The sequence below is a fragment of the Oreochromis aureus genome, linkage group 10 (genome assembly GCF_013358895.1).
Source record: "Oreochromis aureus strain Israel breed Guangdong linkage group 10, ZZ_aureus, whole genome shotgun sequence".
NCBI lineage: Eukaryota > Metazoa > Chordata > Actinopteri > Cichliformes > Cichlidae > Oreochromis > Oreochromis aureus.
In genome coordinates this window covers 1,790,022-1,907,234 of record NC_052951.1, presented here as the reverse complement: position 1 = coordinate 1,907,234, position 117,213 = coordinate 1,790,022, and the positions used below count along the sequence as shown (strand labels likewise).

General features: G+C 43.6%; 6 protein-coding genes across 14 annotated transcripts; 4 read left to right on the top strand and 2 right to left on the bottom strand.

The window, feature by feature from the left end:
• The first annotated feature begins 2,273 nt into the window (after positions 1–2,273).
• Positions 2,274–13,354, top strand: pdzd3b (PDZ domain containing 3b). Of its 4 annotated transcripts, XR_005614701.1 has the most exons (12): positions 2,274–2,318; positions 4,988–5,015; positions 6,262–6,326; positions 6,408–6,619; positions 6,710–6,908; positions 7,003–7,139; positions 7,262–7,466; positions 7,549–7,745; positions 7,881–8,090; positions 8,181–8,396; positions 8,489–9,842; positions 12,543–13,354. XR_005614701.1 is itself a non-coding variant. In XM_031748039.2 (11 exons), the coding sequence occupies exons 1-11, from the start codon at positions 2,282–2,284 to the stop codon at positions 8,522–8,524; spliced, it is 1,539 nt and encodes a 512-aa protein (XP_031603899.1). In that variant the 5' UTR covers positions 2,274–2,281; the 3' UTR covers positions 8,525–11,161. The 4 variants fall into 4 exon arrangements, 3 of the variants coding, with proteins under 3 accessions (XP_031603899.1, XP_031603898.1, XP_039474829.1); XM_031748039.2 differs by lacking the exon at positions 12,543–13,354 and having other exon boundaries at positions 8,492–11,161; XM_031748038.2 differs by lacking the exon at positions 12,543–13,354 and having other exon boundaries at positions 8,489–11,161.
• Positions 13,355–22,450: 9,096 nt separating this feature from the next.
• On the top strand, positions 22,451–25,170 carry LOC116326708 (ATP synthase subunit g, mitochondrial-like). The gene is made up of 3 exons (XM_031748098.2): positions 22,451–22,610; positions 22,982–23,142; positions 24,746–25,170. Exons 1-3 carry the CDS (start codon positions 22,559–22,561, stop codon positions 24,842–24,844), a joined length of 312 nt encoding a protein of 103 aa, XP_031603958.1. The 5' UTR covers positions 22,451–22,558; the 3' UTR covers positions 24,845–25,170.
• Positions 25,171–25,705: 535 nt separating this feature from the next.
• On the bottom strand, positions 25,706–30,792 carry ftr82 (finTRIM family, member 82). Its single transcript, XM_031748099.2, has 7 exons — positions 30,038–30,792; positions 28,707–28,802; positions 28,352–28,585; positions 27,936–28,095; positions 27,798–27,854; positions 27,539–27,604; positions 25,706–26,942 (listed from the first exon to the last, which is right to left on the bottom strand). Exons 1-7 carry the CDS (start codon positions 30,626–30,628, stop codon positions 26,422–26,424), a joined length of 1,725 nt encoding a protein of 574 aa, XP_031603959.1. The 5' UTR covers positions 30,629–30,792; the 3' UTR covers positions 25,706–26,421.
• A 5,961-nt stretch (positions 30,793–36,753) lies between these two features.
• Positions 36,754–41,167, top strand: ftr83 (finTRIM family, member 83). 2 transcript variants are annotated; one of them, XM_031748129.2, is made up of 8 exons: positions 36,754–37,428; positions 37,774–37,869; positions 38,054–38,287; positions 38,393–38,552; positions 38,710–38,772; positions 39,203–39,271; positions 39,933–40,015; positions 40,294–40,434. In XM_031748129.2, the coding sequence occupies exons 1-7, from the start codon at positions 36,853–36,855 to the stop codon at positions 39,983–39,985; spliced, it is 1,251 nt and encodes a 416-aa protein (XP_031603989.1). In that variant the 5' UTR covers positions 36,754–36,852; the 3' UTR covers positions 39,986–40,015; positions 40,294–40,434. The 2 variants fall into 2 exon arrangements, with proteins under 2 accessions (XP_031603989.1, XP_031603988.1); XM_031748128.2 differs by lacking the exon at positions 39,933–40,015 and having other exon boundaries at positions 36,755–37,428; positions 40,294–41,167.
• Positions 41,168–43,154: 1,987 nt separating this feature from the next.
• ruvbl2 (RuvB-like AAA ATPase 2) lies at positions 43,155–48,203 on the top strand. 3 transcript variants are annotated; one of them, XM_031748138.2, is made up of 14 exons: positions 43,155–43,283; positions 44,032–44,086; positions 44,224–44,279; positions 44,397–44,538; positions 44,714–44,843; positions 44,928–44,994; positions 45,988–46,094; positions 46,211–46,304; positions 46,410–46,628; positions 46,700–46,818; positions 46,937–47,056; positions 47,143–47,272; positions 47,412–47,526; positions 47,814–48,203. In XM_031748138.2, the coding sequence occupies exons 2-14, from the start codon at positions 44,032–44,034 to the stop codon at positions 47,837–47,839; spliced, it is 1,380 nt and encodes a 459-aa protein (XP_031603998.1). In that variant the 5' UTR covers positions 43,155–43,283; the 3' UTR covers positions 47,840–48,203. The 3 variants fall into 3 exon arrangements, with proteins under 3 accessions (XP_031603998.1, XP_031603999.1, XP_031604000.1); XM_031748139.2 differs by having other exon boundaries at positions 43,246–43,265; positions 47,814–47,839; XM_031748140.2 differs by lacking the exon at positions 43,155–43,283 and adding an exon at positions 43,774–43,835 and having other exon boundaries at positions 47,814–47,839.
• A 10,996-nt stretch (positions 48,204–59,199) lies between these two features.
• On the bottom strand, positions 59,200–116,997 carry spns2 (spinster homolog 2 (Drosophila)). Of its 3 annotated transcripts, none has more exons than XM_039618072.1 (13): positions 115,803–116,997; positions 99,161–99,226; positions 85,898–86,034; positions 81,611–81,762; positions 78,107–78,173; positions 75,646–75,788; positions 74,539–74,691; positions 74,035–74,224; positions 71,969–72,034; positions 71,408–71,506; positions 67,905–68,068; positions 65,879–65,915; positions 59,200–62,098 (listed from the first exon to the last, which is right to left on the bottom strand). In XM_039618072.1, the coding sequence occupies exons 1-13, from the start codon at positions 116,032–116,034 to the stop codon at positions 62,084–62,086; spliced, it is 1,521 nt and encodes a 506-aa protein (XP_039474006.1). In that variant the 5' UTR covers positions 116,035–116,997; the 3' UTR covers positions 59,200–62,083. The 3 variants fall into 3 exon arrangements, with proteins under 3 accessions (XP_039474006.1, XP_039474007.1, XP_039474008.1); XM_039618073.1 differs by having other exon boundaries at positions 65,869–65,915; positions 115,803–116,996; XM_039618074.1 differs by lacking the exons at positions 99,161–99,226; positions 115,803–116,997 and adding an exon at positions 96,088–99,141.
• Positions 116,998–117,213: the final 216 nt, after the last annotated feature.

The following is a 117,213-nucleotide window of genomic DNA, read 5'->3' as shown; positions in this document are numbered from 1 at the left end:
GCTTTTCACTCCTGTACCAGCTGTATATTTCTTTTACAAAGAAAAAACTGTGGTTTTGTTTAAATCTTTTTAAACTTTGACTCTTTAAATGTTCCATATAGAATGCGTGTCTCTAAACAACGTATAAAAAGTAACCTAACATCTCTCCAAATAAAACTAAAGGTAGTAAGTGGGCCGTCTTTGTGCGTGTGCATGTGAGGGAGAGGGCTATTTTGGGTTGGTTGAACCTAGATTTTGATGCGATTTTCTTAATAATCACTACTTGTTCCCGGGATCTGCTGGAGCCACTCGCCGAGCTTGGGAGTCACCGCACCTAGTGCTCCAATTACCACTGGGACCACTGTTACCTTCACCCTCCACATCTTCTCCAGCTCTTCTCCGAGCCCTTGGTACTTCTTGTCTTGTCTACCACCACAATGTCCGGTTGGTTAGCCATCTGTCTATTTGTGCGTCTGTATCTGGAAGTCCCACAGGATCTTAGCTCGGTCATTCTCCACCACCCATTTTGACCTCGGGACTTCCAGGCCATACTCGGCACAGATGTTTCTGTACACTATGCCGGCCACTTGGTTATGGCGTTCCATGTATGCCCTGCCTGCTAGCATCTTACACCCTGCTGTTATGTGCTGGATTGTCTCAGGGGCATCTTTACACAGCCTGCACCTGGGGTCTTGCCTGGTGTAATAGACCCCAGCCTCTATGGATCTTGTACTCAGAGCTTGTTCCTGTGCTGCCATAATTAGTGCCTCTGTGCTGTCTTTCAGTCCAGCTTTGTCCAGCCACTGGTAGGATTTCTGGATATCAGCCACCTCCTCTATCTGCCGGTGGTACATACCATGCAGGGGCCTATCCTGCCATGATGGTGCCTCCTCTTCCTCCTCTTTCTTGGGTTTCTGCTGCCTGAGGTATTCACTCAGCACGCGGTCGGTTGGGGCCATCTTCCTGATGTACTCATGGATGTTCGCTGCCTCATCGTGGGCCATGGTGCTGACACCTTCCAGTCCCCGGACCCCTTCCTTCCGCTTAGCGTACAGCCTCAGGGTGCTGGACTTGATGTGAAACCCTCCATACATGGTCAGGAGCTTCCTGGTCTTGATGTCAGTGATTTCTATCTCCTCCTTTGGCCAGCTTATTATCCCAGCAGAGTACCTGATCACGGGCAGGGCGTAGGTGTTGATGGCCCGGATCTTGTTCTTACCGTTCAGCTGACTCCTCAGGACTTGCCGGACCCTCTGCAGGTACTTGGTGGTTGCAGCTGTCCTGGCGGCCTCTTCATGGTTCCCATTCGCTGTATGAATGAGTTGTTTTATAGATGTAATATGAAAGCAAAACTGATATTCAGTAAGATTTTATAAGAGACTAATTTGTTTTCACTCTTTCTTCTTCTGCTTACTCCTTATCAATGGTGTGGTGGAGGAATGTGGATGGCACAACACAGAAGAGCAACCTCATCAGGCCAGGACTCTGCAGTCTATTTACACCTACAGGCCAGTGGACACTCTTTCAATGATGAGGATGTACACATCCTGGACAGGGAGGAACGCTGGTTTGAGTGCGGAGTCGAGGAGGCCATTTACGTGAAAAGGGAAAGACCATCTCTGAATGGAGGAGCCGTTGCGTCCAAATGAACAGAATCAACGTTTTGGGATGTTTTGGGATTTCCTTACCGGGATGATAGAACATGCATCAAGACATATTGGGATCAGTATTGGTATCTGGCCCTGTAATTACTTAGTATCAGGTCAACACTTAAAACTGCAGTGTTGCACAATACAACTGCTCCTCTGAAGCTGAGCAGACATTTCAGGCTCAAGTTACCTGTCTAACATATTTACTACCAGGTCATATGTGGTCATTAATGTTTTCAGCTGAAATAGATGACTGACTTCTGATTGCTTACCATTCTCTTCCATCTTCCTTTTGTCTTTATTTCCAGTCAGTCAGTTCAACTTTGAACCCGTTCTTGAAATTTTATCGCAAAGTTTCTGTAGCTCAGGCTTTGACAGCCTATCACTTGGGCACACATGTAGTTTTAATTAAAACCAGTTTTAACTAAAAGTCATTTGTTGAGACAGAACAGAAAGTCCTCGCACTTTCAGTCCACAGAACTATGCAGCACAGACATCACCCACAGGCATTGGGTGTAAGCTGAAATTATCACACACAGATTAAACATTTACCCCAGTGTATCTCAAGGGGAGGAGCCCGGGAGGAGTCTCTCCGTGGAATCAAAATAAATATTTGGACAGACAGTGCTCCCACTGTGGCCAAACTGTGGCATATGATGGGAAAGAAACACACCATGAAATCAAGCAGAGGTAAAACATTCAAACTTCGAGCGTTGTCTTTGTTTTTTATTCAGTCGAATCTATGTTGTGCTTTTGTTCTGTATGTTTTAACCTTATGTGCGCTTTATTTTTCTGTTTCCTTATATCAATACATGTGTATCACATTTCCTAGTATTCTACTGTAAAGCATTTGGGATTTATTTTAACAGAAAGTTGCAATTAAACAGTGTTGACATGATTAAATAGTTAAAGTTAATGAATTATAGATTTAAAATGTTTCAAAACTGGATACTTCCAGGAAAAAAGTAGAAAAGATTAATCATAGTTTATTATTCATACTTCGAACAGCTTGTTCTAGTTTTCCCCAGACCGAGCTGAGCTCCAGGAGTTTGTCTTTGAGAGTGTCTGCAGGATCACCGTGTCCTAGATCATTAAAAAAAAAAGGTTTATCGGGGAGGGTAAGCAAACAGTGACCCATTAGCTGCACTCAAGTACCTGCAGTATACGCTGTTCTGCCCATATGTTCATGAGAGCTGCGTAGATTTGCTCTGAAATCTGGATTTCTCTGGGAGTAAATGGTTTAAGCATGCCATTTCTTTTTCATGTTTGTATTCATTTTACACTGTGACAGAGAAACAAGGACTCCATGTAGCTGGCATATTTGACCACAGATAAGGAGTGTTGTAGATTAGAGGAGGAAACAAGTCTCTGACTTTTTTAAGTCAAAGATTTTCTTTTTTTGGAGACGTTAGTCGAGTCTATTCTTGCTCCTTAACAACAGCAAAGTCATACTCTTAAAAATAAAACGTTCTTTCCTGTCAGTTTTCTGTCAGGGCTATTGTAATATGAAAAAAGTCAGATAATTATAGAACATTAATAATTATGTCTCGGGCTATACATGCATTATATAAAAAAGGGTATTTTCCCACACCTCTTCAGTCCCAATGCCACAGGTGTGTAAAATCAAGCATCTAAGCTCTTTACAAACACTGGTGGGTCATTTTAGAGAGTTCACTGGGGTCGCTCATAAAACCCATAAAAGTCTCCACCGCTCAGCTGGCTCGATACAGCGGAGCTCCAACATCAGCACAAACACTGAGCTCCTCTTTAGTCCACAGAGTGTATGTTCTTATGTAGGAAAGGCACTGCTAAAGTTTACACTGTTTCTTTTAAAATTGAAAGTGGTCGAAACCAAAATGAATTTAGATAAAATAGCCACTTTTTTAATTTATTCATTTATTGTTCAGTTAAATAAATTTAGCCCTGGAACAGACTGGCAAACCTGTTGACAGCGAAGCCTGTCTCTTGCCCAACATCAGCTGGGCTGTGCTCCTGACAGTCTAAACTGGATAAGAGAAAATGGATGGAAAAGTATTTAACACATTCATTTGTTTCATTCTGTATCGGTCTTGTATTTCAGTGGCAAGGTGGCACACAGTGGTCTCTTCTTCCTGTGCGTGGTGAGGTGCAGAGATAAAGCTGTGACTGTGTTTGAATGCCAGATAAATCCAGTTTTTCTGGTAAATTGCAGTAAAAAATTGTTACAAGTTTAGTAATGTGGAGTTCACAAGAATGCTGTCCGAGGGGGTGGTACCTTAGTGGGTACTGCTGTACAAGTTGATTCTGTTCATCTGAACGTAGCGTTTTGTGGGAGAAACGTTTCATCATCATCCAGGTGACTCCTTCAGTCTCAGCTGACTGCAGGTTTCCAATCTTATCAACAGTACATTTGCATAATGACTGAAACCAGCCCACTGAAGGAACAATGGGCTGTGAGGTCAGTTCCTTAATCATAATTGTGCAAATTCTCCTGACTATTGATCAAAGAACACTGATCAATGGCCATGAGTCCCATTCACAGAGAGTTGGGGAATGGCTGCAATCACAGCATTGTAAGATGGTGACAGATGGACCCTTAGGCCCCCTCCTCCATTCAGAGATGGTCTTTCCCTTTTCACGTAAATGGCCTCCTTGACTCGGCGCTCAAACCAGCGTTCCTCCCTGTCCAGGATGTGTACATCCTCATTGTTGAAAGAGTGTCCACTGGCCTGTAGGTGTAAATAGACTGCAGAGTCCTGGCCTGATGAGGTAGCTCTGCTGTGTTGGTCCATCCACATTCCTCCACCACACTGTTGATAAGGAGTAAGCAGAAGAAGAAAGAGTGAAAACAAATTAGTCTCTTATAAAATCTTACTGAATGTCAGTTTAGCCTTCAGATTACATCTATAAAACAACACTCATTCATACAGCGTGATGTCACGCACTTTTTGGACGTTTTCAGCTTTCAGGTTTTTGAATTCCTTCGGCTTTTAGAGAGGACAAAGATTAAAGATAATCAAACAAATTCAGTCCCTGTTTTATGAACCCTCTACTGATAGTCACCAGTCACATCCAGCTCTGATTGCGCAGCTGATGATTCACCGTCTGGCAGACAGAACATCGCAGACTTTCACAGAGCTGCATGTTCAAATTATGTTTTTAATATTAGTAAGCTTTAATGTGCCAACAGCAACTGATAAAGAATAAGTTCAATAAAAATTGAAAAATGGATAATCTTACATATTGTGTGTGATATATATATATGGAAATATTATTATAGAGTTTATTATTATATATTAATATTAGATTATTATAAATGTACTATTTAAACGTCATACATACAGTTTCTTTGATGTTCACTGCAATTTCTCTTTCGAAAGGTTTGGTGGCTGATGGTGGTTTGAGAGAGTAAGTCTGCATTTCATTTCATTTCTTGCATTAATGCGTTTGACTTATTTCAGTGGTCATCAAGTTGGAGAATCAAGTTATAATTCTGCACCTTTAAAAAAACTAAGCTGAAGTTATAATGGCAACATAGTTTTGTATTTTCTAATTATTATTTTATTTTTTAATTCATTTTGAACTTTACTTAGTGTCCAGAATGGATTTTCTTCTTTCAGATTAGTTTTTAAAGTCTTTGAAAACGTTTAGTTTTAGTTTAGTTTTCATTCGTTTCAGTGTTTATTATTCTAATGAGGACATGTGTCATCAGCTCAGGTATTACAGTAAAAACTAACTAAAGCAAAGTTTACTTTATTTTTTTTAATTATTATTATTTTATTCTATTTTCCAAGTTCCAAGTTTAGTTTTAGGTAAATATAAAACAAACAGATGCAAACTCAATCTGAACAAACCAACAATGACCAAAATTGACCCGACAGCCTCGAGACACACAAGGGGAAACATAAAACAACAAATGATCTAATAGCAAAAAAAAACATAAGCAACTGTTTAATTGCTTCTTTAACTCAGTAAAAAAATACAAAATAACAAAGTATATAACTCAAGAATCAAAATTTTATTTTTGACTAGTCATTTAGCAAAATGTGGCATGCACCAATCAGCACTTCCTGTAATATTCTAGGGCCCATCCCAGGCTCACTTGATGCCAGCAGACATACAGACCGCCCAGCACCAGTAAAAGAGGGAAAATAAAACACAAGATAAATTTAACAGTTCAGTATGAGGAATAAAAGTGAACTAAATGTGAACACTGCAAGAAGATTATGGTTCAACATTTTTGTTTTCTTTATGTTCATGTATGTCGTGATGTGCAATGTGTATCAAAACTAACACACCAGTGTGTTACGTGACCTCTAGATGCACGGGGTTACCAACTTTATAGATGTATAACTGTCAGTGAATCTACCACCGTTTGAATGGCTTAGCATGCTGACTTTTGGAACCGTGTAATCTTTAAAACTCTCGATACAAGATAAGACCAATTATGAAATATGCAAAGTGCAATTAAAGTGCACTTTGCATAAACTTTACTGCATTAAATGTAGAAAGACACAAAACTAGGAGCAGCACCATGATTACAGCGCACTCCGTGCTGTACACGCTGTATTGCACACAGAGTGAGAATTACTTTAATAATTTATATTAGAACTTACTATGAAGTTGTCATTAAAGTACGTGTCTCTCTTTTAAGGAGATTTACATTTAATCCTAAAGAGGGAATAGACAACCCAGTGATGGTCATCACAGATGATGCAGGTACCCCGCTTGCCTGTGTAGTAGCCATTGGGGAAAGCCTGCTTGCTTTATGACGGTGCTCTTGTGTATCTCCTGGTTCAGACTCTGTGTGGACGCCAATCCCACGCTCGTGTATCCTTAAACGTGAGGATGGCGAGTTCTACGGCTTCCATCTGCGTGTGGAGAGGGGCCGTCAGGGACACATAATTAGAAATGTGGTGTCAGGTGGGGTCGCAGAGCGTAGCGGCCTTCGAGACGGAGACAGACTGCTAGAAGTTAACAACTGCTATATTGATGATGTTCCTCACCCTGAGGTAAGACAAGCTCCCTTCATAGTTAAACAGAAACCACAGAAGCAACACTAAAGCTGTCTGACTGGATCTGTTTCCAAATGTATGAATCAGGTGGCTAGGAAGATAAAGATAAGCGGACACCAGTTGTGTTTATTAGTGCTGGATGGAGAGGATTATGAACGGGCTGTGTCCCGAGGTCAGGACCTGAAGCGTCTGGCCCACATGGATGAGAGCTGCAAACCACCCAGGCTTTGTCACATCACCAGGGATCCTGTTTCAGGTCTGGGCATCACCGTTACTCCTTTGGAAGGTAAAACGTCTCCCCGTAATCGCAAGAAGCCTAAGATTTGAGATCGAAGTGTGTGCAGTGTTATTCAGATGCTGCTCTTGTTTCGGCTCCGTAGGAGAGAAAGGTCGCTTTGTAGTGAACCCAGTGGCAGGAGGAGCAGCTGAAAAGGCAGCGGTGTGCAAGGGAGATCGCCTGGTGTGGATAAATGGAGCGATGGTGTCCGATCTCACACACTCTGCGCTCAGCAAAATGGTTTGTGGACTTTTTGTAACTGTTTTCATAGATTTTGGCCTCAGAGTGATGCAACAGATAACGCATGTACAAAGAAAAAAACACCTTTGGTCTAACAATAATATATTTATATTTTATTGTAGATGAAGAAATGTGGTGATCACATCACCATCTTAGTGATCGACAGTGAGACTGAAAAGAAGTACACGCAAAGGAGGCTCCCCATCCTGCCCACCATGGCTACCCCTCATCAGCTACCTTATAGAGCTCGAACACTCCACCTGATCTCTGTGTCTGAGAGCTTTGGTTTTCTTCTACGGCTGGAGAAAGCGCCATCAGGACGCACATGTGAGATGATGAAAAATTGCAGAAAACTGAATCATTTTCACTGTTTTGCTGTCAAATAAACTGGGTACATATTAACCAACAGATCACATTCTGCGTGAAATGACCAGAGGCAGTCCTGCAGAGAGGGCGGGTGTGAGGGATGGAGAGCTGCTGCTGGAGGTCAACGGCGAGTCAGTGGAGTCACTGAAGCATGAGGAGGTTGTGGACAGAGTGAAGCTGAGCGGACGAGAGGTCTATCTCACCACCATCACTCCCAAGGGGCTAGAGTTTTATACACAGGTGGCCATCACTTACCACATACATGCACTGCTTTTCCAGATGTTTCAAGTGTACATCGAGGGTTGTGCACCCATTTGGAGGCCACACCTGATACTGTGATATTGTTACGTCTTTCCTTTGTTTTCTCTCCTGCAGCTGGGTCTGTCTCCGCTTCTTTTCTGTGAGGATGATGCAGCTGATGAAGGAAAGGAGAGCAGTGTGCCGACTTCTGCAGAGGAGAATTCACCACCAAAGGAAATGGATGTCTCAAGTAATCTTAGACTCTGCTCTCTCCAGAAAGGCCCTTTGGGATTTGGTTTTAAATTAGGCTGCGACCCACAGAGTCCTGGGACTTTCATCAGTCAGGTTTTAGTGTTTTTTGCATAAACACACACACAGAAAAGTCATAAGCTTCAGTTTTGTGTCAAATCTTGTAAACTTTCATTTTACTCATAGGTTGCTTCTGGGGGTCCTGGGCAGAGTGCTGGACTGCTTGTGGGTGACATAGTGGAGGAAGTCAATGGACAAAGCGTGGAAGAAAAACCTCTGGAAGATGTGACTATGCTTGTGGAAGAAGGAGGGCATATTCTTTCATTGCTAGTCACACATAAGACATGCTACAACAAGATGGAAAAGACTGAAACACCCAGCAAAGATGTCACTCGCGCAGAGGTGACAAAACGACTAAACAAATAGGAAAAAATGTATTTCTGAATTCATCAGCAAGCACAGTTTTTAACTTTGCGTTTATATTTGTATCTCAGCAGGAGGAAGAAGATTACGAGATATCAGCTTTGTGAGAGGAACAGATATAAATCTCGGAAGACATTTCCCAGCACGATGCTCCCACTCAAGAATTCCAGGATTTTAATCCTTGCCAACATTTCAAAACACAACTTCACTTAGATAGGATGCAATCAAACTACTTTAATGCTACTTTGTTAAACAACATGTGACTGATCAAATTCTCCCATCACAGGCAAGATTTTTAAAAGCCTGAAAACAGACCAGATGCAAGTCCTAGAACTCTCTCAGATGACATAACCCTTTAAAGACATTTGTATCATATTTGATACATTTAATAGTTTTTGTGACTTCTACATGATCGGTGTGATCTTTTCCCCCTGAAAAAGCAAAATGAATTACGCAAAACATTCTTGAGCAATAATTAAAAAACCAAAAAGGTGTAGCAAATATTATGCAATTAAATCAATTTCATCAACACTCCAATAAAAAAAACAATGATGTTCAGGCTTTATTAATAACGCTATGAGGAAAAGAAATCACACTTCTGTTGTGTGGCTTACCTTTTCATAACAGCTGAATTCTCCAGAACAGTCCCACATATACAAAATGCATAAAAGTAGAAACACAAGTCAAACTACAGTAATATGCACATTTTATTGTATTTTTTCTAAAACAACGTTTATCTGAAAATGTAATTTACATCAGTGACAACACACTTGGAGTGCAGAGGATGCTTTTTTAGTGCCTATGTAATAAATTGCACAGACAAAGACTTAAAACACAGAAAATGAAAATAATAATGAAGTTTCCAGTGATTGTCTCCTTTGAGACTATAATTCCCAACTTTGTATATCTACAAAAATTCTTTAGTCTAAATTTTCAGCTTTCCTCCTTCCAGCTCACTCATCTTCATAACGTTTGACGATGTAGTCGTTAGTTTGTTACAAAGCTGCTACTTTTTTTTTTTTTTAAAGAAAATAAAATCCTGGAGACTTTGTTTTGCAGTAAAACACAACAGTAATCATTCTTTAACAAAATATGAACATTTTATTGGCAAAATGAGCTATAAGGTGAAAAAGATCCAAATGGAATGTGTCCACATCAGGAGGCTAGTATGACTAATGCAGTTATTCATATATATATGTGTATATGTGCTTAAGGAAACACAGAATAAACCATACAAAGAAACAATATCTTTTATGTTTTTCTTTAAACAGGACAAAAGGATAGTGAAACTAAAATATGTCTGTTGGTCCCTTTTAACAGGAAGAAACATCTGTAAGAACCAGGCTCTGGGTGGGGGTGAGGGGAGAGAGGAAATAAGAAACGAGAAAGTGTTGATGACAATCAGCAGTGATGTCCAAAAACACTGTGAGTGAGACTGAAGCAGAGAAGAAACACTCAGTGCACTGAGCATCGTCTCATGATGCACTGAGCAACAGTCTTAGGCTATAACAGCATAACTTATCCAATTCTTATCCAACTGATCCATCCATCAAAGAGGAAAGTTTAGTATTTAAAAAATTAAAAATTGAGTTGGACTGTTCCAAAAGCCAGTGTCAACCTCTCCCTGACAGCTCCACTTTATGTATGCTTATTAATCTGTCACACCTATCAGTGGCTCGTGGTCACTTAAAGCCTATGTCTGTACCTTACTACAGAGGCAGAGCATCGTTCAGTCCTGCTAGCTGCCTTTCTTGGCAGCATTTCAGGGATGACTGACTCTGCTTTCTCTGCAGCGAGACAGCTCATAACCATTTATCAGTCTTTCTTGACCTGGTGCTCCGATATCATCAGCTATGCTAGGAAAAGCTTGACTTACATTAAAAACATCTTGATGTCTAAATACTATGAAATTTGGTGTTATATTGAGTCACACAAATTTAGTCAGAAATGTAAAGAATTATAAATGCTGCAAAGTATCGTTCTTAGTCATGAATGGCTTTCACTGGAATACGTCCACTCTGTATATACAAAGGCCCATTTTAAGGAACAGTAGTTCCTGTGTTCCACTGGTACATTGTCTTATCTAATGTAAGTTTATCATGTTAAAAGTCTAACTGATCATTCAAACGAGCATTTTTTCAAAGACAGAAAAAAGATAAAAAGTTGTTTGTAATGATAGACTACCCTTCTGACAGGACTGTGTTATTTCTTTCTGTACTCCAGTTTAATTTAATGTTTAACGTTAATGTTTAACTTATGTGCCATGGTTAAAGAAAAAGTTTTCAAATCAAAATTATGTGGTGCTACAAGAAAAAGCTTTTGAGAATCTCATATGATTACAGCACGTGCAATCTCACCTGTTATTTGGAAAGATAATGCTGGGAAAGTCATTTTAGTCATTGCCTACCTCAATGCAGGAAGTAAAAACAGTCTCTCCAGAGGTGGATGAAGATCTCTCCCACGTTTCACCAGATATTACTGAGTATCAGAAGCGTGCCATCTCATCTAACCTCACTGGTACCTGTCCTAGCCTGTGCAACACGGGCTTCCTCCTGTCTGTAGAGTTGGAGTGATAACTAATGCTTGCTTCACCTTTGCATCATCCTCTTATCACAAAAATGAGTGACTTTATGTCTCATTTTTGTAAACATAAACTGAACACAAAAATGAGTCAATTTGTGTTTGTTCAGTCTTTTCTTTGTTGTAACTGTGCTTCTTGGCAATAAATGTCATACTGCTGGAAAGCCTGTTTATTTCCCCTTCAATGGTGCCACATTTGTAAGGCAGATGTGGTTGAGCAGCAGAGTTGAGTATGTGGGCTGTGGCCATGAAAAACCCATCAAATGTTCTCTGCCAGTGCCAAACACTTGTTGAGTGTCATTTACTGAATTCTGAAGAATATCTGCAATTAAACAGTATATTCTTTTAACAAATAGGGGCCTCAGTAACAAGTGGAAGAACCATACACAGCCACAACAGCCGGGCACCTCCTGGTCACGCACTGCAACTCAGCCAGTGTGTGACCAAGGTTGTGTTGGGTTTTAGTTTATTCCCAAAGGAAATACTAAAAGATATTCTGTAGATAGCATCCAAGATGTTGGGCCTAAATACCCCCATTATGAAGTTTTACCAGAGTATTACACTCAAGCTTGTATCTTCTTCTGACTTCCAAAAGTTCATTTTTAGATTAAGCTCAAGCCCCAAACAGTCATTTTATCCTGTTTTCATACAACAGAAATATTTCTACACTTAGACGACACATTTTGACACTCACACTGTTGAATGCTTTTATTTTGAAACTTGTCAATCCAGGAAGCCAAATGGAAAGCATAAAGTATAGATTTTATTTGACGAACAGAGTCAGCGTCTAACTAATCAGAAGGTTTTTAGTCCATGAAGCAGTTCAGCAAACATGTAAAGCACCAAAAATGCACTTTAGGTAGTAAAGTGTTAAAAATAACTAATTACTGATGAAAGACTCGCTCTAGTTTCCTTAATTTAATTTAATTCAGCCAGACAGGAAACAGAAATCATGAGCCTGTCACTAAAATACCTTCAAAACTTTGTAAAAAATGCTTCACCTGTAAAAGTTTCAAAGTGACCCGTGACGTTTTTTCACCAGCAGAGCAGCTTCAGTCGATGACGTCACTGAAGAGTCAGAAAATTACAAAGTTAACCTGTGACGTTCATCTCATCGTCATTATATTTGGATGTAATTGGTGGAGAAAGATCAGTTAACAGTTGGCAGCGTTCCTCGCAGCATTCAGTGGCGATTACTCTACATTTACTCCGCGTTTTTAAAGAGCTAAAAGATTTCACAGCATTTTAAGAACCGTGTCATAACTTTGGATAAGTTTGAAACCAGTCAGCTAAAGTTTGAGTTTGAATTAGTTTAATAGTGCATTACAACAGTGAGTGAGGGCTGAGGAAAACACTGACATGAGGACATTTACACGTTGCTGCTCATCGACTAAAGCGTTTTATTTGAAGGAGCAATCACACTGTAATAAGTGTAGTGGGCGTATGTTTGTATGTTCCCTATGAAGTTATTTTGCATAAATTTGTGGACAGTTTTGGCATCATATGAATGATAACAATAATCTATTTCTCTGTTTGTTGTTGTAGGGGTACCAGCCGATGAACTGGTCTTTGAACTGCTGCAGCGTCCAGATTTTCAAGAAATTCACCCGATGGTCCGCTGGCTTCAAATGGGTCTGCTGCGCGGCCTCTTAACTGAAGAAAACCTCCATGTTCTGGGCCAAGTTATTCATCAACTGCAACAACATGATGATGAGGAGGACAATCATCATGTTTGATGAGGCTGATGTTCCAGCAGCAGGGATAGGAATAACGAAGGACCCTGGGTCAATAACAGAGCAGAGATCCTAGCAGGAGAAATGGAAATAAACCTGGCCCAGCAAGCAGAAGATCCCATAGCTGAAGAAATGAGGTGGTTCTGGGATAATGAGGAGGCTGAGAGTGACAGCGACAGTGTCCCTGAGAGTGGTCCTGACAGTGACACCGATCACAGCAACACTGATAACAATGACAGTGATGATGATGGAGACAATGGTCAGGATGCCCCTGTGCTATTGCCCCCCAGCCCAGTACCGGGAGGTTCAAGGAAGACACCAAGGGAGGAGGAGGAAGATGATGAAGAGGAAGATGGGAGACCCAGAAAACAATCCAACGACTGAATTTTGCTCCTGGACACTCAGTGTTGCACCCATCCTCCAAACCCACAGTCCCCCGTCCTAACAAACTGAATCTCGGCTTTCCCCCCTCTGACGGACTGACTTAGTTTCCTGCCACCAGCGACCTGTTCACCTGACTGCCACGTACCACCTGTGGATATCTGTTCAGCCTGTGACCCACTATGATTGTGCTTACAAGTGGAATGCAACAAGTGTGTGTCTCATACCACTGGTACCTTGTTAGGTGGTGATGATCGTGCTCTTACTGGTCCCAGTTATGGAGAGAGTGGTCCTATTGGTTGGCTCCCACATTAGGAAGGCGGGGTTGGGGCCTTCCTATCTTCTTATGCTAACGTTATTAATATTGTTTGTCTGTCTTCCTCCCCTCAACCCTGACTGGTCGGCGCAGATAGCTGCCCCTCCCCGAGCCTGGTTCTGTGGAGGTTACTTCCTGTTTAAAGGGAGGTTTTCCTTCCTACTGTCACCAAATCCTTGTTCATAGGGGCTCATCTGATTGTTGGGGTTTCTTTGTAATATTGAAGGGGAGATGAAGACAGTGAAAGAAAAGAAAAAAAGATATGCTCAGGAAGGAAGTCAGCAGGCTCCAAGAAGAGGTCATACACATGGACGAGCTTTTCAAAGGCGCCTTAGAAGGACGGCTCACACTCAAGCCGACACAGACCTCCTGTAGGACCACCTAAACAAGGAAATGGAAAATGCAACACGCTGCAGGTATGCTGCCTTGACTGATCATTATACCTTACAGCAGTCTTTCTCAAACTGTGGTATGCTAGTGGTACTTGGGCTCTCTCTGATGGTATGCTGAAATCTCCATTTTTTTTAAAGATTAAATAAATACCATTGTGCAGGTATGCAAAGACGACACGAGAGTTACCGAGGCTCTTCTGGGAGCCGGAGTGGACCAGAAAACGTCTCCCCGAGCGTGAGTCCTCTATGAAGAGCAGCCTTTCCTTATCGCCAGCGGTCACGGTCGCTACAGAGCGCTGGCCTTAAAACTGCAGAGGCGGGAGGCGCTGTCACTCTGATGGTAAAAACACAGCTGCGATCCCAGCCACCATGGATGAGTTGGAGGCCCCCGGGAGAATCGTGGGGGCGCGGGAGATGCCGTCGGTGAGTCCGGGAACTATCGCCTGGATGCCGAAGCTCCTGGTAGCCAGGAGAATGTGACCCGCTTCTTCTGCGAGTGAGCGGTAATCCTTCGCAGCCAGCAGCGGGGAGTTGGTGAGGCCAGGTTGCACCGGCATCTGTCGGAGGAAGACGTGAGTGAAGAGGAATCCGCCGTCATCCGTTCCTCGCAAGGACAGCGTGCTCTCCATGAGCTCGAGAGCGGCACCATCACCCAGGCCCGAGAGAGAGGAGTTTCTCGGCCGCTCTGCATCGGAGAGGGAGTAGCGGTGCAGCAGCTCTTTAAGAGCGGTGTATTTCCCTTGGGTGGGGGGATCCCGGAGGAGGGGCATCACACGCCGGGTGGACAGCGGATCCATCAAGGCCACCACATGATGGTATTGTGTCGTCGGCTGAAACGCCACGAAGAGCAAACTGACCTTCGACGTGCACGAACCGCGAAGGAGGGTCGTGAAGCCAAAAATCCGGCAGTTTAACCGCCACAGCAAAAATTCAATCGTACAGCTCTGCTGTCACTTCCTATGGAAGCCCGTTGCCGCCACTGAAAATTTCGATTTATCTCTGTCGAAATTAAGAGAAAAGTAACTCGAAATTTTGACTTTTTCAGTTAAAATTTTGAGAAAAGTAACTCGAAAATTCGAGTGAGCGCCGCCAATCAGTAATCTACGTTAATGACATCATTTCCTTGTTACCCGGAAGCTGAAGCCCTAAGCTACAATTTTTTTTAATTGCACAAATATATCATGTACAACAAATATGACAATCTTTACAAAGAGTTTTTTTTTTTTTGTCAACTTGAAATAGTACCAGAACAGGCCTGTTTCAACATATATAGAAGACAGAGAATGAACAGGAAATCGAACCAACAACACCAACAAAAAAAAGCCACAAATGCTACAGCTAAGCTACCAGTATTACAGCCTGTCATGAATGCACAAATTGCTGATTACTTTCTGTGTGGCCTCACAAATGATGAAATCCTTGTGTTATTGACCCTGTGCACGAGAAAATGCTAACTTCCTGGTTTGAGACCGGATGTGGGGTTGTACATTTCCGGTAGCTTTACTTTGCGGTCAATCGCTACTGCGAAGATATACTCCAAAATCATGTCCAAAACTCGAAAACGGAAAGATCGTGTTAAGTTACAAAGAGGAGAAGGTGGGAACACTCACCACTGTTGTGTCATAAAAAATCTAATGATCAATTTTGACGTTTAAAGAGTTTAGATCGATCAGTTGTTTACATCACTCAACACAAGCAGAACTGCATTACTGCATGCAGAAGACATTTAAACAGGCAAATGTTCAGCATTCAAACTACAGGTGAACAATAGTCAAACCAGATGTTTCCCCATTATGTCGATATCAGCTAGTCAAGTACACACCTACACAGCAAAAATTTCAAAATTACAGTGGTCCCTCGCTATAACGCAGTTCACCTTTCACCTCGCTGTTTCGCGGATTTTTAGTGCAAGTTTGCATGCTTTTTTTTTTTTTACATCACATTGTGTCCTGCCTCCTGATCGGCTGCAGACGATCTCCTCCGTGATGTCTCTCCTGTACAGTACAGAATCGCTGCATCGATCGCTAGCAGTGTGACTCTGAAGTGCAGTACTGTATGTCCACGATGTCCATGCGTCAAAAAATAAAACTGGCTACTTGATTTCACCCATCGCTGGTTATTTTTAGAACATAACACCCGCGATAAACGAGGGACAGCTGAGAAATATAACATTTGAATCCCTTTTCTCTTTTGCTCTGAGGCGTGGGGGAAAAATATCGACAAGTCGATGAACATCATTTACAGATATATTGGGTAAATGCCCAAGACATCTATAGAAATGTAAATCGCCGCTTGATTCATTCATTTGCTTAACTTGTTTTGGACCTTAAACAAGGCGCGAATAGGACACCGGAAACAAAGCTCCCCACAGGAGTTTCCGCACCGGAAGCAGCATATGCTAACGTGCACATAGTCAATTAGCTGAATCACATAGCGTTACTATCAGCAAACGCACTCGAAAGCGCCGGTTGCGATCCGGTTTTGACTGCGTATTGCTCCCCGCCATATCCTTCTGGGTAACAAGAAAATGACGTCATTCACGTAGATTACTGATTGGCAGAGCTAACTCGAAATTTCGAGTTACTTTTCTCAAAATTTCGAGTTAATAACTCGACATTTTGGTAAAATAACTCAAAATGTCGAGTTATGGATCCTTTTTTTTTTTTGTGGCGGAAACGGGCTTCCATAGATGGGCTTCCATACACGGGCTTCCATACACTTCCAACATAAAGTCAGGAGAACAACTGCAATATAAGGTTAGTCATTAAGATACTGCTGCATGGGCTGGGCTGTAGTTGCATCATAAGGTTTTTAAAACTAAGGTTTAAAATGAACAGTGATGATAGAAACCGAGAGAGGCCGACAGTGATCACTGACTGTTTTAGGGGCTTGTTCAGATTAAAAAGAACAAAATCCAAAGCATTAAAATATTAAATATTAAAAACACAACAGCCTTAATAATCGCAGAGTAGTTTGGACTGAAGCAGGATTCATCAGGTCATCACTTAAAGATTGGATATCCCACCTGCTGTGAATGTTTTCTTGCAGTACAGTTGTTATTATTATCACATGTCACATCCTGTTTATGACAGTTAAAATGAGTAACATTCATATAAGAATAAAATTGTCAGTGTAAACTGTATGTGTTGGTAAATAGGCCTATACTACTGTACTTTAATGTCGGTCATAGGATGGTACTTTATGAGCCATGTATTTTATGAAGTAGTACTAACTGTGAAAAGTTTGAGTACCACTGCCTTACAGTGATGTCACTTATGGTCCTAATAACTTGTTTCACAGTGATTCACTGTTTGTTGGAATATAATATCTATTGTGTTTCTGTCTACAGAGGAGCTTGCATCCACTAAGAGCAGCAGGAAGAAAGTCAGGAAACAAATGCTCCGAAGGAAAAAGTGAAAAACCTCAAAGCAAACAGACACTCAAAGAAAGGAAGACGAAGAAGAGAAAGGAAAGGAGGCAAAACAAAAGATGAGAGAAGAAATTCACTGAAACATCACTTGATGATTGCACAAAAACTCAGATCTGCCAAACGGTACACCTTGCACAAAGCTTTGGACCTCATTACAGCACCAGTTGAAGATGGAGGTTTGGTCCACTCATCCAGTCTGGGTTCTGCCAACTTCATTGAAGGGATAGATCTTTGCCATGAAATGTATGCATATATTCATTAATATTGTTTGTTTTGGGGGTTTTTTAGTTGGAGAAAAGCAGGAAAAAAATCTTCAGCAAATATACAGCATCATTATTATTATTTGCATAATCATGATGAAGGAACTGACCTCCCAGCCCATTGTTCCTTCAGTGGGCTGGTTTCAGTCATTATGCAAATGTACGAATGTAAGATTGGGGAAACCTGCAGTCAGCTGAGACTGAAAACGTCCAGATGAACAGAATCAACCTTTGAAGATTTACTTACCTGGATGATTGAGAATGCATCAAGACATTATTATTATTATTGTTATATCACTCTTGTGCTGGACAGAACACAATGGATAACTTCTTCCATGTGCAGCATTGATGATGTTGAAGAAGAAGAAGGAACTGGGGTCTCCAGCTCCACTGAGGCAGCCTGTAACCTGGAGGAAGGCAGATGGAGAGGAAGTATGGTAGCAGCCAAAGACAGAAGTGCCCTGAAGCAGTACATAAAGAACAAGCCAACAAAGTGGCCAATTTGATGTAGACGTGCAAAAATATGATCACAAGTGCTTTACAATTAATGGCACAAAGTGTGTTTGAAGGGAATGAATGACAAACTGATGTGTGTATTAAACACATTCAATATTAAACTGTAAATCTGTCCTCAGTAGTTTTCTTCTCTGCCAGCTCAAACTCTGTCAGCTGCGTTCCCGGTGGGATATTGAACCTGTTTGGACGTTTCTCTACACAACAAAACATACAAATACAAACAGCAAAAGCCAAACTGCTGCTGTAGTCCTCTCATGGAGCTGCAGCAGCACTGAAAAGCTTCTTAGAATGATTTACCTGCTGAAATAAAATAGTCATAAATACAACATATAATGTTAAATACTTTGTGTTTTTGTGCCACGGTGCTTTGTACGCCTGAGCATAGCAGCCATAGATCTCCTTCTCTTTCCTCTTCAACGTGCCGTCAAGATCCTCATCGTCATGGTGACGATGGTCAAAATCACTCCAACACACTGCCTTTAGTTCTTCACTGGTGCCTCACAGACGTGATTCTTTAGACTTGTGTGTGCGACCGTTTACTAAAATGAAAGAAGGCATGACAGCAGGAAAATGCAGCCGTTATCTTCCTTCTTCTTAAGATTCAAAAGACATTTTAAGCAACAACTTAACTGACTTCAAACTTGGATTATTTTCTGTTCAAGGGCCATAAGTAACGACTCTTTTAAAATGTCATCTAGAAACAAATATCTGCATATGTATATGTATGAAGCTGCAGGCAATCGACACATTTCTGTCACTGGAAGTTTTGCAATCAGAGCCAAACTCTTGGTTACACAGCTCATGCCTAAGTACACATGAAGTTTGTCCTTGCTGCTCAAGACGCTTCCGGTTTATGAGGGGCCTTGCGAGAGCTGCGGTGTGAGGAGAGGATGCCAGAGCTCGGCTCTGGATCGGCAGCCTCAATCCCAGAGTCCGGCGGCGAGGCTGGGCTCTGTGCTGTCACATGTCAACAATCACCAAGCAATATTTTTACCTTCACATGGTGTGAGTTCAATAAACTTTATTTGAGATGATCAATGATGCTGTAAATCTGTGCTAAGAGATGAAGTTAGTGTGGTTGTCGTGTTCATCCTGTGGTCTGGTTCCATATTGTGTTTAACTCCTGGCTTTGCCACTGCATCCACACTATAATAAAATAAGCTCCATAGCTACAAACAGCTGTAGTTTATGGCAGCAATAAGACATCCAGCCACAAGTTTGTGATGTGCAATGGAATCCATTAGAAACGATTGTTTCCATAATGTGTCAAAAATCATGTATCACCCCATGTGTTTGCCTGTGTTCTTTGATCGCTACATGGCCAACTTGATTTTAACTGGTGTCTGGGGTTGTGTGACGTCAAATTGTCCACAAAGACCTTCAGGTCAGAGTTGGCGAGTGGTGCGTCCTGTAGGTCAGGTCTGGGTGAACAGGCTGCCATAAAATCATGTGGTTAACCATCTGCTGCTGTGGGTTTAACACAGTCTACACAGAGTCTACTAAAACTTTCAACCTGTTGTCCTAATGTGGCAGGTCTATGTTAGCAGTGGATGAACTCAGCTTTTGGTTGCAAGTGTTTCTGTAAAGTTTCTCATTTTTATGATGAGCGATATGGCCATGTTTATGAGTGTTAGCTGCTCTCATTGCATGTGTGTGTGTTAGTAGGTGGGTTAATGCATTCTCTGTCTGAGTGCGTGTCTTTATTTTCATCTTTTAGCTTTTTGTTGCAATGCTGAAGACCCTTTTCTTTCTCAACCTCAACCTCCACCCTAAGTCCATCAGCCTGCTTTTCAGGACAATCCTTAACCTCCACCCTGAGTCCTTAGTGTCCCCACACTAAAAACAGCCTTCATTGTTCTCTCCATGTTGTCTTCTCCCTCCTCCTCTCTGCTGCTCTCTGCCTCTCTCACATCCTGCAGCAGTTCATGGTTGTGAGATGTACATTGTCAGCAGCAGGCCTACTCAGTACTTTGTATGGCCCCACCTGTTTGGCCCCACCTGTTTGTATGCATGGCTGACAATGCTGGGACTCCTAAAAAGATGATGGTTGGATGTCCTGGAGGATCTCCTCGCAGAGCTGGACCAGGGCATGCAACACTCCGTGCCAGCTGGTGGCTGTAATGCAACATTTCATTATTTGCCAACCCCGAATAAAAGCTGACAAGAAGAAGGAAGACAGTAGCCAGTCATATATTAATCAGTATTACAGTTATGTCAAAATCTACACAGATGCATCAAAGAATACAGCCAACCAAAGCGGGACAGCATTTACTGTTCCTGAATTTAATATCAAAGTAAGAAAAAGGATCAGTGATGGTTTATCAGTATACATAGGAGAAATGGTTTTAATACTGTTGGCTGTCCAGTGGATTGAAGATGTGACACCACTAGGATCTGTGATATGTTCAGGCTCGAGTTCATCATTGGCTAGTTTGCAAGACAGTCACTCAGACTGCAGACCTGACATTCTGATAGAGATCCAGCAGATATTATACAGCATTACTATGATGGGTTTATGGTCACATTCTTATGGGTACCAGTGCATCATGGAGTTAGGGGAATGAAATGGCAGACAGAATGGCAAAGGAAGCTACAAGGAGACTGTTGGTGGATATGGATACCAGTGTTAGTAGGAAAGAGATTAAGAGTAGAATATGGCACAAAATGAAAGAAAGGTGTCCAAAGTAATAAGAGGAAGAGAGGAAAGGGTGATGGTTTTACAAAATCCAAAGGAAAACAGGAGAAATGAGAAGCACAGGAAGGAACAGGAGAGAGGAGACGGTTATATCTGAACTTAGATTTGGACACACTGGTTTGAATAACACGTTCCTTTTAATAGGGAAACACCGTACAGGGGAGTGTGACTGCAGTAGAGAACAGGAAACAATAGAACATGTTTTAATGTATTGCCAGAAATATGATGCTGAAAGAAGACAACTGATCAAAAAGCTTGGCGATATGACAGTCAAACTGGACTTGGTTGATTTATTTCGTAAGAACTTGAGAAGGTAAAGTCATCAGGCCATATTTGGGTTTTTAGGGCAGACTCATTTGTTTGGGAGGATTTGAATGTTTTTTTTTTTTTATTCCAGTTCACACTCCACACCAGTTGGTGGCGGTAATGCACCATTTTGCTGTTTGCCAACCGCCATCAAACAATATAAAGAAGAAGAAGCCCGTAGCCTCCCGGTTTCTGTTAAGAAAGTGTTAGGGACTTGTTGGGAAAGAGGAAAGGTTTTTAAAAATAGTTTTGGGTGGGTTGGGGATGATAGAGCACGAACTTTTAAAGTGTATGACAAAGACTTCCATCAGACAGTGTTGTGGCCTTTACGACCCATATGGACATTGAAATATATTGACGTAGACAGATCGTTAACGGACACTAAAAAAAGGAAAGTGACCACAGATATTTGTCAAAAATTCTATAACAGATTGGAGAGTAACTACAGTGACTTTGTACAGGTGTATACAGATGGGTCAAAAGATCCTAAAACTGAAGCAACTAGTGTAGCAGTGGTAATTCCAGAGTTAAATATTAAGATTGCGGAAAGAACATCAACTCGTCTGGGTGTATATGCAGTTGAATTGTATGCCATACTGCTGGCTCTAGAATGGGTGGAAGACAGCAGAGTCTCCAAAGTACTGATATGCAGTGATTCATTGTCCGCATTATTAAGTATTGAACAAGGATACACAACTACCCATCAGCAAATTCTGTATGACATTCTTTTTGCTCATCATAGACTGTCTGACCAAAATAAACATGTGGTAATAATGTGGACTCCGGCTCATGTGGGTATTTTGGGTAATGAAAGCGCAGATAGGTTGGCCAAAACAGCTGTTAAAAGAGTCGACATAGATGTACAGATACCATTGTCAAAATCTGAAGGGAAAAGTATAGTTTGGACAGAAAGTAAGAACTTCTGGCAAATGGCATGGGATACTGACACAAAAGGGAGACATTTGTATAGGGTACAACACACAATAGAAGCAAAGAGGAGTAGCGGATTAAAGAGACAAGAGGAGGTTGTTATTAGTAGAATACGAACGGGCCACTGCTTTTTAAATGGTACTCTTTTTAGGATAGGTAAACATCCGACTGGGTTGTGTGATGGGTGCACTGATATGGAGACGGTTGAGCATGTACTCCTTAGTTGTAGGAAGTATGCAAGGCACAGGAGGGTGATGTGGGGTGAAATGAGTGGTGGAAGGGAACTTACGTTTGAACAAGTGGTTAATGAGTTAAGTCATGGTGAAGGGAAAGTGGTGGTTTTTCGTTTTTTGAGAAATACTGGTCTCATCAAGAGGATCTAAGGATTCAGGAGTGACGGACGATTAACAGCCAGGAGATGGCAGTAATGCAACAGTTTTGGATGCAAGCTGCCGTTAAACTTGACTGAAGAAGAAGAAGAAGCCTCCCGGTTTCTCTTCAGGCAGTTGTGTGGTCAGCTGCAGTCGAGGGTCCTTCTATTGGAGGTGACATTCAGTCGGCTAGCAGAGACGGTGAATAGTTAACATCACAAACGCCTCAAAATGGCACAGGCAGTGCAGAAGTTGGTTGCTAAAGTACCCACCCTGGTTAACGGTGAGCTAGTCTGTTATTTGGACGGGTCGATTAGTGGAGGCTGAGGTAGGCAGTTTTCTCCTCGGTGAGAAGACTTCAATAGGCCGACGCTGTCAGCTACACTGTGACCCGGTGTCCGGGTGTCAGTTGAATGAAGCAGGTGTAACGTTAACTGACGCTTTCAGACGTAGAAGGCCTTTGATGTTGATATGCTGTATTTTTGTTGTTTTGACATGTGTTGCGGCTAAGCAGGTACTCCAGTTTATTTGGTTTGCACTCGTCAAACACAATCCGCGTAGCTGATGGCTAATGCTATCAGCTAAGCTTCTCAGAAGCTCTGCAGCTAGGATGGCGAATCGATAGCGGCATTTAATTTTCTGTCTTTCTTTCAGCCGCTGTCACCTACTCCAAACCTCGCCTGGCAAACTTTTGGTACTATGCGCGTGTTGAACTTGTCCCACCTGCCCCTGCTGAGATCCCTAAAGCTATCGAGGGGGCCACAAACATCATCAAGGGGTTCCAGACGGGACGTCTCGGTCAAACCACAGTGAAGGTACGCGTATTAACCTAAGACACAGGTCATTGTTGTTTATGTAAAAACAAACAAACAAAAACACGTCCACTTGGCCATGCTCGTGTATGTTAAGCACAGGCAGATGTCACATGAATAAGTCCAACCAAAATATCTTATGCTGACTTTAAATCGTCTCAGGTCTGTCATCTCCTTAGGACATAAAATAAAGACAAATTGCGAGCTTCTGATAGTAAAGAAAACGCCTTTGAGACTGTGTGGGCAAATTGCTGTTGTCTTAAGAAAAATATTTCTCAGTGTGAACAGTCAGGATTATTATAAAAGCTGTGGTTGTCCACACAGTGATGCACTGAATTTAGTGTGTGTGTGTGTGTGTACGTGGATGAGGACAAACTTGAAAGTTTTTAACAGCCTCCAGTTGTTTGTTGTGTTGTATCTCTCACACGTCTCCTGAGCAAATCCAGCCAATTCTTCTTTGGCAAATCTCTCAAGCTTCTCCAGATTTAATGGATTTCAGTTCACCCCCACAGATTTTCAGTAGCATTCACGTTAGGCCAGTCAGTAATGTTCACTTTGGTCTTCAGGAGAAAATTCTTCACCAGGAGCGACGTGTGTTTTGGGTCGTTGTCCTGTTGGAAGAAGAAGCAACAGTGACTTAAACCCAGTTTTGCTGCTGACTACTTTTCTTTCAAAATCTTCACATATCCGTCTTTCTTCATGATTCCCTCCACAATGATGCGATTTCCATCTCCACAGCATAATACTCCCACCAACATGCTTCACTGTGGGGATGGTGTTCTTGGGTTGTACACCTCTGCTGTCTTTCTCCAAACATCAGCAGCTTGTTTGTAACCGTAGTATCGTCTCATCTGACCAAAAGACATGCTACAGTATGCATAATTTTCTCCAGGTTGTCTTTAGTATTCTTCAGTCTGGCTTGAAGTGTCTCGTCTGCAGCCTCAGGATTTTAGTGATTGGACTACAATTCCAGACTTGGCTACATCATTAACTTATGTCCTGGCAGTTGTTCTGTGGTCTTGGGACTCTTCTTACTAATTTTCCTTCCAGAGTCCTGGAAATCCTTTGCTTCCTACCTGTGACAGGCTTTTGAACTTGTTGTTGATACCCCTCAGTTGCTCTGTAATGCTGTGAGAACTTGGTATATGTTGATTTTAAAGCTGAGCGTTACAGAGTTCATTCATTGCACAGCAGTAGTTTGTGCTATGGCTAAATGAAGAGTTGACTTTTTCAGGGGGATGGCAATAAGTCTGCTATTGTGTGCAAATAGTAATAATTAATGTTTTCTAAAGAAAAGTGGTATGTTTAGAAATGCCTTAATCTGTTTTTAAAATAATAAGAAAAAGCACCTGGGATGTGATGCTATATTATTGATCACTGTGTGTCGTACAGGAAATGTTAATTCAGTATTTCATTAGCGAGTTCCTTCGTCATATTAGTAATTACTGACAGAAATGGATCAAATTATGAATTAATCTGTGAAATACACCTTAAACCTGTAATTATCCAGAGCAGCAAATATAATGTTTTTGAGTGTTAACTCTAATTCTGTGCTTTTGATGTTTCTTTAAATGCAAATCCAACCGGTGTCCTTGCTTCCCCACAGGATGCTTTAAGGAACGGGCTGGTGGCCACTGAGGTGCTGATGTGGTTCTACATTGGAGAGTGCATTGGCAAAGGAGGCATCGTGGGCTACAATGTCTAAATTTTGGACTTTAAAGCATTTTTTCTTCTTTTGAGCATTGTATGCTCAACCTACTCTAAGAAATATGGGAACCAGTAAAGCTGTTTGTTGTGTTAAAAAAAAATCTGTTTTTGAACCATTAATTTAACCTCAATATTTAATTAATCTGCAGGTTTACTACAAAATGTTATTCCTCTGCTCAAAGCTGAGTTGAACGTGTGTAATCATCGTTACTGTTGCTGTCAGTACGATTGTGCAAAACCTACCAACATGAAATCCTGTGTTGTACTATTACTATCCTGCTGTAGTTAAGTGCTGCAAAATTAAAGACTGGTCTTTCAAGTACTTATCTGCTAAATGTGAACAATCGATGCCCTTTCCACTGCCAATCACACGTTCATACAGCACATTTAACATTCATGCAGACACTCGCTCTGATGGATGCATCAGGGGCAGCTCACGGTTCGGTATCCTTCTCAAGTGGACTGGATGATGTTCCAAATGGGAGACGAGCTGTGCTGCTGCCACACTTTAAAGGACTGCGTTTAAATTGGGCTGTATTGTATTTTCTGATTATATGGTGGATTTTTAACATCAAGTCTGAGCAGAATAGTGTCTCTGATAGGCTGAGTCCTTCAAACTGAAACTTTTTTTTTTTGGTCTTACGGTTTAGTTCTTACATTCAACCAGCAGAGGGAGCTGTGTCAATACCGCACAGCTCCCTCTGTGTAGTTTGTGTTTTCAAAGGATGATGTGGAACATACTGCAAGTATTCCACATAAGACACACGCACCATTTCTAACCCAGTAAAGCATTTACATTTGGTGATCCCGTCTCATTTGGTCCAGTTCTGCACACGGCTCACAGTACCAAGACAAGCTCTGTTCATTTATCAGTTCTTTATTTAAATGCATCAATGTTGTTACAAAACAATTATCTCTTTGATAGCAATTATACTCTGGCTGTCCATTATCTAAGTAAACATACACAAAATTAAATAAGGGTTAGTTCAAGTGAAAAAACTCATGTGACGACCTTTAGATAATATCACAACACGACCAAATGAAATGACAACATTCTTGGAATAGTAGTGAAATTATAACAATGCGCCTTCATAGTAGTCATACCTGCCGTAGGAGTGCAATTTTAAAAATAATTATTCAATAACAATAGTGAAAAACGTAATGACATCAAAAACTGACGTTGTTAACTTTGGATAAATCTATAGACACAAATTATCAGCTAAAATGTTTAAACACTTCAGTATGTTATAATATTATCCAGCAGATATCATCAGATGCCAAATAGCATAACACTTCTCTTTTTCTTGTGTGACTATGTAGGAATTGTGTACTTCAATAATATATATATATTTGTTAAACTGCCATGAGAATATGATTTGACAGCCACATTCAAAGCTTAATACATGTTGTGATGTGTGGCGTTCAAAAAAGTGTATACACATTTGGAAGAAGCATCATAAACCTTAAAAAAATAAGCTGTGAGACAGTTTTACAATGGTTGCAAAAATAGATATTCCAAAAGCACTGGTGAGTATTCGCAGAAATCTTTTTAAAACAGAGCTCAAATGTCAGCGTTCACTTGACGTTGCAGATCCTGACTGACGTTCCGACTCCAAAGCCCGGATAGAGGGGCTCGGCAAATTTGGTCTCAAACCTGTGCAGGAGGGTCATGGTGTTGCCTATGCTGTAAAATGCCAACACCCCTGCAGTGTGATCCAGGTACACGCCTATCCGCGGGGAGTGAGGACCATTGGCAGGCTTGTCCACGCGGTTGTGCCACGCTGAGTAACCGGAGTCAGAACAAAGCAGACTCCAGGATTTGTCGTTATAGCCCAGCAGACAGAGCGAACCTTTGCCCTTTCGACTGATGCTCTTATAGGCCACTCCGATGGAGAACTCCCCGCTCCACTCAATCTCCCAGTAGAAGCGGCCTCCAGATAGAGCTTCTCGGCACAGCACCTGGGCAAAGCTATCAAACCTCTCTGAGTTGTCCCCATAGGGCTGCAGCTCCCTGGTGCGGATAACTTTCCTGCTGTTCTCAGAGATGTACAGCTCCTTGTAGGCCGTGTTATGATCTAATTTCAGTTGGCAGAAGTCTGAAGAAGGAAAGACAACATTGTTTACACGGTTTTGAATTGGATTCAATGTAGAGTTTTTAAAAGTTGAGCTTAATGTAGCTGTTTTACTGCAGAACAGAGCAGCGATCCTCAAATGTAGTTGTGGTGCACCTCTGAAATATCCACGCTAAACATGAATTAAAAAAATACCAGTCATATAATTCCTAAAACAGCTACACAGACTTAAATCCAGTAAAAATGTAGGTTTTTACAAAGTGTTTGTCAGTTACAGATTTATTGTTTAATAACCTGCACGTTGATAGCGCAGCGCTGTACTGCTGCATTTTACCTTTTCATATAAGTCAAATGTTCTTTGCTGCTTTGAGGCTATTTAGCTCAGGACATATTTCAAAAGTGCTGCCTTATCCTATAACTAATACGAGAGAAATGATTAAGGATATTAACCTGCAGCAAGAGATTTCTGTGCCATAAAAAGTCAATGAGTAAAACCTATTTTCCTGAGATGTCATGGAGTACAAGTAAAGTAGCACACTGCAGTAAAATACAAACTGTCAGACTAAAAAAAGTTGAAAAAATGAATACTTGAATACAAGTTGTGTTCCAGAACAACTTACATTTCACAAAATCAGCTCTGGTCTTTGGCTCTGGAGGAGGAGTGTTGTCCACTGTCATTTCTTTGCCTGCACATGAAATATCTCTTTGTTAGGTCAAGGTGAACTTCGTACGCCCACACAAATGCCTGTAATTCTTTCGCTGGTGTGGTTTTGGAGTGGTTTTTAACTCGGGAACATATTCTGCGACTGCCTTTTTTTCCCTCAACCACATCGATAATAATTAACCTCTTGAGGTTATAAATTGCTATAGGAGGCTCACCTCTGCTCCTTCTGTCCAACGTTCGACTCTCTGTAGTGTAAACTGGGACCTCATTCACTGTAAAGTAGAACATATACACGGTTAGAAACCTGGAAGTTTTACTCTTTGTGTTCAACATTACGTTTGTGCTGCTCACACCTGACTTGGAAATCCTGAGCAGTTCCTCTCTGCCAAACTCCTCGAGGCGCTCCTTAATCTCAGCCACAGCTTTCCTGACAGCCGCGAAGGAGAAGTCGGGGTTCACGGTCACTCTGGGTATGAAGCCATCGTCAGTGGGGGTGCAGAGGTAGTTGAAGTTCTAGTGGAAACATGAGAGCCAATGAGAAATTTGAGGTAGGGTCACATGGACGGTGACACGTGGGTGCCTGGGTTCTCAATACTGTGAGTGTCATATTATGGAAATGTATTGATCCACCCAGTTTTTAAAAAACGGGCTCAATATTTCTTTTACGGCGTCATCGTTAATCAGTTATTAATAAAAATCTTATTAGCCTGATATGACAGGTAACCTTAATGTCAACTCTTGACACAGTTTCTTTATGGCTGCGTGTTACCTGCAGGAAGTGGATGTGGTCCTCAGTGCTGTACAGCTGCTTGAGGCCAGACTCCTTTTTCTTCAGCTCATCAATCTCTTGTTCCAGACGCTCGATCAAAGCCTCGGACTGGCTGAAAGCAGCCTTCTCATTGATTCCAATCAGCTTGCTCACCTCTGACCTCATCCTCTCAATGGAGCGTATCATATCCTCAAACATCTTCTGGCTCTCCACCATGGCTCTGTGGGCTGAGTTCTGAGCAAAGCAAGCAGGATGTCATTGCTTTACAGCCTGATCTTCATCAGCCTGAACTAAACAATCTTGGGAGACTGATCTTGTTTTGTGTAGAAACTGATCTGGTTGTTTGAGGCCTTACCTTGAGGGAATCCACTGCAGTCTTGAGCTCCTCCAGCTCCTTCACCCTCTCCTGGCATTTTTGTTTAATCTCAGCTTGGGAGACTCCCAACAGTTTCTGCAGAATAAAGGAGTATTACAGAGACATCCGTTTCAATAATTTCCCAACCATTTGTGCTCATGCTGGTAGCTAAACTGGCTTTAAGATTACTATCATGTAAAATGCAGCTGAATGTTGTGTGTGTGTGTTTTTAAAAAAAGTTATACCAAATGTAAAGCCTGCAAACATTCTTTCTCATCTCGGAGTATCTGGTGTGGCCCTGTGGCGTACTTAATAAGCCCCTCTCAAAGATCTTCTTAATACATCCCGCTTTTATCTCAGAGGGAGAGGGGGGAAAATCTTTGGAGGAATTCTGGCCATGTCAGGAATGTGAATCTACCAGCGTATGACTTTTAAAGAGATGTTTCAAGGTGCACGCAGCGCTGACATGCAGAATAGAAGGCTTCTAATTCAGCTTTTACTCGAGCCCACCAACCCATTCTTCAAGATAAGCTTGAGGAATGTGGGGAATCTAGGGAGGGGGAAATCAACACGAGAGGGGGAGGGGAGACAGAGCGGGAGATGGAGTGAGATGTGTTAGACTCAGGTTGTAAATCTTTAGATGAGAGAAACCAGACTCCCCGCATTGTAAAGCCAACAGTGGGATAAAATATGCGTTCATGGTGGCACATTAACTCCTTTAGCCTGCATTCATGTCAGCTGTAAAAACACTCCCTGATTACTCATATGACCGCAGCTGCTACGTTACAGTATCTATTGACATTCATGTCTATCCCACATTGTGTTACAGGCAAAGTGAGTCATTTGAATGCACATTGCTCACAGAGATTGAATGTAGGTGTAGAGTGCCTGCACTCCCCGACATTCCTGCACCGCTGCACACTCACTCCCACAGGTGGGAACCAGCGCAGCAGAAAGAAGGCTGCAGTTTCTGTGTATTTATCCCACAGCTGGATCACCGCATTTTCTGGAAAGCCGCTTTCACCGGTAACGCCTGTAAGACACGCCTCCGGCCTGTGTCCAGCTAATCACAGGGCTGGATTTGTTTTGGCGGCTGTGAACGCTTGCCAGGGTTGCTGATAGCCTTGGTGAAATGGGTCAAAGTACAATCACCAGTCGCAGTTCAGGGGAAGGAATTGAGAAAAACAGCCTGTTTGCTTTAGCTCGAGTTATTCCAGAGAGGATGTGTTCCTAACCTATCAAACAAAACATTCAGCTTGCGGTCTCTCTCAGGCGACAGCTCGCTTGGTCTTTGTCTGTTAAAAGGAGGCATCACTGAAAGTTATTCTTACCTGCTTCTCGCCCCTCTCTGCCTCAGCAGACACGATGTCATGGCCCCTGTGCTCGCTGACTGTGCAGATGGCACAGATACACATTTGATCTGTGCGACAGAAGAGCTCCAGGGACTTCTGGTGCTGTGGGCAGATCTTCCTGTCCAAGTTCCCTAACTCATCCACAAGCTTGTGCCTCTTGAACGTGGTTGATTCATAGTGTGGCTTCAAGTGCTTTTCGCAGTAGGATGCCAGGCAGTTAAGGCAGGACTTGACAGCCTTTAATTTCTTCCCGATGCAGAAGTCACAGGGCACGTCGTTTGATCCGGCAAAGACGCTCCCCTGGGACGTGCTGAGGTTGAGGTTCAGACCGCTCTTCTTGATCTTCTCAGCCACCATGCTCAGAGTGGCGTTGGGCCTCAGTACAGGCCTCTGGGTGAATGTGATCTTACACTGGGGACAAATGTAAATCCCTGTGTAGTCAGCTTCATTCCAGTAGCCACTGATGCAGTCCATACAGAAGCTGTGGCCGCAGGGGATAGCCACAGGGTCCCTCAGTAGGTTCTGACACAGAGAGCAGCTGAAGTAGTCTGGAGAGGTGTGATCAGCCATTGTGGTGGACTCCAAACAGTCAGCCCTGGAGAAACAGTCAGGGAGAATGCCAAAAGGAGATAGGGATTTCGTCGAGTGTGCCTGTAAGCCCGCCCTCAAGAGTGTGGTACAGCCTGCCAGAGACAGGACCTACTTGTATTTCTAAATTCCAAAAGGTTATTGATTGAAAGCAGGCAAGGCCCTCCCCCCTGTCCTGTGAGTACATCGGGCCCTGCCCAGTTCAGATAAGCAGGTTGAACAAGCAGCGAGAGGAAAAAAGAGCAAAGGAGAGAAGGCGGGCAGACAGGAGTGGAGAGAGAGAGCAGAGTGAAGTAAAGAGAGAATGAATGAAATGTAAAACACCAAAGTCGTGACAATAAATGTGCAAGAAAATGTTTCCATTTCCCTGCAGCTTCCTCTTCTTTCACTCGGATTTCTCATGTGGCTCATCTGCGGGTGAGCTGCGCACACACTTCTTGGCAGCTGCATTTCCACCTATTGTTGTCCCACAGAATCGCCATTGTCTTAAACCGGTTATAGTCCGACAAACATACATGCAGCCTAAGGTACTGAAGGAATTTCAGGGACCACCCAATAAACAAACACGCACACACGCTGTTTGAGAATGACCTCAAACGTCTCTGCTTACATCTTTCGTCAGAGAAACACTCATTTAAAAGTTGTAATATTTGCTCTGTAACTGGCCCGACTAGTCTGTTCACGCTTACGTGGCCGCTTGTATCTGCAGATATGCGGCTGGTTTCTGTTTTTCAGTGGTAAGAAAACATTCATGTGTCAAACGGTGAAGGGAAACATAAATGCATGGTGCAAATACTCAAACAGGCACATTCCTGTCGTGCCCAGGTGTTGTTGCGGTAGATGTCTCGCATAGTTGTGCACATATTTCACTCGAGTTACGTGGCAGTGCAAAATGTCCCCCTCATAATTCCTGCATGTATTACTGTTTAGAACAAAGCAGGGGAAGAACTCCTGAGGTGACCCTGACTCTCTCCACAGCGTGAAGTGTCTGCTGACATCACCGGCCTCTCATTAGCATTTCAATTAGGCCTAATCTGCTACCTTCTACTCACTCTCTTTCGGTGGCTGTGGCTCAGGTGGTAGACCAGATCAGCTACTGATCGGAAGGTTGGTGGTTCAATCCTTGGCTCCCCCAGTCTGCCCAAATTGCCCTCCGATGCGTTCATCGGAGTATGAATGTACAGGGTGGGCCATTTATATGGATACACCGTAATTACATGGGAATGGTTGGTGATATTAAAGTCCTGTTTGTGGCACATTAGTATATGTGAGGGGGCAAACTCCTCAAGATGGGTGGTGACCATGGTGGCCATTTAGAAGTCGGCCATCTTGGATACAACTTTTGTTTTTTCAATAGGAAGAGGGCCATGTGACACATCAAACTTATTGGTAATGTCACAAGAACAACAATGGTGTGCTTGGTTTCAACGTAACTTTATTCTTTCATGAGTTATTTACAAGTTTCTGACCACTTATAAAATGTGTTCAATGTGCTGCCCATTGTGTTGGATTGTCAATGCAACCCTCTTCTCCCACTCTGATAGCAACACCGCAGGAGAAATGCCAGCACAGGCATCCAGTATCCGTAGTTTCAGGTGCTGCACATCTCGTATCTTCACACCATAGACAACTGCCTTCAGATGACCCCAAAGATAAAAGTCTAAGGGGGTCAGATCAGGAGACCTTGGGGGCCATTCATCTGGCCCACGACGACCAATCCACTTTCCAGGAAACTGTTCATCTAGGAATGCTCGGACCTGGCGCCCATAATGTGGTGGTGCACCATCTTGCTGGAAAAACTCAGGGAACGTGTCAGCTTCAGTGCATAAAGAGGGAAACACATCATCATGTAGCAATTTCAAATATCCAGTGGCCTTGAGGTTTCCATTGATGAAGAATGGACCCACTATCATTGTACCCCATATACCACACCAAACCATCACTTTTGTTGTTCCAACAGTCTTGGAGGGATCCATCCAATGTGGGTTAGTGTCAGACCAATAGGGGTGGTTTTGTTTGTTAACTTCACCATTCACATAAAAGTTTGCCTCATCACTGAACAAAATCTTCTGCGTGAACTGAGGGTCCTGTTCCAATTTTTGTTTTGCCCATTCTGCAAATTCTGTGCGCCGATCTGGGTCATCCTCGTTGAGATGCTGCAGTAGCTGGAGTTTGTAAGGGTGCCATTTGTGAGCAGCTAATATCCGCCGAAGGGATGTTTGACTAACGCCACTCTCCAGTGACATGCGGCGAGTGCTACGCTGTGGGCTCTTGCTGAATGAAGCTAGGACAGCCACTGATGTTTCTTCATTAGTGACAGTTTTCTTGCGTCCACATTTTGGCAAATCCAACACTGAACCAGTTTCACAAAACTTACCAAGCAGTTTGCTAACTGTAGCATGGGAGATGGGTGGTCTCGTAGGGTGTCTTGTATTGAAATCTGCTGCAATGACCCGGTTACTGCGTTCACCAGATATCAACACAATTTCAATCTCCTCACGTGTTAACCTCTTCGACATGTCAATGGCTGTGAACAAAGAGAAACTTGCAAATAACTCATGAAAGAATAAAGTTACGTTGAAACCAAGCACACCATTGTTTTTCTTGTGACATTACCAATAAGTTTGATGTGTCACATGGCCCTCTTCCTATTGAAAAAATAAAAGTTGTATCCAAGATGGCCGACTTCTAAATGGCCACCATGGTCACCACCCATCTTGAGGAGTTTGCCCCCTCACATATACTAATGTGCCACAAACAGGACTTTAATATCACCAACCATTCCCATTTTATTACGGTGTATCCATATAAATGGCCCACCCTGTAGTTTACGTTGCACTTGAGTTTAAGAATGGGTGAATGAGGCTTTGTATAGAGCGCTTTGAGTACTCCGGGAGAGTAGAAAAGCGCTATATAAGAATCAGTCCATTTACCATTTACTAATGTCCAATTCACAGGCATGATTTTCAGTTTCCTGCTTGAAATTACATTGAAAGTACAGATTGTTAAAAAAGAAATACAAACACTCTTTGAACACTGTTTGAAATTAGCTTCAAATAAAATTGTGCAATGTATGTTTGCCTGATCTGCAATCACATGGCAAAGTAATCTTCAGCTTGTAAAAGGTACATTTGCTCCACCTTCAATTCATATCTTGCATTACTTCATGCACTAGGTAGTTTCACCTCTCCGTATTTGGTCAGGTTTCTGATAAGCCAGTTTTCCTTCCTTCCTCCAGAGTAAAGGGAGCATTGTGCTTACAGATTAACCACCTGTTTTTGGAGAGCACGACTGCCAAAGGGAAAAAATCTTTGAATCAAAGTTTTAAATGAGAGTGCTTGCTAGAAGAGTGAAAGCTTAACAGCACAAGTTTGGTCAAATGTATCCTGCTCTGAGGAAGCCAGTCTGAAGCAGAACAGTGTTTGCAGTCAGTTTTATTAAGATTTGAGCAGACGCCCACTTTAAAGAGTGGCAGGCTTGTTATCAGGCTGTTTTCTTCAACAAAGCAGACCGAAACTCCACAGTCATCCACAGTCATATATAGTCCAAGTTCAAGGGGAAAGGTCACCCTTTATTAAAGTGCAGTGAGCATGGTTTCTTCAAGGTGAGCACAGGAGAGAGCAAGTGGCTGTTTGGTCGAAGGAAACCAGTGAAATGAGCACTTAAAAAGGAAGAAAGATTTAAAGAAAAGTGAAAATGCAGGAATCGGTCATCAGTGCATACACAAGGTTTCAGTGTGGAGAAAAAGACTGTTGCAAGATTCAGAAGAAATGTTGCTTGACAGGAAGCATAACTCAGATAGAGGATGATCCAAAACATATAACAGCGTTCAAGAAGCCTAACAGTTCGTTCTGGGGCTCAGAACTGCATTCCCGTGTTTTTTCATTTGTTGTGGTAAAGATAAGGATGTAGAGTTTAAAAAAAAGACAATGTGCACATCCTTTGTTATTGTTATGATATAAATATTTGGTTTGCCTGAAAGTGAGTCCTGAAAAAATGAAGGGAACGGTATCAAATCCTTACACATGCACACTAACGATCATTGTTAAGCAGTATTTTAGGTCGTGATGCAGCTGAGCTGTTTATAAGGTCGGGGAAACCTGCAGCCAGCAGCGAGCCACGACAAGAACATCAGCAGAACGTAACACTGGAGTCGGGGGAAAGAGAGCGATGGTCTGTGGCCACCACCAGCAAAGCCTCGTTGTTGTCTTGTTGTTGCCTCTTCAGTGAACCTGCCAAAGGAGGTGCAACAGATTCACAGTGGTTTATGCTCCCTAACCGGGCACACTGACATCCTCAGAGATGAACTTTGTGTTATCATGCTTGAGAGTCCTCTTAATGTTTTTGAGCAACACGGAAAAAAACTGAATCACAAAGTCAGAGAACTTCAAAAGAAGTTAAGATCTGAGCACTCTCTGTTTCTCGAACACACCCCTGTAAGGAGAGGTCGAGTCACATGGAAGGAATAAACTCTGACAGATGCTTGTTTGACCTTTTTGCTCCTATCATTGTGTTTGCTGGAACTGGATAACGGGCGTATGAAAAAACAAAACTATGCGCAGATGACAAAGTGAAATATTGTTCGTCTCGTAGCTCCAGACAGTTTTTCTCCTCCAAAAAATAAAAAAAATAATTTTTTTGTTTTATGGAAACGAAAACAGAAAATCTGTGTGAAAATCTGCCATCAGGACAGTCCTGACATGCTTTTTGTTGCATCACTAACAGTTCTATTGTCAGTTTAAAAGGGTGTGTTGCATGTCACTGGTATGTAATCAGATTACAAACAGATGAGCAGTGTTACAGAACACAAGTTACAGACTGTCCTAAAATGATTCAGCATAAAATAAGAAATGAAACTTAAAGAAATCGTATGAAAAGTATCTAAATGAACTTTACCCTAAACTAACGCTGACTTTAAATAAGTTACGTTAATTGCAGAGAACAGTGATGGAAATCCTTTCAATGTCAGTGAAATTGAAATAAAATAAGTAACTTTTACAAACCAGAGATTACATAAAGATTCTGATATTCGTGATGTTTTATTCCAATATCAATTCACAAAGTCCCAGTGAGGAGTGCAACCACAGCCAGTGCAGTTTTGGGTTAAATGCTACGTTTGGTCATACATGTCAGCTGCAGTTACTGTTGTTCACACACAGCAGACCCTGTAATGCCCGGCACTCTGTTTAGACCCTGCTAGCTCTCACACAATGGAATCTTTTAAGCAGGCTTTCTTGGCCCTTCTGCTATCTCGGCTATCAAGTGTAGTTGCATTCCTATCTGACACTGAAACTCCATCTTGGCCAGGAGGCGTGTTCGCCATAAAGTAAAATATACAGAGGAAAGGATTTTGTGTGTGTGCAGAAGATGATACATTATTAAATACTTTAGTTTCTTATTGGTAGAAACCTTTACAGTTGAGTTCATGTGTATAACAGAGGCTCAGCTCATGAGAACTGTGGCATCCTGTCAGAGGAAATCAGTGGCAATGCAAAGTAAACACGGTTAATAATTAACTGGTCACAGGTGAAGTCAACATTGCAGCACTTTAGGAAATCCAACAGATTGAATCTGACCAGAGCTCGCAGAACGGTTCATTTGGGAAGGTTTCACTCACTCATTTACAATTTATGCCATTTTATTTATTTTATTATTACTCAAAATATAGAAAAAAAAGTCAGTTTATCCTGTGAATTTAGTGGGACTCACTGCATGCCCAGGGAGAAGAGCCTGTCTCCAAGAAATCTTTGACACGCAGTGACACACCTGCTTTATATTTTTTCTTTCACTTCTGTTGAAAAACAAATAATGCTTCATTCCTATAAATATTACCGGGTATCCTTTGATTACACATCATTCCTGCTCAAAATGTTCTATCTTAGTTTGGACCTTTTGTTTTTTTTACATTGTCAAATTGTAATAAATGGAAACGACAACTCTTTGGCTCAAAACTCGTATCTTCAGATCGCACATATCATTCATTCTCTTAGCATTCTGTAACACATGGACCTACTCATTGTGTCCTTTTCTTTCTCCGCCCTTGTTTTACTGGTTTCGGCTTAACCTGTTTATCCTCCCTCTCTGTTTACTCTATATAGGTTGCACCCGTACTACCTGTGCAGTCACTTTGCCACTGTGCTGACACAAGTGAGGCTGACTTCACGTCATCTTCTCGGCGTTAGAGGGAAAAGAAGCAAACTGTCTCCATGTCTTTTGACCAAGACACCTGCTACCTTTGTAAGGAATATCTCAGGGACCCTGTGTCCATCCCATGTGGCCACATATTCTGCTCCATCTGCCTGAAGACATACTGGGATCATGCTGAACACACCGGATCGTTCAACTGCCCGGAGTGCAGGGTGTCCTACAGCAAGAGGCCAACTCCGAGGCGCATTGGAGGCTCAAGGCACTCCACGCTCCAACGCAACACTGAGTCCTTTCCACCTCCACCTCCATCCCCCGACTACAACGTCGCTGGACCCCAGGATGTAGGTTGTGACATCTGCGTTGGCAAGAAGCAGAAAGCCGTCAAGTCCTGCCTGATGTGTCTGGCGCACTACTGCGAGAAGCACCTGAAGCCCCACTATGAGTCAGCCACCTTCAAGAGGCACAAGCTGGTGGATGAAATCGGCCACCTGGACAGGCAGATCTGCCCGCAGCATCAGAAGGGTCTGGAGCTGTTCTGTCGCACCGACCAGATGTGTATCTGTGTGCTGTGCACGGTGAAAGAGCACAAAGGCCACGACATGGTGTCAGCTGAGCAGGAGAGATCTGAGGAACAGGTAGGCAACGCACGCTCGTACCTGTCCTCCTTTGGTTCAATAATAATGCTAAAACATGTGACAAATAAGGGTAAAATATTCTGTGTTCTGATTTATGATTGAAAGCTGTAACACGGTGCACTACAACAGTTAAAGGGTGGGGAGCAAAGAATGAAAGAGCAGCGAACAATAGACGCCCATTCATGCAAACAAAGAGAAAGGTGTTGGCGTCCAGTGAGCTGGACTCCTGAACTTAGAAGCCAAACATTTAAGTTAAAAGTTTTTTAGATGATTTAATATATTTGAGTTACTTTTACTATAAAACTCTTGTCATAATAATCATCAACGTTGTCAACTGTCTCATAGCAACGGCTGGGCGCCACCCAGGCTGAGATCCAGGAGAGGATTCACGATCGCCTGAAGCAGATGGAGGAACTAAAGCACGCGGTGGACTCTCTCAAGGTTTGTGCCCAATCACCGTCATTATCATCCATCAGACCGATATGAGCACTCTGACCACTACAGGCTGAACGGAAACTCACAGCAGCTAACAGCACTGACAGCATTCCTTCTTCTAAGTGTGTCATCGTAAAAACCAGTGTGACACTAATTCACCTTATGACACACTCCAATGTCTCCTGTGCAGAGCTCAGCCCAGAGGGCGCTTCAGGATTGTGAGAAGATGTTTGGCGACATGATGCGCTCCATTGAGAGGATGCAGCAAGAGATGGCAAAGCTGATATCCTCCAACAAGCGGGCAGCACTCAACAATGCAGAGAGCCATCTGGAGCGTCTGACTCATGAGATCGCCGACCTGAAGGCGAGAGACAACGAGATCACCCAGCTGTCTCGCACCGAGGACCACATCCACTTCATCCAGGTAACTGGCAGCCGCCACACCGGCTCAGGAAGGCATGCTCATAAAGATAAAAATATAATCTGATATAACATAATCAGTGTTATTTTACTTTTATTTTGTTATTAGAGTTACCACATGCTGATTGCACAAACAGAGGCCGAGGAGCTGCCGTCGGTGAGCGTCAACCCGTACTTCTCCTTCGGCCCGGTGACTAAAGCAGTCTCTGAGCTGAAACAGCAGCTGAATGATTCCAGCAATGACGAACTGGTTAAGGTAGCCAAGACAGGTGAGCGTGAAGACAGCACTGACGTCTCGATGTCCACAGAACAGATGCAGGAGGAAATCTGACTACTGCAGTCTGATGTTGCTTTAATTTCACTGTTATTTCAAACATATGAAGAAAGCACGATGACTTAAATGAACTTCTTTTTCTGTATTTGCAGTTAACAAAATGACCTTCTGTGAACTGGAGGATTCCAAAAAGAAACAATATCAATCAATAAAAAGTGAGTCAGTCTTTCAAGAACATCATTTCACAACTTGCTCATACACACAACAATAAATGAGGGCGGGAACAACATTAGCACAGAGTCAGACTTAGTCAGTCCCTAAAGCCAGAAGATGTGGTACTGAGAAATGATGTTGAGTCATAATGCTCAGGTTTTTCATCATCTGGCCCCGTTTCCTCATTTCTTTCCATTCTCCTGTTAGATTGCCCCTGAGCTCACTCGCTGCCTCACGCTGAAATGTTTACCTTGATCACAAATGTCAACCTAACAGGTTACACTCACCTCTAAAACAGAAGTGTTTGCCTGATCACTGATAGTGTGAACAGGAACATTACCTCCTGCACACATATTAGCTGTTCAGCTGCAGCACATTAAAAAACTGCTGACACACAGCTCTGTCTGATTTTCTGTGTGTTTCCTCTTACAGGTGACGAAGCTCCCATGTACAAGTCTATGCCAGTCAAGGAGCCTCAGTACAGGGAGGACTTCCTGAGATGTGAGTCTCCTCTGATCCACACAGTTCACTGTTCTCGCTGCTCAGTTCACTGCATGACGCAAATTAGATGGGTTCTCTGTCAGACCCTGTGGCTGACCACTAAATCTGCTCTTAGAAGCTGCTGTTTGTCCTACAGTGTTGACAGAGGTTGGGACTGATTCACTGCAAATATTGCACAGCTATGTCATTTTTACTTAAGCTGCATTTTAACCTCCTGCAACCCGAGCTCTCGTTTGGGATGCATTTTTAATTTCTCCAAATTTTCTTGAAGCTGATTAGTTTAAAAAAAAGAAGCATCGCCTTTGAATAGAAAGGGTTTTTTTTAATATATAAATATATTAAAAAGTATGTCCTCAATAGAGAGACAGTGGGTTTGTTTTCCAGCATAACACAATATAGTTTTATGGTCATTATTAACAGAGTATAAAACATTTATTGAGTAAGATGAAGTGTAAGTCTAAATGTAATGTCCCCATATGAGGACACAGAGTCTCAGGAGGTTAATCCAGCTTTCAACAGAAATCGTTGGGGGCTCAAAATCTCAGCAGGGGAAAAACTGCACAGTCACTGACTCGCCTCACAGCTAAAAAAGGTCTTTGCTAGCTGGAATTCTGTTTGTGGTCAAACTCACAAACAGTGTTTGATACCTCTGGCATTCCAGATCATAGGCCGGGCAGATCTAGCCGAGGGCATCGGGTGTCTCACCAACTGTGACCTGCAGAGGTGGAGATACACAGCAGTCAGGTGACTATTCTGATTTCTGTGTCCAGCCAGAGGGTCTCTTGCTTTTTCTTCAAAGCGTGTTTTGCAGAAGCTAATTAAACTTCTACCGCAGTGAGTAGAAGTTTAACTGAGATGTTGATGACGTTCTGCTGCTGCATTGGAGTGGGGTGCTTCAGCTGCTGTAGGACAGATGCTTTGGCTTTCTTTGCTTTCCTCATTTACATTTATCCCAGAGTGATTTAAGTTAAGCACTTCCTCTTGTTGAGTAAATAATGAACTTATCTTCCACCCACCTTTAGATGCTTGCCAGCTCACCCTTGACCAAAACACAGCCTACAGACAGCTTTACTTGTCACGAGGGAACAGAAAAGCTGCCCTCAAGAGAGACCCCCAGTCCTACCCTGACAGCCCTGCCAGGTTCGACTCCCTGCCCCAGGTCTTGTGTAAGGAGCCCCTCTCTGGAGGCACCTACTACTGGGAGGTAGACTGGAGTGGGGAGGGGGCTTCCATCGGCATCGCCTACAAAGGCATCAAGAGAACGGGCTACGGTGACAGCTGCCGCATCGGCTACAACCGCAAGTCATGGAGCCTTTTCTGCTCTGATTCCAGTTACTCAGCCCGCCACAACAAGGACCAGCAAGAGGTCAACGCGCCCTACTCCTCCCGCATCGGCGTTTTCCTGGATCACGCCGGGGGTACTCTCTCATTCTACACTGTTGGGGAAACCATGTCTCTAATCCACCGCTTTAAGGCCTCCTTTAGTGAACCTGTCTATCCAGGCTTCTGGGTTTGGTATGAGTCAGCCATTACCATTATCCAGCTGTGATTAAGTAACACATATCCAAAGATCAGTGGGTGTGGATGACGAGTACTGTTGTGAGAAAATATGCTTTTGTTCCCCCCCCCCCCTTTTTTTTCTAATATTAGATCGTTGTTTTGTTTGCTATTCAATATGTGCTGATGGGGGAAACGATGCTTGATGAGCAAATATTCAGCAAATCAACATGTGTTCAGTGTAAAATTAGTTGTAGAAAGTCAATGAGCATTTACTAATTCAGAAATAATATAGTATATGCATATTTACACTATAATTCAAAATAATGAACCTTGTACAATGTGATGACCATTTGTGATATTATGCTTTTTTTTATCAAATAAACTTTTGGTAACAAGCATGAGCTGTGATGTGGATTTTTTTTCTCTCATTTCTTCTACGATGACGAGCTTCCTAACTCACTCTTCAAGCTAATCAGCTCTAAGCCAGATCTGTAAGATCTTTAAAAGTCAGACATTTCCTGCCATTAGCAACATCACTCAGAGTGCAATTATTTCATAAGCAAATGTAAAATAGACCCAGCTTTGCGTGTGGACTGGTAGGAGATGGTGTGTTTGTGTGTGCTTAAAGCACAGTGTTTTGGAAAGCAGCTGAGAGGTCAGCAGGGAACTCTACAGGAACAGGCGAGGTGTAACTGAGAGGTTTCTGTGACGCTTAAGGCTCGTTATGCTGAATGGAAGTATGACTGAGTCCTAATGTATCGTCAAGTTCTTCATTAAAAAGTTCTGAGTTAGTGTAGCGACTCAGGAGCTGCAAAATTTACTACTTGAGTTCTACTTGATCAGCGTAGATGATAAAACTGCATCCAATCCAAGGTTTGCCCTTTTACCATGCAGCAGTCGCTCTGCTGTGATGTTTAAATAAAGCGACTTCAGTTTGTGGAATCTTAAGCCTGGGCCTTGAGGTGAAGCTTGAGCGGTCTAGTGGAGAGGATATGAAAACCCCTCCAGAAACCTTAAGATTATAATCAGCAGGCAAGCTTTCCCATTGTTCAATAATACTGCAGTCTTGATTTTTTAAGCTTTTAAAATTACTTTTTGCAAATATGAAGCTCAGCTTGAGACAAAGATGACAATAAAAATCTCAAACTCATCTCCATAGTTTGGATTATAATATTTCTCAGTTTAAAAAATGAGAGAGGCTTTTATGCACAATAAGATGAATGAAGCGAAGCCTGTAGAAAGTTGAGGTTGGTGGTAGCAAACGTTTATCCGGCCTGCTGCGGTCATCAATACCACTCTGCAAAAACTTTGGCTTCAAATTTGAAATTCTTAAACCTTTAATACAACTCGGGGGTCTTGCCACCTCTGGTGGACAAACGTCTGCAGTACCAAGTTTGAGCAGGTTTTTTTTTTTTATCGTGGCTGGTGACTGAAGTGAAAGCTTCCGCTGTTAACGTGTGCAAACAGTAACTAAAACAGTGCAAAATGCTTCCTTGGCTGGTCCAGCTTACGTACAGTATGACATTGACATTTCTACATTCTACATTATACCAGTAAATATTAAAGATTTCCACGGACGGGCTATTTTGTTGCGAGATGAAAATGTAAAATGTGAAAAGGGAGTTAAAGGGAGCCTAGCACACAGTTTAACCACTCTGGACTGAAACGGGCTTCACGGATTAAAATGTCCAAAATATAATCCAGGACACCGGTAAATCTCCAAAAGTTGAATCTGTTCATCTGGACGTAGCGTTTGGTGGGAGAAACGTTTCGTCACTCATCCAAGTGACTTCTTCAGTCTCAGCTGACTGCAGGTTTCCCCAAACCTTATCAACAGTACATTTGCATAATGACTGAAACCAGCCCACTGAGGGAACAATGGGCTGTGAGGTCAGTTCCTTAATCATACTTGTGCAAATTCCCATGACCATTGATCAACAATCACTGACCAGAACCCACTGATCAAAGAACACTGATCAATGGCCATGAGTACCATTCACAGAGAGTTGGGGAATGGCTGCAATCACAGCATTGTAAGATGGCCAGTGATTGTTGATCAATGGTCATGGGAATTTGCACAATTATGATTAAGGAACTGACCTCACAGCCCATTGTTCCTTTAGTGGGCTGGGTTCAGTCATTATGCAAATGTACTGTTTATAAGGTTTGGGGAAACCTGCAGTCAGCTGAGACTGAAGAAGTCACTTGGATGAGTGACGAAACTTTTCTCCCACCAAACGCTACGTCCAGATGAACAGATTCAACTTTTGGAGATTTACTTTCCTGGATGATTGAGAATGCATCAAGACACCGGTAAGGTTTCCTGCCACTCCCTGTAAGTCACAAGCTCGTGCTGTCATTTTACCATCGAGCCCATAGAGGGCAGTCAACCCAAACATCCCCTAGCAGGAAAAAGAAATAAAAGAAGCGGTTTCTGTACGGACGCTTTTAATCTGCGCACAATCAGAAAGAAGCGCCGCATTCTCACATTTTCGTAAGTGTGGCTGCACAGGTGAGTGTTCATGCGATCAATATAAACAGTGCTAACTCCAGGTTTTCACACTGTGGTGTTACAGGATGTGTCCTGTAAGATCATCCTTTCGTGTTCTGTCGAACATCGCGTCTTCGTCTTGCTAAGCAGGAGTTACTCAAAGAAGAAAGCTTTGAATGGAGCTAGCTAATTTGCTAACATAACATTAGCTGGTGTTAGCATTACTTGTCACTGTCCTTGCTCTGTTTACTTGGCGCCAAACTAGATTTGTGGCTTTGGTGTACCACGTTATTAAATCTGTGTAATGGCGATACCCGAGCTTTCCGTTGCTTATATGAAAAAGTGAAAATACGAAGAATAAAAAGCCTTAGAAACTAGGCTAACGTAATGCTAACACTGTTCTTACTCTGTTGTGGCATGCGCTCAACTCTGTCACTATGACAACCACCTGACCAGGACGGGCTCTTTAAAGTGTTAATTGTTTGACAATCTAATGTTGTGGTAGTCTTATCACCAAAGTGTTTTGTTTTTTAACATTTATTTAATGGTGACTGGGTTGTATGTCGTTAAAACGTCAGTAGAAATATTTGAACCTCTTGCTGGATCGAATATTTTTTTATTTATCTATTGTTTGACATTCTGACATAGAGTGGGATACTCTGAATACTCTGTCTAATAATGCCTGTTTTTAAATTTAAAAGTAGTGGTAGGAAAGCGGGCAGGATCACTTTATAGTGACTAATGAATGATTTCTCTGCTTTTAATACAGATGGCAACTACAAAGGTTCCAGAGGTTCGTGACATCACACGAATCGAGAGAATTGGTAGGACTGAGACCCGGAAACACATGATTGGTTACTGTGTGATAGTGCTGTGATAGGTGCACATGGTACCTGATTCTTGAGAGTTTTTTCACTTCCTGTGACTCACATTATTTTATCTGTTTTCACCTTGTGTTTAGGTGCACATTCTCACATTCGTGGCCTTGGTTTGGATGATGCTTTGGAGCCAAGACAGGTAGCTTTAATTCCCTTTTCCTCTCTTTCTTAAGGGGCATGTAATAGATTTGTGACTTAAATATTCTGTGTCTGTGTAGAGGAGATGTGCCTTTTACATGTCTATGTTCAATTCCAGGTGTCTCAGGGGATGGTTGGCCAGCTGGCCTCCCGTCGAGCTGCAGGAGTCATCTTGGAGATGATCAAAGATGGCCACATTGCTGGCAGGGCAGTACTGATTGCTGGCCAGCCTGGCACAGGAAAGACTGCAATTGCTATGGGTAAGAGCTCCACTGGAAGCTTTCCAGAACATAATATCAGCCCCAGTTAGAAGATATTGGTTTCTTGGATTGATGGAATTGGCTTAGGGTACATTTTTGTTGCTCCTAGCTTGATTGGCAGAGTGTAGGTTTGGCTGAGACTTTGTTTTTGATTTTGGGGGGTTTTCCAATGCAGGCATCGCCCAGTCTCTTGGCCCTGATACACCCTTTACAGCACTGGCTGGTAGTGAGATCTTCTCCCTGGAGATGAGCAAGACTGAGGCACTTAGCCAAGCTTTTAGAAAAGCCATCGGAGTAAGGATCAAGTGAGTGAGCAAATGCTGTAATAGGGTTTGGTAAATCTTCTTATACGAAAAGAACTGCTATTAACTGTTTTTGTTTTTTAACAGAGAGGAGACGGAGATCATTGAAGGAGAGGTGGTCGAGATCCAGATTGACAGACCAGCCACAGGAACAGTAAGCAGCTTACACTCATAATATAGTTAACCCAGTCTTTTTATGTGGTTCTTTGGAAAGTATTTTATTGGTCACACTAGGGTTGGGCGATATGTAAAAATTTTCCAACCGACAATCGTCAGTCCAATAATCGACGATGGGCGACATATTTGTGCATGCGCAGACTTTTTGATGGGCGGAGCAATGTAATCATGCATGGACTGATTTGCACGTTTACAACACAGAAGAAGTCCAAAAATTAGGGCTGTGGCGTTAACGCGGTCATCACGATTAACGCGATTAAAATTTTTAACACGCTGAACCCATCGGGAGCGCAGAATGAACGAACTTTGGACAAACTGCCCGAAATGTGTTGACAGAGACATTTCAGGGATTTTGACTCAGTCTGCGCACTGATGGGTTACTTGTTAATCGCGTTAGTCGTGACGATGGCGCATTAACGCTGACAGCACTAAAATATATAAAGTTGCCAATTTGGGATTTTTAAGCCAGATGAAAGCAGTAAACCTGAGGATGTAACCAAAGCGGTGTGCGCTTGTGCAGACGTATAGTGCGAGCAAAGTACTCAAACACGGCTAACTTGCATGAGCATGCACGTGTCCACCGTCCAGCTGAGTATGCTAGGCTATCAGCAGCTTCTGCAGCTACATCATCAAGCATCTGGGCGCACTCTGAGGAGGGGGCGTTTGCTCGCAGATGAAAGAGGGTGCTGTTATCTTTTTTCTGTTGACTGCTTCTATTAGCTCCATCATTCTTAGCAAACTTACTCATGGGCGGGCAAATAAATAAATAAATCACCCGTGTGAAAACGATCGCCGATGGGCCGATGGGCTCAGCCTGTTGTCAATAATCGATATTTTCATCCAGTCGCCCAACCCGAGTGTCATAGACAGTATAGATTTCACATGTAGTTAAATGAACATGTAAACACTGTTGTAGATATAAAACACTGTACTTCATATAACTTACTGAGCATTTTGTGCCTTGGATCAGGGTGCAAAGGTGGGCAAGTTGACGCTAAAGACTACGGAGATGGAGACGATCTATGACTTGGGCAACAAGATGATTGACAGTTTGAGTAAAGAGAAGGTGCAAGCTGGGTAAGTTCAGTAGGTGATCTTGTTACAGGACCTGTTATGTATGAAGTTTTACAGCATCACTCAGACTTGCACAGGACTCTCATGTCTTCTGAGCTTTTCTTTTGCTTTTCTCTCAGAGATGTTATCACTATTGATAAAGCCACTGGAAAGATCACCAAGTTGGGGCGCTCTTTCACCAGAGCCAGAGACTACGATGCCATGGGAGCTCAGGTCTGTTGTCACAGCGCTAAGATCGTGCTGTTGTAACTCCACTGGAGATTTTCACACTAGGATGGTTGCTGTATTCTAAAACCAGTTTCTTTACCATCTTTTTAGACCCAGTTTGTACAGTGTCCAGAGGGAGAGCTGCAGAAGAGAAAAGAGGTGGTCCACACAGTGTCGCTCCACGAGATCGACGTCATTAACAGTCGCACACAAGGCTTCCTGGCTCTCTTCTCTGGAGACACCGGAGAGATCAAGTCTGAAGTCCGCGAGCAGATTAATGCCAAAGTGTGTGAGTGGAGGGAAGAAGGAAAGGCCGAGATCATTCCAGGGGTAAGTTTTTTTTTATATGCTTCTATTTGCTTTTCATGTGTTTCTGTTAAACGTTTCTCTCTTGGTTGTAGGTGTTATTTATTGATGAGGTGCATATGCTGGACATGGAGTGCTTTTCCTTCTTGAACCGTGCCCTGGAGAGTGACCTCTCCCCAGTTCTCATTATGGCCACCAACAGAGGCATCACTCGGTACCGTTTTTCCAAACCATACTGCTTTTAGTCAGCGTTCCGCTTCAGTACAAATAACAAATAACTGAATAATTTGGGTGTTTCATTAGTAATGTGCTACTCGTTCATTTCCCTGCAGAATCCGTGGAACAAACTATCAGAGCCCTCACGGCATCCCCATCGATCTCCTTGATCGGCTGCTCATCATCGCCACCTCCCCTTACACCGAAAAGGAGACGAAGCAGATCCTGAAGATCCGGTAAAAACGCGTGTTCATAATTGGCTCAGCAGACGCTTCCATCTTCTGCCACAGATGAAATGTAAAGCTGCGTGTTTCCGTTTCAGGTGTGAGGAGGAGGATGTGGAGCTGAGCGAGGAGGCTCACACGGTCCTCACTCGTATTGGCATGGAAACGTCACTGCGCTACGCGATCCAGCTGATCAGCACCGCAGGACTGGTGTGTCGTAAACGCAAGGTTAGCTTGACGTGAACGAGCAGACTTCAGCTGCAGCATGTTATCACAGGAGTTTCTCCATTGTTTCTTTGGTGTGGCATTTCTTTAGTTTTGTCACGTTCACTCTGTTGGTGTCATTTGTTTGTTGTTTGCTTTGCAGGGCACAGAGGTTCAGGTAGAAGACATTAAAAGAGTTTACTCTCTGTTCCTGGATGAGGCCAGATCCTCTCAGTACATGAAGGAGTATCAGGATTCCTTCCTCTTTAATGAAACACGTGAGTTTGCTGTTCATCCTCTGTATCAGCAGCTCCATTATGGTGCGTTCACACAAGCTTCAGTTAAACACTGGTTTTTACCCCTTGTGGGAGTAATTAGTGTAAATTTAGGTTTAGAAAACTAAAAGTGATCTGAGGAGAAAAACGCTACAATGTGACAAGGCGTTAGTCCCAACTCAGTGCTGCAGCAGTGCTGGAAAAGAAGATGCTCAGTTTTCTTTCTGTGTAAATATGCAGATTTGACATTACATGATGAACAGAGAGATGTGTGTGTTCTTATGTTTCAGAAACAGCTGCTATGGACACCTCATAATGAAGACGATGCTTTCTTTTCCTCCTCTGTGAAGTTTTTTATGCTGTTCGCCGTCCTCTAGTGTTGGTGTCGATTCACAACCGGAGTTCTTTCCAAATTTGAATTTAGCCTCTTTTGAATTAACTGAATTAGACTCGAGATGGAATTTAAATTGAGTGAAACCACAGAATTGTCCTTTATCTCCACACTGTTCAAATTCAAATCTTTTGGACTGAAATTCAGTTGAATTTTGAAATGACCCCAATTCTGTTCATCTCTGAGGCCTTGTGGTGGGAATATCCATTCCTTAAGTGTTTGTTTTATGTTGTTGACCTTTACATGGTTTATTTTTATGAAAATAAGTAAACAAGCTTTTCTAAACACATTGAGATTCTTTCTTTCTTGTTCTTTAATCTTGATTGCTGCAAAACAGTTTTTCACATGTTTCAAAGTTGGATTTTGGAGGTTTCAGGCTCACATCAACATCATGCAAAACTAAGAATGATGTGTCCTGCCTGACCAGGAGGTGGTGCAGAGTCTGCTCAGGATTACCTGTGATGGATAATGTTGTTTAATAATGTCTCAACAGCTTCAAAATCGCTGCTTCTCCTTTTTTTCTTTCAGCCAATCACAGAGGATCACATGATCAGTTTATTACCCCGCCTGAAGAAAAAAATGTTTGGATGTAAAATTTAAAACAAAATCACTCCTAACATTTATCACTAATAAAATAGTTACAGTTGCTACCACAAGGGGGAGCTCAAAGATCTTTACTGTAAACCCATGACTGGTTCTGAGAAACAATGCAACGTGCAAACCGCTGGGATGAATGCGAGCCCTTAGTGTGCATTTCAATGAGCCAGTTGAACAGCATTGCATACAGCCTAAAAATATCTTCCTGTTGAATCATTTCAGCGTGTTGTTTGATGTGTGTCGTCCTGTCAATGACTGTGTCATACTTGAGTCTGTAGGTGTGTAGCAGGCTTTGACACTCACGCGCTCCTAGATTTTCCTGTATTCAAATGTTTAGACCTTCCAAGTCTCGTCATCCTTGTCCTTGTAATGTCATAGTTGGGGTTAGTCTGAGTATTTAACCAGAAATCTGACAGAGGGGTCAATCAAATCATGTTTTCAAAATGATAGTGTATTTTATCTAAGTCATAAATTGTTGACAATGTGACAATAAATAAGTAGTTAAAATGCTGTTAGGTATTTAGGCATATCAAACGTATTATAAAAACAGCTTTAAATTTGTGAAACTTACATTCAATAGATCACAAGATACTGGATTTTTGATCCCAGTATCTTTAAATGTCACATTTAATGTTTTTTGTTTTTTTTACAGTCAAGAGTTTCATTTTTACAACTTAAAAATAGGTACAGAAGAATGGGGGTGTAACAAATTTCCAAAGATTTCCAAAAAACAGAAGATCTCGTGAATCCTTTAATGTAATAAATACAAGTTGTAAGTGGAACTATGGGCTCATTAATTAACTTATCTATGAATCAGCCTTGATGTGTGTACTCTGACAACACGTGCTGCAGGCTCATCTGAGAGCATTAGGATCACTTCACAGCAGATGGCCCCGCCCCTCCCTGAGCCTGGTTCTGCCGGAGGTTTCTTCCTGTTAAAAGGGAGTTTTTCCTTCCCACTGTCGCCAAAGTGCTTGCTCATAGGGGGTCATATGATTGTTGGGTTTTTTTCTCTGTGTGTATTATTGTAGGGTCTACCTTACAATATAAAGCGCCTTGAGGTGACTGCTGTTGTGATTTGGCGCTGTATAAATGACATTGAATTGAATCACTCCATTTCTACATAAACCAATGAATCTTCTTCTGAATTTCGTGTCAACATATATTGGACAGCCATATTCAAATGTCTGCGATAGGCCAGTATCTACCAATAACATCACCAGCAACCTTCAGCTGAAATGGGAATATCACCTGACTGTTTCAAACCAATGAGAGCATATTAATCAATTTTACCTACATATTTACAAAGCAGTGCAGACTGCCTGCTCTCTGATAATATTTCATGTTTAGTTGGTGTCTGTGGGAGAGAGTTCTTACCCTGCTGCCCACATCCCGTAAACCCCCCTCAGTCCCACGAGGCTTCTGTTGTGCTGCTGCCTACTACCACATGCGATGGATTCTCCGACTGGATTTAGGCCGAGATGAACTTCACAAGGAACCAGCCTCACTGTTAGGATTTACAGAAGCGATATGGGGAGCGCCTTTATCGTGTCCTTCATTACCAGAATGTGGAGAGCCACGTAAACTGAATCCTCCTCCTCTGAGCAGAATTAAGAACCGTCTCAGTGCATTTAATATGGATTTGAATACACTTGACCTCAGGACATTTTTCTTCAGCGTCAGTGCGAATACAGATCATTGTTTACAGATCACACTCGGCTCGGTCCCTGTGGGTGTGAGCACTCTTGGCTCCCACTCTTTGTCTCCACACCACTGTCCACAGGCTACGAGGCTGCGCAGCATGCTAACATGTTGTGGCATTTTGCCTGTTTCACAGATTTGGGTGCCCTTTTTCTCTGCCACGCTAAAGTCCTCCTAGTATTCTGCAAATGTCCTCTTCACAGATCCCTACCCTTCGACTGACTTTATCTCCTCTGTTTTTGTAATCAGCATTCAGAGCTGTTCTGTAATCATTGAAGCACTTTGAAAACACGGCCAAAGTGCTTCAATGAGCTGGGTCAAAGTGACAGCCAGGCAAGCACTATCCTGCACTATTGACTGTGTCAAAGGTCATTTGACATTCTCACAGCCTAACAAGCCTCTCCACATGAATCTCATTAGGTGGATGTATCCATATCAAAAGCAGAACTGACGTATTGATCAGCAATATTGTCAGGAAAGGGTTAGCAAACGGATTCGCTGCTCGACCTGGATGTGACCATCAGTTCATGGTGACAAGTTGTAGAAGCAAAATCACAACAAAGAAATGGAGAATTTTGTGCTTTTGGACTGTGTGAGTTGGTAAGCTAGTGCGCGGCCTGTCTGATTGTTTACAGCTACAAATGAGCCTCACTCAGGTGTTTTACTGCAACACTGACTGACAGCAGAGCATGGGTGTGATGGTGTCCTGTTCTCAAAGCAAACTTATCAGTACGTCACACTCATCATGTCCCCTTTTCTTTATCTGCTACACTTACTGCTATCTAATATGCTTCACTTAAGCACTTCTCAGACGTGTGTTTATGTCGACATAAGCAGCGAGATCTCACTGAGGCCTCAGTAAAGTTCAGCAAACATTTCCTGTCCTCGTTGTTTTTCTGTCCTGCCACATTTCCTCGTGTGATGTCATCCATGTCTTTTAAATAGGATTTGAGGAATCTGGAATGTGGTGTCTGTGTAGGCATAGTATTCACGTCTATTTCCTGAAGTCTCCGAGAAAAAAACGAAATCTCTTAGCGCCATATGTGAACAGGCAGAGAACGCTGTTCCTGTGGTAAAATCAAAGAGGGAGGTCAGTGGAAGTGCATCAGGCTGTATGGATGTGGTGATGTCATAAAAACAGGGTTAAGTGAAGCAATTGATGCTCCTCAGATTTGTGTCCAAGTCAACTGAGGGATTATTTCATGTAAATAATTATCTTCTAAACAACTGTCCCACTGAGACAGCTGCTGAACAGTGGAAACCACATTTTGTACATCCACCAACCCAACTTCTGAATTCACGTCATAAAACTGTTTCAAATCCACAAAGCTTGTGTGGCGATATGCAGTCAGCTTCCCATCACTGTCGGCCTGCGTGCAACGCCTGGTCGGTCACTAACCATTCTGAATTATGTATTGGCTCCATTTGAGTCTTGGCTCCGTGACATCCATTTCTTTGTGGTTAACATGTCTCAGCTCTTTATTCTCTGGCTGAGTAAGAGCTGAGGAACGTGTGAGCCCACAGCAAAGACAGGAAGCTGGGGTCAGCTGTGCATCTATAATGCAGCTAAACGCTGGGCAGGACTAATGTTGGGCTATAAGAATGACTTATGTTAGTTTGGGAGCATACAGGTAAAAATGAAGGATTCTGAAAATAAAATAGAATTTTTTTATTCAAATATGGACTTTTATTTTTAGACATTTACAAATTTCATGCAAAATATGCAAAACCAACCTGATGGGTGGAAATTCAGCCATCAGTAACACTACAAAAGCCATGGACATAGTAGCCTTACTGTAAGTGTGAGTAGATGTATTTGGTAATTGTAATGACATCGTGCTGAAACAACTGGAAAAGCATATCCTGTTTGTATTCTGACATACAGTCAAGCCCATAATTATTCATACCCCTGGCTATTTTGGCTATTGACTTTTTGCTAAAATATAAATAAAACCTGAGAAATATTTTTTTCCACAATGATGCCTCTTGTACATCGTCTTATTATCTTTTGGGAGACACCTCTGTCATTTCTGGTCAAAAAGGAACTTGCTGGTTGAACAAAAGAAACTTTAAGTCAAAATTTGGCAGGGGTATGAATAATTGTGGGCTTGACTGCATATTAATTAGCTGTTAGCATATGAGAACACTGAGTCTGATGGAAATCATTTGCTTTGCAGAAATGTGATCATAGAGACAACGTTAGGAAAACTGAATTTCTGTATTTTCCAGTGGTTTAGTGATTTAGTGCCACTGCCAGCGCTAAAGGAAAAGTCAGAAGGTAATCATCGGGATTCGTTTATTTTCATCTGATATCTGTACAAAACTCAGAGCACCCATTCAGTCAAGAGCCAGACCAGCTGCTGGTGTTCCTAAAGGGTCAGATCCACCGGCTTGACAAATGGGACTGTGGGTATTGTAGGTATACTGCAGCATGACTGATCCGGCCCAGGTGGAGAGAGCAGTGAATTACCCAGGAATGTGCATATCAGCTATATGTGTAATATATTCCTTACATCAAACATGTTTAATTTGACTACACAAAGCAGCAGATATCCTCTAATTGTGTCTCTGGCCTCGTTTAAAGTAGAAGAGGTGTGAGGTGTACTCTGTCAGCTTGTTGCATGCACCTGTGTGCAACCAGGAAGAGATGACTGTTTGCTGTGTGTAGATACTCCATGTAATGTGCCTTTCTCCACACTGTGGTTGTCCTTCACTTTCTCACTTCTCCACACGCAGATCATTCACAAAGCTGCTTCCACACCTCTGCTTCTTGTGTGGGAGCGATGAATGCGGATGCTACCCCACACATATGAGCGTGTGCATAAATAGCCTCGGTTCATGCTGCAGTGGAAACATCAGTTCTAAATATGGAATCGTGGGATTAAAAATAGCAACATCATTCAGTCTTTGCAGGCCAAGCATAAGCTCATGTTTAATTCAGAAAACTCTGGTATTCATAACTCACACTTGCTTCACCCGTGACACCGAACCCACTGTGGTGCTTAACAAGCACACTGCGGTAACGCTGTTTCATTGTCAATTTGCATTACATCCTTGTTAGTAAGCATGCAAATCAAATTAATCCCTCATCCCAGCGGGGACGTCACTGACACAGTTTGAAATGAAGTTACAGTTTCAAGGCTGGGTGGGAAGCGAGGAGTGATCATCATAGCTGGCTGTAGGGTGATGACGTCTGCTCCAAAGACAGCAAGCATGGCCACTTCCTGCCATGTTCTTGACAGATGTTCCTGAATCATTTACTCCTTCACTGACATTGCTGAGCCCACCGACATCACATCTCTTATTCATTCCATGTGGGCAGACAGCTGAGGGTAGGAGGGCACCTCGTGTTTTCCCTCGAACATGTGTCAGCTTCTTTAATCGCATAATAACACATGCAGAGATGTGCATTAATGCAGACTCTGACAGCTGAAGGTTAGCCGGCTCCACGGGGCTAAAAACATCCATGAAGTCCAAAGTAGAGGAGAGGAAGAGCGTCGCTCAAGCCAGGCATCAAATGCGCAGGTCTTAAAAGTCAGCAAATAATAATTTCACACGTATTGTGTGTTAAACAATAAACAACCTGAGATGCCACTTCCATGTTTAACTTCGATCATTTAATTTAGCTTTAAGGTGTACCTCAAGGATCGATTCTTGCACATCTGTTCAAAAATATCTCATAAAATGTGACTGTGTGAGTCTGTAGGTAGCACTTCCACGTCACCAGTGAAGAAACCACACAACATAGTTCTGTAAGTCAGGTCAAAACATCCTTAAACACAACGCTTTCAGACACAGTGCCTCCACTTTGGTTGGACTTTTATGGGATTTGTTCGAGACGGGATGAATTCTAATAATAACTAATAACATGTTCATACAGCTTATTTTAGCCAATTTAAAAATGGGGCTTTGGGCAGCCTGTTGCTAAAACACATCATTTGTTCCTGTTTCTTTCTGTGAAGAATGTCAAAGATAGTTTGGCAGACATGAAAACAATGTTTTTGCACCAACAATGTGATTCTTGTTGGTGCAAGCTGAAAATTTGGCATTTCAGCATCGTGTGCAGTGTATTCATAAAAAATGTAGGAAACTACAGAGTGGAGTACAAAAGAAATGGAGGGCTCTTCTTCTGCAGATAAACAGTATCTGAAAGTCATAATTTGAAAGAACAGGAAGACTTGATGATGGAGGACCTGAGAGAAGCATCTGCCCTCTAACGTGATCAGAAACGGTCTCAGTCTGAAAGGAAACAAAGCCACCAAACACCAAATGACTCATTCATCACACCGTACAATAACAGCTTCCCACTGCAAGCACAGTGCAGAATGGAAATCCTTACATAATTAATAAACAAACATATATTTGTTGATAGATTAACAACACATTTGTGTGTTATCTCATTTACACAGGGCTGTAACAATGCTCCCTAACTGTAAAACACTGCTCGTTTACTCCTTTTAAAGTTGTTAAGCTCCTTGTTCAGTTCTTATACAACTTCTGGAGGGAATATTAGGCTCATAACTGCTTTTGTTCAGCAAACTGGATCCAAGTGTCCGAAAATAAAACAAATACAGTTCAGGGTTTCAAAACGACAACAGTGATGTGTCTGTTACACAACAGTCAGTGTATTTCAAAGAGTTAAAAACCCTCTGTTTCCTGCGTCATATTAGAAGAAAAGCATGATGATATTGGATACGACTGTCATATAAATACACTGCATTTATTATTTCTTCTGTTAGTCACACAGAGTCTTTATGATGATGGAAACTTGAACAGCTCTCTGCCTTAATTGAACTTGTGATGAAGCAATGAGCTGTTTTTGCCTTTTTCCCCTCAGTTGCTCAAACATCACAGAGTTATTTGTAGTTTTTAATCCTTTTGTACTCTGAGCTCCTCCTGTTCTATAATGCTGTTGGAAAAAACATCTGCAACACAGACCAGAGACACAAACTGCTCATCAGTTCGCATATTACATATTCCTCATTTTACAGAGTAAATCGAATTAAGTGCTCAAACATATTTTCTTTGGCAGCCTCGCAGATACATCCGTCTCTATTTCATGCAAAATGGAGAATGACTTTAAAAATGACAAACTGTCCTCGTGTTTCGATGAAGGTGACTGTGCCTCTGCAGCGTGAGCCGGGTCAGGACGGTGGGTGGGCGCCAGCAGAGGGAAGTGAGAGAGTCACAGAGGAGGTGTGACAGACTGTGAATACCTGTGGTTTATGTATTCTGATGAAAACTCTCGACTCCATTTGAGATGAAAGATCGGCTTTCTTTCTTTCCTTTTTTTACTATAAGCTTTATTTTTGCCTCGCTGGTAGCACTGTATTAATCATCAGCTCTAACTGCACTATGCAGTCGACCTTTTTGTGGAAAACGCACACTTTGCTTCACATCTGTTATTTTTGTCTGTTGTTCCTTATTCCAGTTAAGAAGGAACATTTTTGGCATTTGATGTCAGAAAGGCCACACGTCGTGCAGAATGAGTCGTCATATTCAACATTAAGAGTCTAAGATGAACTAAATATGATAGTGATTGTCACCACATCATAAACCTATTGTGTTCTCATTCGAGTGACTGCCAAGATTCCACTTTTAGATTTCCATCCCTCCGTTCTCTTCCGCTTATCCTTGTCAGGGTCGCGGGGGGCTGGAGCCTATCGCAGGGGTCTGAGGGCGAGAGGCGGGGTCCACCCTGGACAGGTCGCCAGTCTGTCGCAGGGCTGACACACAGACACAGACAACCATTCGCACTCACATTCAAACCTTTAGAGTAATTTAGAGTTTCCAATGAAACTCTTTATGGGAGGAAGCCGGAAGACCCGGGGAGGACCCACGCCAGCGTGCTCCCTGTCTGAGATTTCATTTACAGAAACTATTTCAGGTCTTTATTCAAAGCTCTTTCTGTTTTCAACTTGTTGACATTGATCGATACTCTGTCTAAAATAATATGATAATTTACGGATTTCTTACAGCATTAGACCGCAAAGACTAATTTAAAGTTTGGAGATCAAATCTCAGAAAACAGCCAGAAAAAGAAACAAACACAGAACGACAAACATGAAAACACAATTTTTAGTTTATTTTTACAGCAGTGCGCTTATTCTGATGATCTTTTTGTATTTTTCTGAAATGGGTGTGCTGACACTTTGGAGGCTATTTGTGAAGCTAAACTTACCCCGTGTGTCGTCCTCTGTGAGTGTAAGTGGGCAAAGTGCAGATGGAAATTCCAGCGCTGCTAGAATGGTTCCCCTTTTCCTGCCTACGCCCCTGTGTTTCCTGCCTGCTGTGTATGACTAGGTGTGTTGACTTTGAGACTGGAGCATCGGACTTTGGGGTACATATTTGTCTGACTGTGGGAAAGGGTGTTGGTTTCTTTGGGTCGTTTGCCAACTAAACACTAAATCTCCACTTGGAGCTTGCTCAGGCTCCTGACGTCAAATCAGATAGTGAGGTCGTGTTTAAAATGTGGTTTAGCCTAATTAAAGGCCTCCCAGACAACGTCTCAAGTCTTCTTTTGTCACAAAAGCAGTGTGTGCTTACTCTATGTGCTTGTACAGCCTTGTCATAGACCAGTCCATTGGTGCCATTAGCAGTCATGTGAGGGAGCTGCCCTTTCTAATAAGCATCTGTGCAGAGATGACCTTTCGGTGAAGGTGTCCTCGCTTCCCGGGAAGTTAAATAAATATATATATATATCTTTTTTACAGAATCCACAGCACTGATGGAGCCCTGTGATGTGTCAGCGTGTCTGTAAACCACTCTCGGGGCTGCAAAATTACTTTGCAAACTGAGCCTTACAGGGGCCTGCCTCACTGCACCTGAACAATACAGTGGTTCATTCATGGATCAGCTCCTGCCTTCTCTCACTGTGATGAAAATCAAGTCTTTGTAAGCCGCTGCAAAGATGAGGCGAGTGGAACTAAATAGGATGTAGTTCTCAAAAGTCGTGTTTATTTCAAAATAAAATTGTTTAAATGCCTTCGATCTGACTCATCCTTGTGTGTCTTCACTGCAGCAGAGTTGAACAAAGGCACAGACAGATGACATTTTATTATAAGGTTTACAAAATACTGCTGCTGCTGAATGATGTAGCAGGCTGGCTAATGATGGGTCTATACCACGGTAGGTGGGTTCATTTACAAGCAGAGATGGTTCACAAACCATTTCAAAAGCAACAACAAGAATCAAAGGACTATGCTCATACAGTAGTTTAGATTTTAGAAGCCGAAATGTGAATAAAAACAGAACGTGATGACTTCCATACTTTAATCAGAATAGCAAACATGTTAAACGTCTGATCTGAGAGAATGAACCCTTTTCTGTAAAATAACAGCTGATTTTGATGTTAGCAACTTGGGAAGGGGGAAGAAAAAGCAGGAAACTAAAAGGACTTGGGATGTGCAGAGGTTCATCAGTCTGTAACTATCTCATCATCTACAGTACACGATGTCAAATGATTCAGCGGACCTGGAGACATTTCTGTGTGTGAGGGACAAGGCTGAAAGTCAATATTGGATGCATGATTCTGCAAAACAGGCATGATTCGGTCCTGGAAATCACTGCATGGGCTCAGAAGCACTTCTGGAAGTCACTGTCTGCAAACACAGTTCACCGTGCCGTCCATGAATGGAGGTTAAAGCTCCAGCATGCAAAGAAGAAGCCATATAGGAACAAGCTCATGTAAAAGGAACTGAGGAAAAGTGGAAAACTGTTCCGAGGTCAAGTGTGAAGTTCTTCTTGGAAAATATGGAAGATGTATCCGGACTGAAAAGGAGAGAAACCATCCAGCTTGTTATCAGCACTCAGTTCAAACGCCAGCATGTTTGATGGTACGGGGGTCTGTGAGTGTTTCTGGCAGTGACAGCTTGGACATGTAGAAAGACCATCAGTGCTGAAAGGTACAGACAGGTTTTAGAGCAACATGCGCTCCCATCTACTTTATCTTTGAAGGATGGTTTTGCATATTTCAGCAAGACAACGTTAAACTGAAATTTGCATCTAACACAACAGCGTGGCGCTGACCTGCCTGCTAACCCCAACCCAGAGAGGAGACCTGGGACTGCTGAGCATCTTTAATCCCACATCAGGAGGAAACAGCATTACTGTCCTTGAAGCCCAGCAGCTGGTCTCCTCAGCTCCCAGACGTTTGCAGACTGTTGTTCAAAGAAGAGGGGATGCTACACAGCGGTAAACAGCTCTTCTTCTCCTTTTTTAAAATGTTGATTTTCTCAATTAAAACCTTTGACATGGTTTGTGGGATCTACTGGGGATAAAATCTGGGTTTGAGAGATTTTCATTGCACACTTTTCTTTAAATTTACATTCCTCACAATTTCTTTGGCATTGAGTTTGTGTACAACTGTAATCCTGGGTCAGTCTGTCAGACTGATTTATTGCAGCAGAATGCAGTTAAAGCGTGGTGTCTGTGCTCCAACAGCCTCTCCCCACAAATACGACACACATGGAAATGAGCAAGTGATGAGCAAACATACCTACGGACATGTCAGAGCGCATTCTGCAGGTTAAATAGATTGACAGCGAGTATTAGTCTCCCAGGCTTTCCTCCATTTCTGTGATACCAACGCTATCAATTAACATTTTGCCAAGCAGCACAAAACTGATGCCTTAATAACTAAACACTCGTTAGGTCCTTTTTAATAAAGTTTTTCCCTCCTAAAATATTTGAATCCTTGTATTAAAGTTACAAACAAACTACATTACAGACTAATGTCTGCAACAGCAGCCAGGAATAATCTTAGCACTGAACAAACACACACAGCATCCCGACAGATGAATGTGGATGTTAGTTCTTGCTCCAGTTTATGCACAGCCTCTCAGTTAAGTAACAGTCGAGGCGCTTCTGCAGTGCGAGCTTTGTTCTCAGATTCACACAGCGAGACGCGTCTTTACGCTGAAGTGAAGCAAACGCCATGAACACACTCGTTTGGCCGTGGCGTTACAGACACACAGACACACAGAGACGTGTGTGTGAATAGGTTTATTTGATTTACAGACCTGTACATTTTTCCATCAATCCACCCACAGGAGCATCACATTTCAGTTCTAAAAGAATACCCTCTGACTTCTCGGACACTTCACGTGTACTGACCTCTAAAAATAAAAATAACTTCTGTTTTTTGTTTTTTCTCTTCTGCTCAACATGAGTTTATTTATACAAGACTCTTGTATGACAAGAAGCATTTCCTCGAGACATCACTTCAGTGATTGTTAACATACATTTACAACAGACTAAAGGACGGACTGGTGCTAAATCAAATGAATTTTGGCAAAGTGAAACTCGGTTCATGGCTCGTCTGATCAGAGCCAAAGTTCCTACTGATGACAGATGACGACATGCCAGCGCTGAGAGGCCGGGCCGTCGATGGTGCGAGGCTGTGGCTCAAAGAAATCCCTGATCATTAAATGTGCAAAAATGGTTTTAAATCTAGAAATATACCAACAAAAACAAAAAATAAAAACACATAAATGAGCTTAATATAAATTGCATCCTTACAATGAGACTAATGTGTCTTAAAAACAACCCATTGCATTTATTTGTGTGTCTACACGTGGGAGATGTCCAATCGTAATCCAGCTAATGCAAAAGGGGCGTGTGTTGTGTCAGTATGACAGGTTTCCAACCCAGTGACACAATAGCTAAGTCTAGTATACTGAAGCCTTAAATTTCCCTTTATAGAATATTCTTCAATATGTAACAAACAAATAAATACATTGCATCCAAGCCATCATTTACAATATATTAAAATCGCTGCATGATATAGCTTTATATATATATCTCTACTGTAGGTATTCAAAAAGTCCTCTGATAACATTACAAAGGAAAACAAGATCAATAAATGGAAGGTAAGAAGCTTAGTTCGTTAAGAAGATGAGGGTGGTGTAAACACATCGGGTGGGACAGAATCACATTCAGAGAGCTCCACGCAGTTGGAGGAAGAAGCTAAAGCTAATGATCTGGCAGCAAGGACACAGCCCACACAGCACCCCCACACAGCCAGTGAGTCATGCTCACACATCAATGCTACAAGAACAACTCGGAGTCTCCTTTTACTCCTCAGCTCAGGTCAGTGCATCCTCTGCCTTCTGTGGTGCCTTCGAGGTCTGCAAAGTGCATCTTTCCTGTGAAACCTGTGATTCCATTAGTGGCTCTGAGGTTTCAGAATAATCACATTCACCAAAAGCAACCCTTCACGATAGCTTGTATTAATTATGTACAAGCTACACGCTATAGCTTTCCTCACTGACACTTTTTGTTTTGTTTTTTTCGTGAGAGATGTGTACCGGTATCCATGGAAACGACAGGCAGAAATAAAGCTCTTTCAGCTCTTTAGGGGGATTCCTCATTCATCAGTTTCCAACGATAAGAGCTCGCATTTCCTGTTCCTGTCTGGGATTTTGATTCCCCTCGCTAATAAACTGATGACTGCATCTCCAGCTCTTTCCAAAGGTCCTTTCTTCTAATCATGCAATGGGATATCTGCAATTGGAGGGGAAGGGCCTCTTTTCACAATGCCTGTTATTGTAACCGCTGATGATTGGACTGCGATCCACCATTAAGAGCGACTCGGTTCCTGTGTGGGTGGGCGGTGTGTCCAGAAATTCAAAACCAACCATCAGAGAGCGACCTCTTTAAAGGGAAACCAAGCTCACTGATAAGGCAGTGTGAAACAAAAAGGTTGGTTTCTTCTAAATGTTTTTAGTATTGCTTCTCGTGTACATAAAAATGACATTTACTTTTGGAAAAAGCATGAATATAATAAATTATAAATATAAATTATATAAACTATACATATCCAGTGTCCACTTTAAATTGCCCAGACTGCATCATCACGGTTAGGAAACAATCATAGGCAGTAACCTCCAGTTTCAAATCCGACATAAACAGAAAACGACACAGACAAACACAATCCGAACATAACGTGTGGAAACGCACACGGGGCTCAAAGAAAACATCTGCAGGTGTGAAAGCTCCGACTTTAAGGCTTGTTCACTGACCTTTTCCAAAGCAACACATTTTTGGCTCTAGCTTGTTTACATGCACGGCAAAACTTTCACTGTGAAAATACTGGATTTATAGTGTAAACACTGAATTTCACGTTTCTGCTGTTACTGCGGTGAGACTGTGATGAGTAATGCGACATTAGTCGCATTATCGGAGGCTTGTTTGAAGAGATAAACAACACCTGCACCGCTGCTGCGTTTCCCTGCGGTTGCATCACTGGCTCCTGGCATCTCGTCTGTTTACAGGCTTCAAGCACAGAAAGCCAGCGTGCGAGGGCGCCACAGAGAAACCGATGAGGCTGCTTTAGCTTCAGCAGAGCATGCGTGGCTTTGACGAATGCATGTAAACAAAGCTAGTGATGAATTCACAAGGGCTGTTGGCGGTCAGTGCAAATCTGAAGGAATGTAATGATGCTATGGCACTTGTTGCGGATCGACAGCCGATAAGAGACAGACAGGCAGACAGACAGGGCAGGTTCGTGGTCAGCATTCAGTAGTTTAGCATCAGGAGGGCTTACAGGGGACTTTGCCTGCACCTTATCCTTCAAAAGTTCAGCGGATCCTCACAGACAGAGGCGAGGAGGACACGATCTAACTGGAGGGTGGCTTGAGCACCTTCTCACTGGGCTGTGGTTTAGATGGAGGGGCAAGACGCTCCCTCTTTCCAGTTCCGAGTCACCTCAGCGAGACTGCAAAAAACAGAGAGCAGCAGGAGCCAAGAGGAGGAGGAGGAGGAGGATGATGATGATCGTGGGGGAGGATGACTGGGAGCATAAAGAAGCCTTTCTTTTTATCGCCGTCTAGTCATCCTTTGTCGGGTGTGGTTGTGCGTTCAGGTAGCTCCTCATTTGCTCGTCACCTGAGAGGAAGAGAGAAAAAGGTGCAGTTAGAGCCTGGCCTCACCACGGGCAATTGGTACGACCCTTCGCACCAGGACCAGCCTATGACCTAAATATGCCAGCGCATTACGCTTTGTCTAACGCAGATCCTCCCCAGTCTGCAAGCTATAAGCCACAGCAACACGCGACCGCTGCTTCTCCAGATGGAGCCGTATATTCGATGTTGATGCTGCCTCGCTTTCTATGTCAAACACGCCATTGGGCATATGCAAACATTAATGAGGGAAAGGTTTGTTGAGGGTAAAACACGGTCATAACACGAGGCGATTAAAGGAGGAAGTGATTGAACGAAGAGGCCGGTGTTATTTGACAAGCCAATCTAACTTCTAGCTGCTGATACAAACACAAACAAAGCTAATGCGTGGAGAAGGCGTGGCAGCAGAGGGGGAACTTCACACCAGCTGCAGATTAGACCATTAAGCTTTCACGCTGCCACACTTGTGATCTCTTCAGACTGGATGAGTGAGGGATGGCAGAGTGTCCCGCTGTTTGTTGTGGTCGTTTACGTTGCCGTGGACGCTCCAGTGCACATGCTAATACTGCTGCTACAATGGGATTATTGCGAGAGAGCTCAGCAGAGTGATTTTCTGAGCGTCTCTCAGTGAAACACTCACACACAGGTATATATAGTGCACATGTATACAAACACACTGAGAACAGCCGGGGTAATTAGCATAAACAAGAGGATCAGGGGATTTTTGGTTGGCATATGCAGATCCGGTCCTCTCTGGGATGAAGCACTTTTCTCCATTATTAGTTCCAGTTGTTGCTGTAAACTCTGAATTGTTTATGAGACAGACTTGAAATTAAAATACCCAAACGCTGGTGTGATGGAGAGATAATTAGAGTTGTGAATGCTTTGATATTTGTAGGACTGGCCTGCCTCCTCGCAGCTTTACAATTACTGTGCTGGCTTCTGCAGCAAAGTGGAGGACTGACTGATTTGGCAAGCAAACAAAGACTAATCAAACCAACACGCAGCAGTTTTTGGAAGCAAAAACACGTCGGCTGACACGGCTACAGATGTGATGGAGGAGCGACGAAACCAGACTGAAGGCCAAAGATACAATAAAGAAAACACGGCATTCACAATGTCATGAAACAGGAGCCTTTGTGAACGCAATAAAAGCTATACAAGTCACACCACAGCCTGCCTCTATACTTCCCGTGTGTGTGCATATGCATGTGTGTGTGTGCATATGCATGTGTGTGTGTGTGCGGTCTGCGGTTGCTGCCCTGCCGGCACCGTGAACCCAGCGAGCCCTGCTGACTGAGGACTCTGAGCTTTTGTTGAATGATAAGAGGGGGAAGAAGGAAAGTATGTGCCTGCAGCTGTATAAACAGTTATCCCAGTTAAAGTTTGGACAGCAGTGATTAAGTCAGAGTTTTGCCTCATGATTTAAATTTCCGGGATTGCAGTTACTGATTAAATGAGCGTGAAGGTCCGCTGTCAGGTCTCATGCCGATCTTTTGACGGCCCCTGGCTCGGGGGCGTCCTCGAGGTATTGTGTGGCGGGGTGGAGGGAACCTGGTCAGCAGAGGCCAGTTCCTCTTGCAAAGGAAGTTAATTGGATCTCGGTGTATCTCATCTCCGTCTGGGATTGCTTCGCCGGAGATTAATAGCTCGCGATGTATAACAGCTTAAGCGATAACTGCCTCCCTTCATCCTCATTTATTCAGCAGAAGTGTCTTTTCTCTCCTCACACTAACTTCCACTTCTTGATGGATTCAGACACTTTTTCAAATTGAAATATTCTCCCTAAACTTTTCCAGCGCTTTATAATTTCCTATTTGTCGGCCTGTTTCGCAGAGAAGACGGCTGTACACAGCGGTCAAAGTGAGCGTGAACACGTGTCATCGCTGAGCAGCTCATCTGTTATCTGTATTGATCTTGAATCAGACCCAAGGGAGGAAATGCTACCTGCCATTGACTGGATTACCCTCCGCATCAAATCTGTTGAGAATCAATTACTGTGGAGCGATGTGGTTGTACTGCAGAGCAGAAATGTCACAGGCAGACTCAACTCTGACCTCATGCAGCTGTAATCACTGTTCTCTATAATTAGCACCGTTTGACAGCGGGAACGAAATGCTTTGGCTGCTGTGTGTGACGGAGAACTGATGAGGCCCTCAGGCCGAGAGCGCTGAAACACAATATGCACAGCGGCGGCGGCGGCGGCGGAGCCTTTCGTGTCACCTGTAATTAGCTATGCACGCTAATCTCACCCTGCCAATGGGAATGACACAGCAGGACGTACAGGACAGCACTGGTGTTCTGATATTCTGCAGCCCATTAAATACAAATTTTACGCCCCGTATGTTTCTGCAGAATATATTCTGAAGCATTCTGCAAATTTTGAGATTGATTTTCTGCCTCCAAGGCAGCTGTTGCCTCCCATCCATCAGTGCTCCATGCAAATCAACTTGCCAAGCTCTCACCTGTAATAGGTCATCAATCACAGTAAACATTTGGTTTGCAGCTCCCAGTGTTGAAAACATTCTTATTCTCAAGACGAATATTTACACTGTTGTTTCTACAGTTTCTGTTGTTGTCAAAGGAGGTTTTTGCACTTTTCTGACTTGGTGTTATACGAGCAAACCTGAATTGAACGGTGCCACCGCCAACAGAGTAGCGCCTCGTCGGTTGTAGTTCATCTTTGAATTTTAATTTCTATGTTCTTTTCGTAATATGTGCAGGATGAGCAAAGGACAAGTTTCCCTACATACATACAGATAAACAGGTTTTCTCAGGCAGATCATTCTTTCTACCGTCTATGTGAAGTCGGACTCTCAGACAATTTTTCCACCTAATCGACCGTTGCTCTCAAATACTACAGGCAGCTGCAACTTTGGCCAGTGATCACACTGTTTCCTGACCTGACCTCTGTCCATCCGGTCAAAACTCCAACGCCCCTTTGAGATTCTGGTTTGTCTATCCTGGTTACACCAGCAGACCAGGACGTTTGTTCAGTTGCTTACGACGGGACCTTGGCTCACATATTTTAATTTTTGCAAAATCAGAATCACAAACTTCTCTTTTTGCTACCCCACCCCCACCCCCACCCACAGACAGATTATTAATGGCAGGTAGTGAAAAAAAGCCAAAATTACGAGCATTAATTGGCAGTTTTTTCCGTTTGTTGCATAAACCAGTCTGATAAATATTTAGAGGTCAAATAAACCCAGACAGGGCTCCAAAGAACGGAGTAAAAACCGGCCTTTCGGCTATACATGATAACCTTTACAAATAAGTCACGGCAGATTTTCTTGTCTTCCTAATCAGGGAGTCAAAGTTTATTCTTGTTATTCTTTACCAGCAAATACAGTAACCCCCCCATTGTGCAGTCTGCTGGTTTGCTGCCAGTTATTGTGTGCTTTTCTGCTGAGTTAATAATTAGGGAGGTTTTGCACCATGTGTGAGAGAGTGATAAAGGCAGGAAATAGGAAAGGCACCTCGGGTCCTGATAAGATGCCAAGTAGTTGGTCGAATAACCACAATTCAAAGAACGCCTGAACGCCCGAGTAGACGGCGAATGTTTATCACCTGCACTGCTGTAAAGCTCTGCGTGGCCTCAGGTTAACGTATCGTTCAGCATCTGAACGGCCTTGTTTTTAGGTGCCTCCCAATGAAAAGGGCTGCCAGGTAGTGAGAAGGGAGCTCTGTAAATGTTAATGAGCTGAGACTGTCGCTACTACTTAGCTGCTGAAAGTGTCTTTAGGATAAATTTACCTGGTCATACCTTGACTGAAGACGGGGGCTGTGTTGCCTGGTTACACCTGAAGAAAGAAGAATCATTTTAGCATCTCTCTTAAAAACCACACAATTCATTGTATTTTTCTGAATCCTCAGTTTTTCTTCACGTTTTCATCCTAATTTCCATCATCACATGTCGACAGCCTGTTTCTCACCAAGCTGCAGCGCCTGCCTGCTGGAACCTACGCTCGATCTGCACAGGCACGGCGGATGAGACAGATCTGCTGTCACACATCACCGAGTGTAAATGTGGACTGGATAAATGTGTGTGAGAAGCGGAGGGGGGGTGTGCAATGAACTGGAGCTATTAATGGCAACCCTGCAGCTAAGAAAAGCGAACAACAAGCAATCTTTAAGGCTGAAATTAGACAGCTGCACTCCCCCGACTTACTTTTATAAATAGCTCAGAGTTTCTGAGGACACACTCAGAGGAGGGGTGGGGGGGTGCAGAGCGCTGTGTATAAATTGGGGCTTTATAGCGTGAATGGGATCTATAAATAGCCGAGTCGTGGAACAACCCTTGTTCAACAAAGTTGTGTGTGTTGTCAGCTTTCTCGGTCCCCGAGGTGCTGTTCGCCGTTTGTTACATAAGAGCTGCTGCTGTTTCAGTTTGCTGTTGTATCGAATGGATTTATAATAATTTATTTATGCTTCAGATTTCCACAGGAGCACGCTGTGGGGTGTGGATGGTGTTCATCCTGCCACAGTGTCTGTGTAACGTCTGTATACTCACACGTATTACTGCAGACTCTGAGCAGCATAAGGATTATTACATACTCAAAACATTTTTTTAATGTATGATAAATAAGCCAAAGGGAGACTTAAAACTGTGCTGGCTTTGAATCCTTAATGCTAACTTTCATTCACCTCCATATGAAGGTATGAGGACACAATAACGACCCTCCAGTCTGTTTAGTGTGTAGAGTTCTGCTGCCCTAAACAGTGTCATGTGAAAGTTAAGGGCTTGTGGTTGGACATAGTTTGAGTGAACATTTGCCATCTGCTATGCAATCTGCAATAATGTGGTTACATGTTTGGCCACAGCCTCGTATCTATTACTGGCACAATGGCAAGAGTGGGACTTTTTTTTCTTCGAGTAAACCCACCAGAAGCCGCAGCGTGGCTTCGTAGCTACAGCAGTGATGTATGTCTTTAAAAAAAGCTCTTTAAAACCGTATATTAACATTTCACAGAGGAAACATCTACAGCGTGAACAGCAGCTCGGACTACAAATATGGCAACGACACTAAAACGTTCCTGTCGTTATTATTTTGATCAAGCTGGACAAAAAAAGCTCGAACAGGGTTTGGAAAACACTGGGAAACAACGAGTGACTAAGTCGATCGGGCGAAGACAGACTTCAGACATCAGACTGCCATCCTGTCTAAAAACGCCCGTCATCTTCAGCAGGAAGGAAGTCATTTCTTAGAACGCTGGCACCAGGGGAGTAAGCCGACGTGATAAAAAAAACAGGAAAAAAGTAGTCAGAAGGAAATAAGAAGCCTGAAGAAGGATGAGTGTGTTTTTGCCTTTTAAGGCTGTGACCTGCTCGTGTGTTTGAAGGAGGGAAAATATGAATGTATGGGTAGGATAGGCGGTAGCTGGTAAAAGTCTTAGTGAGAACAAATTGATGGCTAGAACAGCTTGTGTCAGCTCTGGAGCGTTTTTAGCTGACTGGGACTTTCTGCTGGCTCGGGGCCTTTCTGGGTCCTCCGAGTTGGCACCATTGTTGGCATCGCTCGGGCTCCGTGTCCCTGGCTTGCCTCAAACTCAAGCGTAAATAAAAAGTCTCAACCCAATGTTTCTGCACTCTGCTGACAATGAATAATACAAGGATTACTGACACTTCCTCAACTTCTAGCAACTAAGATGATGTGTTTTGAACTTGTGGAGGTCTTACTCAGAAAAGCAGAGGAGGACACGTCGAACAAGTATGAAATATTTAAAGAATGAATGACTCAATAATATATGAAATAATGATGAGTTATTCAAAAACAGTCCGAGTCACTTACTGGGCCTCGGCTTTATCTTTGTCATCCAGGAAATAGAGCGCAGTAGCCAGGAAAAACATGCCCCCCAGGACGATGATGAAGGGGCAAAGCATGAGGGCATAGCCCAAACTCAGGAACCGCCACAGTGCTGATGTAGTGTACTTCTGCTGAAGGGCGTCGGAGATCTGCAACCAGGCCAGACACACATACACAATGACACATGACCACAACCACAAACACAACAAAAGGAAAGATTGTACTCATTCAATACCTTATCTTTATTTATCTCCTAATGTTCTGACACACTACAGGCTGCTCACGCCCTCACAGCGTGACTTCTGCATATTTCATCACTGCAAAACCCACAAATGATGTAAGACGCCTTGTTTTTGTCCTAAAATAGGCAGGATTTCACAGCTAATAGCTCATCTGAAGGCTTTAGCAACACCAGCATTCAGTCTGTCGTGCGTGGTGTCGAGAAAAACAACAGCTGGAGAGCGGTGGGAATGAAGTGACCATCTCTGCCTCCCAGAGATCGCTGCTCTGACAGTCGTGACGGAGAGGAGGCTGCTGCTGGTATCTTTTAGCAGACTGTGGGCTGTCGAATCTATGGGCAACAATAGGTCGCTAAAGCACAGTCATTTCTTGTTATGTCAGCAAAAGCCAGGTCTTCTGCAGGGAGAGCTTGAGAAATGCTGACAGGTCTGCGCGTGCAGTATGTGCTCCTATGTGCAGCCACGTGCATGCTTAATAAGGAGCCATTACAGAAAGGGAGAAAAAGGTGGCAGAAAATAAACGTGTGACCAAATCTCTCGTAGGTCCAGCAGCCGTGTGTGTGTGTGTGTGTGTGTGTGTGTGTGTGTGTGTGTGTGTGCGTGTGCGTGCAGAGGCCATTTCGTCAGGTACAGTCAATTGTCTGCAACTTGCAGAGTGCAGCTTGACTAAAAATACATGGCAAACAGCCGCATGTCTAATTATTGAGCCAGAAAGCATTTCTTGGAAGATTGCTGAGAGATTGTCACTGGCGTTCCCCTGCCACCCACTCTGCCTCTGGCTGTGTCCTACTTTACAGTATAGGAGGAGTCCATCATGTCCTTCTCGGGGGATTCTTTTTGGTGTACGCGCTGATAGAGAGGAATCTTTGTTTTTTTTACACGACAGGAAGTGGTACGTGTGCGGCATGTGGGCACCGATATCTGCAGGCGCTCCCACGTGGAGCAGGCACGGCGTACTGGAAACGCCGCAGCGGTTTGTTGTGCATGATCTCCGTGTCTGTTCGGTGCACACGTCAAAGCCTAATTGTGAACCGAGACGACTGACTCACTTGCTCACTTTCTCCTGTGGTTGCTAAGCAATAACCACTGGTCTGTTTTTCTTGTGACTCTCCACTTTGCTCATTCACAGTATTTTTGACAGTGTGCACGGGCGACTGCGTATCTGCCTGCACTCAGCCTGTGCGGCGACAGGGCCATGGCACTCGTGTGCCTAACCACTGCACAACAACAGAGCGCTGACGCACTCGGAGCACTCTGTGCTGCGGTCCTGGGTTTGTGCAGGACTGAGAAACCCCCGGCTGTAGGCTGTGTCACTCAAAGGTGAACTGTGACCCCTGAAGCCTGGATGCAGGCTTTAGTGACTTCAATACTGAGCTGTGTGTGTGTTTACTGACATTTGGAGCATGGGCAACAACCGCTAAGTAATAATCTTATATCGGACTATATAAAAGGGATATAAGGCACATCACATGACAGCTCAGCTGATATTCTTTCAGATATCCAGGTGTCTGCTCAAAAACGGCAATTCCTCCCTGCTGTTTTAACCTCGGGACACCTTGTGTGGAGCTGCAAGCTGCTTTGCAACCCACCTCCACCCCAGCTCCTCTTTTCATGCTGTTTCTCACCTACTCAGTTTCATGTCGGCTGTCCACATGTTTAAGTAGACAACAAAGCTGCGCTGCTATGGTCCTGTCTAAATAACCTGTTATTTCAATTAATATTTAATCTGCTGGTTAATTTTCTTTTTTACTTGGTAAAATTCAGGAAAATAAAACACTGAAACGTTTTATTATACCAGTGCTGACTCCACCTGTTTTATTTACCCAACATAAAGCACAATGATTTCAAGCAGAGAAAAGCTTCAAATCCTCCCTGTCGGCAATACGCTGCATTTTTCCTGTTGCGACTTATCTGAACTGTTACGTTTCTGTGGTTAGACTATTTGTTCGAGCACCGATGGAGCCTTTAACTCAGTGGAATCAATGTGATTGAGAATGAGCTGCACAGTTATCAAAGGAAAATCTCTCTGTGGCAAATCTACACAATATAATTGATTTATTGAATGTGCAGGCACAATGCAGTGCCAGCCCTTAAACCTGAATCACCACAGAAAGTGTATTTTTTTAAAGACTGGCTTTGATCAGACTTTGTAAATCATTTTCTGCTTCTTTTGTTACACTGGATTAGACACTATTTCAACATTTTCATTTAAGGAAGAAAAAGCTGCCGTCTTCTCCCTGCAGCTCTGCAGACACCTGCGTCTGCATGAGCCTGTCAGGCCAGTTTGATTCACTAATCAAACACTTCCACCGCTTTTGTTAACGTAGCTAAGCCAGGCTGTGAGCCAGGGCAATGAAACACAATGTAAACACATAACGATACGGCGGTTATGATAAAGTCAAGTCTGTGCATAGATTGTAACACGCTCTATGGCAGAGGTGGGCAATCTCAGTCCACGAGGGCCGGTGTCCCTGCAGGTGTTAGATCTCACCCTGGGTCAACACACCTGAATCACATGATTAGTTCGTTACCAGGCCTCTGGAGAACTTCAGGACATGTTGAGGAGCTAATTTAGCCATTTAAATCAGCTGTGTTGGTTCGAGGACACATCTAAAACCTGCAGGGACACCGGCCCTCGTGGACGGAGATTGCCCACCCCTGCTCTATGGCCATCACATTACTCGCCATGATTTTGTTCACGCTTCGTGTACGCTCACCAAGAGCGCACACCGTGCGCCTCTGTGGAGTTACTGTTTAACATCATTTAATCTCAGGTTGAAATGTGAAGAATTTTACTCGACAGTCTGAGGTGAAGCCTGTTTCACACTTGACTGAATAGCAGGCAGCACTTTCACTCGGGCCCCCTAAATGCTATTCTTTGGTCGTATACTTGCAGTTTGAAGGGTGGGATGTGGGGCAGGGGGGCTGCTTGTGAGCCTGAGAGGCCCAGCGTGGCGGTGAGAACCATTTTCATGTCCTAACCAGTTGAATACAGTAACAAAGGCCCTTCCTGGGAGCCACGAGGTTTACTAGAGAATGCCACCGACAGCCTGAAGAGCAGCGGTGAAATCACAGCTCTCCTGAGATGTGAGCTCAAAGCTCCACTTTGCACCGTCCTACTTAAAGCGAGAGCTGAACATCGTTTGTGTTGCAGCAGTACTGTCTAGATTCACAACATTGGTTAAACCTCGAACACATTCCCTCTTCACACCCAGATCATCACACAGTGTTGTGTTGGGAGAGTCTTACCAGGCCTATCAGGTATGGACTTCCTGCATCACCCAGGAGATGAGAGGTGAAGCTCTGAAACGCGACAGCTGTTGCTCTCCGCGTGGGTATAACAACAAACTGCAAAAACACATAAAGAAACAAAGGCTGAAAAATGCAGCAAGTAACTGGAAAACAGTTACTTTGCCATGTTTAAATAGCTCCTGCAGTCATGAGGACACCTCAGGCACACCTGCCAGTCTCAGTAAGAGGTGTCCACAGTGGTGCGTCTCCACACTGTCACCACAAACCCAAATCCAGGCGCTGCTTCAGACACCCAGCTCAGCAGGAATCCAATTTCATTTGGCTGATTTGAACTTTTAGATACTAAAACATACATCAGAGAAAAACCTCGCCTGTGTTTGTTTTCACCAGCGGGGAATGACTCAGCCTCAGTCGAGGCGGCAATTATCAGCCCCGCCCGAACTGTCGGCCCGCTCGCACGTTTCCAAAACTGCATCTAATCTGACGACCCAATTGGTAAAAGTTTGTCGCTGGAATTTCCAGTGACCCAGAGGAGAAGTACTGGTTCTCAATACTTACCATTAAGATGTCTGCTGTTATGGCCCAGTTGAGGAAAAGCAGCGTCTCTCCAATAAAGATACAAACCTAAAGAAAGAAAGTGATCGTTAACACTCACATGATTGTGATAGGTCAAAAAAAGAAAAGGCTGGCGATGGTGCTGTCGTGTGTGGGAACACAGCAGGAAAAATGCTTTGGCTGTGGTGGTTTAAAAACCATGTCATTATTTGTGGACACGCAGGCCTTCGCTGCGGTACGGCTAAGCTGAGCATGTAACCCACAGCAGCAGATAAGAATTGTTGTTGAAGCTTTATACTAAATCTATATGGGTGGAGGAGAAAACCTGAAATAAGACAGGAACACACGGGCTGCTGGTAAACAGCACCGAGGGATCGGTCCAACACAGTTTCGCACAGCCGACTGATGCGTGCTTCCTGCTGGGGAATAAAACTTGTGTGTTTCAGACCTACAGTACAGAACAGAGAGATCACAGAGGGAGGCTGACAGCAGACAGGTCGGCTCTGAACGCTGCCAACCAGACACCGTGACCGACACGTTGCCTCTTAGAAGAGAGAGCATGGCCGTGCGCTGACGAGACAACAGCTGCGAGAGGTCAGACGGCCTCGACAGAGCAGCGCCGACCGCTGCAGCCATGTCACGCCTTATAATATGACACATCTGTCAGCGCTTTGCCATGAAACTTGAGCTGATCACTTACACGCCCTGCTGTACTGTAAGATGATTTAATATTGTACAGTAGAGTGAAGCCGGCTAATAGCAGTGACATCATGTGTTTGAAATTATGACCTCGTAGTGTTAAAGCACTGCTATCTTTGTTCCCTTGTGAAAAACCCAAACCTCTGTTGTTGGACCCGAGACACGGCGTTCACCAGAGCAACCTGTACTGTTACCATCTGCGACTGATACACAGAGAGACACCAGGTGTCACATGAGTCCATTAGCAAAGCTAAAGCCGATTTCTGTAATAGAGCAACTGTATAAAATTGAGTTGGACAGATCTGTAATGGTGTAATTAATATGGATACTTCTGCTCCTCGAGTCTAATTGGCTGAGTCATGCTGCTGCCTGACACCTGATAAATGTGCACCTTTGACCTAGAAGAAGTTCAAATAAATCTTACTTCATTACATCTAAATCATTATTCGCATCAGTAACTATGTGTCACTTGGGACCTACTCTGTGTGGAGTGTTACCTGTGGGCTACTTATTTAATTCATATAAATTACACTTATGTTTTTATTCAAATCATGCTGCCTAAACAGGCATCATCCTTGCCAGTGACTTAACATCCAAAGCACACATATTGTTGCTTAAATAAATCAGCTTTTGGTTGTTTGCTCATCGACAGTGGGGAGCTCTGCATGTTTGATTTCTTCTTCCTGACAGAACCTCAGAGGGATTTGATCCTCATACCAGGATCAAATGTGTAAACCGCCACTCGAATCGTCACTCAGTTTAAAAAAATGCTCACAGTTGTAAAATCCAATATGAAGCCGGACTTTCCAGGGAAAGCCGAGGTCACATTTTTTAGGATATGGAAGCCTGTTTGTTAAGTTTCCTTACACGCATGGGAAAGTTTTTACACGTTTCTACCACTGCAGGCCAACTTGTTGAGAGCCCCTTCCTATTCCTTTGTCACTGATAAGAGTGAGAAATCTGTGCTTGATAAGTCCAACATGCCAGAATACATTGTTTCAAAACAGCGACTGTTCAGCACCCTTTCCTGCTTCACAAGGTAATGAGGTCCACTGGCTCCATGCTGTTTGCCTACGATTAGTAAGTGCTGGAGGCCCTATCAGGCTCACCTGTGATTACTGCTCAGAATGATCAGCTCCACCCGTTCACTGCTCTGCTCCCACCCTGACAGCTTGGAGCTTCTCTGCTCGAGTATTCTCAGCCTTTCTTCTAGAACAAATCATAACTGACACACTAATATCGCCTCATCCTTGAAGATGAAGAATGTTTTTTCAACATCCCCAAACCTGGCACAGCTCTTGCTTTACTTAAACTTGATCCACTGCAGGCACAACACAGTCTGTGTGATAGTTCCAGGAAACGAGCCTTACGTAAGCTCCAATGATGCTCTTCTTGGCCACCACGAAGATGAGGCAGATGAAGATGGCCGAGCCCAGCATGCTGACGGCGCACACGAGAGGGTCGGCTCGTTCTGTCTTCTGGCGACACAGGCGTGTGGTGAGAGCCCCGATGACCACGCCTAACAGCCCCGTCACACATGTGATGGCCCCAAACACCATGCTGTGGGAAATAACGCAGATTTAGACGAGCAAGTTTCAAAGCATGAAACACTGCGATCAAGGTTGCAGAAGAATGGCGCACTATAAAAAATAACATGAAATGACAATAGCTAAAAAAAGCTACAATCAGCTGCTCTCTTCTTCACAGTGGGATGTCACAGTGGGCAGCTGTGTGCCACACGCGCTTCCTCATGCATCCTTTGCAGGAAACTCAAATATTTTTACTTTTTACCTCTGATCCTGGAGTCGTACACTTTACAAGCTTTCACAAGGAAACAGAAATCCATCCCCTCCGTCGAGTCGTGAACCTCTCACCTGTCTGTGCTACTGCAAATCTCTTTTGTGCAAGCCTCTGCCGTCTTCTGCACCACCCGGGCTCTAAACAGGTAGCCAGGAATCCATATACCAAACGCACCCGTGGCAAAGGAGACTGCTGCCGAAGCCAAGGAGGAGAACACATAGCTCCGACTGGCAACAAAGACACACAGAAAGGAAATGAAACAGGCGATCGAGATGATAATCACATCATGTAAAACATCTCGCTGACTCTTTCTTATCTGACAAGAACTGCAAGCTGATGGTTGCACAGAGTTAAAGCAGCTCCAATGCTAAACAGTTCGGGCACTGAAACAGCTGGTGCTGCAGCTCAAAGCCACCGAAGTGAAGAATAAATCCACACGGCTAAAAATGTCCAACATCTCTATAAAGAAACCCAGCCCACGGGTCCAACACGACAAAGCTGCAGTGTTACATGTGCTGTTCAGCAGACGTGCAGGAGGGCGGACAGTGAATGCTCCTGTGTCACTCTTGGCATGGTTGCCATGGTTATATAATAAATAGGTGTGTATTTACTGCAAGACGTTGAATTTTTTTTTAATGGTCAATTATTCCAATAAAATCTCTGTGAGAAATGCTTTTGTTTCTCCATCCAACAAGTTAAACCTACTGATAGAAGCATGTTCTCACACTTACAAAGCTAAAAACAGCCAGTTCTGTTATCCTTTTCCTTATTTTCTCCTGGACACCTTTATGATGTCAGCGTACGTACAAGCGATCCCTGTGAGCCCAAAGCTCGGGCTCCAGATTGCTCTCGAGAAAGTCTCCATTTTTAAGGTAGCCATCACAGGCACACGGCTCTGTATGAGCACAACAGCCCCGCTCAAGTTTATGCCCTCTGGCTGTGAGGAGCAGCAAACCAGAGGAAAGTAAAGACAGGGTGGACATGTAGGGAAACTGAGATAAAACAGTTGTAGACAGAGGATGATCTGAGGGCCAGTTACAAGATGATATAGGATGAGATCATTTAGGACTGTTGGGACCTTGCAGCTCTATTTACTCTAGATCTATCCATGAATCCCCCTGAACACTGAACTGATAAACAATTTCCCAAAATCTGCTGTGTTGTCTGAAAGTGAGCCTTACTTCTTGGCGAGCGCTTTCATGTCACACAACCAGGAGGTGCGGCTCCTGATGCGACCTCCCAGCTGATCGGCACTCCCTCTCTTTGGGTCAGGGACAAAGAGCAGGATGAGAAAGCCTGCAGTGATGCCTAAAATTGGGGACACCTAAAGGGACGAGAATCAGAATCAGAGTTCAGAGAGACCTGTGAGGACACATCATGTTAACATACAGCAATAGAAGAGTTACAACAGGAGACAAAGAACGCTGTGTTTACAGTCTGAATGGACGGCTCCTGCGTTACGCCTGACATCCTATACAAGCCTCCTGAAACGCCGAGCTTAGTCTACTTTCACCGTGTGTGTGCATGTGTGGGCGTGGGCCTGGCTGTGGGTACAAGCACACAAGAGCCTAAAAAAGCTTTTTTTGTTTTTGAGTGATGCTTTGTGAAGTTTCACCAAGGTGAAAACCTCATAAAGTGCCCATCTGCTGCTATATTCACCATCATCTTTTATGGGCGGTGTGGCAGCATGTTTGTACCTGCGTGACGAAGACAAAAGGCAGGATGGGATGCGTTCGAGGGGGTTCGTTTGAGTAATACAAATTGCTCACAAAAGCAAAACCAATTTCGTATGTCAGGGGAAATTCATCATGTTATATTTTGATGCTCATAAAAGCCCATTTATATGCAGAAGTACTGCGCTGCTGTGAAACGTGTGAGGATGTGTGTATCTGTGTGTATCTGTGTGTATCTGTGTGTCCTTTGGAGTTTTTCACTGGGGGAATAATTCTGTGTCTGCCGTGGCTCATAATGCAGTTAATAATGTGGCTGCGGTCTCAGAAGTGTGAGGATTACACCGCCGTGCGCCGCCGTGCGCCGCCATCTACATCAAAATCTTATAACGTGCTCTCAGAGCGAGGCGGCCTAATGCAAGGTGGAGCTGGTCTCACTGAAGGGAAACAAATATCAGGATTTGTTTTTTTGGCACTTATGTTTCTTCAGAATTATTCTAAAACACAGGGGGACGATGACCTTTAACCTCGACTCCCACAGGGCCCATTAGACGCTTCCTGTATGGGTGGTGGGCTATCAAATAAATTAGCTACTGCCCTCTCCTGCTACTCCTTTATGGACCTCCTTTGTTCCTTCATCCCATCCACATTTTCAGGAAGCTAGCTGGAACACGCTGGGCAAAAACAAACGGAAGCGCTGCAGTGTTTTTTCCTTAAAGCAGGATACCGCTGCAAAGAAACCGTTTTATGTCTTGTTATTTGTTTTCCCTGCATGCCACACCGGTGATTAATTGGCTTTGAGATTGTTTTATTGGAATGTCATTGTGGCTGCTTTGGAACAAGCCAGCCTGCTCTTTGTTTTTATTTTAAAGCTCCACCACAGCGAGGAAGAAATGAACTTCCTGCCAAGCAAGCTGTCCGCGTCCAGGAATCTCTTCCATGGCGAGAAAGTTTCATGTGTTCCAGTCAGTTCATAAGAAGAGTGAGGTCATACTTTGTTCCAAGGATGGGCCTGAAGTTAGCGGTTCACGGGGAGCCCTGTTGGGGTTCTCACTGGTCCCCTCCTTTGAGGCCGGTTGGCCTTATTGAGGTTCACCTCGAAACATTTGGCAAGTCTCAGTAAAAACGTGGTTTGGAAACAGTGATTTATGCTCCTAATAGAGCACCTATCTCCTGCTGCAGCACAAAACAGTCTATTAATGCGTTTGTTTCAATACCCCATCAGCAGGTTGATGCAGATAGATTTCTCTCAGGAGATCCAGGTTAATTCGTCAGAGCACCTCTTGGGTATTTGCTCAACAGTCCTTAGTCACAGCTGTAGCGTCATACCCTGCTCATCGCTCCATTGCTGCCCTACAAAGACGTTTAATGCCTGTAGCGCCTGTTGTAGCTCATTTCCTGTGGGTGATTCTTGCTCTCTATAAACAGCATCTTTGCATCAGATGCTTAATCGGGCTCTGACATCATTTCTGTTGCTCTGCTTTATGATGTGACGTCAGGAGACATTTGTTTGACATTTGCTCGTACCTGTGGATGCACCCAAACGTGCAACAGAAGCCATGACACAACGACAATGGCCAAACCTTAATCTCCTGCAGTGAAAAAGACACTGTTCACAGGATTAAGACGTCACACACCTTTTTTGTTTTTTCCCAGAGCTGCCATTTATCCTCGTTCAGCAGAAATGGCCTCCACGAGCAAAATGCAATGAAAGTTAAATGTTTACAGCGACTGCAGGGTGTTTATTAGAAATCCACTTTCCTTCCTGCTGCTCTTGAAGCAGATCAGAACCTCCGCAGCAAATGCTTTTTTGGTCTGAACGCATAATGGAAGAAGATGTTTTTGAAACATTTTTAGAAAGGCTTCTGCAGGAAGCTGAAGGCTGAGCTAATGAGGATTTGAGCCTCTGTTCCCCAAACGTCTGAGCCAGTGCCCCCTCCCACCACCCCACACATGATGGTGACGCTCTTACCCTTAGTGCCCAGTGCCAGTCTCCTGCAGCCTCCTTGGCGCTGGAGCCCAGGATGTAGCCCAGCCCGCTGCAGAGGGACAAACAGGTTATGCATTAAAACACAACATATACAGTATTTTACTCTGAGCCTGCTCCGCTCAAGTTTACCGGATCACAGAAACATCCGGGTGCATCTTCACATAACAGCATAATGGCATCATTTTCCCTGCAGCACATTCATGATGTGATGTGCACGTCTGTAAAGGTTGTTTGAGTACAACGATCTCATCAAGCAATCATTTTTAAAATGATATCTTGCTGTGTGTAGGTGAGACACTGCGGTCATCTATGAATCTGCAACACTTCAGCACACAGGCCGGGTTTTTCTAGTCTTTCCGAGTAAATTGAGCCTATTGCTGTGTTACTAAACAGAACAGCTCCTCAGCTGCTTTATTGATCTGAGGTAATGTTGCCCTTCTTTCAGTTTGTGGCCATTCTTCCACCGTCTCTGCCATCATCAGTGCATTTGTGCCCACAGAACTGTTGTTGTTGTTTTTCCTCTTTCAGACTCTGTGTGACAATTCCTGTATATATATATACACATATATGTGTGTATATATATATACATACATATATATACACATATATATATATGTGTATAAGCAGTTGCTGAAATGCTCAAATCCCCTGGTGATGGTACCTGTTCGGATCGCTCTTCTTCCCCTGATCACTGGCTGCTTCGACAAACAATCACTGGAATTATGTGTAATTAGTTAAGTGGTCAGTCAGTAGTGACTCAGTGACATGCGTCAGCTGAGTCTGTCATTCCCATCACTTAAGCTGAAGCCCACACTACTACACACATCCTGTTTGTAGTCTGATTATAGCTGTGTTGAGTGTTTGGGAACTAATGACGTGTTACTGATCAAAGCACCGGAATCTGTTTGTTCTGTTTTGTGCGAGCAGTCACTAAATGCAGGTGCAAAGTAACTAATGTGAAGCAACAGGACACAGAGCTAGTGTTGTTTTCTGGCCACGGGCTTTACTCTCACAGTAATTTCACTGATTTTGCTAAAAAAATGTTTTTTCGTGCTTAACGAATGAACGCTGCAGTAAATCGTTTGAGGGAACTGTTGCTGGATCAGATCAGGGTTCCCTGTGCTATAATCAGCCCCTGAGATCAGTGTGGCATCAGCGTTTCAAGGACAAAAAGGATTCAGATTGATAACTGAGTACCTGGGGATTAGTAAATACAAAGCTGGTGAGCTTGTAGGCGATGACATAACTTCCAGTTATGATTAAACTGTTAGAAAAGATGCTGCGTTACACCCCTGATGCTAGGACCAGTATATCCAGCATGACCATACTCATCAAATGTCAACAAAAAACCCGACGAGTGTGACAATAACATGAATCATAAATCATTAACTTTCAGAGGTTTTGAGCACTTTGGACCTACACTGATCTCTGCCACTAAAATTGAAGACTGTAAAGTATGGCTTGGATTGAGTATCATCACTGAGACATATCTCTAAATTAAGTTGATTATTTGCTTGTCACATGTTTATGACGCTGCATTACGGAGACGTTACCTGGAAAAATGGAGTTAAAATCAGCAAACTAACTAAACGGTGGCTAACTTTAAACTTAAGGCCATTACACACAAAATTCTGAATTTTTCAGATGCAAATTTGTCATTTAACCTATAGACACAACAACAGTGGACTCGACATCAAGCGACAATGATGTTTGTAAAGAAGAAAAGGTCCTCTTTGATCCACCATCACTTCCATACAGACGTCAGGGGGGCAGTTTGAGCTCTTATTGGCAGAGATGGAGTCACATGTGAGGACGCAGAGGAATCTGATTATCTTTATATTTTCGTATCGCTGCATATTCAAACGCTACGATCGCACTTGTTTCCAAATGCAGTGGTCTGATTGGTCAGATCATGCAAAAAGTCCCCCAAATTGAAACAATCGCGCTTGATCTGAAAAAATAAACGCAGCAAATTACGGCGTTAAATCTTAAAAAATGTTAACACACAATATAAATGCGTCTGGTGTGTAAAGGCCTTTAAGTCTTGCGCGACACTAAACACAATCACAGCTAAGACTGACGGAGCTCATGGCTTCCATAGACAGACAATCTGCCCCAGATAGCAGTGACACATTGGCCCACAGCCTGGCGTGCAACACTATGTGCAGCTTCTACTCACAGTTTGTTTAAACTCTTCACTGGAAAAAGTCAAGAAACCCAGTCGGCCTTTCTGATTTCTGACACGGAGTTATCTGCATGTGCAGAGTCTCTCCCCACATGCTGTTTCCCATCAGAATAACAAATTGCAACACTGGCGAGATGATCAATTGAGCGCAACAACTTTGTTATCAGTACTTGCTGCTAAAAGAGACAAAACATGTTTAACTGGTTTTATACACACGCAGGTGGAAACAGTCTGCCGTCGTCGGCTACTTTTCCAAAAATAACAGAGCAGCATAAACATGCTCAGACAGCATATGATATTTCCAGTGAGTGACTAACAGCTAATCTTATCAGAGAGTGTTTGGAAAGTTCGACACAACAATAAAACTTGACCATGAAAAGCAGACCCGACTCAAACGGCAGCGTGACCCAGAAACATATCTGTGGGGCCGGTTTCAAAAAGGCGGGTTTGAAAAAACAAACAAAAAAGGATGAAGGGCAGGGGAATCCATTTCCTATAAATCCAGTCTAATTCCTGGGGTCATTTCCTGAAAATGGTCACCACAGCGTCAGTAAAGACAAACAAGCGGGAGAGTGGATGGGATGTTTGACCGCGCCACGCCGAGGCCCCCCTCTTTCACCTTCCATTGTCAGTGTTGCTGGGCAGTTTACAGTGACCCAAACAATTCTGGCGAGTCATAACACAAGCACTCAAAGGGCAGATTAGGCTTCCCTTTGCTCGTCTGTCTCCAGCCTGCTATTAAAAACCGGATATAATGACAGAAATGTCAAATAACGCTCATGTTTAGAGCGTTGCAGAGTACGCACCCCTTCCAGCATGCAAACGATGGAAAACAGCATAGCCTGCAACAGCTCGGGCGAATGGGACGTCTCTAAAGAGAGCATCGCAGGTACACTGGTCTTTTATTTCTTGGCTCTTTGATTTCTTCCTGTGCTTCTTTATCTGATTAAATGAATTGGAGAGCCTAGAGACTTGAGCTTAATAATACCTCCTACTCACATATCTCCATGTCACAGCTCCAAAAAAGCCCTCCAACCCTGCTGTAAGCTTCACAGACACAAATGAAAGCTTAGATTTTTTTACTGCAAGGGTTCAATTTAAAAAACAAACAAACATAAGAGTGACCTTCCCAATGTGAGGAAAAGTTAAATTATCTATATGAAAGCTCTGTATTTCCTTTGGATTTAACATCTGAAGAACGGGCTAGGTGGGATAAAAGGATGGAAACGTTCATGGTCATCACTGAGGTATCGTTTCATAAACATTCAGCTTCAACAACCCAGGCCCTGTCTGCATCTTACCTTCCCAGGGGGATGGCCAGGTAGAAGACAGAGAGCATCATGGTGCGGGTGTTACTAGTAAAGAGGTCTCCTATGATGGTGGGAGAGATGGAGGAGTAGCTGGATTCTCCGATGCCCACGAGTCCTCTGGAGAGCACAAACAGCCAGAAGTACTGTGGAGAGGGAGGAAGAAGCTAATCTGCACATCCTTATGTTACAATCACAACATTTAATCACTTAGTATTTACATCAGTGCTGATTCAGCATCACTGAGCTTGTGTAGGTGAACACACAGTGGAGGATCAGTGGGTCATCCTCCGAGACATTAGAGCAGCGGTCCCCAGCCTTTTTTCATGGACCGGCCTTTAAGGTGTCGCGGACAAATGCAACAAAATAAAATGATGAACGGTGGTATTTAGTAAATATAATAATAAACGTGAATTCACTGTTTAACTGCGTGGCCTAATTAGCAGCGTCCTCCTGAAATGCGCCAACACTGAGTAACATCCTCCTCTCTGCCCCTTAATGCTCTCTGGTCGCTATGGTAACGCATAAATATTTATTTCAAAATAAGACACAACTACAACACGGGAAAGACCCCGGGAAACCGAGTTAATGATAAAAACCCTAAAAAACCATAAATTTCACACCCGAGCCTCAGCTCTCACGGCCCGGTACCAAACCACTCACGGACCGGTCCCGGTCTGTGGCCCGGGGGTTGGGGACCGCTGATTTAGAGCATCAAACATGGTAATTCTTGAATTTTTAACCATGATTTAGTTCCTACTTTACACCAGGTAAATATAAAATACAATTAAATACCACGTAGTCGGGCTTTATAGGTGTAGTCCATCATTTAAGTATAATTGTCACAAAATATTCAGTGGCTGTATGAGCACCAAAAAACATGGATTTTCAGAATAAAAGTCTTTTATATATCTTCTTTCTGCATATGTTAGCATAGTCTGCATCTATGCCCATCATGTTGCTGTACTGGTGCTCAGCACAGATTAGTTATTAAGTTTGAGTATTATGTATTATATTATTATGAAAATTAGAAGATTATCTTGATCAGTTAATGGAAATATAAAACAGCAGTAAGATTTTATGTGTTTAATCTGATTGAAATTACCGCGCGGTATTATCGTATCAGATGTAACAAGCAGATAATTAAAGAGATGAAGAGACAAACTTGAAAGGCCTTAATAGGAGCATCTTTCTCATTGAAGCACCTGTGCAGGCAGCTGATTGCTAACTGTTTCCACGGCAACCACTACTCACTACATCTGGACAACCATCGGGATCCCCACACAGGAGATATATGCAAATCACAAACACAGGTCAGTAATCTGCGCTCTGAGACAAACGCTAAAAGCTGTTCGTTTTAGATCAATGTGACATTTACAGTAAAGATTTTCAGTCAGCTGTGCAAAGCCTTTTTTATGATCTTTTTATTTCCACTCATAACGCGGCTCTGGGGTGTGTTACAGTCCGATAAGGCAGTGTTCTTCATAAAGACATAATTAGGAGCTGTTCATACCAGTGAGGACGGCAAAGATGTGTTTACTGTTTTTTCAGCACATAGTTTTGCTTTATTATATTGCTTGAGACTATGATCCCATGCAAGTGTTTACTGCTGTATATATAGTTATGTTTGTCACATTGTTTGAAATGATTTACAGACAGACTATTTTTTTCCTTTAACGGCCATTTGGTGGGATGATGACAGGCACTCTTCTTGTGTTTGTGGTCACTGGAACAGAAACTCTACGAGCAATGACAAAAAAGCAACGCTGCCAAAGAAGCACCACAAAAATGTGGTTTGGAAAACGTCTGAAGACTACAAAGACATGAAAGAGAAGTTTGAGATCATCGAAACTTTTCACTGACTTTTGAATAAATTAAAGACAAATATCAGCATGCTGACATGGCAGTTCAGCGAGCGCAGGTTTCCCATGTTCACTAACATAAGATGAGCTAATAATCAACTATTTTCATCTAGTAGGTTTGAGAAACTGTGTGTTTTACTTTATTAAAGCACAGATAGTCTGTGCTGATATTTATCTACAGGACAGCAGTTCAGGGACTTGTCACTGGTCCTGACACTTTATCAAGTCCAAAGAGGTACTTTGAAGGAAAGTTTTATCATTTACAACATCCACGTCTACTCGCTTCTTTGGTTATATTAAAGGTAGAATGGGAGGTCCCTCTTCTGTGGAACCAGGACTACCAGTTTGGACTGGGAGACAGGCACCCGCTCTGCTTTTAAGATTAAAACTTCAAACTTTCCTTTTTGGTAAAGCTTATAGTGAGAGCTGGATCAGGTGGCCTACAGGCTGCACTCAGTGTTTCTTCTGCACTCACTCATTGCACTCACTATATATTCATACACCACTGTGCATCTAATCATTAGTTATCATTAATTCCTCTTCGTCCTCGGTGTGTCTTCTGCCATTGTTGGTCTTTGCCTTTGTAAACTCAGTGCAGCTACATACTTGGACTGCAGTGCCTGCTGACAGATGCTGCTGTGTACAGTGTATTTTATTCATTAGCGCTGTATTCTGTGTGCGTCCTTGCTTCTAACTCTTCTGTCATGTCTCACTAAGCCACTCCCACCTTTCCTGCTTTCCCGCCAGTCGCATCACATGATTTTTCCCCCCGCTCATCTACGCTTCACTCCCTTTGTGAGTGCCCTCATGACATGTACTGTGGGAACAAAGACCATTCCTTGCCTGATTGTCTTTGTGCTCTTGCCAGAGCTTTCCAGTTACTCATAGATGTGTTCTTGTGTTTTTAACCCCTGTTTGCTAACCTGGAACTTGCAGCTACCTTTCTTTTCTCTTTCTGCTTGATTTGGAAGTTTTCCTGTTTGGAGTAAACTCCAAGTGGACTTTTACCTGCTTGTGTCTGAGTCATGCAGATTGGCTATTGACTGAAGGGCAGTCACACAACAACACCATTATAAAGATGATACCGTCATAAAAGTATAAACAAAAACAGTCTGTGGAGTTAGTCCAACAAAAGATCTCAGTGTCCTCGTCTCACACTCTCGATACATACGAGATGAGACTGAGTGAAATGAAGATGTAAACAGAGACAGTCCAGTGCTGGTAGACTAGCTGCAGCACAATGTGTTGGCGTATAGTCAGGAGCAGCTAGTAATATGCTTCAACATGTTAAAATAAAAAGCACAAGTGATCACTTTATGACAATCTTGAGGTCATGAGGAAAAAGTATGAAGTTTCTCTTATGTAAGATCTGAATCCTGCATCTCCTGCAAGTCCCTCCAAACACCCCAGAGCGCCTTAAATGCATAATGATAGGAGTCTGTTGTAAGCGCTCATTAGCATTTCATTGCGTGTCGTGTCTTTCATCTCTCCTGGTGACAGTGCCACAGTGCTATTATATAACAGCCATCTACTCGTGTCTCATTTGATCGGCACGCTCAGAAACATGTCTTAAGGGTGGAGTTACAGTTGGAGACAAAGGACGTGAGCCATCAGCGGCCTGTGTGGGATTTGTCAGAGCCCCTTAACTTCAACTTATCTATAAGCGGCCTCGATGTATTTGCTGCTTTGGCGCAGCAGTCGAGTCTACAGAGGACAGAGGACAGCCGCCTGAGACCTGAGCTGAGCTGTCGCTCTGCTCGGGGCTGAAATGCTCAGCGGTTTACTTGTTGGAGACAACACTGCAGGACTCTGTGACGATGCTCTGCAGTCACGCTGCGTGCTCCATAAATTTGACTAACATAGCTTTGAAGGCACATATTTCAGATTGTCACTTTGTTACATTTTTATTACAACCGTCGTGTCAAGAATGCACCACGAGCCCGTCGACACCCCCACGCAGACGTCCATGAACCGAGCCTTTTACTCTAATATGATGTCGACTCTCAGCGGGACACCCCTTCCCCCATTTTATCGCCTCCACGAATGAATGATGTGGCTGTTTAAAGCACCCAGCATCTCCTCGCACACAGAGGTTTCTAGAGACACACAGTGTAAATCCACTTGTAAAAGATCAGCGAAATGAGTTTTATCTTCCAAACCATTGTAACTGAGACAAGTGTGAGGCCCGGCCTTCATTAGCTGGCTGCTAGCCAGAGAGAGAGAGGAGGCAGAGCATGTCTACAAAGGCATGGCGGGTATCTGACTTAATAAGCGTATCATTACATTTTGCTTGCCTTAACTTCGAGCATATCCAGATCATTACAGAATAATAACCTTGTCTGAGAGGGGAAGGCAACCCAACAGACTGACAGCGGAGCTGTAGTGGTGCGAGTGCTGTGTGTTTCTCTCAGAGCCGTACCTCTTTACTGATGAAGGAGCTTAACAGGGTAACAATGGACCAGAAGAAAATGCCACAGCTCAGGATGACCTTTCTGTTGAAGCGGTCGCCCAGGTAACCAAAGATGGGAGCTGCCACCATGAAGCTACAGATGAAAACTGTGGAAAGAAAAGAGAAACAGAAAATGACGGTGACTGACTTCGATACACATTTACTGCATCAGTGGACTGCAGCTTTATATCACAGTGCTTCACTTATTAAGTCAAGACCCGTCCAGATCCAGTGTCTGATAGAAGTCAGCCAGAGACACGGGACACCTCTATTACACTTCACCTCACGAGAACATTAAACAGATACGATAACACGTGGGTAAATGTCAGTGAGATAACTTGCATTCAGCTAACGTAGCAGTTCAGAGAAGTGCAGTTTGTGATGTAGTCAAATAACGTAGCCCTGAAAGAGAGAAAATCAGGATGACATGTGGCAAATGTTACGAGCTCAGACCAATTAAAAAGATGTGGAGAAAAGAAAGAATGACAGTGGGAACTAACCAGATGTAAGACAATTAATAGGAATATCTGACACTTGAGAAGCTCGGTGGTTGTGCGGCCATAAATAATTCCTCCATCTTAATTTCTTACAAGGGAACTTGTGTCGCAGTGAAACCAAGTGCTCCAAAATGTGCTTCCCTAATTGCCCCACTGCTGACTGCACGACCGCTCAGCCCTTGCAGGCTCTTAGTCAATATTTATGAGGCGGGCTAACCCAAACAGAGCTGAATTTTTAAAGCTTTCAAACTGAGTTTTGTGTCTTTGCAAAGGAGAAAGGGCAGCGATGTTCCTCTTGACAGCGGGAGGAGATGGGGAGGCAGGCGGGAGTGTTTTGACACATCATCAGCATAAAGGTTCAGAGGAGCTGAGAGAGAAAAGGAGGAGGGGGATGTTATATAAGATACAGGCACCGCAGTCCCACAGCTGCTGAGGCCAGCCAGCGGGATAAGGGACAGTAATCAGATTAAAGCATAACTGTAGTTTTGGACATGTGATATTGTAGTCTGATAAATGGGAGAAAAAAAGGTGGTTTTACATAATGATGCTGCAGGTATTTACATGCAATAACTCTGGGCAGGCAGCGAAGCTGCACCCTGATAGGTTCACCATATTTGACTGAAAAAAATATATGAATATATGAAATTCATATGTGAAATATGAATTTTTTGGGATTAAAAGTATATATACATATATACAAAATTTTCCACAAAGAACAGTGTTGTTTGTGCGGGTGCATCTTAACATGTTTAATTATGTAAATTAAAAGTGCGTCATCACTTTATAGAAAATCTAAATCTGAACATTTGTTGGAGATCCAGCTCTGCTGTGTTATTTTTGGATAAGAATAATCTAATCTGAGAAAGGGAAATGTAATCTAAAATCTAATTCAAATTTAATTTCCACTGTTATTAATGAAGTTTAGGTTTTTACTGGAGCTGGGCGTGTTCCTAATGAGTAGCTCACATCTCTACCTCTCAGCCTCGCTACTCTCCCTCTTGTTGCCTGGGTTTCTCCGTCTCTCTGTCGCCTCCATCACCGACCATTTGTTTGGCCACAGGCCTGTTGTGTAATACTAAATGACTCTGATGACTCCTGCCTGCAGGTCCAGGTCTCTAAAAGAGCTCTGCCAGCTCACCCTGCAGCCACAGCACTGCTGGAGTTACCCATCTGCACACACACACACACACACACACACACACACACACACACACACACACACACACACACACACACACACACACACACACACACACACAGTGCTACTGGTTCTGCTGTGCATACTGGAGATAAGTTGAGGGAGTAGGTCCATAATCAACCACCAGCAGCTGCTCCACGCGGGGACAGAGATCATTACTTTTAGTTCAGGTCATCAACCGGACCACACACACACACACTCTCTCCGCAGATCTATTTTATGTAATTTGCTGATAAGTTATGCTATTTTCCGCGGCTCATTTTCACCTTTTAGCAGTACCAGCACAGTCGGGTCGGGTAAAAACAGTTTGCTCACAGCCTTTTTGCTTTTAGAGTAAGACACATAAATCCTTTGTGCTGGTGCAAAAGTCTTTGAGGAAACGTCAGCTTTGGTGTAAAAAATGAAGAAGATGCTGTGGAGAGAAAAAAAAGCTTCGGTGCCAAACTTGGCAAAAACAGAACAAATATCTGAAATACTGTTTTTAGTTTTGAGACGTGAAGGGCTGCGCCCAACCGAGCAAGTACGCAGCGCCTGCCAGGAACGCGTTTTCTCCTGAACCCGTTTGAACTCTGAAAGAAAATAATAAGACGATAAATAACAGCTACACTTCAGCTACAAATGGATTATTTTGTTTCTTGACACGAGGCGTAGGGATGTTGTCAGGTTGATTATTGTAAGAAAAAAAAAGGTACACTCAGTCAGTTTCTGCACTTTCTCTTATTAAATTCAGTCAAGTCAGAGTCAGCACTGATGACCCTGCTAAAGGTTCAGATCTAGAGATCTTGTTCTTGTTCTCTTTGACCGTATTTATCCATCAGATCTTCAAAGAGACTCATGTATTAATAATGCAGCTTTGTTTACAATGACAGATATCTCCTGCACTGATAAGGATCACAAGGATCACCTTTACTTGTCAGTAATCCAGTGTTACCCAGCAGTTACAGGCTGGCAGAAGAACACGTGCTAACCTCTAAGACCAGGTTCACACTGATATTATGTGTAACCTTTGGTGCTCCAGGAAATTCCTTATCACTACAAAGCTTGTCTATAAAAGAGTACGACAGTTCTGCTGACAGGCGTCGCTCCCAAACAGGCCTAAATGTGACACATCGCACACTTGGAACAGCGAACTGTGACAGAGTGTGAATGGTTAAATAAACTAATGCTCAAACATTTGCTGTGATACCACAATGACATTATTGTTATATATATCTATATGTGTTTGAAGCACTCTAAATCTCAGATGTGTTTGTCTTGATTAGTAAGAAGTGACAAGAAAATAAATGCTTTCAGTCTATTTCAAGAGCTTGTAGGAAGGACAAACCAACCACGACTAACAGTAAGTCTTCACAGACAGCAACGTCCCTCCCAGAACTCTGCAGCTCTTTAGGCAAACACACAGAGATGTTATCTCAATAGGAAAATGCAATTATTCATATCTAATATCTCATTTTGTTGTCAAGCACCTTAAATGGCCCCGTCGGGCATGATAACAGGAAAAGCCTGATTGACATAAAGTAAACTCTTGAATATGAAGCACATAAACCTCGCTGCCCACTCCTTACCCCGAGCATTCCTGAGCTCAACGCACTTTGATTTAAAGTAGTGTAACATCACAGCTCCACATGTTTGTGCGATCTCCATAACCACCTCCAAACACAAGACAAACTCACAGCAGGAAAGCCTCAGAGTCGACAACGACACACACTATAGATGTTTACACCGCAGGCTGACCTCGTTCACAGGGCAACGGTCAGTCTGACTACAGAGACGTATCGCGTATAAGCAGTATAACCCAGCAGTACTCGCAGTACTGTTTACTTCGTCTTTACTTGTTGGACACAGAAGAGAAAAGAATCGCTTGTAAGAGGCAGGAGATATTCATCATGATAATTACAGTGATCTCTGCTGGGGTGTAATTGTGATCATTGACAGTGAAGACATTACATAGTCGTCTATCTCTGAACCGAAGACTGCAAAACAACTTAAACAAGTCCTATAGGATCAGCTGTGCCTCTATCATTAGCTTATGGAACATTTTCCCCTCTATTATCCTAATAAACACTCACTCCTATTAAAACCATTGTTTATTTCTTCTTAGGCTGCGAGTCATTGTAAAGCCAGGCCGGCGACCTGAGTTAAGAAAACTATAGCACAGTGAATTAACAGCGAGGGCATTCATGAGTAAATGTGTGATGGTGAGGATTCATAACAGCCTCACCAAGCAGTGTGAAGCAGTGCAGTCTGGTCTGCAGGGACCGTGCTGATGACTGTTTTTGCATTTTAAAACCTCTCTAAAGTCCATATATTAATTCTTATTTTCCATGTCCTTCATTCACATTTTATATAAAAAACAAAAGATTTAACCGGACACATTTTCTCTAATGAGAGGAAAGTTTCTGCAGACGAGCAACAAAACAACACAAACCAAGCAAACTGAAGCCCTGATCTCAGTTTCCCCCGTGCATCACACACGAGTGCCATCCTCTCTGATGTTCTTCAAATAACACGCCGTGCATATTTCTCACAGTCTCTCAAGCGAGGAAGTTACCATCGTCTTTCACATTGGAGCGAGAAGACAATGGCTGAGTGAGAAGTCTATAAGTAGACACAATAGCAGCCACACTGGAGACACTCAAGTCTGTATTTCAGTCTAACATTGTCACAAAGAGGCTGCACACAGGTGATTTGTGTCCTCAGTGAGTTAATGGCGAGTAAACAAACGCCGTAGCAACAAACGCCACTCATTCATGTCATCATATTTTAAACTGTTTCATTGTAAACTGGAAAAACTCTCCTTACATTATCATCAGTATATTATAGAGTAGGTTTCCTGGTGATTTGGACCCAGTCTTTGTAGAAACGTACTCGTGTAAAGCCGTCTTGTGTTTTCTGGGTTTCAGAGGACAGTAATGGAAATTTACTGTCAAGCTGAAAGTAAGAGAAACTGAAAACAATTGAGCAAGCTGCACCACGACCTCCCGCAACACACACATTTTCCTGCTTCGCATGCCACACAGAGGGAGACTCTAAACACCGGACATCCAGCCATCACTTTGATTGGCCAACAGAACAATACCTCCAGGGATGACTCACTCCCTACGATTCAATGCCACTGTGAATACTGCATCGGGGGAGACGCAGACACACATATGTCGAGTGTGTGTCTGTGATTGATTCACTGAGCTGAAACGTTGCCCTGTGAAACACTAGATTCCCCTGAAGAGAGCACCTGTGAGGCTGTGGGACACAAAATGCTCATCAGCCTGTTTGATCCTTTTCCACAAAAACCCACTAAGGTGTTTCTCCCACTGCGCTAGAGATGATTAGCTTTTTTTTAATTCTGAGGGTGATTGGCAGCAATTTTCACTGGAAAAAGTGGAGTTAAAGGAGCTGAAGGAGACAAAAAAATAAAAACTGGGTGGTTTAACGCAGGCAGTGTTCCTCATTTCAAGCTCGCCCTGTAAGCCTTTACCTCCGAGATTTGACTTTTCAAGGAAATGGGATTTGTCATGGATTGAATTGCTCTTGCTTGGAAATAAAAATCTTTTTTTTTTAAATACAGATCTCAAAGGGCCCAGAGTTTCTTTGTTCTGCTGTGCCCGAATGTGAAACTGAGGGAACTCTGTAAAAATGCACCTCAAGTAGAAGCTTAACACAGGGGAAAATGTCACATTTGAGCTCTTTACCCAAATAAATAGAAACCAATGACACGTAACATTACAAATAATTGCTACAGTGTTTTGTTGGCAACTCTCTAAAATCCAGATCGTATCATCCAGTCTCTTCCATGTATCCTTTTCAGGGTCGCGGGGCGCTGGAGCCTATCGCAGCTGTCTTAGAGCGAGAGGCGGGGTCCACCCTGGACAGGTCGCCAGCCTGTCGCAGGGCTAACACATAGACTCACACTCACGGGCAATTTCCAATTAACCTATCCCCACTAACTGCATGTCATGACTGTGGGAGGAAGCCGGAGTGCCCGCAGAGAACCCACGCAAACATGGGCGAACATGCAAACTCCACACAGAAAGACCCGGCCTGATGGTGGGATTGAACCCGTCCTGCTGTGAGGCGACGGTGCTAACCACCGTGCTGCCAGATCAGATCAATAACTCTAAAACATATCTATTCTTTTAGGCCTTATGAGCCGTTTCCCAGGCGTCATCGCTGCAGCCGTGAAAGCTGACAGTAAGGACGCTCTAACTAATTGAGGCACACCAGTTTCAGGAATCTGAATGTCTGTCAGCTGCCAGAGACTGAATTAGAGGAACCGGAGAAGCACATCCCTATCAGCAGGTCCGTACATGTCTTCAGGCTAGGTGTTGTCATTCTGCCACATTTAAAGCACTGCCATGTGTCACTGTGACCTGTTCACTGTGGAGAGGTGTGTGTGTAGGTGTCAGCGCTCAGTGCAGCTTCCATAAATATATCTCCCCTCTCCAGTTTCTGTTGACTCTCCTCCACCTTTGTGCCTCTGCCCTTTTCATTATTACAACACTTGCTGCAACTGGAGGGATTTGTATGAAGAGCAAACGACGCACGAGTAACGTCTGTCGTTAAAAATAGCTTTTTTTACTTCTTTCTCGCTCTTGCATGAGACCATATTATCTCTATTATCACATTGGATTAAATCATCGTTTTTTTTAATCCCGAGGAATGTCAGGAATGTCACCCTGGAGCTAATACAGGACAACAGTTCATCCTTATAGTCTGTGGGAACCTTCTATTAATACTTACAGGATGCCATCGCTGTGTATCACCACGCCATGACTCACCTTACTGATGATAAAAAAAATGATTTAAATAACGCCACGATGATCCTTACCCTGAGACCTACCAGTTCAAACACTGTGTTGAAGGCACTGGTATTGATGTGGAAACAGGTAACCCAACCCTGCATACCACAGATGTCATCACACACAGAATATGTCAGGCACTCCAAACACATCTAACCTTTCTCATAAATGGGAATCTAGTTCCTGTAGAGGTTTTCCTCTACAATTTCTGACACATTCACAGACCCGCCATAGATAGAGGCTAAAAAAACGAATCTGTCCACAATACTGGACGCCCACGGCTCTGTAACTGGCACCAGATGCACTCTGACGCTCAGCTTTCACCCCAAGATGAGCCTGGTTCTGCCGGGAATTCTTCCTGTTAAAAGGGAGTTTTTCCTTCCCACTGTCGCCAAAGTGCTTGCTCATAGGGGGTCATATGATTGTTGGGTTTTTCTCTGTATGTATTATTGTAGGGTCCACCTTACAACATAAAGCGCCTTGAGGCGACTGCTGTTGTGTATAAATAAAACTGACAACACGACCAACTACATCTGCAGCGAAACCACATTGTGCTTTAACTTGTTCTTAACACCGTCGATCTTTCACAATAAAAGCACCTGATTAAAATTGTGCTTAGAAAGGTTTTGACACGTAGCTGAAGGTCAGTTATACGTGACGGGGCCGAGCATTTCTGAGGAAATTCTTCAAGAACATTCATTGTATCCAGGAAGAAAGACAAAGGTAAATAACAACATCAACACTGGACACAGTTAATATTACGTAATGGATAGCACTAAATTTGAACCATTTCGGTGTTAATAACTATCATTGTTTGTATGTATTTTTCTATCTTTCGCTCTAATTTCTCCAACAGCATTTTCAGGGTTGTGTTACTTTTGGAAAATAGTCAATAAAAATGTAACTGTGCAATTACAGTAACACAGAGATTAAAATGACATCATAGCTTTGCTGGTGAATCACGCTGACCAAAACTTATGAGCATGTGTTTATTGAACAGATAGGAATGTGGCGTAAACTAAGCTTCAGTCGTCTTCTAATCATTGGTGTTTATTACACTGTGGCCTCACAGTGCCGTGTTTCTATCAGGTGTGCAGGACTGGTGGGAGTGGCAGCTTTGTTGTTCTTCCCCTAATGATTAATGGACCTGCCTGTGGAGGGTGTGACACATAACTTAGTAGGACACCAATGCACGTGACTGAAACTCAGACACTCGCAAACATCATTTTGCTGCCTGCTGGATTCTCCTTCATGTGGAGCCCCAACATTTCTGCATGCCTTACATTTCTGATCACCGCTAATTCTCCAAGAAACCCCTCGGCTCAGATTACCAGTGCTCCCTGATAAATACCACATGAAGCCTGGGAAATACCCGCACGGCACGGTTTCTGTCAATCTGAGCAGCTCATACTGTACCCGCAGAAGCTGCCATCAAGTGCAGTTGTACTGTAACACCAACCAAAAAGTCTTTTCAGTCTTTTAACTACAGCTAAGGGCTGGTGAGTTTTCACTGCTGCTGCATCAAATGTTTCTTCTACCTGCTCAGTGTGAGAGCTGCAGCTGGTAAGAATCACACAGCTACAAATACCGGCCTGGCTGGCCCGTGTTCAGTGGAACATCATCTTTTACACATTACTGCGTATCAGAAGCAAACACATATGCTGAGAATAAAGAAAGGTGCTTCTTGAAATTTTTTAGGATAGAAAAAAAGTATCCAGATGTGCTTGCTGTGATGCTGCAGACTTGTACCCAGGCTGCAGCATTAAGGAAAACAAGCTGTCGGCACCGAGCTGACATCCAGCAGCTCAACACTGTAGTTTGTCTTCCCTGCAGTAACTACGAGAGCAGCCAATTTAATGACAAGCTCCGGCTGAAACGACGGCGCCCGTGTTTACGTTTGTGTTCAAGCATGTTGGTTTGGAATTAATCGAATATCAAATATAATAATTACACATAGTCCACATTAAATAAATGAAAGCAGATCAAATGAGCATGCAGCAGCCCCAGCTCTGACCTTCAGAGGCTGAGGTGTGGGGAGTGTGCATGTGTGGGTTCTTAATTGATCTGTTTATGTCGCTTGGATGTGAAGGTGCAGCAATCGATCAGTGCTTGTCTTCATTTTCAGAGAAGCAGAAAAGAAAGGATATCAGCCGGAATCTTGTTGCCATAAATGCCCAATCAGTCCTCGAATTATTCTTTTAAAAAGGTGTGTGCAGCTTTCTCTCCACGCTCTCTCTGAGTGCGCAGCGTCTGCGGTGCTTGACACAAAGGGGCCATTAGACATTTACATGAAAAGAGGTTGACAACACGTGTGTTTAGACCCCCTAAAATCCTGATTGGATTTGCAGTCACTCATCAGCAGCGCTATTGGTTCAGCCACAGGAACACAGGAAGTGTAAGAGAAGGAGATCGGGAACAGGGTGCCAATCATCACCCAGCAGCTGCCCTCCTCTGAGACATGGCCTATAAAAACAGCCCGAGATGAAGACACACACACACACACACACTAACACACACACACACACACACACGCATACATCATCAGGTCATAGTTCTATTCTCATCACAGCAGCAGCAGGGCCGCTGAGCACCAATGCAATGCCGTTATTGGCTTTGGGAATCAATAGCAGAGAAGATGAAATTGTGCTACTTAAAGGGAGCAGAGCGGCTCTCTCTACTCCCTCCTTCCCTTTATGTCTCCTAACTCATATAAGGTGCCAGTGGGACCAACAACAAGACAACAACAGCTGTCAAAGTGCTGAGAGTGAGAGAGAGGAGGTACCAGGGGATACCAACGAGGGCAAAAGACAAAATAGAAGCAGCTGACACTGCCCGAAACAGCTGATCAAGCAATGATAGCTTCCCAGTGCATGAAGGGAACTCTCCGCTCACAGATTTCTGATTGACATTGGCAATCAACTTACACACTCGACCTCAACTCAGATCCAACAAACCAAGGATTCGAGACAGCATCGTATAAACACAAAAACTGTGTCGCTGTTTTCAGCACAGCGATTACTATTGATGTGTTTAAGCTTTTCTTTGTGTAATTTTGTGTCGTATGCTCCTGATGTGGAGGAGCTCAGGCCATTAGTCCCACACAGCACCTGTGGCCTCATTCCAAACAACTCTCTACAGGCAGGCTGACACCATGTAAAGACTGCGGCACTGTGTGTGTGTGTGTGTGTGTGTGTGTGTGTGTGTGTGTGTGTGTGTGTGTGTGTGTGTGTGTGTGTGTGTGCTGGTGTTGTGTTTCAGATACGGTGGGCAGCCACACACAGGCCACAGACTGTCTGTGAGCTGTTTTGAGTGCCGGCTCCTTATTAAGCCGCCGCCCCCACCGCGCACACAGCCCGACTGACCCCAATATCTCTGGTTCCATACTAAACTGGTGGAAGATAATTATGATGCCAGGATCCATTATGAGACAAAATTCAACCTATTAAGTCTTTTTTTTTCTGAATGGCCTCAAAGCACTGAACACAACCACAGCATGTTAGCAAGAGGGAAGAGCGCTCTCTTCTTTCTCATTGCAGTTAACAAAAGCGTTTTAAACTCCCCCTCACCAAAGGTAATACCATCCAGGTGAACCCCTCTCCCCTTACACCTCCCATCCCTCCACACCCTTGGGAGGGGTCCTGTTCACAGATGTGTGTGAGGGTCACTCACTTCACATAGCTGCTGCTCGAGGACCAGTCACGTCCACGTCCCTGCGCCCTGACAGGTCGACTGTGTTCAGGAGAGAACATCTCATCACGCTGATGGACGGGGCCAGAGCTTCAGGCTCAAACGGCATGCCTTTACGCTAGCATGACAGACACTTCATCCTCTTACGACGAGAGCCGAGACGTCAGCTCCTCAGGCAGTTGTGGCATGCGTGCACACTCACATGCATGAAAGAAATGAGCACATACCTCGTGTCAACTTATGTTATTTTGAAAGCACTAATGTTGCCAAAGGACACAGACGACCTCCTCTGCAGGCTTCATCATGGGCTTTGACAGCTCAGCACATATCAATAAAGATGCAGGTAGAAGACTATGGCTTCCAGGCTTTTCCAGTGGAGACCCTCCTCATTTAACCTCTGATCCACAACCAGTTATTTTGTTCTATGAGCAGAACAAAATAACTGGACAGAAAGCACTCGGTTCACAAAAGGGCTTCGTGGGTTAGTCCTAGTAGAGCAGGGGTGTCGAACTCCAGGCCTTGAGGGCCGGTGTCCTGCAGGTTTTAGATCTCGCCCTGAGTCAACACACCTGAATCAACTGATTAGTTCATTACCAGGCCTCTGGAGAACTTCAAGACATGTTGAGGTCATTTAGCCATTTAAATCAGCTGTTTTGGATCAAGGACACGTCTAAACCCTGCAGGACAGCCCTCGAGGCCTGGAGTTGGACACCTGTGTAGTAGAGGGTCGGGCAGGGTAGGAAGGAAGAGTTAAGTTGTTGTAACAAAATGAAACACAGCAGCAGGTCTAAAAACCTCCTCTAGTGCTCAGCCTAGTGTTTCCTAAAGCCAAAAAACGTCTGGATATGGGGAATTTTCCCTTCCAGTAGTTCTTATTAAGAGCCAAAACAAAGAGTCGTTTCTCAAATTCAAAAACTGATTCTGACTCAGTCGTATTGTGTGCCTTGGATCCTGCAGTGTGTGGTCGCTGTTATGTTTTGTAATGTTTGAGGGTGACCTGGCAGCAGAGAGCGAGAGAAAGCCTGAGCATACACCCACTTCCTATAAAACACCTACACTGGCAGTTTGCATTCCCAGGTGCACCGAAGCCTGCAGGAAGGAGAGAGGACAGAGCAGGCCTGGCCTGCAGGTGCTCACAGAGGTGGGAACTGTTCCCTCTGGACAAGGAGGCTGGTGGTGGGGGACGCTGGAAGGGACAAACCACAAAAACACAAACTGACACTCCTTTCAGACGTGCACTCCTTTCCATGAAGTCGATGTCATCTGAACACGATAATAAGAATAACTTTATTTCTATAGTAAAGTCACCTTCATGTCTGAAAAGTAACCGGGGACCTTTCCTGAAAACATATCTATGGAGCATTGACTCCATGAAGTTGTGTGGAAGACTGATGTCAAAGTGACATTTCATAAACCTGTGATGGCAAAATGCAACCCCACTGCAGACTGATGAAGCTAGTGATGTGTATCCCGTGCTGAGGTAAAGATCCTCCCTTCTAGCGTCCCGCTTATGTCGTCATCCTCCTCGTCTTCACACCTAGGCTCCTTGTCTGCACGCAGCCCCTCTCACAGCTGAAAGCCTGGGCACCCGGCATTCCCCAGGTCCGTGTCAGAAACAGGTTCCTTGGGGATCAAGGGCCAAGCGGAGTCCGAACCATGACAGACCATACAAACCAAACACACAGAAGCCTCGCAGTGAGGCCGACTGGGTTCCTCTCAAACACTTGCAACTGAAGACGGTGCAGCGGGCAAATCAGTTGTGCATGCAACTAGAAGACTTGCATACTCTGTTTATTTAAGTGTGTGTGAGTTTGTGCCAGTGTGGCTGTGTGCATAATCCACACAGTGAGCCAACACAAGCAGAGTTAAGAGTCAAAGCCCTTCACAGTTTCCCGTTTCTTATTAAGAGTTCATACAAACATGCAGTTTTTTCAAATGGGAAGAAATCCTGCTGATTGAAAAAATGTCCCGTTCTTACCGTCGTATGTTTCTAAGGCCGGGTTCCTGATTCTGACATTCTGACATTAATAAATATGTAGAGTTTGCTTTTTCTTGCCTGCTTTTGCTGAAAAATACCCAAAGAACAAACATCGAGACACAAACGACAAAATACATAATGTGGAGAAACTTGCTGAGAGAAAATAAAAACGAGGCTCAGTTTGGGTTGAAATGAGATTTTAAAGTGATGCACTGACCTTAAAAAAAAAGCTCTAAAAGAGTCACACAGATTTCTTTTTCCTTCGAGATATTTTTGTCCTTAACGTACCGCGAGCCTAAAAACACTGGGCTGTTTTCTACCACCCCTCAGACTCAGTCCTGTCTGCTTGTCCTCAATGGCGCTTTGTAAGTCTGTTGGTGTCTGAATGGGCCTGAGAGCACACAGAGACAAGACGGGGTCCTGTCCTCCAATAAGAGGGCTTTGCAAAGTGTCTCTCTCTAAAAGGTGAATTCACTGAGTGTCTGTGTGGAGCAGGAAACCCTGCCCTAAGCAGGAGTCCTCACACTCTGTGGGTGCGTGCGGCTCTCAGGGGAAAAGCCTGCCTGGCTCCTGACTGTATTTCCCTTTTTTATTGGCCTGCTGCTTTGCTGCTGCTGCTGTGAGGCAACGCTGCTACCACAGCTTGTCATACAGTGGTGCTGTGGAAAAATGTAAATAGCTTCAGTAATTTTGTACCATCACAAAGTCCAGGAGGTGTGCCCTTCTGATATTGTATTTTCTTGGATTGTCTTGCCCACACAAATGACTGCACAGAGACGCAGAGGAACAAAACCATTAGTGGGTTGATTATGTAAATTATCTCCATAATACGCAGCTTTACCTTCTGTAAATGTGCTGTCAATAATCCGGTTTGCTGCTCATGTGTGAGAAGAGAAAAGGGAGGCTGACACTGCCGCTGTCAGAGGCTGAGATCAAGTGACAGATTGGAGTAACAGCCTCTGCCTTTGATTGGACCATCATTTTAAATAACATCAGAGTTACACAGTAATTACAGTCACCACAGAGAGAGAGAGAACTCTTTTCACGCGTGTAATTATGAGATTAAAGGATGCTTACCTGTTTGCAGCAAGCCGATTCTGCTGTCTGATACGTTGTAATTCCGCTGAATGTCGAGCACAACACCTGCAAAAGAAAAACATGAATGTGGTTTCGAGGTATAATAAGAGTCCTAATCACAGGTACTGAAACGCTGAGCTCTGTCTGACTTACAGACAAATTCATTCTGGATTTACGAAAGCCTTTTGTGGCTTGGACATGATGCTTAGATGGTAGTTAGAGGTCGTCATTCACCTCGCTTCCTCAAAGAGCAACAGAATGAGACTGATAACGCTCGTGTGGCTGCCACACAGTGCTAAACTTTAGCGAGTGGCTCAAAGACTGTCCCACGGGGTGTTACATACGAGCAATATCTGGTGTCAACACACAAACACACTCTCTCCACCATTAGCTTCTCACTGGCTCGTCCAGCGCACAGCTCCGACACAATGACTGCAGCTGATTCTGGTTTTGCCACATGATGCAAATGTGAGGTCGCTGTCAGTCGCGTGGCAATAACACGATTCCACTGTGAGAAACCACAAGTTCTCTGAAGTTGTTTCAATCCCATTACTGTAACCCAAGAGTCATCAGCATACTGTGCGTCACACCGATGCCTTAATAAGGTGACAGGCATCTGCTTTTTGGCCAATCACGGGACTAGGAATGCATGCGAACAGCTGAATACCTGCTCATCACAGCTCTCTGACTTGTTGGTGCCCGATATAGAAGAAATCTCATAAACTTTTAAACACATCGTAAACATCAAAGGATCAAGATGAAGAAGAAGAAGATCAGATGGTGATAAATTAGATTAAAAGAAATCCCTTTATGTCTACTGTGTAATTTTAAGCACTGGTAAACAAGAAACCACCAATGATTCTGCTCGTCCTGAGAACACCAGCTTTAAAGTCTTCATTTCTAACTGAGAATAAAAAACATCTCTGCAGTCCGTGCTAGCTGACTGTGTGAGGCTGGCAGGCCGGTCCTGGGGATTGCAACACGGCTCATGAAAATGCAACAGCGGCATGACTAACATTTTAAGAAGCTGGCTCCCTCTGATCTGTCTGCTCCCCTCGTGTCAGCCCAGTATCACCTAGCAGAGCCCGACCACTGTACGGGCTTTTGTAACGTTCAGAAACGACCGCTTTATAATATCCAGCCGTCTCTCGCTTCACTCTGGAGGATAATGAGTAACATCGAGCCAAGCAGGCAAAAGCTGATTCTGCGGCTATCCTCTGCGCCGGCACAAGAAAAAGCGCAAAGGTGGTGCAACGCAGAGACAGGTGCAGGTGGACCGTGAATGCAAGCAAACATCAGATTCCTCTCAGCTGAGTCAAACCACCTGCGTGCATTCTCACACTGCAGGAAGCATTCCTGTTAACACACACACACACACACACACACACACACACACACACACACACACACACACACACACACACAGCTTTTTAAATTCTTTCTCTTTCATAATGACCTGACTTCAAGCTGCTGATATGCTGCTTATCACCTGGTTTCAGTGAAACCCACAGCTGAGACAAATTCTCATTATTCCCTAAATTCAAACAAAAATAAAAACAAAAGCAAAAACACTGTGTTGTCTTACATGCCCTTGGCAGACAGGTCGAATCTGCCCCCTGCCAAGCCTGTCAAACAGCGACAAAATTGTTCAACAGTGTACTGTACAACTGCAGCTGCACTGTAATTAGCCCCAAAGATGTGCACGCACACACACACATGCATATATACACAAAGCCTGCTGGGAGGGGGATTCCTACAGCAGATGGTGGAGCGTCCCTCCTGGACAGAGGCTGCGATCGTCAGAGCCACACCCGTCTACACTTACCACACAATTGCCACACAATTAATGAAGGCAGAGTTAGCTAAAAGCTATTTCAGATTAACAGAGCTGAGAATGTGTCATGAAGTAGAGCTCCGGCAAAATAAGCCGCGTTCAAAACGTATGAAAAGTTCATTTGATACACTCAGCATCCTGTGTTCAAGTGCGCATGCATTCAAATACAAGGTGGAAGTCAGATTAAAGCAAGAGTGTGTTGTGTGAGATTCAAGTGCAATGAGGTATGTAATGAACTGCTAAGCTGTAAGGGATTACAGACAGCCGGGAGCTCTGTGTTTGTGCAGCAGATATCTCCTCTCTTCCACAGAGCCAATCAAACTCTGTCCTTTTCTGCACTCCCAAAACATTTCATCTTTATCGGTCTTAGTATTTCTTACTCAACCGTGAGTCTTTGCTGTGCGAGCTCTGCTTCTGCAGACTGAAACACAGAGGCACTCGGGGATGGAGCTGATGCTGAGGTATTACAACCCTCGCCCGAGCTGGCAGCACCCAGTTTAGTTGCCATGGCAATGCTCTACGGCTGCTCAACGAGATAAAGGTCAAGATACCTCAAAGGAACTTGGCTTCCAGTGTCCAGCCTACTTTTTCTTTTTCTCGCAAAACTGATCCTCATTGCATCTTCATCCTTATGTAACGACGTATTTCTTATGACATCACTGCTGCCGTTCTTGCAGATGAACCCCTACAGAGGCATCGATCGGCGTCTGAAGACTGAAGGAGAAACATCCGAGGAATGTGGGCATTCCAGGTTTCCATCTTCATTTAAGGTAACAGCACTTATGCAGCAATGCACATTCATGGCTACCAGGCAAGACACTCCCTTCCTTCTATACTGCACACTCCTTTAAGTGTGCTTTGTTCAGCTTTAAACAAAAACAGAAAGTGTATCAAACAAGCTTAAAGCAGAAAGTCTGCTTTTGTGTCCGACCTGTTTCATGGTACATAATAGTCCAGAACCACATTTATGAATTTGTTTTTGACGCTGAACTGTATTTGGCTGCACGACGCAGTTAAAGTTGACACAGAGTCGGCTACAGTGTGCGGCTGACACTCATAAAGTCTGCATTTATGGACACTTTTTTTTCAGCTCGAGAAGAAATGACTCAAATTGGTAGAACGTTAACGTGCCGTTCCACAAATGGGGCATTCAAAGCCATGAATGGTGAATGATCACTCCTCGATGTGAAAAGAAGTTTTCTTCCAGTCTTTTTAAGGACACCAGAAGATCGTTAGTGTACAGGAAGGACCAGAATTACTACACTGAGGAAAATAAGCATCACAAATCATCACGAATCCAAAAGAACATATTGATAATGCATCAGAGTTTGTTTTTAAAGCGGAGGCGAGCCCGCAGCGTGAACAACGAGTGTTTAAATGAGTATACGGCATGTTGTTTTTGCAAAGCCAGCCAGCTCTTGTGCAGTGACGCAGACTGCCAGCATTGCTCCGCTGGGACCACCACACACTCACAAATACACCTTAAGTGAAGCACACACCCACACCGACACACACCACACCCACCACAGCCATACACAAATTTACTTCATATCATATCCCCTACAGAGAGCTGTAGATCTGCAGCCCTCCTGCTTCTATTTATGGTCAGAGAAACTAGGCTAAGAGAAAGAGTCCAATTTAACAGCAGAGAGGGAAACTCAGAGTTATAAGGAGCAAAGAAAGATGGCGGCTACATCTCATCAGTCAGGACTGGGTTGGTTGGTAAAGCATATGTTTCCTTTGTTTATTATAAATGTGTGTGTGTGTTCCCCTTTCCCCTGGTTTCACTGTGAGTAAGCCTGAGTGAGAAGGAGCCAGTGGATGGAAGTCATTCACTCTGGCCGGAGTGTGACAGGCAGCGGTGAACCGCTCTGCTGATGTGGCCCATCCTTCTACTGCGTTCCTGCAAAGAGGGTGATTCCTTTTCATGTGTCACCCCCCCCCATCAGTATAAAGAGTCTGGGAAGGAGAACAGCGACGAGTGAGGAGAAAGTGTCTCTTTTCTGGTTCCTCTTGTAACCAAATTTTGGATTTGAGCGTGTGAGACAGAGAGACTCAGAAGAAACAGCCCGGGAGACAGCAGCAGAGTGCAGAGGTAGGCCAAGATGCAGAGCGGCTCAGACTGCTGCAGAGGAGAAAGCTGACCACAAATATGCCCGACTGTGGCCGGCGGGCTCCTGACCGACTGCTCTCCTCCCTCGCCATGTGGCCGCACTGGGCGGGGGAGCAGTTTTTCCATTCCACTTCCTTTGCCTGCCACACAGAAAGGAAACGTGATGCAGATGTCTGGGAAACCGTCTATAGAGTTGCCTGCACGGGAAGCTTCAGAGGATTCCCCAATAAAGTCGACAGAGGCGAGCAGTGTGTGAGTGCACGCTAGACACTCGCGCTTCCCCCGGCAGCAAGTCGAGCACAAAATGTAAACCAAAGTCACATGTGCTGCACGCCGTGTGAGAAAGTCGGTTTTTGATGAGCAGTGTCTGTATGGAGCCGTGTTTACACCACGAATCTGATGGCAGTTCCACTGTTCCACTGATTACTGGTTGTGGCAGTGCGTCAGTAAAAATCCAATAAAGAACACAGCTACATGTACAATAAATGTAATTAATGCACAATAAAAAAATACACACTGTGTATAATAAAATGTAGATGTAGTGTGTTCACAAATACAGCGTTTGGGTGTTTAGAGGAACACTCGCTCCCGTATAAGCGAGCAGACTCCTCCTAAGCTGACTGTACGCAGCCTAATCATTCACCAACGCAGACAAAGAAGGAAACGTCAAAGAGTGTCGAAGATAACTCAGACTTTTCCTCCCACGCTGGCAGCTGATCGTCATCAGTGAAATAATCTTTTCATAAGTGAACGGGATAACGCAGCTAATGTCACCATTGTAAATTTTGCCATATCATAATTCAGTGTGTTTTGATAATTATCTAATTTTTCATCTTCACCTTTCGCAGGTTGCACATCATTTTTCCCCTCACAGCACGATAACCTCTGAATCCTCGTCATACATGCACGATGAAAATAAAACATATTATTTTTTAAAACCTTTGCTGATGGATTGGACTCGACATCGAGTCAGTGTAAAGATTACGGTGCTAAACGTCATCAGCATGATGAATGTTTGCACAAAGACAAACAGACCTCCTTCCACTGTCACATCCTAGACAGCTTTCACTCTAATCTTTTACATTTGTGACAGCCAAACTGGGGCGAAATCCAATTAAACTCCTGCAGGCTTGCCAGCTTTACCACTTTGATTAGTAAAGCTTTTTTTTTCTCCTAATTTGTCTCCACTAATCAAAAGCTTGAATTCAGCTGAAGGGTTGCGGTGCATTAGGCCCAGCCGGTACGTGCTAAATATTTGATGGCAGTGGAGAGGACGCACAGCGAAGCATCAGGGAAGCAGGCTAAACGTATAGCTCATCAATAATACATCCAGAGGCTAGACCACTTGTTTGTATGAGATGATGCATTCATTGTATTGGGAAGAGATGCAGTGAAGCGAAGCAAAGGTATTTGAGATTAAATGAGACTGCAAGACTGCCAGGGGATCTCCATGAGCTGCACCAGCGCTCTCTCAGGAATACTGAGCAGCAGTTGAACCTTGAACGGGGGATTTATGTGCAATTTTGAGGAGCAACGCTGACCTGAGAACATCATTAACAGAGCTCAGACTGTGTTGGATTTGACAGCAAAAGCAGTGAGATGCACAGGAAACATCTCGAGGCTGAATTTATAGAGAACCCCACGAAGGTCCTGAATGTACCAGTACTTCAAGCAGGATGTGGATCTGCAAGCAGCTTCCCTTAATCATGGTCCTGAGTTCATGCTTGGTCTGATGTCCTGGCCTCCAACTTTCCATGTGTGAACACAGCAAAATGGGAAGCTGTCTTCAATATACGCACACAAAAGTGGAACGAGGATCTTTGTTTGGAACATGAACAAGCATCTTTTGACTTTAGAACAGCTGCTCACAGTGAAATCAGGCAAATCCCCTTTACAAGAAATGTTATACAATAATTTTATACACTGTTGCCATGGTGCTTACTCAAAGGGGGTCATATGATTGTTGGGTTTTTCTCTGTATCTACTGTACAATATAAAGCGCCTTGAGGCGACTGCTGTTGTGATTTGGTGCTATATAAATAAAATTGAATTGAATTGAATTAATGCCAGCAGGTTTACATTTTACAATATGTATTTAGAAGCAGGAAAAGCATGCTAATATTCACCAAGCAGCACTACATACCGCATGTCAGGTGATGACATCATATCGACAAAGCTTTGCCATTCCTTGAATGACTAAAGACGTGAATCCCAAACAGTACACGCCCTTTTTACCCGCTGTGTTTATTCTATTATGCAAATGTGTGGTTATGTGAATGCACAGGCACTTTATGAAAAAGTAGCTAAAGACCCAAAGGCGCATTGTTCTTCTAACATTAGCCTGCACGTCTGTGAGCCTCAGCATGCACATGCAGCACATGTGTCCTGTCAGTAATCCCAGTGCTTTACATAACAGTGAGGAGTTTGGATTAAAATCGTTGTGCAGTATTTTTAATGAGATTTCATTTTTACTCTCCGGCCTTCTCCTCTGGTCTCTGTGTGGTTTTATGGTCGGCTGTAAAGTAGAGATAATGTGTGTCTTTGTTGGAGAGGCTTACTTCATGACGTCCTTTTACACAAAGCATTTTTAATTACTGGAACATGAAACCCTCTAAAATGATCCTGATATCAATATTTAAAGAACAGAAGAAGAGAGTCATTTGAGTCATCTGCTTATTCTGACTTTCCCTTTGTTTAACCCCAGAGTGAGCGCTGACGCATAACAATCAGATGCCTGTGGGCTGTCACTATAGTGCTTTTATTTCTTAAGCAGTGGGTCCACTCCAAAGTGACCTAGAGCTAGAAGAGAAGAAAACTGGCTAAATTTTGTATTTTCAGCTCAATTTAGCATCAAATCAGCGCAGCGTGGCTATCTTCTCTCAGAGATCACGGCGCTGAGCTTCACAAAATGGAGAATTAAGGGCCACCCGGCCCAGCTGATCCCATATGTGTAACACTTAAAGCACCGTTTGGGATTTAATTTAGAAACAAAAAGGCTGTCGTGATTTTTTTAGCAGGCTGGTAAAAATCTGTAATAAATCAATCCATTTAAAGTGAGCTGTCACTTAACAAAAAATCACATTTGTATTGAAAATGAGTACGCTGCCCTAAAAATGAGAGGAATAAATCAAAACTACAGATTCTTATAGATTTTCTACTCCCGTAGTTCAAAAGTAGAAACTCTTATCAGCAGTAATGCCGACTAAATGGATCTCAGGTTTCTCGACTCGCTCAGGTGCATCATATCTACGACAATTTAGTTTCAGCTGAATCGCAAAGAGGTCCAGGACGACTGATGAAACAAGGAAGGTTTGGAGTTTCCACTCCCAAACATCAGTCACAATTCTTCAGGTAACTACATTTGGCTAAAGCTAACAGGACTGCCACTCTCACCCACTTCACTGAGAATGTGCTTCACAGTAATGTCTACACTCTCAGTGACGCTACAGCGCCTCCGCCTGAATTCCCAACATCTCAGTAAGTCCCAGAGGGAAAACCAATCAGACATATATCAGCCTTTTTATTCCGACTCGGTCAAGGTGACCTCTCTACCACTCTGCACCCACCACTCCAAACCAATCCTACCAGTGTCACTGTCACACAGGAACTCATCAACTCGCCCCAGTTTAGCTAAGAACGTGGCATCCATCTTTCATTGCCTCATGAATTATGTCCTCTGCTGTTTCACACACTGACAGAAACCCAAACATGTCTTTGAGTCTTGCTTGCTGCTCTCCAGTGGAAGTTTTGTTTTTTGACAATATTCATTTCAGTAAATTAAGAATATGACACTGCTTTAAAAGCTGAAATTTCTGCCTAATTTGTCAAACACAAGGTGAGTCTGAATTCTTCTCGGCGTGGGAAAACACCTCAAGGAACCCGTTCTCGTTCCTTTCAAACTACATCCACATACCAGGCCTGTTTCGTTAAAGAACGGCCCACATACCTACCGCACAGCAGCCTCGGGCCATGCACAGTTATCTGTCAATAAACTATACTAAGAAATATGCACGGAAAGCTTTGCAGTGCAGAAACTTCCATTAACAAGCTCCTGCGACAGCTAAACCTTTTTGTTTAAAAGAAAGCTCCACTGCATTTAAGTCACAACGATCTGCTCTTAGCTAGACAGAAATGCACGAATTCAAATTTTTTAAGAGGTGTAATGTCTTTATAAGTGGACCGTTAAACATTTACGGTGCCCAGAGAACAAAAGGATGCTGTCCAGCGAGCTGAAACCAACCATTCCAGAGTCTGACAAAAACAAACATCTAAACCTGTCATTGTCTCGTCAGCCAGTGTCCTCAGAACACAGACGTACCAAGTGACTCAGAAGCTTTCAGAGCCGATTAGGAAACACAGTGTGACGATGGCCCGATGTTCACTTTAATATCTGCATGTGCGCCTATGTTTTGTTGTCTTGGAGCTCAAAAGTCAAAGGACCTTGATCCCAAATGTAGAAAAGAAACACTCGGCGCCGTTAGCGAGCCCACCTCTGACCCCGGGAATCAACGGAAACATCTCAAACTTTGACAGAGGTGAGCACCCTTATTCCAGAACAGTTCCCCCCATAAACGCAGTAATGAAAAATCTGCTGCAATCCCATCTAGCCCTGACACATGACACATATCCACAAAACAAATAAAAAACATGTGAGGCAACACACACACACGGCTTACTGCACAATGCTTTTACCATTTACAGTCTCATGTTCATGAAAGAAGCCTTTTTTAAATGTAAGTGCTGCTAAATAAACAGTCCAAATCGTAGCAGCTGTGGGAGCTTCCAGGAGCTAGGAGCTAATATTACTGTAGGTCTGCTTTCACAACTGCTGGCTGTAACTGCGAGCAGGTCAATATTAGACTCCAGTCGTCTGAAGAGCAACGTGTTAATGTGTGAGAGAAAATCCAATTTCAGCGCGTCTCGGGGCAGTTTCATCACAGATTCTGAGCTTTGTTCTGTTGATCAATACCCATCGTCTGCGAGCGTCATTTTCCAGTGACACCAAACGGACTGCGATGACTTCTATTTCCATTTCCTCACTGCATGTTTCGCCGGCCTCAGCCAAAGCACCGATCTCAGGGGAACGATTGAATATGACCTTCACAACACAAACACTTTGCTTGGTTTGTGCTGCTGTGTTTTTCTCCCTTCGTGCTGTTATTTCTCCTGCTGTGTGTGGAAATGGAGGGTTTGGCTGGAGGGAAGGGAAACGTGAAGCCAGCGGTGAAAAGGTCGGTCATCTGACGAACTTTCAAAAAAACACTGGTTCTGTGTGTTTTTTTGTATTTTTATGTATTAAACGTTTGAATTTTAGCAGCTCGGCCGTGAGACAGGGAATGCACGGGAGGCAGGAAAGCAAATTTTTTCCTTTGACATTTTTATACAGGGACGAACTGTTTTCTGACAGCATCTCAAATAAGTACGCAACCCATCTCATATCTTTCCTCCCTCCTTCCTGTAATCCGTCCATCTGCGCAAGAAGACAAGTTTCAGCATTTCATCAGGTAAACACTCCTATCTCCTCAGATAATGACACGGGAAAGGAGGGGCACAATCTAAACTTTCAGTGTTTGGAAACAGTGCAACACAAACTGGGAGAAGACTCACATTTCTGCTCATGGTGTCTTATTTTTTTCTTTCCCTCCTAAAAAACCCTGAACGTAGCAGATGATGTGTTTGTCTGAGGGCTGTAATCCTAAAGCAAACCCTTTACACCAAAGAAACCACCTCCTCTTGGTCCCTGTGTCCACAAACACAAAGGGGAGGTCAGCAATCATCAGGCTACAGCTTGGATTTACTTGTCAGAGGTTACATGAAGACTTCAGTAAGCACTGTTGGCTTTCACCAGTGGACTCATCAAACTACTGTAAGTTTAAAGATAAGTCGAGATAAAAAATGAACTGTATGTAAAATCGTCCCCCAGATTCTTGATCCTATTAAAAACATCGTACGCTTTGAACCTGAGCAGCCGAGTTCGTCCAGACTGTCATTAAAAACGTTTCTCAAATTAGCTATTAGCAATTTTTTTCCAGTTCTGAAGTTATAAGCAGCACCTTTATTGGAAAAATTACAATCTCAGCAAGTCTAAGTCACAATCAGATACAAGGGTTCCTCCGGTCAGTGATTACGTTGGTCTGCAGTCGTACCAACTAAACTAATCCCATTATAGGAGCTGCGACAGCTTGACCCCACACCATTTCCTGCACCCTGTTCTCCCCACCTTCTTCCCGCTTTGCTCTCTTCTTTCTGCTTTTCACTGTATAATAAAGGCCAAAAGGCAAAAAACAAAAGACAAACATGCAACAACCACTATAATTACTGCAGACTAAATGTGAAAGTGGAATAAAACTGCATTCATTTTCACAGCCATCGTGGCGCGATACATGTGGTTGCAAAAACATTTCCAGTGATATAAATGTACGGGAAAAGGACCCTGGGACTTAACCAGAGGAAACACTTTGCTGATGAGTTTATGGTTCACAGTCATTTTAGGTCACACTGAATAAACATTCAGACCATTTCTGTAAATTTTGCTGATTCTAAATTTCATAAAAGAGAATTATTCAGGATATATTCACTGGCGACTGACAATCATTGTTCGGGCTCTCAGTTGGATATATTCCTGTTTAGTCTCGGATGGTGAAAACTCTCAAGGCTTCAAAATGTAACTTTACAAACAAATGGATGACATCACAGCAGCTACATGTGCTTCTTATGAAAGCCTCGTTACATTACATTACAAAAAGAGGCACAATGGTGATGAAGCTACTAGTCTGTTAGCCCAAGCTATGTGTTGAACTTAGTGTATATTATATTTTTTTAATTAGGTGCACCTTCTGTGCTGCTGTAAAAAGCACTGGTGCAAATACAGGCTAAAAAATATCCGTTTAGAAATCCTGTTAGTAAAATGTATAAAGATATGCTAATTAGCCATCTGCACACATTGCTACCGCTAATTAGCTATATGAAGCTATTAATGCTATATAGCATGCTAGGCTGGTAAGAGCTATAACATTCAGGTAACAAGTAACCTGTTAATACACTGAAAACTGCTTAATTTAGTTTTTGTTTAATTTACTACTTTTATTTCTCTATTATTTATGCAGCAGTCCTGTTAATGCTCTAGCATGGAGGGAAAAAACCTCCAGTTGTTTCCAGAGCACCAACATTCACCGTCCCTTTCACCATATGCAGGGTCATTTCCTCATGTCACCTCCCTCACAATTTCTAAACCCCAGGTCTGCTACATAGGCAACACTGCATAAAAATATCCTCGCCAGAATGCAACATCTATAATGACCTCATAGCTGCGATGACAGATGCAGGGTGTCGAGTTGGGCTAATGCCAAAATAACAGCTTTATGGAGAGGAGGTGTGAAAGAGTCACCCAAAAGAGACCATGAAATAGTGTGTTCAGGGGGTCACGGGGTGGAAGTTTGTCTACTTGATGGTAAAATCTGGAATAGCCACATGAAAGGGCCTCCACAGGCCGAGGAGGAAGTTCTGTCTAATTCCATCGGTTACTATTACAGACGTCGGCTAAATCGGAGCCTAAAGCACACACAGACTGTTTTCTCACAGCACAGGGAACGGCACGCTAGGATATAGACCCCAAAAAAAGATTAGTGGGATATCTGTGGGAAAGCAGTCTGGAAAAGTCCACTCAGTATAGGAAGTCATGTAGCTGTTAAAGACGCCTACTTGAACATCTGTAAAATACTATCAATATTTTGCTGTCAACAGTGAAATAAACTATGTCCAGATTTTGTGGCGGAGTTTGACTTACAGTCAAAAATGTGCAGAAATGACGAAGCCTCGTTTCAAAGAGATTCGAACTGTTACACTGGAGCTCTGTCTAATTCGAAACAGCTCAAGATCAGATGGAAAAAGCGTGGCGAGAAAGATGCGGCAACCCTATAAAGTAAATTACTAGAGGCCGTTCCATCTCTTTAATGCCTCTGCTATTGTTGGGGGACCTTTAATGTGATGCTATAAAACAACAGAGGGTGAAAATAGGGAGATGAGTGCAGGCTGCAGGGCGAGACAACCGACAGCTAAACTGAGACGTGGCTCACAAACTGCACAGTTTGGTCGTGAGGCGATGCTTCCTTATCCTGACATCTTCGACTGCAGCGCTTCATGTTGCTGAGAACATCTGCTGTGTCATGTTTCTACTACAGGCTTAAAAAGACGTCACAGCGACACTGCGCACGGTTACATCATTACCTACTTTGGTATCTACAATATTAATTTATTCCCACATCTCTCTAACACACACTCACACACAGACACCTACACTGTGTTCACTTCCCTTCTTTTCCAGACTCTGTAAAACCAGAAGTGGAGCTCTTTCTTGCATTTTCAGCAGAAAGAGCAGTTTAGGTCATTGAAAATAGAAACATTCTTCCTGTCGCTGCTTAAAGTGAAGTGGTGAATGCAGAGTCCTGCCTCGGGCTCGTGTGGACAGTGTTAATAAGGAGGGCTGGACAAAGCTAACAGGAATTAGACTGCCTGGCCAGTCAGACTGGATAGATCGCGCCGTCTTTTTTACTGTCTAACAAAGAGACGGCCTTAAGAGGATTATTACCAAAGGGTCATCTGTGTCTAAATGCAAAATGCCAAAGGTTTCCGAGCACACCTCGCACTTGTCCAATGGGATGCGACGCTGTTTTGATGAAGTCTTGAAATGACAGCTTGACTTGAATCTTAATCTGTGGCTCTGCGACACTTCTGTGCTGCACAGATTAGGTCGTGGTCTTTACTGTGCAAACTGTGCCTTTGCGTGCACCCGGGGGGCTGGCTACAGATAGCACAAATCACAGCTTAAATAATTACCAAGCAAATAACTTAAAGTGCTGCATGTCTGCCTCACATATCCTCATATTCTTAGTAAAAAAAACCTCCTAATCCCCTCTTTATGATAAGCTGTCGAGGAGCTCGGACTGTCTGCTGAGGGACTACACAGGGACCAACACCAGGATTTAAGGTTTCAAAGCCACCTCAAATTAAATTCAATTAAATAGAGTAGCTGTGTAAATCTCAAAGCTCTTATGCACTCTAAAAAGCAAATGGAATATAAGTGGCTGGGGGTTAGATGACTGCCTCCAAAGGCCAGACTAGCAGTGACCCAGCCAGAGCCGCGTAACTCATCCAGCTGCACCGCCCTCCACTCCAATCTTGTATCGCCGGGACTCGTTTGCCTCCACAGTGGTATTCTGGGATGCTGTGAGAAGTGAGGCATCGGCCTCATCAGGACACCACTGAATGTCCCAGACACTCCCAATTTCTTCCCGGTCTGCATCACAGCCAGTCGTGGAAACAACAGCAGGTTTGTGAGGCAGCGCATTGGGTCAGGTCTGAACATCGGCCGGGCAGCCGAGCCCGAAAGTCCGACTCGCTGCACATTCACACCCTCCCTCTGTTCAGCACCCACTGAAACTTAATCGTGCTCTCCTCTGTGTCTGTTTGCACTTGGATCTTGGCCCATAAGTGTGTCTGACAAAAACCAGAGCTCTGTACGTTTGCCTATTCCACAATACAGAAATATGGAAATTGGAGAAATCTGAACTGTTAGCAGCCTTTTGAAGATCCCCAGCCAAACGCACCACATTACAACGCTGAAACATGTTGAAAAAGCATTTCAGGAGCACTTAAAAGGATGGAAAAGCTGAACGGTTTGTGGATAGGTTGCTTACATTACAGAACATTTAGTGTAAAATCAGTCGCAGCACAGAAATCTGTCATTTAAGTCAGACAGTATGACACTTCTCCAGTTACTCCAGCCTCACACTGAGATCTTTCGATGTGCAGCAGCTCAAGTCTCATATAATTGCTTTGTTCTCAAGCTGTTCCTCCTCACAGAGTGGTGGCATTAAACATTCAAGTCTTGTGTAAAACATATTGGCACTAAATCTATCAAACCCAGAACCTCGTGTAAAAGAACAGACACGGTGACGTCTCTCTGCATCTGTGGTTCCTACAATCATCTTGGATAAGTCAAACCCAGAGTTTATGTGTGTGTGTGGTTTGATCTCGCACACGATGGATTAACAGAAAGTGTCTTTGACACTGCTGCTGTGCTGCCTGCAATTTTCCCATCATTGTTGTCGAACGGTCACCCTGTGTGTCTGTGACAATGCTTTACTGATCCACACAAACGCACGCTAAAGCAGTGTTGGTACAAAGACCTTTTGATGATGGTCGGGGGAACGGCATCGCTCTGGCTCAGTGCTGCCTGCACGCCGCTGCCTCTGCAGCGAGCAGCCCCTCCCTCTACAACTCTCTGCTCTCATTCAGCTCCTCTTGAAATGGTGGAATCGTTTCTAAAGTGTGTGTGTGTGCGTGTGTGTGTGTGTGTGTGTGTGTGTGTGTGTGTGTTCCTCTGTGAGAGTGCGCTCATGCTTGCTTAATTGACATTAAGATCTAGGAGCTGGGATGAGCTTTGGGTACCTGCTACTGAAGGGATTTGAAAGAGGAGAAGAAGCAGGAGAGAAGCAGAGCGGACAGAAAGAAGCCGATGGATGATGGGAAAGAAGGACTTGCTCGCGGAGCTGACACTTTATTTTAGTAAGAAAAAATTGAATAAACGTTACCAGTAACAGGCATCTCCAGTGATTATTATTAGATATATCATAGAGCTCTATGTAATCCCCCCATGCTCCAGCAAACACTGTGCTGCCAACAGATGCACTGCTTCCACCTCCTTTTACTACTGCAGCACAGCTCACACTACAGGAGAGAGACAGAGGAGCAAAATGGCAGATTAGCTGATGCTGTATCAGTCGGGCCGCATGGTCCTTATTCTGTGTGAGGGTCTGACTCACATGTTGCCCACGCATAATGCAAAACTGTCCGGCAGCGTTCAGGTGGCAAGATGCGAAAGGACCCAGCCCCCCTCCCCTCTGCCCCACATGCTCTAAACACAGCCTCTCTCCAGCATGAGTTAGCCAAAGATGCTGCATCCACCACCCCTCCCCAGCACTATCATTCCCTTTCCTCCTCCCTATTACCACTTTCTCCTCACCCCTCTCCACTCACTCCTCCACTTGTCACAGCACAGCGAGCGCTCTGAGATCTTCGGCAAAGTTTGCGGCTTTGCAGAGGATTTTCTCCCCCAGCTCTGCGTGTGAAAACTGTCAATATCCGACACAGGATCATGATGGAAATGACAGAGAAAGATAGGACCGCTCCAGAGCTCCTTATTAAAAGGTTTCCTCTGAACAAAACATAAGGAGGTTCATCTTGTAAGAGGGGGGTACTGAGTCACCCATGACTGGGGATGAGGACGTGGCTTCTTGAGCTCTTTGTGCTCTTACTGGCTTGTGCTTGAAGATGCTAAGATTAGATATGCCGCTGTGCATCAATACATTCTTGGTGTGGCTGTAGGCTGTGCAGCTAAAACCATCCTGTCTTGATGATCGGCCAGGCGCCCAAGGCTCTGTGGCTCTACAGTTGACGGACTGGACCTGAAGCCTTGATGACTGAATACGCACTGTCCTGTTTGAATTGGCCACTCCTCCTCTCTGCCAGGGGCTTCAGAGACAAATACTACCAACTGCTTTAGATATAACGAGGGTTTTAAAAAAAAGTTAAGTGTCCCAAATATTTTCAGGTGGACTGTTAATGTGTGACCATATCAAGTAGTCAGCAGCAATAGAAACCTGCCCTTTAACCAGGAAAAGCACTTCTATGCACAGAAGAGCCTTCTCTCCCATTCAACACACTTCCCTCTATTCTCATGCTGCAGCAATATATTTAACCCATTCAGTGCCCACACCTGAGTGAGCAGCACACTATAAAAATATAATGATAAAGCAGGCATGTTGACCTGGTCTGATGTAACATTCAAACCGTGCTTTAAAGTAAATATACTTCTTTTATTAGAAGCTTTAATACACTGATGTTGTAACAAAACATATTTAAAATATCTCACCACGTCTTGATTTTATTTTAACATCTAATATGTCAATCAGTTTATCAAGCTCCTTATCAATTTCACATCACTACAGCCTTAATTTCCATCTCCGTTTTAATGAAACATGCTCTGGATCTCCGCTTCAGTACAGCGAGACGCTGATTAACAGGATTAGCAGCACATGGCCTCATCACGGCATCACACCTCGAGCTGGTGGTCGCACAAGACCCGGGCTATTAGCTGCTGGACTAAATCTCTCCAAGAACCAACGATCCTTCACAGTGATACACACTCACTCTCTTCCCTTCTTGTCTTCCAGGCACTGTTAAATGCCTCTGACAGATCAGCCCTAAGCGACGTCGCGCTCGGTGCGTAAGCCTGTTGGGGGGGGGGTTGGCTCGTGGATGGAAAGCCTTAATTGATCGATCCTCAATAATCTAGAGAGCGCGAGGAGGGAAAAAGCCGTTTAGGTCAAGTCTTTGTTGAGTGACAGAGAAGGCGTGTGCGTGTTTGATTTAATCACCGCTCGCAGGGACCAATCTACAGCAATGAAACACGCAGCACTGTGGTCTTAACAGATAGTCCACTGCGCTCGGGCATGCCCATTGTTCCGCCCGTCTCCGCTAAGGTAAGGCTGGCCGCACCGCGAGAGTGGAGCAGCCCACGGGCAATTAGCGCACAATCACTTCACAGAAATAAAGAGAGAGCGCTCTACTTTCTGTCAGACAAAAGATGAAAACATACTGTGATTTCAATGAAACAGAGTAGTCAGCTGTCTTACCGGCTACGGTGTATCTATCCATGTAATTGAGGACGTTCCCAAAACTGAGGATCCCGGCGGCGGCGGCCGGTGAGCGGCATTTCAGCAGCGCGGCGCGGAATTTCTGCCCCGGTCTGCAGGGGTGAAGGTCCGGGTTGGATTTCAGTCCGGGACTCATGCTGCCCGACAGCGTGCGCACCTCATCCGAGCTGCTGCAGCCTTCAATCTCGCATCCATCGCTCTCCACGCACATTTTCTGGCACGAAAGATCCAGCGCAGAAGAAGAAGGCAGGAGAGAGCGAGGGAGGCTATGGAGCAGAAGATAGTTGAGCGGGGACCGCACTCAGCGAGGCTCGGAGATTTCTGATGGAATTAATCGCAGTGGAAGTGTTGTCTTAATTGCTGAAGCGCAGGAGCAGCTCTTCTCGGAATCATAATTTCTCTGCCAGTGCGAGGTGACGGACAGCCTGTGCGCTCCTCACTTTTTATTTTTTTTAAAGAGGAGGGAGATCTCCTCCTGACGCTCCGCCCCCCCCACCTCCCCGAAAACCTGCAGCGAGCGATGGAGCCGCACCTGATACTGACACAGGGCTGTGGTGCGGCTCTCTGTTGTTTCTGGAAGCGCTGGAAAAATGATTTTATGTATTTATTTATGTATTTATTTCACCGCATGTATGTCAGTTATTATTACTGAATAGTTATTGGCTAATAGAAGTAGGTCAGTGAAGAATGTTGCACAGATATATTTAGGGCTCTACATAATCGCCCCGGTGTGCTATATTTTCATTAAAGTGTCCTAGAATAGATGCGCACACTGATATTCCAAGTTTGTTTTCGTGTTTCTTGCTTGTATTTGTTTCTAACGTGTCAAAGAAAAGATCGACTTAGTTCCGATCGCCATTAACAGCCAGGTATGCCAGGTATTTGAGACCAATATGTTCATGTACATAATAACCACAGATACAGAAACCAGCATGCCTACTGGAAGGAAAGAGGAAATACATTCCGCTGTAGTTGTGGTTTAGATCAGACTGATAATGAAATGATTTCTCTATTATAATTAAGGACTGCTGCTCTTGTACTTCATTTCCAAGCTTTTAAATGCTGATTATGAATTATTCAGCTATTATTTCATTTCTTAATGTTCATATCTTTATTATAACTATGTTGTGTATGTCTGTTCTCTTGGCAGAAAACCACAGTGAGCACTGTGTGAGAGTTATGATTACATTTTCTGTGAATTAAATTATCAAGTGTCCAGACACGTGTTCTATTTAAAGTGGTCACCAGACTCAGTAGTAACTGGTTACAGGGCTTTCCACCACAAACCCCGACTTCAGGCAGCAGATATAATCCAGCGTCACAGAAGGAACCCCCCACCCCCACCCCACCACCATGTGCCTGTGTTGTACACTGTAAACATTAGACTTTG

Coding starts and splice junctions, on each gene's coding strand:
- spns2 (XM_039618072.1), bottom strand. CDS start 116,034: ATGTGCGTGGAGAGCGATGGATGCGAGATTGAAGGCTGCAGCAGCTCG. Junction 78,174..81,610: donor CTGGCCATCCCCCTGGGAAG/GTAAGATGCAGA, acceptor GTCCCTCTGCAG/CGGGCTGGGCTACATCCTGG. Junction 65,916..67,904: donor AAAGATAAAGCCGAGGCCCA/GTAAGTGACTCG, acceptor TTCTTTCTTCAG/GTGTAACCAGGCAACACAGC.
- pdzd3b (XM_031748038.2), top strand. CDS start 2,282: ATGATGGGAAAGAAACACACCATGAAATCAAGCAGAG. Junction 5,016..6,261: donor GCTGATGGTGGTTTGAGAGA/GTAAGTCTGCAT, acceptor CTCTCTTTTAAG/GAGATTTACATTTAATCCTA. Junction 8,397..8,488: donor AAGATGTCACTCGCGCAGAG/GTGACAAAACGA, acceptor TTTGTATCTCAG/CAGGAGGAAGAAGATTACGA.
- ftr82 (XM_031748099.2), bottom strand. CDS start 30,628: ATGGCTGATCACACCTCTCCAGACTACTTCAGCTGCTCTCTGTGTCAG. Junction 28,096..28,351: donor ACCACATCCACTTCCTGCAG/GTAACACGCAGC, acceptor TGTTTCCACTAG/AACTTCAACTACCTCTGCAC. Junction 27,605..27,797: donor GTTGGACAGAAGGAGCAGAG/GTGAGCCTCCTA, acceptor TTTCATGTGCAG/GCAAAGAAATGACAGTGGAC.
- ftr83 (XM_031748128.2), top strand. CDS start 36,853: ATGTCTTTTGACCAAGACACCTGCTACCTTTGTAAGGAATATCTCAGG. Junction 38,553..38,709: donor GGTTAAGGTAGCCAAGACAG/GTGAGCGTGAAG, acceptor CTGTATTTGCAG/TTAACAAAATGACCTTCTGT. Junction 39,272..40,293: donor CAGGGAGGACTTCCTGAGAT/GTGAGTCTCCTC, acceptor ACCCACCTTTAG/ATGCTTGCCAGCTCACCCTT.
- LOC116326708 (XM_031748098.2), top strand. CDS start 22,559: ATGGCACAGGCAGTGCAGAAGTTGGTTGCTAAAGTACCCACCCTGGTT. Junction 22,611..22,981: donor AGTACCCACCCTGGTTAACG/GTGAGCTAGTCT, acceptor TCTTTCTTTCAG/CCGCTGTCACCTACTCCAAA. Junction 23,143..24,745: donor TCGGTCAAACCACAGTGAAG/GTACGCGTATTA, acceptor GCTTCCCCACAG/GATGCTTTAAGGAACGGGCT.
- ruvbl2 (XM_031748138.2), top strand. CDS start 44,032: ATGGCAACTACAAAGGTTCCAGAGGTTCGTGACATCACACGAATCGAG. Junction 44,087..44,223: donor CACACGAATCGAGAGAATTG/GTAGGACTGAGA, acceptor CCTTGTGTTTAG/GTGCACATTCTCACATTCGT. Junction 46,819..46,936: donor ACCAACAGAGGCATCACTCG/GTACCGTTTTTC, acceptor ATTTCCCTGCAG/AATCCGTGGAACAAACTATC.